The sequence below is a fragment of the Delphinapterus leucas genome, chromosome 18, assembly GCF_059928025.1.
Source record: "Delphinapterus leucas isolate spDelLeu-1000000601 "Yukka" chromosome 18, BTC_Dleu_Yukka2, whole genome shotgun sequence".
NCBI lineage: Eukaryota > Metazoa > Chordata > Mammalia > Artiodactyla > Monodontidae > Delphinapterus > Delphinapterus leucas.
This window is the reverse complement of record NC_143146.1, coordinates 2,696,087-2,824,593: the sequence shown is the minus strand read 5'-3', so window position 1 is coordinate 2,824,593 and position 128,507 is coordinate 2,696,087. Positions and strand designations below refer to the sequence as shown.

Genomic DNA, 128,507 nt, shown 5'->3' with positions numbered 1-128,507 from the left:
TAATATTCCATTGTACGGGGGTTTGCTTTTTAAATAAATTGGCCATACGTTTAAGTATCCTATAAGTCTTCGTGCCCTGAAATTTCTGTTGCATATAAAGTTACCTAGCTTTCCTTGGAATAGAACTTGGGCTGCATTGTAATCAAACCTGAATCCTGACAAGAGTAGGCATGTGAAAACAGACCTTCTTAAAGACTCTAGAATTTCTGATGGTCTGAAAAATAAAGAAGAAACAATGACTGTATTGGGGCTACAAGAAGATGGCGACGCCCATCTCAGGATTTTAAACCACTGCTGTAGCTGGACCCTTAGGCAACCATTCAGTCTAATCTCAAGATTTCATAGTTCCTGTAAATTTCTTAGATTGCATCACCATGAGGTTTGGAGGCCTTACAGGGAAGAGACCATCAGACAGTCCCACACGTGGACAGAGATGGGGCAACACACAGCCATCTTCAGGGTCCAACGTGGGGCATGTTGCCAGCCCCAGGACACCCCCTTGAAATCTGGACCGCTGAGTCAGTGGTGGGGGCCTGAAAAGTTAACAAGAGGCAGATTAACAGGAGGAAAGAAAGCAAGTTTTATTCACACACATGTGAGTCTGTTCAGATGAAGGGGCTCCCTGAGCAGCTGGCTATAGGGGTTTATATACCAACTTAGTAGGGGAAAGGGAGGGGCAGAAAGGGCTGCTGTGGGGAGACACATGAGCTTTTAGGGGGACACCTGGGAGGTGTGGCAACTGTGGTAATGTTTCTTTGTACAATTTCTCATCCCTGTGTGAGGGGTCAGTCTCCTTCCCCCAGGAGGGAATAAAGTGCTGTCTTTAGCCAGATAAAGGAAGCTCCAAAAAGGCTTCTTCCTGCATCAGCTGTCTCCGGTTCAAATACTCTTCACACCCACTCCGTGAGGCTGAGTGGGTCCCTCCAGGACTAACAGAGACCTTGCTTAGGGTTTGACCAGAAGGACCACTCCTCAGGGGCGTCTGCTCCAGGCTCAATGAGTTGTCTAAATAAGATCTCGATGCCTCCAGAAGGCCAGAGTTTCAGCATTTCCCTGTAGAAACAGGCAAAGATTCCTGAGCTCTGTTCTGTAATTTATTTTTCATTTCCAAGGCTTAACGATACATACTTGCTGTGGACTGAATATTTGTGTCCCCACCCCCAAATTCATACGGTGAAATCCTAACCCCATGCATGGTGTTGCTATTAGGAGTTGGGACATTGGGGGGAAGATTGGGTTGTGAGGGTGGAGCCCTCATGAATGAGATTAGTGCCCTTATAAAAGGGACCCCAGAGAACTCCCGTCCCTCTTCCGCATGTGAGGACACAGTCTGGCAAATGCGGAAGTGGGCCTCACCAGACACTGAATCTGCCAGCACCTTGATCTTGGACTCCAGGCTCCAGAACTGTGAGACACACATTTCTGTTGTTTATAAGCCATCCAGCCTGTAGCATTCTGTTATAGCTCCCTGAACGGACTAAGATAATATGTTTTTTAGACTACCCATGGGAAATAAATGTGTTTTCATTTCCCAAAGGCTTACTAGAGTTTTGGACTGCAATTGGAACAGATGGGAATCTGAAAACAGTGCTCTCCTCCTGTGAACCCACCAGAGGTAGGAGGGCTGCCCCTACCCCGTTGGCTGTCACCCATCTTTAAAGAAAGGCACCGTGCCACTAAAACTCTGGTTTGAGACTCTCATCATTTATATTCAGTAATTCATCCACAGTGTGGCTCTCAACTATTTTCATATGTTAGCTTATCAGATTTTCGGTCCATCCCCGGGCTGCCGTATTTATCTTGTCTTCTACCCCTCTTATTTGATTTAATTCTCTATTTGTCTGGCTCTAACTGACCATTGGTAACTGTATAATAGAAGACAGAACGAGAAAATCTTTTTCCAGGCACTAATCTTTTAGAACCATACCTGAGAGTCAGTGAGGAGAGAGGCTCAGATCTGCATTCCAATTGCTTTTTATTCTTTACATGAGCAAGTTCTTTTTATTGCACCACTGGACAAACATTTCCGTAAGAGATCCAGTTATAATGATTAAGGAACTAATTCTAACTTCAAGCTACTTGAATAAATATTAACATGGGTCTCAAATAATTTAGGGAAACTGTAAAGAACTATTTATAACCTGAAGCTAATTTTTAAAAATAACTTACCACCGGACTGAGTCTTAGGTTTTAAGAAGTGGGCAAACATAGTGGGGTTCTACTTAATTTTTATTGTCTTGTTTGTGTTTTCCTGTATTTTTCATATTTTCTATAATGAATACACATTACTTTTGAGAAGAGAAAAAGCAGATCTAAACTTAAACTTAAATTTGAACCTGGGAAAATGGGATGGACGTTTATGGGAAGGACCAAACGAACAACTTAAAATTCATTGTTTACTTTTAACTGCAGTTATATTTCCTTGCACCATTCAGAGTATTTACTGGCTTTGGGAGTGGGGGTGGAGGAAAAGTATGGTTAGTGAAGTGTGTTTAAACTGCCATATTGCGGTGCTAATATTCTGAAGTGTCACTGTTCTTAGGACTTTGCTCAGCGCTTATACAATTCTTAACAACTACTGCTTGATGAGGGTGAAAATATTAAAAATGTAGGTTGAAGCATATGAAATTGCTGGTGTTTGAGCTTTTGTGAGCTACTTTGGTAAATTCACTGTACATTTCTTGAGTGCACAATTGGAGAAGTTTGACAAATGTGTTCAGTGGTGGGACCATCACCACAATCCAGATAATGAACATGTCCGTCACCCCAAACCCTCCTTGTGTCCTTGTCACCCTCCTGCCCCGCCCTCCACTGCATAGATAGCCCACCATTTGTTCTCCATTCACCTGTCGGGTATTTGGGTAGTTTCCACTCTGCTACTACAATAGAGCTGCCATGACCGTCCATACAAGTCTTGGTGTGGACATGTGCTTTCATTTATCTTGGGTAAAAGCCTGGAAGTTGAATGGATCATATGGTAGGTACATGTTTAACTTTTTAAAAAAATGCCAAACTGCTTTCCCAAGTGCTTCTTGCAATTTATGTTCCCACTGGCAGTGGTTGAGAGCTCTAATTTCTTCGGTCTTTTAAATTGTGCCCATTCTCGTGGGTACACAGGGGAACCGCACTCTGGTTTCAGTTCGTATTTCCCTGCAGGTGTTGAGCATATTTTCGTGGGTGTTATTGCTATCTGTAGATCTTCCTTGATGAAATGACTATTCAGGACTTCCCTGGTGGCTCAGTGGTTGAGAATCTGCCTACCAATACAGGGGACATGGGTTCGATACCTGGCCCGGGAAGATCCCACATGCCGCGGAGCAACTCAGCCCATGAGCCACAACTACTGAGCCCGCGTGCCTAGAGCCCCTGCTCCGCAACAAGAGAAGCCACCGCAGTGAGAAGCCCGCACACCACAACCAAGAGTAGCCCCTGCTCGCCACAACTAGAGAAAGCCCGCATGCACAGCAACGAAGACCCAGCGCAGCCAAAATTAAATGAATAAACACATGAAAGAAAGAAAGAAAGAAAGAAAGGACTATTCAGATCTTTGCACAGGTAGTAGTATTTTTTAAAAGCCCCGCAGATAATTGTAACGTGGGGAGATGGTTGAGAGTCACCGAGAGCAGCCCAAGCTCCACAAACACTAATCCCCGTGGCAGCTTCTTGCGCCCTCTACTGGCGATGGGGGGTAGTACCCTCCCTTACCCAGGTTCAAGGAGAGGGTGAATCCTTCCAGAGCCCCGAGGACCCTTCTGGAGCCAACCTCAGCATGAATCTTGTAGGGGATGTCGAAGTGGAGAGGGATGGCCGTCTCCTCCCTTCCTCACACACGCCTCCATCGGTTAAGAAGGAAACTATAGGCCTAAAAAGGAATCAATCGTGTTAGGCCCCAAGGCAGCAGATCAAGACTTAATACCTAACCCAAATACAGTTTCAGCTTTTCCTGGAATGTGATGTTTAACCGACCAACCTGGCATTTCCTGGTCAGCACTAGGGGGTAATCTGACTGATAGACCCACTCCAATCCCCCCCCCCAGAAGGGTGACCTCACCTCCAACAATGCATTCTTTGTTAATAATCCTCCCTCCCCCACTCCCTGCCACCTTTAAAACCCTTTCCTTTCCTGTAGCTCAATGAAGCTACTTTCTACTTGCTAGATGGGCTGCTGCTGGGTTCATGAATCGTTCAATAAAGCCAGTTCGATCTTTTAAATTACTCATTCACTTTTTGTTGTCTAACACAATAAAGTTACAAAAGTGATACATGTGGTTTTTTGTTTGGTTGGTTTTGGGTTTTGGCCACACCCTGTGGCATGTGGGATATTAGTTCCCCCACCAGGGATCGAACCCGTGTCCCCTGCAGCAAAAGCTTGGAGTCTTAACCACTGGACCATCAGGGAAGTCCCTAGATGCAGTGTTGTGTTTTGTTTTGTTTTGCTTTTTACATCAAATGCAAAGTGTAAATGTAACACTACCTTGATACTTGCCCTGTCCATGCTCATCCGGAAGGGGTATTGCTGTAAACAGTTGAGGGAAATTTTTTTTTTTAATTAAAAGAAAATCAGTTGAGAGAAATTTTAATGAAGAAAGCATGGACTTCCATCTTTGTTCTCTCTTTCAATTAATATGTGACCATGGGCAAGGCTCTGGGTATACTTAATGCATAATTTCCTCATCTGGAAATGAAGTTATTGCCTACTCTCCTTTTCTCATGGGGTTTTATGACAATTAAATGATGTGTGTGAAATGGAACATTTACAAAAATGTATCTGTACTAAATCTTGATGGAAATATCAACAATTGTCAAAGAATTTAAATTATTCTTACCACAGCCTTCAAATAAAACACAATTAAGTTGAAAACAAACAATAAAAAGAGAGTTTGAAAACCTAAATGTTTGTAGCTTAGAATGAAACACTCATGAATTATGGAAGAAAGTATAGTGGGGAATCACAAAATATTTAGAACTGAACGTCAATGGGCAGTTTATTAAAGCTTGTGTGATGCAGCAAAGGCCATACTTAGAGGCAAATTTATATCCTTCAATGCATTTATTAAAAAGAAGAAACATTTAAGAGAACTAACTTAAGAGTTTGTTTTGGGACTTCCCTGCTGGTCCAGCGGTTAAGACTCTGAGCTTCCAATGCAGAGGGCGCAGGTTCAATCCCGGGGAACTAAGATCCCACATGCTTCATGGCATGGCCAAAGAGGGGGAAAAAAAAAAGAGTTTCTTTTTAAAAGTTGAAAAAGGAACAGAAAGTAATTTTTTTAATCACAAGATAATTAAAAATTAATAAAAGTATAATCAAAGAAGCAATAGAAAGGGTGAATAAAACTGAAACCCAGTTTAAAAAAAGGTTACTAATACTTCAAACTCTAGTAAGACTGACAAAGAAGAAAGAATCACAAATAAACTAGATATAGGATGAAAGGGTGATATGGCTACAGACTAAATTTAAAATAATAAGAATTCTATACATGTTTTATACTAATATTTTGAAAGCTTGGATGAATAAATGATTTTCTGTAAAAACTGCTAAAGTTGACTGAATGAAAAATGGAAACTATAAATAAACTAATAATTAAAAAAATTAAGCCAGTAGTCAAAAGTCACCCTCAATCAAAAGATACCAAGCTTGGCCTCAGAAAGACAGACAACTCGTATTTCATATAGACTATATGAAAAAGTAGAAAAAGAGGGGAAATTACCCAAATCAGTTTGTGAGGCTGGTATAGGCTTGAATACAGAGTACAAGGAATGTGAAATATTGACCAATATCACTTGTGACTATAGGTGTAAACTCATAAATAAAGTATCAGCAAAGGAAATTCAGCAATGTATAAAAACACTAATGCACCATGACAAGGTAGTTTAGCCCAGGATTACAATATGTTGTGAATCAGAAGATGTATTGTTGTAATCCACTGCAATAATAGAATAAAGGACAAAAAACATATGATCACTTTAACAGTTACAGAAATATTGTCTGATAAAAGTCAATAATCATTTGTGATTTTTTTTAAAAAGTCTTAACAAACATGGAATCAAAGGGATTTTCCTTACCCTGAAGAAAAAGGTATTTTTCAGAAGCAAACATCACACTTCCTATTTTAACTTTAAAAGCATTTCCATTCAAGTAAAAGAAAGGCAAGGTCATTTGTTATAACCCCTATGATTCTTCAAGGGCATCCAGGCAAATACAGCAAGAAAAAAAGAAAACTAAGAGTTAACAGAAACTGGAACGGAAGATGCAAATCTTGTTATTATCTGGAGATATAATTGCATATGTAGAAAATCTGAAATAATTGACAGAGAAATAATGGTTTTGTTGGAAGTAATATCTATGCTACAAAAAAGTCAATAGCATGTTATCATCAACCATAAATATTTATAAAATGGAATAGAAAAAGATGCCATTATTCATACATCAAAAGTTACCAAAAATAAATATAATACAGGATATATGAGACTTTTATGGAGAAATGTATAATCATTGTTGAAAGACATTTTCAAAGATACAAATAAATGGAGAGTCATGTTATGACTTACGCATGAAATAAAGCTGAAAATGGTGAAGGTGTCTACTCAAATTAATTTTTTTTTGAATTTTTGAATTTTATTTTTTATGCAGCAAGTTCTTATTAGTTATCTATTTCATACATATTAGTGTATACATGTCAATCCCAATCTCCCAATTCATCCCACCACCACCACCACCACCACTTTCCCCCCTTGGTGTCCATACATTTGTTCTCTACATCTGTGTCTCTATTTCTGCCCTGCAAACCAGTTCACCTGTACCATTTTTCTAGGTTCCACATATATGCGTTAATATACGATATTTGTTTTTCTCTTTCTGACTTACTTCACTCTGTATGACAGTTTCTAGATCCATCCACGTCTCTACAAATAATCCAATTTCATTCCTTTTTATGACTAAGTAATATTCCACTGGATACATGTACCACATCTTCTTTATCCATTCATCTGTCAATGGGTATTTAGGTTGCTTCCATGACCTGGTTATTGTAAACAGTGTTGCATTGAACATTGGGGTTCATGTGTCTTTTTGAATTATGGTTTTCTCTGGATATATGCCCAGTAGTGAGATTGCTGGGTCATATGATAATTCTATTTTTAGTTTTTTAAGGAACCTCCATACTGTTCTCCATAGTGGCTGTATCAATTTACATTCCCACCAACAGTGCAGGAGGGTTCCCTTTTCTCCACACCCTCTCCAGCATTTGTTGTTTGTAGATTTTCTGATGATGCCCATTCTAACTGGTGTGAGGTGATACCTCATTGTAGTTTTGATTTGCATTTCTCTAATAATTAGTGATGTTGAGAAGCTTTTCATGTGCTTCTTGGCCATCTGTATGTCTTCTTTGGAGAAATGTCTATTTAGGTCTTCTGCCCATTTTTGGATTGGGTTGTTTCTTTTTTTTAATATTGAGCTGCATAAGCTGTTTATATATTTTGGAGATTAATCCTTTGTCCATTGATTCGTTTGCAAATATTTTCTCCCATTCTGAGGGTTGTCTTTTCATCTTGTTTATGGTCTCCTTTGTGGTACAAAAGCTTTGAAGTTTCATTAGGTCCCATTTGTTTATTTTTGTTTTTATTTCCATTACTCTAGGAGGTGGATCAAAAAAGATCTTGCTGTAATTTATGTCAAAGACTGTTCTTCCTATGTCTTCCTCTAAGAGTTTCATAGTGTCTGGTCTTACATTTAGGTCTCTAATCCATTGTGAGTTTATTTTTGTGTATGGTGTTAGGGAGTGTTCTAATTTCATTCTTTTACATGTAGCTGTCCAGTTGTCCCAGCAACATTCATTGAAGAGACTGTCTTTTCTCCATTGTATATCATGGCCTCCTCTGCAATAGATTACTTGACCATAGGTGCATGGGTTTATCTCTCGGCTTTCTATTCTGTTCCACTGATCTATATTTCTGTTTTTGTGCCAGTACCATACTGTTTTGATTACTGTAGCTTTGTAGTATAGTCTGAAGTCAGGGAGTCTGATTCCTCCAGCTCCGTTTTTTTCCCTCAAGACTGTTTTGGCTATTCAGGGTCTTTTGTGTCTCCATACAAATTTTAAGATTTTTTGTTCTAGTTCTGTAAAAAATGCCACTGGTAATTTGATAGGGATTGCATTGAATCTGTAGATTGCTTTGGGTAGTATAGTCATTTTCACAATATTGATTCTTCCAATCCAAGAACATGGTATATCCCTCCACCTGTTTGTGTCATCTTTGATTTCTTTCATCAGTGTCTTATAGTTTTCTGAGTACAGGTCTTTTACCTCCTTAGGTAGGTTTATTCCTAAGTATTTTATTCTTTTTGTTGCAATGGTGAATGGGATTGTTCTCTTAATTTCGCTTTCTGATCCTTCGTTGTTAGTGTATAGGAATGCAAGAGATTTCTGTGCATTAATTTTGTATTCTGCAACTTTACCAAATTCATTGATTACCTCTGGTAGTTTTCTGGTGGCATCTTTAGGATTCTCTGTGTATAGTATCATGCCATCTGCAAACAGTGACAGTTTTACTTCTTCTTTTCCAATTTGTATTCCTTTTATTTTTTTTCTTCTCTATTGCTGTGGCTACGACTTCCAACACTATGTTGAATAATAGTGTCAAGAGTGGACATCCTTGTCTTGTTCCTGATCTTAGAGGAAATGCTTTCAGTTTTTCACCATTGAGAATGATGTTTGCTGTGGGTTTGTCATATATGGCCTTTATTATGTTGAGGTAGGTTTCCTCTATGCCCACTGTCTGGAGAGTTTTTATCATAAATGGGTGTTGAATTTTGTCAAAAGCTTTTTCTGCATCTATTGAGATGATCATATGGTTTTTATTCTTCAATTTGTTAATATGGTGTATCACATTGATTGATTTGCATATATTGAAGAATCCTTGCATCCCTGGGATAAATCCCAGTTGATCATGGTGTACGATCCTTTTAATGTGTTGTTGGATTCTGTTTGCTAGTGTTTTGTTGAGGATTTTTGCATCTATATTCATCAGTGATATTGGTCTGTAATTTTCTTTTTTTGTAGTATCTTTGCCTGATTTTGGTATCAGGGTGATGGTGGCCTCATAGAATGAGGTTGGGAGTGTTAATTCCTCTGAAATTTTTTGGAAGAGTTTGAAAAGGATGGGTGTTAGCTCTTCTCTAAATGTTTGCTAGAATTCACCTGTGAAGCCATCTGGTCCTGGACTTTTGTTTGTTGGAAGATTTTTAATCACAGTTTCAATTTCATTACTTGTGATTGATCTGTTCATATTTTCTATTTCTTCTTGGTTCAGTCTTGGACAGTTATACCTTTCTAAGAATTTGTCCATTTCTTCCAGGTTGTCCATTTTATTGGCATAGAGTTGCTTGTAGTAGTCTCTTAGGATGCTTTGTATTTCTGTGGTGTCCGTTGTAACTTCTCCTGTTTCATTTCTAATTTTATTGATTTGAGTCCTCTCCCTCTTTTCTTGATGAGTCTGGCTAAAGGTTTATCAATTTTGTTTATCTTCTCAAAGAACCAGCTTTTAGTTTTATCGATCTTTGCTATCATTTTCTTTGTTTCTATTTCATTTATTTCTGCTCTGATCTTTATGATTTCTTTCCTTCCACTAACTTTGGGTTTTGTTTGTTCTTCTTTCTCTAGCTCCTTTAGGTGTAAGGTTAGATTGTTCATTTGAGATTTTTCTTGTTTCTTGAAGTAGGCTTGTATTGCTATAAACTTCCCTCTTTGAACTGCTTTTGCTGCATCCCATAGGTTTTGGATCATCGTGTTTTCATTGTAATTTGTCTCTAGATATTTTTTGATTTCCTCTTTGATTTCTTCAGTGATCTCTTGGTTATTTAGTAACGTATTGTTTAGCTTCCACGTGTTTGTGATTTTTACGTTTTTTTCCCTTGTAATTGATTTCTAAGCTCATAGCGTTGTGGTTGGAAAAGATGCTTGATATGATTTCAATTTTCTTAAATTTACCGAGGCTTGATTTGTGACCCAAGATGTGATCTATCCTGGAGAATGTTCCATGTGCACTTGAGAAGAAAGTGTAATCTGCTGTTTTTGGATGGAATGTCCTGTAAATATCAATTAAATCTGTCTGGTCTGTTGTGTCATTTAAATCTTGTGTTTCCTTATTAATTTTCTGTCTGGATGATCTGTCCATTGGTGTATGTGAGGTGTTAAAATCCCCCACTATTACTGTGTTACTGTCGATTTCCTCTTTTATAGCTGTTAGCATTTGCCTTATGTATTGAGGTACTCCTACGTTGGGTGCATATATATTTATAATTGTTATATCTTCTTCTTGGATTGATCCCTTGATCGTTATGTAGTGTCCTTCCTAGTCTCTTGTAACATTCTTTATTTTAAAGTCTATTTTATCTGATATGAGTATTGCTACTCCAGCTTTCTTTTGATTTCCATTTGCATGGAATATCTTTTTCCATCCCCTCACTTTCAGTCTGTATGTGTCCCTAGGTCTGAAGTTGGTATCTTGTAGACAGCATATATATGGGTCTTGGTTTTGTATCCATGCAGCGAGCCTGTGTCTTTTGGTTGGAGCATTTAACCCATCCATGTTTAAGGTAATTATCGATATGTATGTTCCTATTGCCATTTTCTTAATTGTCATGGGTTTGTTCTTGTATGTCCTTTTCTTCTCTTGTGTTTCCCACTTAGAGAAGTTCCTTTGGCATTTGTTGTAGAGCTGGTTTGGTGGTGCTGAATTCTCTTAGCTTTTGCTTGTCTGTAAAGCTTTTGATTTCTTCATCGAATCTGGATAAGATCCTTGCTGGGTAGAGTAATCTTGGTTGTAGGTTCTTCCCTTTCATCACCTTAAATATATCGTGCCACTCTCTTCTGGCTTGTAGAGTTTCTGCTGAGAAATCAGCTGTTAACCTTATGGGAGTTCCCTCGTATGTTATTTGTCATTTTTCCCTTGTTGCTTTCAATAATTTTTCTTTGTCTTTAATTTTTGTCAGTTTGATTACTATGTGTCTTGGCGTGTCTCTTCTTGGGTTTATCCTGCCTCGGACTCTCTGCACTTCCTGGACTTGGGTGGCTATTTCCTTTCCCATGTTAGGTAAGTTTTTGACTATAATCTCTTCAAATATTTTCTCAGGTCCTTTCTCTCTCTGTTCTCCTTCTGGGACCCGTATAATGTGAATGTTGCTGTGTTTAATGTTGTCCCAGATGTGTCTTAGGCTGTCTTCATTACTATTCATTCTTTTTTCTTTATTCTGATCTGTGGCAGTGAATTCCACCATTCTGTCTTCTAGGTCACTTATCCGTTCTTCTGCCTCAGTTATTCTGCTATTGATTCCTTCTAGTGTATTTTCTTTTCAGTTATTGTAGCTCTGTTTGTTTGTTCTTTAATTCTTCTAGGTGTTTGTTCTTTAATTCTTCTAGGTCTTTGTTAAACATCTGTTGCATCTTCTCGATCTTTGCCTCCATTCTTTTTCCAAGATCCTGGATCATCTTCACTATCATTATTCTGAATTCTTTTTCGGGAAGGTTGCCTATCTCTGCTTCATTTAGTTGTTTTTCTGGGGTTTTATCTTGTTCCTTCATCTGGTGCAAAGTCCTCTGCCTTTTCATTTTGTCTGTGTTTCTGTGAATGTGGTTTTCCTTCCACAGGCTGCAGAATTGTAGTTCTTCTTGCTTCTGCTGTCTGCCCTCTGGTCTCCTCAAATTAATTTTTAAATTCAATGCAATTCTAATCAAAATAGCAACATATATTTTATGGAAGTTGACAAGCATACCCAAAATTCACCTAAAAGGGCACAGAACCACCATTTGACTCAGCAATTCTACTCCAAGGTACTTCCCTGAGAGAACTGAAGACATATGTACAAGCACAAAATCTTGTACATGAATATTCACACAGCATTATTCATAGTAGCCAAAAAATGAAACAAACCACATATCCACCAATGGATGAATGGATAAATAAAATGTGGTCTATCCACAAGATGGAGTACTTTTCAGTCATAAAAAGGAATGAAGCACTGACACATGCTACACCCTGGATGAACCTTGAAAACGTGCAGCTGTGTGAAAGAAATCAGGCCACATATTCATTCCATTTTTATGAAATATCCAGAACAGGCACATCTGTAGAGACAGACAGTCCATTAGTGGTGGCCAGGGGCTCGGGGAGGGGTCGTGGAATATGGAGTGACTGCTGATGGGCACGGATTTCTTTTCGGAGTAATGAAAATATTCTAAAATTCGGAAAACATTATAAGTGGACTTGCCCTACTCCCTACTAAGATTGTTAGCAATGGAAACCATGTGTCATTATTGCCCGGGTGCTAAGCAAACAAATGCCCATCAGTAGAGGAGAAAAGAGAGTGCATCACCGTACAAGGGAATACTGCTCAGCCTTCAAAGGAAGGAGACTGCCCCGTGCCACAGCATGGATGAACCAAGGACATTATGTTTCAGGGTCTGTCGCAGGCTGTAATCAGGCCAGGACTGGGGTCCCACCTGAGCTGGACAGGGAGGGACCAATGTCCCAGCTCAGATGGTTGTTGCAGGATTTGGTTCCTTGTGGCCCATTAGACCGAGGGCCTCAGTTTCTTTCTGTCCGTTACCTGAGACCATCGTCAGCTCCTTGCCATGTGGGACTATCCATAATGCAGCTCTGTCATCAGCTGGTAAGGGAGAGGGACATTGGGGTCTGCTAGGGGATGAAGACACATCTATGTTACGTGGTCATGGAACAGGGCTCCCATGCCTCTGCCACATTCTACTGGTTAGAAGCAAGTCACAGTTCCACCCACACTCAAGGGGTTGGGATCCCACAGGGGGTGACCCCAGTGGCGGGATCATGGGCCCAAGTCAATCTGCCTGCCACACCTGGGCTGTTGGTAAAATGGTCCCAAGGGCACACACACCCTTGTAAGCCCCACGCTGACTCTACCCTGTGCTTTCACAGGGCAGGGTATTCCTTCTAACATCAGTCCCATGAGGCCCCAGAGAAGAGCAATTCAATTCTGGAAACATCACTGTTTACTTTCTAACACCTGGACACAGAATCTGGCTCCTAACGCTTCTTTTGGAGGCTAGACTCATCCTCACCTGTGTACTAAGTTATAAACACCCAATGGGTGTGGTTCCGCATTTAGTTAAGCAACAAGTGCAGGCTTCTCACCCAGAAAGATGGTTACTTCTAAATATTACTAGAAATGAGATTTAAAGGAAGAAAATCTCAACATTGGGAAAAGAGAGCATTTTTCCAAGGAGTCCCAGTTGAACCTGTTAATAGAGCTTTTAACTGCAGGGAGATGTGTCACAGACCGCAGAAAGCAGTATTTTGTAGAAAATCCAAAGACAGGTTGTCCGGAACAGGAAAGACAGCAACAGGACAAGAAGCCAACAGCACGTTTCTGGGCTTGGACAGAGTTCTTCTCAAAGGTCCAAGTGTCTAACGGGAGGAGTAGCCAAGGGAAACTACAATATGTACTCAGAGGTGTTCTGGAAGCCTGAAGATGGACACTGAGGTAAAATCAGAGGAGTGTGTGCTGTCCCAGGGGCCTGGTGTCCGGGAGGGGATACAGTAAGTCCCCTACATACAAACGAGTTCTATTCTGACAGCGCGTTCGTAAGTCCAATTTGTTCATAAGTCCAACACAGTTAGCCTAGGTACCCAACTAACACAATCGGCTATATAGTACTGTACTGTAATAGGCTTATAATTCTTTTCACACAAATAATACATAAAAAACAAACACAAAAAATAAAGAAAACATTTTTAATCTTACAGTACAGTACCTTGAAAAGTACAACAGTTGGCATACGGGGGCTGGCATGGAGAGAGCAGGCAAGAAGAGTTACTGACTGGAGGAGGGAGAGGAGGTGGGAGAGGGTAGAGCTGAAAGATCCTCAGCAATAGGAGACGGAGGGCGAGCTGCAGTTTCACTCACGCCTGAGGTTCCTGGAGCGCACGGTCGCATCTTTGAAAGCTCGCACCTTGAGGGTTCGTATGTAGGGGACTTGCCGTATCAGGGCAGAGCTGTCTTTATATGGATGTGTCAGACCCACCTCCCCCCTGTTGGGTAGGAGCAGAAGCCCGTTTGCAAATACCAGCGTCATTAGTAGCCGGGCAGCATTGATCACACTGTCCTTGAGACCAGTGGTAAAAAATGTCCACATATTGAGATGCAGGGAAGACGTTGTGGCTTATGCACGAGTTAACTTGAATTTTATGCTAACTGAACCAGCCTGACTGTGGCCTATCAGACACACGTTGTACATCCGCTTTAATTGGTAAAGAAAAGGGCACATTGACCGGAAGTAAAAAATGTCCATGTTAAAAAAATCCCGGGCTTCCGTGGTGGCGCAGCGGTTGAGAGCCCGCCTGCCGATGCAGGGGACGCAGGTTCGTGCCCCGGTCCGGGAAGATCCCACTTGCCGCGGCGCGGCTGGGCCCGTGAGCCATGGCCGCTGAGCCTGCGCGTCCGGAGCCTGTGCTCCGCAGCGGGAGAGGCCACAACGGTGAGAGGCCCGCGTACCGCCGAAAAAAAGGAAGAAAAATAAAGCTTAACTGCCTCCCATCCTGAGATGTCAGTGCTGGTCGTCCTCTGATGATAAGACTCCCTTCCCTGGTCTAGGGCCACGCTGACTCGCTGTGTACATGCTGATCTGTGTGTGTTTTTCCTTGAAATGTATCCTGGACTTGTTTAAGGTGCTTTGCTCTGACAAGATATAAAACTGTGCTGGCAACCGTGCTTCTCTGGAGCAGTTTCTCAGAGTTATCTGGGAAGAGGGCTTCTGGGCTAGCTCTCAGTTTGGCTCAAATAAAACTCTTCTATTCTTCTTGTAGATTGTTTACTGATTATTTGCGTCGACACCAGCAGGGCTGTGGTTGATGGTAGTGCTCTGCCCCTCACCTCTGCCAGCCTGACTATCTCCGGGCCTCTTCTCAGTGTCCCTCCAACACTGGAGAACAGGCTGCTTAGAGATCAAACAAAATACTTGCCCTTTGAATCTTGTCTGTTGGCTGTTTGACACAGTACAAAAGTGAAGTCAACCCAAAGAAAGAAAACTCCACCTGTGATAATGACCCCCTGGTGCAGCATCTAAGACCTACTTTTTCTCACGAATTAATCTATATTTTATGATTTGGCTGAGAAACGTGAGCCTCAGAAAGGCTAGAGGTATAAGTTAACCAGTGTGGGGTAGGGTAGATCACACCCAGACGCCAGCTCTGCTGTCTGGGTCTCATTTTCTTCAGCAGTAACATGGTGTTAGGTTCCCTACCCCCTCAAGAAAAAAACAGATAAAAGCCCTAGTACCTCAGATGTTGGGGAGCCCAGTGTTGCCCAACTCAGCATCGCTGGGACCCAGGCTCTCTCCATCACTCCCCCCGCCTCTGCCGAATATTGGCTCAGGTTCAGGCAAGATGACCTCAGGGCCCCGAGACGGCTTCCCCAGGTCCAGGTACGTGTACAGACTGGACTACCCGCTTTGCCTCTTTAAGAGCATAGAACCCGCTCCTCGAAACCTGCCTCATAGCCTAGTGGCCAGGATGGCATTGCTCATGCATAAACCCTACCAAGGGAAGTGGGGTCACAGTGCCAGGTTAGATCAGTCCGGATCAACCTTCAGACCTGGGGAGAGAGCCGCCATTCCGAGTAAAGTGACAGCATCCGAGTAAAGTGACAGCATCACACCTAGGCCAGGCAGGCAGAAGGTGGCTCTTGGGCAGGTCCCCCCGCTGCCTCTTCTTCCTCGTTTCCCAGCAGTGCCCAGTCTCCCAGCCGTGGCACTGGGCACCCTGTTTGTATTTTGTGGGTCCACCTGATCTACACTAGCCCCAGCACCTTGCAGGTGCCCTGTGCATGTAAAGAATTACTACCTGTTCGTTGAAGTGAATTAAGTAGCCTTCGACATATTTGTTCTGCCTTACAAACCTCTAATTAAAACAACACCATAACCATATCATGATGGCCCAGGTTAGAAACTTGATCAGGCACCAAGCCTGTGACCTGGAATGTCTCTTGATCTCCACAGAAGCAAAGCTGCTAATTCCTCTTGCTCTAATAAAGCACGCCTACGTTGAATTCATTCCTCTGGCCTTTTGAGTTGAAGGCAAACAGTGTGGCCTGTGCTTTTCTCTAAAGTATTTATGGGCGATCTAAGCCCACATGAATTGCTTCATCCTTATTATTCACATTTTCTAATTGTTCCCCACGTCTCCTAGATGGAGGGTAACAAAACTTTGATGCTCAGATTTTTACTTAGTGACTCATGTGGCCTACAGAATAAGCAAATGATTTTCCTCCACAAACTTGGACTGCATCGTTTTTTTCTACCCAATAAACTTGTTAACTATGCCAAATGTTTTTTAAATTTAATAGTACCGTATTCCCTAAGGATTCCCTAATACAGCCTGGCTTCTCTCTCTCACTTTTTGTTAACTTGCCCCTGAATCAACTGTGAGAAATGATTCTGACCCATAAAATCGTTATGCCCACCAACCAAACAGAGGTTCTAATCCTCTTCTTAAGATTCTTCATTAGGTTTCCCTGCTTCCTGGATTGGACTTGAACTCCTGGAACCCATGTTAAAGGCCACCTGCCATTTTGCCCACATCTGCCTCAGACCCGTGCAAATCTAGTCCTGGTTCTCCCAGCTATTTTCCCTCTAAGACAGAATATAAGTGTTAATGTCAGACACCAGCTCTTAGCAAGGCCTAAAGGCATAATCTCTACCAAGAAGAGGTTTAGCAGAAACAATGGCGAATCAAGAGTCCAGAAAGGTCTGTGTTCCTTTCACTACCATGATAAAATTTCATAATTGTCTCCTAATTTCTAACTCACCTCCAGCAGAATTTCTGCTTGAATAACCTCTAAAGGATCAGACGTAAATACAGCACTGTCTGATAACGATGGTTAGGTCTGGGCTAGTTTTCAGAGTTTATAGAACTGATGTTCATCCGAAATTGCTCACATTGACCACGTTTCAAAACACAGTCATCCTAGAGACAGCAGAGGGCACTCCAGGTGAATATTGAGTAACTGCAAACAAACATCCCAGGAGGAAATGTGACCTGAAGTGTAGGGTGTAGTGCACGATACAGCACACGCTGAAATTTCTCCCGCTCAAAGCTAACCTAATATTTTCCATTTGTTTAGCTTCTTAATGTCCTAGGTCTGTACTGTCCCACATGGGAGACCCCATGTGCCTATTTAAATGTAAGTTAATTAAAATGTAAAATTCAGTTCCTCTGTTGCACTGGCCACATTTCATGGACTCAAAAGATACAGGGGGGCTTCCCTGGTGGTGCAGTGGTTAAGAATCCGCCTGCCAATGCAGGGGACACGGGTTCGAGCCCTGGTCCAGGAAGATCCCACATGCCATGCAGCAACTAAGCCCGTGCGCCACAACTACTGAGCCTGCGCTCTAGAGCCCGCGAGCCACAACTACTGAAGCCCGCGTGCCTAGAGCCCGTGCTCCGCAACAACAGAAGGCACCGCAATGAGAAGCCCACGCACCGCAACGAGGAGTAGCCCCCGCTCGCCCGCGTGCAGCAACGAAGACCTGACGCAAGCCAAAAAAAACCTACGAATTGTTCATTTCTGGAATTTTCTATTTTAATATTTTCGGACCTTTGTTGACTGAGGGTAACTGAAAGCAAGGCATACAAAACCTCGAATGAGGGGGGACGACTGTATGTTATTCGGAGGTGATGTTGGGAAGGGTGAGGGACAAGCGGTGGGCGCCCACGTTGCGGGCTGGTCACCTTTCACTCCCGGTCCTTCAGGCTTTATAAGACAAATCATGATGGCATCGGTGAACCTGGACACCGAGTGAGACGAGCCCCACCCACCCACCCTCTTATTTCTTATCCCCGCAAATCCACCAGGGGGCAGCACCACCTCTCAGACTTCACAGCCTCATAGAGGAGCAAGGAAGATGCAGAGTGTAACTGATTTGTACTCATTTCCTAAGTTTACACAGATCTTTTCCCCCAAATCTAAGGGGAGGTGCCATGAGAAGGAACTCACGTTCTGTGAGAAGCAAGAATCGCTACATCACAAGGTTAGAGGTGGCTCCTAGGTGACCCATTGAAATGTACATTTACATTTATAAATGTATGTTTATATGTTTCCATTTGAAATAGAAAAAAGGGTAATGTAATAAAAGTATTACATAAAATAAAATATAAATAAAATAAATGAATAAAATAAAAAATTCATGAATTCACACTGGTAATAAATAACCTACTGGTTAATAAAAAATAAAATTAAAATTCTGAATAAAATAAAATAAAAATTCAGTAGTTCAAACTGATAATAAATAATCTGGCAAACACCACCTTAACCAAGCGATCAAAATTGACGAAGTTAATGTCACCTCAAAAAGGGGCACACTGACATTGCTTGTGTAGAAGATCCCGAATAATCTCAGAAGTATCTGCTGGAACTAATAGGAAAATTTAGCATGGTCAAAGGATACAATGACAGTATATAAAAATCAACTGTATTTCCATATATAAGCAATGAACAATTGAAAATTAAAAAATAATAATAGCATCAAAAGCATGATTTGGGTGTGTTGATAGAAATGTCCTAAATCATGCGGTGGTGATTACCTGATTATATACATTTGTTAAAACTCATAAAACTGTACACTTAAAATTAGTGAATTTAATTGTCATGTAAATTATACCTCAATGGAGAGAGAAAAAGCACCTACTGTGTGCCCAGTTCCAGGTGCTGAGCACACAGCACAGAACAAATAAATCTTTTCCATTGGAGCTAACTTTCTAGTCAGGGTTAGAGCTTTGAAAATGAATGAATGAATGAATGCACATGTCAAGTAGTGAAAAGTGCTATGAATTAAAATAAAGCAGGGCAAGGGTGCAGGATGGCGGGAGAGGGGGTGTGAATTGTCTTATACAGAATGGGCAAGAAAGGATTCGCACGGATAAGACGACAGTTGAGCCGAGACCTAAATTAGATGAAACCGACCGTCTCCGGCCGCCTTTGACCGGCAGAGGGCCGTCCGAGGGCGGGGCGACTCCAAACCTCTGACCACTGGGAGTCGGCCGCCCGCTTCCGGCGGCGGCGCGGGGGCGGCCGGGAGCCCGGAAGTCCGTCGAGGGAGGGGAGTCCCGCGGCCGCGCGGGGGCCGCCGGGATACCGGAAGTCCGCCGAGGGGGTGAGTCTCGCGGCCGCGCGGGGGCGGCTGGGAGACCGGAAGTCCGCGGATGGCTGTGAGTTCCGGCTGCGGGGTCGTCAGGGGCTTCCTGGGAGGTAAGACCGATACCGGCCTTCCCGGCCATGGCCAGCCGGGCGGGGGCCGGGGCTGCGGTTGCCGGCGCCGCCGTTGTCGCGGTGCTCTCGGCCGCGCTCGTGCTCTACGGGCCGCCGCTGGACGCAGGTACTCGGCCGCGGGCTACTCGTCCGGGCGGGAGGCGCCGCCGTGGGGCCGGGGTCGCGCGGAGCCGCGGGTCCTGGGTCCACCTGGGGAGGGGTTAACCGAGGGACCCCGAGGACCCCGGCCAGGCCTTGGCTGCTGAATAGAGCGGACTGTGTAGAAAGAATGAGGCGTAAACGGGACAAGTGCGTCCGGCTTGGAGCACCATCCCCTCCTGTATGGTTTTCCTCTCTTGCCCTGCGGATATTATTGTACCTAAGAGTTTTCAAACCGCTGGACAGTGTGTTGTATTATCTCACTTCTCCCAGCAACGTGGAGAGGCTGCTGTTTTGTAAGGAAAGAGGCCCTGAGCCAAGGTTCCCAGCCAGAAAGTAGCTGAAATGGTAAAACGCGCTTTGGCTGTAGTCCTTAGCAGCAGGCAGGACAGAGAGTAACTGTTAGGGGGGTTTGGCTGTTTGGTTTTGGGCACCGTAGCTTCAGGAGATTTGAGGAGCATCGAGGGGCCCCTCAGCTTCTGCACTTCACTCAGTCACACCAGCCCAGGCGCTTTTGGGCACCAGTTTGTTCGGAGATACTTTATCTGTCGCAGTTGGTCTTAAATTCGTACACTCCGTGATTGGTTAGCAAGATTTCTCTTTGAGTCGGCTTGAGATTTCATTATTAGGCCGAGCTGCGGAGCTTTTACCAAAAACTGGCTTCCCAGCTTTAGGGCATCTCAGTTAATTTACAGCTTGCTGTCACATGTTCCAAATTAGCTACGGTTCACGTTAAATTAAAGCAAGAAACATTGGTATTGCAAAGTTGTGAGTGGCAAGTAATTCTAGAAAACAACCCAGAATAAAGAAATCTATTTAGCTCTCCTCAGCCACACTTTAAAGCAAACAAAACCAGACGGGTATGGCCTGTTCTTCTAGATTCAGAATTGTATGAAGACAAATTACTTACTAGGATAAATTTCAAGTTGCCTCTTGCCAAGGCCTTTTTATCCTTAAAAACTTTGATGTTTGTATTTCAATATTTCTGTGGATAAGTCCAAACAGTGCATGTCAGTAAGCCAGCTGAAACTTGATTCTCTGTGGAGTATAGGGAAGTTGAACTGACCTTCCTTTGGCCCTCTCACTGACAGGTGTTGATCTCAGGTGAGTGTTACAAAACCCTAATGAGCAGGGTGGATTGTGCTTTGCAGTCATACCATTGCAGTTAAAAAGTGAAAACGCTGTACTTCTCAACAGTGGTGTTTTTTACCCATCCCAAATTGGTTTCAGAAGGCATTTGAGAAGGATTTGACTTGTCTTTTGGTTGGTGGCGTGATTATTTGATAAAAAAAAAAAAACTTTTCTGCCTGAAAATGGCAGCATTTTGGTAAAATGGTGTCTTCTGCCCTGGCTTATCCGTTCGTAACCATAGCATCTTCACAGGTCTGTCTCTGAGCCTCAGTTTCCTTGTCTGTAAAAGAAGGATAAACTGGCTCCCAATGAGGAGAGTGAGGCAAGATGCCGTTAATTCATCAGGCATTTATTGAGTGGCTTATTCTGTGCCAGACTCTGTTCCAAGTGATTGAGGGTGGGAGTCCAGCCCTTGAGTCACAGGTGGGGCTATGCCTCATTCTGTGGAGGCAGAAGGTGCAGGGGTGGTCCTGGGACGCTCTGTGTGTGGCTAGCTGCTTAAAGTGATGGCAGCTAATAAACCCAAAACATTGTAAGGGACTCAGAACGATCCGTGAGTGACTGGTGAGTTTGGATTCTGTCTTTACAATTTCCAGACTTTAAAAAGCACCTGTATTTATTGTTCTGGGGCATTTGGAGGAGAGACCATTCTCTGATATCCTCGCATTGACCAGTCACCTTATGCTAGGTGTGTTCAAGTTTGACACAGATGAATGGCAAGCACCACGGTAAGCGCACAGACGGCTCGTCAGCAGTCAGCAGGGCCGTCCTGAAATCCACCTGTAACAGCTGTGGTTCCTGTCCTGCAGCTGGCCAGGGAGCCTAGGCAAGAGTGTCTCAGGGCCGCTGCGCACGGTGGCAAAGAGAGTGCGTGGCTGGGAGTCTGGGGTGCAGGCGGGCGTGCGGGAGGTGGGGGCCGGGGGCGGGGAGTGAGAGCTGATTGCTCTGTTAGGTCAGCGCCTCTGTGGCCTGGCTCTGTCAGGTTGGCCCGGGGCAGAGGCGTCGGGGGCTGGACTGATGGTTGAGCAAGCCTTGTGCCTTTTCACGGCCAAAGGGTTAGGGTTACGGCGATTCTGTTTGGAGTTTTAATCCTGTGTTGATTTGGAAGAAGGTAGGAAGGCGTTTGGATGGATGGTAATTAATATTCTTTTTACATCTTGGGTCTAAGCATCCATCTGATATATTGGCTAAGGAGGCATTTATTTACATCTACTCATTAAGGAAAATTACGTGAATAACGTCGTTGAGTGAAAAGTAAAATTGTAAGAGTGATAGAAGATAAAGCTCTTTTACCACATGTATGGAGCTGAGTCAGTCTCTGTTCTTCACTTGGACTTGTGACCCACGTCTGGTTTTCCTCTGCTGCTGAGATAATGGGAAGATAAAAATATTGGATGCCTTTTTTGTGAAAATGTTGTTCGTATCAGCAAAGATCCTTTAATTCTAGAGAAAATGCATGCTTTATTATCTATTCATACATTGGGCTCTACAGAACACAGGATTTCTCTCACAGCTGAGCTGTTTTTAATAATATGGCAAAACATACAACATAGGAAGTTTTTCAAGAAAGGCCAATTAAAATTAGCTATTTATAGACAATTCAATGATCAAACTATTTTAAAATGCCACTTTGAACCCAGTGTAAGATGTGTTCCTTCTTTAGGACGCCATTTCCAGGCTATTGATTATCTAATTGAGTGTTGGAACCACGACTGGAAAATGAATTGGGAATAACATGAACCACCTGTCTGGCTTGAATAGACTGTGGAAAGTAGCAAGGGGGAGAAGAGACCTAATAAACTTGAAGGAAGATTACGATGAAATATGTGTAGTTCATTGAGTAACAGTGCGTTAAAAAAAACTTTCTGAAAGCTTAAGTAGACTTCCAAGACGTCTGATGCATTCGAAGTAAATCTGGTCCATGCAACAGTATTGGTAGCGTTGTGTTGTTACTTCTGAACAGCATTTGCTTATAGAAATGAAATGATGAAACCATTGGATAAAAATCTACAGCATTCATATTAAGCCAGCTTTGGGAGGTGTTTTGATTAATGGGGTATTTTGTTCAAGTCTGTTTTTGATGTATGCTGGTAGACACTTACCTTTCTGAACATTTTCCTGTTTTTCAGTTTTAAATCAAGCATTTCCACTGCATACAGCACGCTCAGTAACGGACATGGAGGCTGCTTTGCAGCTGGTGAGGAATGTGGTGCCTCCTCTGGCCGCCTGGAAGCACAAAGGGCAAGCTGGGAGGATAGGCGTGGTGGGAGGCTGCCCAGAGTAAGTTGCGTGGACACAGCGTCCTTCTCTGGCTGTCGCCTACCTGTCGTCCCTCCGTCCGTCCAGTTGGACCCCAGGGGTCATTTCCAGGTGTCCTCTGATATTCCGGCAGTAGTTTTCAGTGATGAACGTTTGATTGAGCAGCAGAGAAAGCATGGGGCGCCGAGCGGGTGAGGCTGCTGCTTCCTTTGTGCTCTGTACTGGCGGGTTCGTCGCTGTGAGCCGTGGTTGCTTTGTAGCCAGGGCAGACGGCCAGCATCTGCTTGCTTTCCTTTCTTAGTTCAGAGATACTCCCGGAGGCTCCTCGTGACGCCTGACAGATCCAGCTTTCTTCTGAGGCCTTCTTTCTCTTCTAGCTCTATGTATTGTGCTGCTGTGTCGACACATAAAGATTGGGAATTTGTCCTTGCCTGTGATACCTGCTGCCTTTGACTTAATTCGACCTTGGTTACCGTTCAGTTTCTGCTTCCTTTCTGTTTGCACTGATACGCTCTTTGCCTAGCCTTGTCTTTCTTTTCAACAGTTTAGCATGTAGTTGGCTGTATTTATTAAAATAACATGTAGCTAAATTGTGTTTCTTTACCCAACGTGACAGTGACTGCTCTTGCTAAGTGAGGGGGATGTATTTCTTTTGTTAGCGAGGCTTGTATTCACACTGTGGGGTGAGTGTGTATGTCCGCTGTCCTGTCCTTTGGCATTTCGGGCGAGTTCGTGGCTCTGCCCTGGGGAGACTGTCACACATGCAGCGTGCCCTGAGCGCGTTTCCCTGTTCGGGTTAGCAAAGCTCTTCTTCACCCCTGGGATTGACGTAACAGTTACCGTCGCTCATCTGATGTCACGTTCACGGATTTTCCTGCTGTGCGTGAAGTGCCCTTAAGCACAGTTACAGGCGTTTCCGAGCAAGCGGGTGGAAGCAGGAGGGAGGCGTGCGAGTCTCTTCTCGTTTGTCTCCATGTCCGAGGTGACCGCTGGCTCTGCTCACCGTTGCTCTCGGGGGTGGGTCCTGCTCCTTGGGGTGCCAGCCAGTCCAGGGGCTCCGGCCTGTGGTCACCTCGAGCACACTGTCTCTCTCTGCAGTGCCTTTGGGAAACTCTCCCTGTCTTCTCAGACCTCCAGGTTTTGTTGTGTTTTGCTTTGTTTTTTCCCCTAACACACATCCCTACCATCCTTGCTAACAGAACCCCAGTCTTGTTCGGTTGGTGTTGCATCTTCTCTTACTTGTGTCTGTGTGCATTTCTGATAAATCAAGTGCTTTCTGTGTCTATATTAGTCTAGAGAGAGGTGTCGTCTTTATAATATTAAGTCCTCTCATCAAGTGTACATCTCTTCTGTTCTTTAATAGGTTTTTAAAATGTCCCCACAGAGTTATCATGTGTTTTATAAGGTTAATTCCTAGATGCTTTATGATTTTTGCTGGTATGGTAGATGCTATCATATTCTAATCAGTTATTCCTGGTATAGAAAATAACCATTTTATTCCAGTTGATGTAAATCTTGCCGAACCATTGTACACTAGGAGATTCATTTTTTAACAGCTTTATTGAGGTCTCGTTGGTATACGGCAAGCTGCAAATGTTATAAATGTACAATTCGATAAGTTTGACCTCTGTACGGCCCCCTGAAGCCATCCGTCAAGGCTTCAGTTTGCACATATGCATTTCAGAGAGACCTTGGGGCACCTGGCCAGGACCTGCCTCTCCTGACATGGTTCAGAGCCTCGTAGGAAAGATTGACTTTCCTGGGACTGATCCGTGTTAATAACCCTTTTCCCGAGCTTCTACCGGGGGTTGGGCCGTGCCCAGGTGCTGCGTGTCTGTGTAATTTACTGATAAGCCTGGTGTGCTTGCCTCATTCTCAGATGTTTTTGACTGTAAATGTCTTCTTTTTAGGTACACTGGAGCCCCCTATTTTGCAGCAATCTCAGCTCTCAAAGTGGTATGTTTGTTCATAGCTTCTTTTTCAGGATTTTTCTAGTAAAGGGTTGGATTATTTAAATATGACTGAAGCAAATGTTTTCTGAGTAGTCTCTCAATATTCAGAGAAATCTGAATAACATTTTGGGTAATTGTGGTAAGAGACGTACCTTTAAATCTACCCTGACCTCTTGTGCAGCCACAAAGTAACTTGGATTGGGACTCATTTTCTTTTAAGCTAAACTCTTTTTAGAACTGTACTTCACCGCAGTGATCCAGGCTGCCTTTTCGGTCCTAGCATAAGCAGTGGACCTCTTTTAACCTTGGCAGTTGTCACGGCAGCGTTTTGATCAAGTCCTGGAGGCCCAGTGGCATAGGGACTGTGACATGGGCTCTGCTTCTGCGGACCTCATCGTGATGCCACCTGAGCCAGCGGGGCCACCTGCCTCTTTGGCGGCAGCAGAAGCCCGCCTCTCTTTCCAGGCCTTTCTTAGGTTTTGCCGCCGGCCGGAGGCCTCTCAGCCGCCTCCTGGCTGTGGGTTACCTGCGGCAGTGGGTGCTTTTCTTTTGTGGACAGTGCTGCGGAATTCGCACGGTTGTACCAGAGCCACCAGTGCTCTTGAGTGTCTGTCGGGCGAATCCCGCGTTAAGCCGGCCTCCTGTGCCCCTCCTCAGGGCGCGGACTTGTCCCACGTGTTCACCACCCAGGATGCTGCGCCTGTGATCAAGTCATACAGCCCGGAGCTGATCGTTCACCCGGTTCTGTGAGTAGTGGGGCCCCGGCGGGCGCGGGGCTTGTAGCCACTCTCCTGGGTCACAGGGTCTCTGCGCCTTCGTGGAGCCGCTGTGCAGTAGCCGCGGTGCGGGGAGGGGGCAGGTGGGAGGGTGCTGTCGGAAGAAGCGAGGGAACGATAATGAACCCGCGTCTGTAGTCCGAATAAGACAGACAGTGTGCAGGAGACCTGGGCACCAGGGCTGCCCGGGCTGTCCCCTGTGGCCCGTCGGCAATGGCCGGAGGGTCCTAGGCCCAGGAGGAGCCGTGGGCCTGCCTGTGACAGTGTCTCACGTGGCAGCAGTAATGACCGTTCGATCGTTCAGCAAGCGCTTACTGGACTCTGTCCTGGGTTCCGCGGGGACAGCATCTGACTGGGCAGCCCAAGACCTGCTCCCGTGCAGCTTCCTCTCCAGGGCAGCCCTGTGCCCTGGAACTTTCTGCAACGGTGAAGCTTTTCTCTCGGTGCTGTGCGAGACTGTGGCTGCTGAGAGCTTGAAACGCGGCCAGTGGGACTCGGGAGCTGAGTTTTTACTTTGATTTTAATTACATGTAAAAGCCCCGCGTGGTCAGCGTCTACTGTATTGGGCCATGTACACAGCTTTGGAGGACAAACGAGGTAACAGTTTGTCAGGCGGTGCTAAGGACCGCAGGGAGGACGGGGCGGGGAGTGCTGGGTGCACGCGTGTGTGTGTGGTGGGTGCTCCTAGGGTCGCCGTGGGCGGTGGCGCAGGGCGTGGCATCCAGTGAAGGCGCAGACACGGGGACTGGGGGGGAGCGGGCGTGGGAGCTCATGCTGCAGGCCTGCTGGGGACACTTAGTCTGGGGTGCTTGGGAGGGGCTGGGTGACCAGAGAGGTTCAGGGCCACACTTTGCTGGTCGTGGGGGTCATAGTAAGGGTTCTGGCCCTTGGGGCCCAGGGCGGAAGCAGGGGTCCCGCTGGGAGGCTGTGGTAAGCCCCTGGGGATGCTTGCGTGCTGGGCTAGAGACAGGAGCGGGTCAGAGCCTGGCCACAGCAGGGGAGTGCAGCCCCGCCCTCCCGCGGGCGGGCTGTGAGACCCGGCAGGAGTGTGGGGAAGCCACCAGGGTGTGGGCTGAGCAGGTTGTCATCTCCGTGGCCTGCTGATGTGCCGGCGGCCGTGGGGTGGGCAGGGGAGCCTAGATCTGGGAGTTGTCAGCGCGTGGGCTGCGTTTAAACCAGGAGGCGAAGCTGTGTGTGGGCCGGGAGGGCCCGGCGCGCTGGCGGCTGGGAGCAGACTGGAGGGGCCTGGAGGGCGTCCTGGGGCCGAGTGGAGAGCTTTGCGGATGGTCCTGGAAGAGCCCGTGCCTGGAGCCGGACACGAGGCCTCGGCTCCCAGTGTGGGGTCCCCAGTGCGGGGTCGCCGGCAGCCCGAGCGGGGCTGCTGGGGGGCGGGCCGGGCCGTCTGGTAGCCTGTGGGCCCTGAGAGTGGCGGCTGGGCCTCAGAGTCGCGCGCAGCCATCAGGTCTGGGCTTAAGGAGGGCTCCTGATGTCACGGGGGGTCGGGGCGCCGCCGGGCACGCGCCTCCCCGCAGGCCTGAGGTGGGGACGTCTGCACCACAGGTAGGAGTGCAGCCTGCACTGCATCTGTGCGCCTGTGTGATGGAACCAGACTGGCACAGGTCATTTTGAAATGAGTCATCGTGTCTTATTTTAACGTGTTTTATGTACTTTTTCCCCTGTGAGTCTTAATTTTAAAAAAAGAAAAAGAAAGTGTAGTATGATCATGACTATATACCCTGCATTATTGACTCTCTTTCTGATGGGAAGGAAGTTCCATTTGCCTCAGCTTTGGTGAGACCCAGATCCTCTGCCTACCTTTGCGGAGTTCACAGAAACATGTGGACCACTCGAGTAAACTGGGGTCCCTCCCGGGGCCTGGGAAGGGGCCCAGCAAGTGAGAGGCTCCGTGCTTGAGTTTCATCCCCAAGAGTATGCTGCCTTCACATCACGCCACACATCATGCTCTTTGTCGTTTCCTGTAAAACAGCGCTTTCTCGCCATGTTTCCTGCCCCTGCTGCTCCCTCCTTCTCTTGTCTGCTTGTCCCCAGAGGGGGCGGCTTCCCCTGCGAGCCTCCTAAGTGGAGGTGGCTTTTCCTTTGTTCCCCCGGCCACTGGGTCTGGAGGTGGGACATGCGTCCTCCCGGACCATCACCTCTTGTTCCAAAACCTCCAGCTCCTTTGAAACTCCACCCACTGACCCAATACCCCTCCTCCCTGCAGCTGCCTCTGACCCCCCATCAGTCCTTGGGTATTAGTGTCTCTCTCCACTATTGCTCCCGGGGCTGTTGCTAATGTGTGTGTAGGGAACTGCTTTACTGGGATGTGATTCACTATAAAATCCACTGACTTTAGTACAGTGGTTTGTGGTATGCTTGCCAGGTTGTTACGTCACATAATCTTAGAACTCTCCCACCACTCCAGGACGGAAGCCCCTCCCCATCGCCACCCCAGCCCGAGGCGACCTCTCATCTGCTTGGTTTCCAAACATTTGCCTTTTCTGAACATTTCTTATGCATGGGATCAGACATTTGTGAGGTCTTGTGTCTGCCTTCTTTTACTTAGCATCCTGTTTTCGAGAGTTGTCCACAATGTAGCACGTGTCAGTGCTCTGTTGCTCTTTAACAAACAAAAACAAAACCCAGAAGTCCCCCCCACCAACCCCACCAGCTGCTGGCAACCGGCAGTCTCTTCTCTATGGGTGAGTTTGGTGTTGTCTTTTTGCGGTTTTTTTGTTTTGTTTGTTTGCATACGCTATTTGTGTTTCTTGGGCTCATTTCACTTAGCAGAATGCTTTCAGGGGCATCTGAATGTTGAAAGCTAAACAACTATGGTGGGGTCCTGGCTGGGGTCCTGGAGCAAGAAAAGGACATTGGGGGAAAATCTGGAAAAATCTGTAGTTTCATTAATAAAGTAAACAAAAGATGAAAATTGCAAGCTCTTTTGCCCTTCTTTTTCTTTTGTAGTGACAGCCCCAGTGCCGTCCAAGATGTGGAAAAGTGGTTGCCCCGACTGCACGCCCTGGTCGTAGGGCCTGGCTTAGGCAGAGACGACGTTCTTCTCGAAAACGTCAAGGTAACGTGTAGAATTATTAACCATGCCTATTCCCACAGGCTCGGCCCTTAGATCGGGGGAGTCTGACGGAATTGCACTTTCCGTTGTTTGTTGCTCTGTGTGCGTCTTGGAGGAGGAGTTGAGACCGATAGAACGTGGTCTGGGGAATAGAGGAGACACTAGGCGTAAAGGTAGGGATGTGCTTAAACCAGAGCAGGGCACTGCTGAACGGCGCCCTCTTTCGCTCCCGGGGCTCTGGTCTCAGGCTGTGGCCGAGGAAGTCTCCATGGGGCCCGACGTGACCAGAGTCCCAGCATCCGGGCTGAGCGGGGTTAGCAGTGTCCGGGCGTGCGCTCAGGCTCGCAGTCGCCTCCCCGCGACCCCTTCCTGCTGGGGACCCCTGGCAGCCTGCTCCTGGTGCCCGCTGTAAGGGCGCAGTGCCCCCCGGGGCTGGCCGAGGGCCACGCTTTGTGCAGCGCTCTGCACGGTGCCCGGCTGGGCCCAGTGGGAGTCTGTCACAGCGAGCCAGTGGGAGAGGGTGCTGCTGGTGACTTCACCGTTGCTGTGAGCTGTGCACTTAGAGAGAAACGTGAAAGGTGTTCTGGTGCTTCTAGCTTTGTGTCGTCAGCGGGTCCTCCTGAAAGCCCTTGTTAGTTTAATTTCTTAACCTGGTGCTCCTCTGACCACCTGAGGTCCTCATTGGTCTAGAAATCCCTGGGCCTCGGACCCCACGGGCCAGTTGTTCTGCTGCCTTTGCACTCTCTTCTGTCCCCTGCCGTCCTTTTCAGCTAAAGCCAGCGTAGCCGGCGCTGGGTGATGGGGGAGCGGGCAGGAGACCCTAGTTCACCCTCGTGGGTACACGTGCATTCGTTTACTTTTTCATTGGATCATTTATGCTCTTCCTTACTACTGAAACTTTATGCCTGCTTTAATCTAAGAAGATGAAACTAATTTTTTAGCCTCAAAATGTTGAAATAGAAATAAGTGCTATCCTGGATCAGGGGAAATAGCTCGGATGGCACACCAACCCCACATTCTGTGTGTTCCCGCTGCCCAGGTCCTCCGACACTGCCCCGGTGTCACTCTCCGAGGGGACACATTTCAGGGACCTGCTGAGCTCTCCCTGCCCTCGTTGGGGCCCTTCTCAGTGCCCCAGACCACCTGCCCCAGCTCCAGCCCTGGGAGGTGTCGGCCGCGTGCCTCGAGGGGGCTAGCGGTCATGGTGACCCTGATTTGCCGCTTGCTTCAGCAGCTGGAGGGGCTCCTGGCTCAACTTCTGCTTTTTGAGTTAAACTGAACAAAAGCTCAAGGGAAAGAAGGTGTAGGGCGCTGTGAGTGTTGGTTGGACTTTCCTAGCAGTCTGTGGGTAAAGAACATTTTAAAAGGCAGACGTGTGTTTGCTTTACCAGAATTTAGTGAGAACGTGAATTTTAAGGGTCCCTTCCACGGAAAATCTTTCCAGCCTTTGGGGTTAAAGTTGGGGCTGGAAATTTCACTTTCTTCAAGCCCATGAATGATCACTGAGGAGAAACAGTAGCCGTGACAGGTGACTGGGGATGGAATGGAGCAGGAAGTGTGTTTTCAACTTTAGTGTCGGTAGTTGGTCCGTTTATTATTGCCTGTTTCAAACGGTTTGGTTAAAACATATGTACCCTCTGTAGGACGAGATGCTAAGTGAAACGGGCAGCAGCACAAACGCTGCGCGATCTCACTTCTGTGTGGAGTCAGAATAGGTGAGCTCGGAGAAGCAGAGAGGAGAAGGGTGGCTGCCGGGCGCGGGGCGTCAGGGCAGTGGGGAGAGGTTACGTTCTCCCCCAGGGAGGTGATGGCTGTGTGGGTTAGCTGGACTGGTGATTATTTCACTATACTTCTGCACGGGCTCACCTTGGAGGTACTGGGGGTTCGGTTCCGGACCACTGCAATAAAGCGAATTCTCGTCATAAGGCCGGTCACGTGAATTTTTTGGTTTCCCAGTGGAGATAAAGTTACGTTTGTGTTATACTGTAGTCTATTACGTGTACAATAGCATCATATCTAAAAACAGTGTAGGTACTTTAATTTACAAGTACTTTGTGACTGAAAAGCGCCGACCGCCATCTGAGCCTCCAGTGAGACATCGCTGTTTTGCTGGTGGAGGCTCTTGCCTCCACGCTGGCGTCTGCTGAAGGCTGGGGTGGCTGTGGCAGTAACCTTTGCCGCATTCATGGACGAATTTAAAGTGTACAATTCAGTGGCTTCTAGTATATTTACGGAGTTTGCAGCCATCACCACAGTCCGCTTGAGGACGTTTTCCTCACCCCAGAAAGAAGCCCCACACCCGTTAGCACTTGCTCCCCGTTCCTCCCAGCCTCCACCCCTGGCGACCACTAATCTACTCTCTGTCTCGATGGATTGGCCTATTCTGGACCTTCGTAGGAACAGCATCATACGGTGTGTGGTATTTGTAATTTCAGGGCTCACCCTGTTGTGGCAGGTTGTCAGCGCTTCACGCCTTCTGTTGCTGTGTGATAGGCCGTGGTATGGAGAGACCGCGTTTTTAAAATCCATTCGTCAACTGATGGACATTTGGGTTGTTTACACTTCTTGGCTATTACAAATAGTGCTGCTGTGAGCACTCATTTACAAGGTTTTTTGTGGATTTATGTTTTTATTTCTGTGGGTTATATACCTAGACTGGAGAAGCTGGATCATACGACACGTCCGTTTGGTGTCTTATCTAAGGTTTTTGCCTGACGCAATATTTACTCCTATGTTTTCTCTTAAGAGCTTTATTCTTTTAGCTCTGTGGTCCCTTTTGAGTTAAGTTTTGTGTATGGTGTTAAGGAAGGGGTTCAGTCCAGTTTTATATCCAGTTGTCCCAGTACTTCTTCGGGCCAGTGAATTCTCTGGGCATCCTTGTTGAAAGTCAGTTGACATCAGTGTGAGGATTGATTTCTGGGCTCTCCTTTCTGTGCCATCGATTGTACAGCTGTCCTCGTGCCAGTAACCACATTATCTTGATTATTGTATCTGTGCAGTAAGTTCTGAAATTGCGAAGTGTGGGTCCTCCAACTTTCTTCTTTCCAGCGTTGTTTTGGCTATTCTGGGTCCCGTGAGTTTCCATGAGTTTTAGGATCAGCTTGTCAGTTGCAGAATGGACAGCTGGGATTTGGGTAGGGGTCACCTTGAACCTCTAGGTCAATTTGGGGATCACTGCTGTCTTAACGATATTGAGTCTTCCAGTTCATAAGCTGGTTTTGAGCCAGAGTTTGTGGCTGTAGGATCTTGACGGACCCGCCTAGTGTCTGTGCTCTTTGGCAGCCTGTTGTTTTCCTGGATGGATGGATGTGTCTCGGAGGCTCTTCCTGGCGGGATATGCATATGTTCATTATTTTTTACAGCCTCATCGTAATATGCTGTAATGTATTTAACTAGTTCATTTCGGCTGTTTACAGCATTTTTTTCTATTAGTGATGCCTTGAAGATTTCTGTATATCTATTTGTTTCTTTTGGGTGTTTTCTTTAGGATAAGTTTGTAGAAGTTCCACTGCTGAATCAAAGAGTATCTGTGGAAGGTGGAGATACTGAATAACATCCTCTGAACTGAGAAGGAACTTTTAAGACCGAAAAACAAAGCAGGCAACTGAGTGAAGTGCAGTTTTGAAGTTTACGTGGGGACTGACATACAGGCAGGATCGGGTGGAAGATGACCCAGGTGTCCCTAGCTGCACGGAAAAGGTCCGAGGGGATTTCTGAAGAAAGAATCTGACCCCCAAGTGAGACGCATGTCTGCACTGATGGGAACTGGACTTTATTTCTCCCCTGCCCCCTGGGGGGCTCTCTGCAGAGGCACTCCTCCAGTTTTCATATCAGAGAAAGATGGTCAAGTCGATAGGGAACTTGTCCGGCTTGGGTGCATTCCTGGCGAGTGGGGTAAAGCTCAGTCACTCACGCAGGGAGGGGAAGGGGCAGGGCTGCAGGCCTGAGATGGAGCTAACAGAGTGGGGTCAGTGGGGTCCAGCCACACAGTGTGAAACTGAAACGTTTTTGAGAGATGCTCCCAGATTTCTCCAGAAGCTTGTAGCAGTTTGCTCTCCAGCAAGGGCTGCCCTTCCCAGGATGTGCTCTGGGGAGCTGCCACTCCTCACTCCCCCTCCTCGTGTGTAGAAAGCTCCCTGTTGCACGTTAGCCCTCCTGACCTGTGTGTGGCTGGCTCCTGCGTTTGCCCATTCTTCCCTTAGGTCAGGTTGCTGTCCGGATGTGTGTGTGTGCGGGGCTTGCTGCCTCGTCACGGCACGTGCTGGTGGCGCTGACCCTCCAGATGCCATGACTGTGACAGCGTCAAGCGCACAGGCCCTCTGAGCCATGGAAGCAAGACCAGCCCTCCGTTCTCTGCGTCAGGAGGCCGAGTGTCACATTGTGCGATGTTACTAATGTGCTCTCCGTGGTGTCGGCTCACGTTTCCCGGGTCTGAACATTCACTGGGGCTCTAGTAGGAAAGTACAAAGACTCAGAAAACCTGAATTGGTTCTAACAGTAACGCCTGACTCGGGGCAAGCAGACAGAGCATTTCCACTGTTTAAGGAGAGAGCCTTCCGTGGGCCCTGTACCCTGACCCTCCACTGAAGGGGCTTTTGGGCACACTCCCAGCACTCAGACCGGCGTCGGCAGGTGCGACTGAAGCCGTCGGGCAGGGCAGCTATGCTGGGTGAGGTTGCACTCCTCAGTGCTACTTTACGGACGTGGGCTTATCTCCCAGTGTTTTAAATTATCCCTGCTTGTCATGCATCTCGTTCACTGTCCTCTTCTAACGTTTTCTGTTAGCCAGTGTCTGTCGGGTAGAAGCCCTCTTCTCATGCTGTTGCCGTAAACGCCCTTGTCATGAAATACTGGTGCGTAATAGTCAGCAGTCGTGTTGATCAGACACACACATAATTCTCAAGCGAAAAACCTCCAACTTTTAGTGTAGCATCAGAGAGAAGTGCTGCACTGTTCATTACTGCAGTCATTCATGTGAAAACACGTGAAGTGTTACTTAAGAGAAATAGATAAAAACTAAGGAGTTGGGGAATTCCCGAGACTTCAGGTCTCTCAGCTCCAAATCCTGAGGGCTAGTATCTGTTGGAAATTTGGAGGTGCCGGCTCAGGGTTGTCCTTCGTGGGCTGGCCTGGGACCCAGCACTGCGTGACGGTTCCCGTGGGCTCCTGTTTTCAGAGTTCCCAGGGCCCTGCCTTACAAAGTCTCTTTTCTGATTATTTTATGCGTTTGCTTTCTTGTTTCCTGTCTGTTGGTTGATGGCCTGATGTTGAAGTCCGTCAGGAACTGCTCGGTTTCTTTTACCCTCTCTGAGAGGTGACGGGCTTGTTGCTCAGCCTGGCTTCCTTTCCTCGCAGGGCATTTTAGAAGCGTCCAAGACCAGGGGCATCCCCATCGTCATCGACGCGGTGAGTGTGGCCTCCTCTCCCGTCCCCTCCTCCCAGGGGACCCCGCGGCCTCGCAGTGACGTGAGTCCTCATCTGCAGGACGGGCTGTGGCTGGTCGCTCAGCAGCCGGCCCTCATCCAAGGCTACCAGAAGGCGGTTCTCACCCCCAACCACGTGGAGTTCAGCAGACTCGCCGAGGCTGTGGTGAGTCAGCCGACGTCCCAGGCAGGGGTGAGGGACTCGTCCTGCGGTGCACCTGCGGGGACAGACGTGCAGAGGTGGGTGGACAGGTGCGCTCCCGGGTGCGTGCAATGATGGGGCATCTTCCAGTTAGCGTGTCTTCGTTTGGATGAAAGGTGGCCTCTGGGGTCAGCCCGCCCTCCTGCCACCGTGCACCCTGGGCGGATCGTTCCATCCCTGCCCCTGCCTCTGTAAAGTGTGGAGCATGATGGAATCTGCGTCCTAGGGTTTGTGAGGACGAAATAAAATAATACAGCTGACCCTTGAACAGCGGGGGTTAGGGGCGCTGAAGGCTGCACGCTGTCAAAATTCCGAGTGTGATCCACAGTCGGCCCTCCGGGTACGCGGTTCCCCGTGTCCTCGGTCCCGCATCCGTGGATTCAGCCAACCTCAGATTGTGTAGGGCTGTGGTATGTACTATGGGAAACATCCACATGTAAGTGGGACCTCGTGGTTCACACCAGCGTTGTTCGAGGGTCAGCTGTGTATGTAAGCCCAGCGTCCTCACGTATTAGTGCCGTAAATGTTTGCTCGAAGTCGCATCCCTCGCAAACCTTTACAATCCCGGCCATGGGCCAGTAGTCCTGACTCTGGGTCTCCCTCCCGCTGGTGGACGGAAACGTCTCTGCACGTGGGGCCAGAGCTCGGCCGTCGGCAGGTGACCAGCGGGCCCTTTCCCGCATGAGGCGGGGTCAGGGTGGATGGGCTCTTTCCGTGTCTGATGACAGCTGTGTCTGTGTGTTGTCCTCCGTCGTAGCTGGGAGACCCCCTGGATGGCAGGGACGGCTACAGATCTGTGCAGAGACTCAGCCAGGCCCTGGGCAACGTCACCGTGGTCCAGAAAGGGGAGCAGGACGTGATCTCTGATGGCGGGCAGGGTGAGTGGCCGAGGGCTTCACGCCACGTGTCGGCCAGCCATGCTGGGCACCAGCCCCAGGAGGACCTCCTGTTCACACACGGTCGGTCACACACGGGCACACATGCACACTTACCCCCCAGAGAGGGACTCCCTGGTGAGCATGTCAACCACAGCTTCTGGAAAGGCCATTTTTGTCTTGTTTCTCGCTGTTTTGCAACGGGATGTGGCAGTGATGCATGCTGGTCCTGGTCGACACCAGGTACAGGGTGCAGTTTTGTCCGTGCTGTGCAAGGAGAGCCCCAAGCAGAGGCTCTGGGCAGCGGGCAACCCTGCAGGCCCGTTGCCGCCTCACCTGAGGCCCAGATGCAGTTGCTTGAGTTTTCACTGCTTCCTGTTGTTTTATAAAAACGCCCGGAAAACGGAGACACCCAAGGAGCTGCCGGTGGGGCGGGAGCCCCTGGGCCCCGAGCGTGGCTGCAGAGCCCAGCAGGCCCGCCCGCATCCGCACCGGGGTTCGGTGCGTGACACCTCTGCTCCCTGCAGACGAGTCCTCCTGTTGCTGAAGTCTGCCCCGGAGGCAAGAGCCCGCCAGGCGTTGATGAGGGAGCTGTACACACGGAACCGGTGCCCAGGAAGGAGTGTGCACGCTCACACACGCCATCACACACACACGCTCGCTGTCACGCGCTGGACAGGAGACGCAGAGAGCCTCCTCTGCGTGGCCCTGAAGCCCGTGAGTCAGACGCTGGAAGGTGCTCTAGACTCTAACACAGAGAGAGCGTAGCAGCTGGTTAAGACGTTTTCCCAAGAGATAGAAACTTCCCGGCACGGCACAGACGAAGTCCCAGCAGGGCCGCTGCGGGCGCCCTGGGCCAGGGGCACCGTCCCCACCCTGTCCCCACAGACCCCTCGGTGCTGGTTGGGGGAGCTGGGCCTCTGCCTGCCGTGTCAGGACGGCCGGGGGGGCGGGGGGCAAGGTGATGGAGCACGGCCCCTCTCACACGGCCCCCTCGTCCCGCAGCGCTCACGTGCAGCCGGGAGGGCAGCGGCCGCAGGTGTGGCGGGCAGGGGGACCTCCTGTCGGGCTCCCTGAGCGTCCTGGTGCACTGGGCCCTCCTGGCTGGCCCCGAGAAGACCAATGGGTGAGTCACGTCTTTGTTCCTCCCGTGCTGTTGCAGCAGTTGCACGTTTAATAAGTGGCTGCTTGGAACATTCCGCTGAGGGGCCGGTGTCTGCTGGAAGAAGAGCCCCCAGGGCAGGGGTTGGTCCCAGGACGCTCACCCGGGGCCTCTGGTGTCCCTGCTGGTGTCGGGGGTGCTGCTCGGGGGTCTGCGGCGCATGCTCTGCGGGACCGGTGCCTCGGGGGACACGCAAGCAGGGGCAGAGCGTGTGCCGGGATATGACTGTCCACGGGGTGCAGCGCCCTGAGCGGTGGGGTCTGCCGTCGCCGGCAGAGGGTGGGCCCGGGCAGCCCACCCCTCAGGGCCCTCGGCCTCTCCTCGCTGTGCCCATCCTGGCGACCCTGACGGTGGTGGGCTGCAGGGTCCCGGCACACCTGGCCCGGGGGGCCTGCGGGGCGTGTGCGCGCAGGCGGGATTGTGATGGGTCCAGGAACATAGCAAGCAGCTCGTCCCCAGCCTCCGGTGTCTTCCAGGGCCTAGAACAGCACCGAGCACTTACCCTGTGACAGAGCGCCGGTCTGGCTTGCAGCCGGGACGTGGCTGCATCCTAACGTTTCTCCAGGCGGACAGGCATTTCTAATAGGCCCAGCGGCACGTTAGACTGAACTTGCCAGAGTGGGTCCCAGGGCGACCACAGGAGGGACAGGGAGGGCCTTTGGTGGCCACGACGCCCTGCTAACACCGCTCCCCCGCAGGTCCAGCCCGCTCCTCGTGGCTGCCTTTGGTGCCTGCGCGCTCACCAGGCAGTGTGCCCACCAAGCCTTCCAGAAGCACGGCCGCGCCACCACTGCCACAGACATGATCAGGGAGCTCGGGCCCGCGTTCAGCAGACTCTTCGAAACCTCAGCTGGTGCAGACGGAGGGGTGGCCCCGACGGGGGAGCTGCGTTTGTGACGGGGCCCACCTCCGGTCCATCCGAGTCCGCTGGGAGGTGTGTGAGTCTGTGCCGTGTGGGTTGACGTAGACAGTGTCAGAGCTTGGAACGTAGCACTTTCTGGCTCAACTGCTGTGTGCTTGGAGATGTTATGATAGGAAACAGAGTATTCCTGAACTTTTCTCAGCTTCTGGGCAATATCAGAAAAGAATGAAGAGAATCACGACAGCGAGACCGTCCGTCACCAGCTCAGCTGAGGTCGTGGGCTTTTGCTGTGCGATTCTTCTGTTTGTGGGAAGTTCCCCTCCTCCGGTAGTCCTCTCGGGGGGATCCCATCACTCGTTTTCAAATGTCTACATGAATGATGTTTTCTTTTTTAAACTGAGGTCCTCGAAGGGATGTGGCATTCATTCTTTAGCTCATTTTTGTTTCTTTTTGAACGGTGATTCGGTTGGACACACCTGGGCAGAAATATTAAGCATTGCTTGTTTTCGTCAATTGGTTGAAATATTTCAGAATAATGAGAAATCTGTTAGAACTCTGAAACCCTTTTGGAGGCAGCTGGGAAGATCACAGAAGGGAAGCGAATGGGACCCTGACCCCCGAGTGCACAGGTAGGGCCTCTGGGCCCCTGGCCTGTGCACCAGTTGGGTGCTGGCTGACAGGCCCCAGCACAGCACATGGGAGTGGGAGGGACGCCTGGGGCTCCAGGGTCGGGCGGGAGATGGCACCCAGGTGGGGGGCACCAACACTGCCTTTATGCCTGCTCACGGAGCAGGACGGCAGGTCCCTCTGCTTCGAGAGTGGGTGTGGCTTCAGGAACGTTCTGAAGAAGTTCTCTCTGAAACTGTAGTGAGTTGTCCCATCTGCATCAGATCAGCTTGGGCGCGGCTGTCAGTGTGGGCAGTTCTCTTTGTGGCCCGAGAGCTGGCTGTCTCCCGTCACATCTCTGCTGGGCTGGTTACAGCACGTGTGCTTGAGTGTACTCTCAGGCGTTGGTGCCGCCTTCTGTGGGGCGGGGCCTGGCCTGTCCGTCTGTCCTTCCCCAGGGACTCCTGCTCTGCGGTCAGAAACCTCCCCGCAGAAAGGTCCCACTTCCTCTAAATAGTCGTGGACTTTCAAGATTTCCTTTAAAATGTTTACCATTGTTATTTCATATCTAACTGTAGAAGAGTTTAAGTGTCACGGACATTCTTTCCTTTGGGGAATTACGCCTAAATCATGGTCTCTATTAAAAAGCAGATCTGGTTTACTTCATGGGAGAGTTTTGTATTTTTTTGTTAAACAGCCAGAATCCACCTCTCAACTTAATCCTGAGGACATTCTCAGATACTAGGAAGATAAAAACACGTAAGCCCGTCTGTCTAATGGTGTGGTTTTCACCACTGCCTACCAGTACCGTTAAAACGAAGTACTAAGCCCGCAACGTAGCTATTTCTTTCCATAAAAGACAAGATTCAGCCGACACGGGAACCGCTGTGTTTCTGCCCTGAATCCCTTTGCTTGAGAAAGCACCATTCAGGGCCCGTGCTTCTGAACGAGGTGAGCAGTTGCTCCTTGTCCTTTGCAAACCCGGGCGCTCTCTAGCTCCAGCTGAGGATACTCCGCCAGGACACCAGCACCAAAGCACATCTGGCGGCCAGCTCAGGCTCCGGCCGGACAGCCTGCCCCGAGTACTGAGCGGCCCTGCTTGCCTGTCCCGTGTCAGGGGCCTGCCTGCCCTCTGGGATCCTGACTCCACTGCTCACGGGTTGGGTCCCTTGTAGCAGGTCAGCTTCTGAACGGGCTTCCTCATCTGTAGAACAGGAACCCCCTGCCTTTCAGGGTCAGGAAGGTCAGTGACCAAGTTAAGGCGGCTGCCGGGCTAGCCAGGCCATCTGCGCGGCGCCTGACGGGTGCTGGCCTGCTGCCCGGGGCCGCACCCACAGGATCAGTGCCAGCCCCACAGCGGTGGACATGGGGCGGCCTGGCTGAGAGCTGGGGGAAGCGGCGAGAGGGTCACCCCGCTTCCCGCTGGCTGGCTGAACAGCTGTAGCTCCCTGCCTGCGACAGAAAGGAGACGGAGCGCGAGGCCGCCGGCAAGCTCAGTCCCAGGTCGCCCGCCTCGTGCCCGCCTGTCACACCTGTGCCCTCACCCGTGTCACCCAGACTCGAGCACAGCCCTGGCCCCGTGGTGTCTGCTCAGAGGCAGCAGAGGACGGTACCCCAAGAACCAACTGTTTAAGGAAGAGGTCAAACAGAACAGAGGTGAAACAGAGCCTATCACTCAGAGGAAATGGGCTGGACACTTGCAGGGCTTTCCTCTGTTGGCGTTTTCTGTGGTTAACACCTTACTTTGTAACCAGGAAAGTAAATGTAAAACCGTATGCCCACGCCCAGTCCAGCATTGCCCAGCATGTGGGGTACAGGCCGCTTCTCCTGCTTGAGACCAGGTGACCCCGGGGAAGGGGTCCCGCCTGCCCTTCCCATGACGTCTTCCTGGACCCCGTGTAGGGCCCGACGTCCTGGTCTCGCGGTTTCAGGGCCGTCCCACAATGTCAGGCCCCGGGCTCAGGAGCCAGAGACCACGGTGTGGGCTGACGTGACGTTACTGAACTGCGTCTGTGGCCGTCGAAACCCATTCTCCAGCACATCTACTAGCACCCGTGGGGCGGTGACAGTTTGGTTTAAGGTTAACTGAGCAGCCACACAGAAACTGTTAACATCAAGCTTTTATCGTGATTTGAGGCAGCACAGAACCGCGCCAGGAGCCGTGGCCTCCGCATCCCGTGGCCTCAGCTCCCTGGTTTGGGGTCTTCTGTCCTCGGGTCCAGCAGCTCCCACGTGGACACGCCGCCCCGGTCCTGGGGAAGGAGACGGGCCGGTGAGAGTCAGGGCGCGGGGGCAGGGGCAGAGCCGGGGGCGGGGCGGCGCTCACCTTGATGCTGACGCCGTGGGCAGCCAGGTCCCGGCGCAGCGCGTCGCAGGCCTCCAGCAGGGGCCGCCTCTCCAGGAGCTGCCGCTGCGCCTCCCCGGGGGCCTCCCTCGCGGCCAGAGCGAACTGCCGGACCTTCTGCCGGAAGCGGACCAGCTCCTCGACCACGCTGTGCAGGGCGGCCGGGCCGCCGGCCCCTGAAACACACTGCCCAGGCGCCGGGTGAGCAGACGGGCCCCGGGCCGGGGAGGGGCAGGGGGCGCGGCTCGTCTCCCTCCCCTCACCTCGCCCGAAGGGCCTGGTCTCCCGGTCGCCCAGGCTGGTGAGCGGGAGCTGCCACTGCAGACGGGCAGCATCGGAGGGTCATTGGGCAGAGCTGGCAGGCCTGGGCCTCATCGACCAAGGAAACCAAACTTGCTCCAGCCACCGTTCAAGGCCCTGGACGTTCTGCGCACGGGTGGGCGCGTGCACACGTGCAGCCCCGCGGCGCTCTCCCCTGGGGCCGGGGACCATCAGTGTGGGTGCCGGCCGGGGCAGCTCCAGGGCTGGTGTGGGCCCGGAGCCCTTCCAAGTTGCCAGGTGTCCGACCCCACCCCCACCCCCCGCCCCACGGAGGAGGGGCCAGCGGTCCAACTCTTTCAACCTCACGTGATCCCCAGCCACTGCTCCCACAGTAGAAGACAGCTCGTTACAGAGACGTGAGCCCCCCAGCGGGCTCCGGGGGCGCCCCAGCTCGGGGAGGAGGTGGGCTTCTGGTGACCCAGCATAGACCTGGCCCCCTCAGCCTAGTGTGAGCCGCCAACAGGCCCTGGACCGCCCAGGGAAGGCCACAGTCCACTAGGGAATCAGTGTCTCTCGATCAAACAAATCATTGCAAAGATACGCGAGTCTTTCTGTTGACGCCAGAGAAGCTCACAGCCTAACAAACAGTCCTAGGAGACATCCCCGCTCACGGCCAGGGCAGCCGGCGCCAGGCCTCAGCTGGCAGGTCCCCGGCCCGGCAGTGTGGGCTGTGCCCAGGCCTCACGGCAGCAGGTGACCCGGCAGGGCCCGCAGGGAGATCCGGGGTGGCGTCCCCCCGTGTGCAGTCCAGGCTCCCCTGTTAACAGCCTGTTCACACTTTTTTAGAAAGTGGCAGCTATGGCCCTTTCCTTTTCGGTCCTGAACAACAGTCCTAAGGCTGTTCGTTAGGTGAGGTATAACGAGGCGGGCCCCCTGGAGGAGGAGGGACCCTGGCCTGGGGCATCAGGCAAGGACGCTTCTGTGCAGAGGACAGCCTGTTGGGGGTGAGGGGAGAGGCGGCGGCTGTGGGGAGACAGGTATACATGGGGAGGGCAGCGGGGGAGTGATGTTGGGAGGTGGGAGCCCAGAGGGGAGGGAGGTGGCCCGGGACTTTTGGGAACCGGAATCAAGGTGTCGGGGGTAACAGTCGATACGGAGAGGGGACCCAGGATCCTGGGGGCTGGCTCTGCCCACCTAGGGCCAGAGCAGCTGTGGCCAAGCACAGCGAGCACCCAGTGCCCAGACCCTCCCCGCCGAGAGCAGCCAGGCTCCTGGCAGAAAGGCCGACTCCTGCCTGCGACACAAGGTACCGGATGGGCTGGGAACGTCAGTGCAGGAAGCAAGAATGTGCCAAAGGGATGGGGCCGTGTGTGGCACCGCAGCCAGCTCCACACTCCGCCCCCCAGCTGCGAGCGGGAGGAGGACCCGAGTCCACACTGGCGCCAGGAAGGGTCTCTGCGGCATGGTCACGGTGCACATCCCAGGCACGGGACAGACGGGGATCACGGCCCAGAGGATGGAGTCACATGTGCTGAGTCCCTGAGGGGCCGGGGTGTCAGGGCAGGAAAAGGCCACGGAAGGCCAAGGGACGTTCCACACACAGGGGACCGGAGACCCGGTGGCCGAACAGCCCACAGGCCTGCACTGGGCCTCTGCTGAGGAGCGTGTGACAGGGATGTGGGCGGCCAGGGGGGCCAGGCCCGGGGATCCCTGACGGCTGGGGCCCGGCCGGCAGCTCAGACGCCGCCAGAGAAACGTGTCCCCTGCAGCCTGACTGCCATGTACACTTTGAGGTTCTTTCCCGGACACAAGTGCGCACGGAATCCGTGGCTCGCCACTCACTGTGCAGCTGAGGTGCACGCTCGTCCTGCTGAGAACCCTGTTTCGGTTAGTAAATCCCAGCTCTGCATCTGTTCCCCTTTTAAGGAACATAACACATCTTAAGCACGTGGTAAGTCTGGCCTTTAATTACCGTTAAAATCCACGTTTCTGAAGGGAAGAAGCGGCTGTTACCGTGTTAGCATGTAGATTAAGTCCCACGATCAAGGACTGAAGAGAGAAGGACATACCTGTCGCTCAGCCAGAGAAATCCCCACCGTCTCAAAGAACTGCTCCACGTAGGACACGACAGCACCGAACACAGCAGGGCTCCTGGGACCACCGGCCGCCTGCAACAAGTCACCCAGAGAAGGCTCTTGAAAGGCAAGAGCACCGACCCTGGGCAGGTCAGCCCCGGTGGGCGCGGACGCAGCCCTGCGAAGCTGGTGCTCCCGCCCGCCGCTGGGGCCTGTGCTCTGAGCGCCTGTGCTGGCAAGGAGCCCCTGGGTGGCGGCGGCAGCAGGTGGCCTTTGGGGCGTCCCAGGGTCCTGGGCATCCAAGAGGAGCCTGGCGCCAGGGCCCAGGGACGGGCAGGGCTGGGGGGCAGTCGGGGTCCCCACCTGGCTTCCTTCCCCGTCTCACATCTGTGTGACAAACTCGGACTCCCCTGAGCTCCTGTGTCCACGTGCCAGGCCTCCCCACGGCCCCCAGCTCTACTGACCCTGGCTCAGGACGGGGCCACACGCAGGGGTGGCCCGGAGGCCACAGGCTCTGGGAGCTGGGTGGCCCCGGGGGCTGGCGAGGTGGCATCTGCTGTGTCCTCAGAACTGTCGCCACGTCCCAGGAGTTACCTCAGCAGCCGCCTTCAGCTGTCTGTTCCCGTGGTGAGCCAGGTCCATGACGGCGTCCACCGCCCCCGGCGTGTTGAAGTCGTCCGCCAGCGCCGCCTGCACGGCCCCCTTGGTGTGGCCCAGCCTTTGGGGAGGTGAGCAGACGGGGCCGCTCCAGGGACCCGGCTGGGTGGCAGGAGCTGCAGCGCTGGCCGGGCCCCCAGGACGGACGCCCCCCGGGGGCTCCACCCTCAGCTCCCGCCCCTGGGGCAGCCCTTCCAGCTCCTTCCCTCTGCTGTCAGACCCCCTCAGGAGCCGGCTGCCGTGACTGACGCTCGAGCCCCTCAGCCCCTGGCAAGGAAACTGAGGTCACTGTCACCTCCTCCTCGCCTGCCCCCTTACCCGTCCCCAGCGGCACCGTCAGGTCCCCTTCGAGCCACCCGTCACTCACATGCTGTCCTGCATGCCTGCCGGTCAGTCACCGGCCCCTCCGAGGCTCTGCCACCGTATTGATTCCCTGCTGCCCCTCGTCCCAGACTTTCCCCACCTCCTCTGGGTGCCCTGCTCCCCAGGCACAGGAAGGGTTGGTCAGAGCCGCGGAGCCTGGGCCCGAGTGACCACGGGGAGAGACAGAGCTTTGCTGCCTGGGCTTCTGTAACCCGGCGCTGTCTGTCAGCCGGCATATAACCTGACCTCTCCTGAGGCACAGACTCTCCCCTGCACACCTGCCGGTGAGCGGCACTGCCGGCCCTTCCCTGGCACCCGCCATCGGGAGGGTGGCCGAGTGACTGATGGCTCCCAGCCCCACAAGGCCCAGCTGCCCGGCCCCAGGGCTTGGGCTTCGTCCTGGGCGCCACTGCTGTGACCAACAGGCAGCTCCTGCCTCTCTCCTGCAGTTGCACTCTTCCCGGCCGGCCCCGAAGGAGCCCCGGGCCCTCTACTCCTCCAGGGGCTCCCTGGGTGGCGGGGCACACAGACCCCGCCCACCATCAGCCTCCGGGGACCCCCGATGACCCTGCCCCCCTCATCTCCCTCTGGTATCCCCCGAGGCTCTGTCTTCCCACTTTCTCACCGTCTCTGAAGCCAATCTCAAACCTTCCTCGCCTTTTTTTGGACGCAGTGAAACACAGATGACCACGTCGAGCCATTTACCGAGCAACAGAACTGGAAACACCGTCTCCACGTCCGGGGTAGGCTCCGTCCTCCCGCCCGCGCCACCACTCAGTTCACTTCCCGGGGCCCCTTGCTGTGCTCCCACCTCTGCAGGCACGGCCGGCCTGTGGTCACGACCCCAGGGGGATTGGGGGGCACACGCTGGGCTTCCAGACGCGCCCGTCAACCCGTCCCGCGACCCAGGTCCCCCCTCCTTCCTTCAACAGCTCGCTTGTCCACCCACCTGCCCCACTTCCCGTCGACCACGCCATCCACGAGGTTCCTGACGCTCCCACGCGACCGTGGGCTGTCCAGGCCTCCCTGAAGGCAGGGTGCCTGCCCCTCCCCTGGCAGTCCCGGGGCTCCCACCAGCCCCACCCCCGTGTCCACAGCGCTGCCTCGGGTGGTCCTGAGCAGCACCCACCTCTCCCACAGCACGTCCTCCTGGACGGGGCCGCCCGCCAGCTGCCCCCTCATGTAGGCCCGAGCGTCCTCCACAAAGGCGGCCACGGCACGGAGCAGACGCCTGGCCTCGAGCATGGCGCCGTCGCTGTAGTCCATGGCTGCGGGGAGGGAGCCCGGTCACCCGGGAGCCGCGAGCGCCCGCAGACCGCCAGGCTCTGTCCTGACCCCGGGCAGGAAACGTGGACACCCCTCCCCATGTGGGTGGCCGAGGGCTCATTCCTGCTGACAGACAGATGTACAGACAGACAGATGGCTCTGGAAAGCAGGGGCCCTGCCGGGCACCTGAAGCGCCTCTGGGGAGGCCAGCCGACCAGTGCCACGAGGCCTCCGGCCCTGTGTTCCCGGAGGGGCAGGGAAACCCGGCCATCACCGTGCCCGCGAGTGTGCGGGGACAGATTAGGGACACTCGCCGCACCCGGGCGGCCCCAGGTCTCTGGACAGGGCCAGCGGGGAGTGCCGGGGTCCCCAGACTCTCCTTCAGAGCTGGAAGGGGACACACCCTCTGGCCCAGGGGAGGGGCGGTGCCATGCTGATGGCTCCTGGCTCAGGCCCTGTGCCAGGACGGCTCATGACACCAGGGGGCAGGTGCCGCAGGCTCAGGCTCTCCGGGCCCCGCGGAGCACTGGGCACCGGAGTCCCACTGCAAAGCCGCGGCCTTGGGACAGGCTCCGGGGTCCCTGGAGCATCCTCGGGCTTCCGTTCAGAACCCAACCTCAGGGCACGAGGGCAACACCCCAACAGGACAGGGCGCACCCCACCCGGATTTCGGGGTCCCCAGAGGCCCTCAGAGGCTCCCCGGGGCCACACGTGAGGAGCACCCAGGCCTCCCTGCCAGCTCACCTGACCTGTAGCTGCTCCGCAGGCAGAAGAGGCGGAAGACGTCTGGGGAGGCCGTGCTGAGGAAGTCCTGCAGGGGGCCGGGAGAGACAGGAGCCACTAACCCCCAGACACACGCAGCGCTCCTCCAACCCCCAGTGTAGACACCTGGACCGCCCCCCGAGCAGTCGCGGGATGTTCGCCCCACGAGCCTGCGGCCACGTCACCTCCACACAGCCTGTGCTGTCACTCATCTGACGTGAGCTGCGGGGCTCAGACCCACGGCTGGATTCTGTTAGAGCGTTCACTCAAGTGAGGGAGGGCATGGATTCCTGCATCTCGATATAATCAACACCTGTCAGACCCCTACAGATTTCATTCTGTGTGTTTAAAAATGTTACGTTCTAAGGAAGCGGCCACAGATTTCGCCAGGCCAACAACAGGATCGACAGGGAAAAAGGTGAAGAGCCCTGTCCAACCCGACTTTTATCAGTAAGACACCGGGTATTTCAACGTCTGTGTCCGTCCCCTGGTGCTCCTTTCCAGGGTGTGAAAAAGGAGTATTTCTTCGTCCCCTTAACTCCCCAAACTAGCCAACTAGAGACCCCGTCCGGTGGACAGCGCACGGTGTGCGTGTTAATTCTCGCATTTGCGCAGTCACGTGCCCTCGCGTCCTCACCTGTCACTTCCCCTTTAAATCTGCAAAAGCAGCAGCACGGAGACCGAGCCCCTGCACTGTGGTGTTACTACACCACGGACAGCACAGGCAGATAAATAACTAGCGCTGTCGCATACGGAGCTTCACTTACAGAATGCTAAGATGCGGATGTGTCGTAACTGCAGTGTGTCTATAATGGTGACAAAAAGACAAGGCTTAGTGAACCAAACACCCAAGGCCAGGGCCTCGCATCCTGTGCCTTCTCTGCAAGTCCTTCTGTGTCCCGTCGGCCGTCACTCCAGCCACTCTGACAGCGCTTCCCTGACCTGCCAGGGTCTCGTGATAACCGGCTGTGCTCGGCGGGACCCCAGTAAACACGCAGCTCAGCTGGCGTGGGGTTACACAGGGGACAGAGAGTGAACGCCGGGTACTCGGAGGGCCTTTAGCCACCCTCTGACTTTTCCCTCTCCTTTCTGAATTATTTCTTTAGGTTTCCTTCCCCACCAAAGCATGGACTCAACTGCTTCATAACTTGTTACAAGTCCTCTCCTGTCTCTGACAGTGTAGCAGGAGGCCTGTTCCCAGTGGACACGCTTGCCTTAGGTGAGGATTTGTTTTTTAAGTTGTTGTGTGTTTAGCTTTTTATAAATCGCTTCCAGACGCTTGGTATGTACGGCTGTGGAGCTGTGTGGGCAGGAGCAAAGCTGTGCATCTCCGCGGCGTGGCCACCGTCAGCAAGCCCTCCCCGCAGCCCCAGGGCCCTGACCGCTGACAGACACACGACACGCCGCCACCAGCCCCACACGCTTCTCTCTGCGAGTCGGTGCCTCTCGTGCACTCCTGACTTTCTGCTCATAATCGTGCATTTAGTCACAGAATTTAAAAACTAACATTATGGATATTTTATGTCTGTCTAGGTCTTCGGTTTTTCCGAAAGAGACCTCTTTTTCATTTTAGCACTTTATGTTTTCGGGGTAGCCATGTTCTGTATTTCATCCCAAAAGGATTTTAGGTGGTTTTATTTTAAAGGGTTTTTCCTGGACTTCCCTGGTGGTCCAGTGGTTAAGACTCCGCACTTCCACCGCCGGGGGCACGGGTTCAATCCCTGGTCGGGGAATTAAGATCCTGCACACCACTTGGGCATGCCCCACCCCCCAAGAAAGGGGGGTAGTTTCCTGCCACTCAGAATGTGGACTCATTCAGATAAACCTCAGTGTGTGTTCAGAAATCTAAGTTAATAGTTCTCCAAACGCCAGCAACACTAAAGGGTATTTATTTTCACCACTGTGGGGTGCCCCTATGGAGTCAGAGAGTTCAACAGAAATCTGGAATCTGACCTTTCTACGGCATTCTGTGTCTGTGGACCGTTTCCCGATAATGACACAGAAAGAAAGTAGGACTACATCAAACTAAAAAGCTTTTGCACAGCAAAGGAAGCAGTCAACAAAATGAAAAGACAGCCAACAGGATGGGAGAGAACATTTGCAGACCATCTATCTGGTAAGGGATAAATAACCAAAATATATAAAGAACTCACACAACTCAACAGAAAAAAAAAAAAAAAGATTCAAAAATGGGCAAAAGACTTGAATAAACGTTTTTCCAAAGAAGACCCACAGATGGCCAACAGGTAGGTGCCTGAAAAGATGCTCAACATCACTAATCATCAGGGAAACGCAAATCAAAACCACAGTGAGACGCCGCACCTGTCAGAATGGCTGCCATCAAAGAAAAGAATAAGTGTTGATGAGAATATTGAGAAAAGGGAACCCTTGTGCGCGGCTGGTGGGAACGTACACTGGTACAACCACCGTGGAAAACAGTATGAAGGTTCCTCAAAAAATCCAAAATAGGGCTTCCCTGGTGGCGCGGTGGTTGAGAGTCCGCCTGCCGATGCAGGGGACGCGGGTTCGTGTCCCGGTCTGGGAGGATCCCACGTGCTGCGGAGCGGCTGGGCCCGTGAGCCATGGCCGCTGAGCCTGCGCATCCGGAGCCTGTGCTCCACAACGGGAGAGGCCGCAACGGTGAGAGGCCCGCGTACCGCAAAAAAAAAAAAAAAAAAATCAAAAACAGATTTACCATACAGTCCAGCAATTCCACTTCTAGGTACACATCTGAAGGAAACAAAATCACTATCTCGTAGATATATCTGCACCCCTATGTTCAATGCAGCATTACTGACAATAGTCAATATGCGGAAACAACCTAAGTGTCCACAGATAGATGAATGGACAAAGAAGATGTGACACACGCTCACACACACATACACGTGCATATACACACTACGGACTATTAGTCATCAAAAGAAGGAAATCCTGCCGCTTGTGACAACATGGATGAACCTAGAGGACACTGGGCTCAGTGAAAGAAAGCCGAGAAAGACAGATACTGTATGATCTCACCCACGTGTGGAACCTAAAAAAAAAAACAGAAACAGCAGGGAATTCCCTGGCGGTCCAGTGGTTAGGACTCTGCGCTCACTGCTGGGGCCCTGGGTTTGATCCCTGGTCAGGGAACTAAGATCCTGCAAGCCATGCGGTGTGGGAAGAAGGGAGGGAGGAAGGGAGGAAGGAAGGGAGGAAGGAAGGGAGGAAGGGAGGGAGGGAGGGAGGGAGGGAGGGAGGGAGGAAGGGAGGGAGGAAGGAAGGAAGGAAGGAAGGAAGGAAGGAAGGAAGGAAGGAAGGAAGGAAGGAAGGAAGGAAAATGGAGAGCAGACCAGTAGTTGCCAGGGGCTGGAATGTGAGGCTGGGGAAGACTTTGGTCTCTGTAAAGTCCAACAGCAGGGAAGTCACTCAGTCCTGTAGTAGCGCCCCCCAAGGGCCACTCACTAAGTGGTCAGGAAAGTAATGCAGACTTTGTAATATCTATGAAAATTTTAAATGCATGTACCCAAGCAGGTGTAGTTTAATACGGCCATGAAAAATATAATTTAAATGGCCATCAATAGGGTAAGGTGCGCCCTTACAACAGACGATCATTCAAATGAGTTAAGTCCATATGGAAGAAAGCTAATGCGAAAGACTCAGTAGTTTAAGAGACACCTGGGACAACACCGAGCGCACTTATGTTCGCATTGTAGCGGCCCCAGGAGAGAGAGAGAGAAAGCGGCAGAGAGCTTATATTTCCAGCTAAGCTGGAAATTTGCCTAGCCTGCGAAAGGGAAACAGACATCCAAGCCCAGGAAGCACAGAGAGGCCCAAACGAGATGAACCCAAAGAGATCCACAGCAAGACACACTGTAATTAAAATGGGAAAATTAAAAACAAAGAGAAAATCTTAAAAGCAGCAAGGGAAAAGCAACTAGTTTCTCACAGGGGAACTCTCGTAAGGCTGTCAGCTGACTTTTCTGCACGCCAGAAAGGAGCAACATGATATACCCGAAATGATGAAAAAACCTACAACCAAGAATACTCTACCCAGCAAGCTATCATTCAGATCTGAAGAAGAGAGAAAGAATTTTACAGACAAGCAACAGAACCCTTAAACCAGCATTACACGACATGTTAAAGGGACTTCTCTAAGAGGAAAAGAAAAGTCCACGACTAGAAATATGAAAATTCTGAAAGGAAAAATCTCATTGGTAAAGGCAAACATTCAGTAAAGATAGAGTAACCACTTATAAAGCTAGTAGGAACGTTAAAAGACAAAAATACTATAAATCATCTATATCCACAATAAGTTAAGTGATACACAAAACATGTAAAACATGATGTAAAAAACATTAAACATGCGAGATGGGTAAAAATGCAAGCTTGTTAGCATGTGTTCAAACTGAGATCATCCACTAAAATAACCTCATATACGTGGGATGCAGCAAAAGCAGTCCTAAAAGGGAAGTATTTAGTAATATAAGAAAAACCTCAGAAAAACTTAAGAAAAATCTCAAATAAACAACCTAACTTCACACCTTAAGGCACTAGAAGAAGAACAAACAAAACCCAAAGTTAATAGAAGGAAAGAAATCATAAAGGTAAGAGCAGAAATAAATGAAATAAAGACTGAAAAAAAAATACGAAAGATCAATGAAACTAAGAACTAGTTCTTTGAAAAGATAAAATCAATAAACCTTTAGCTAGACTCACCAAAAAAAAAAAGAGAGGGAGAAAGGGCCCAAATCAATAAAATCGGAGTCCTGGAACAGTGAGGGGGGAGAGGCCGAGGCCCCCAACACAGGACGCGACAGGACAGGAAACACCACCTCGCACTTTTAGACAAGAGAAAGCCATTTAAGCCAGAAGCAGGAGAAGCCCGTCAGGGCCCCGGGGACACAGGGAACCGGAGATGGGGGTCTCCTGATGCATATCAGCCTCCGTGACACGTTGGCAGACTGGCGGGCACACAGGAAACACGACAATTGCGTTACCTTAATTGTGATGTAGTTCTTCAGTGATTTGGACATCTTCTCTTCTTTGCCCTTCACGTGCAAATGCCCTGAAACAAAAACAAAGTCACTCATTCTGTACCCCCAGAGGCAGGGTGAAGGAGGGCGCGTCTCCAAAGGCGCCTGGACTCCGGGAGCCCTGACCTGTCACACAGCCCTGAGTGGATGCCCACACAGGCCCCCCAGATCGGCCCCGCGCTCAACTCACCAGCAAGGGGGGCCCACGTCCACTCCCGGCCAGGGCATCACACTGCGGGGACAGCCCCTCCCTCTCCTGTGACTCACCAACACAGGGGACCTGACTCAGCTCCCGAGGAGAGGACACATCTTTGCTTCCACAAAGCGTGCGGGTCTCCGAGCAACACTGTGAGCATGTCTGTAGCTCGTTTTCAGACATATCCCAGCCTCAGCATCGTTTCACGCCCGTGTGTGAAAGATGGGGGGACCCGAACCCCCTCAGGACTCCTCCATCTGAGCCTGGACCTCCTGGACCACATCTGTACCAGGCTCACTTCCAAGGGAGCTGTGATTTCCCAACAGAAAATTCTTCCACTTTTTCTGACACAGCTTGAAGCACCACCTTTTTTCAAGCCAACTTTTCCAAGAACCGGTTACAATGTGGCTTCCAAAAAGCTACGTAACCTTGAATATGTCAACCTATGCAGCCTGCCATATACACCAAGTACAAGTGAAGTTTTAAAAAACTGACAACATCTGGAAAACGAAACATCTGACTGCTGAACTCTACTTCCATCCATTTACTTCAGGAAAAGGCATCGATTCTCCAGGGTGTCAGGAGACACAGCTGTTCCTCCGGGACCGGGTGAAAGTGGGACAAAGAAGATTCCAACGTCCTAACAGATCGTGGGTCTTAACAGCAAAACCCTTCCCCACGCCTCATCCAAAGCAGCAGGACCTGCCGTGTGCGGACACAGAGCCCCGTGAGCCCTGGCACTGCCGCGGGTCCCGTCTGATGGCAGACCCGGTCACCGAGGGGCACTGGTGCTTGCGGCGAACCCCAACTCCTCGCGAGCGCCACCGACGAAGAGCCTGTGGGGACCAGCCCTCGCGTTCCGACGGGTAACACGGGATCACCTGTCCCCGAGCCTGCGACCGGGCACGGGAACACCTCCATCCCTGGGACCTGTGATTCCCTCCCCGGATGGGCTCGGAGCACTCTGCTCTCACAAGTCCTCCCGCTGAAGGGCCGAACTCTCGTCAGCTCACACTTCAGTTCCAAAAGGCGCGTTCGGTATTCCAATCCAAGGAAGGTCACGTCCAACCGACAACAAGTCAAAGGCCACTTAAGGGACAGCTCTGCTGCTTGACCTATTAGCTGATGCAGCTGTTTCCAAATGTAGCTATTTCACGAACAGAGTCGAGAGAATGGAAATGGAACAAATTAATCTGAAGTCCTCGCTCACCAGAATGTAGGAAATAATTCCCCCACTGCTGGCACTGGTGAAAGACCTCGCACTGTGCGATTTCGTTCTCGTGGTGAGGAAACGCTAAATCTACGCCACCCGAGTGGATGTCCAGCCGGCTTCCAAACACCAAACTGCAAGACACAGGGCAGAGCAGGGAGTTAACTCAACCCAACGACACGGTCTCCAAACCACATCCCGTATTTACTCCTTCCAGCCCTGGGCCACGCACATACCGAATGGAGCCCGATTCCGAATGCATGATAATTCAGCTGATGCAAACGGAACCTGACATTTGTTTTTACTTCATAAAATCTCTAATTCATAGCTTTTCCGCCTGGGAAAGAGACTTCATCTTCTTTGCTCTGGATACAATATGTGGTTTTTAAAAACTTCAAAATTACTTTTTCTTACTTTCAGTAGGCAGACCTTAGTGGTTGTTCAACTATAACAAAAAAAGAACTATAAAATCAAGAGATTTTTAATTTGGCTTTTGAAAAATGAGCCATTCAGCAGCCGTACGTGAATAACAAAGTAACAGAATTCAAAGTGACACATTTCAGCTGGCCGCATTTCAGCTATAAGGCTGCTCGGTCCATGAAACTGCACGCTGCACCTCTCAGGCCTGCCGGGGACACTCAGTGTGTGCAGCTCTGTCACCAGAGCACCTGCAAAGCAACCGGTACCAGCACCAGTGGTCCAGGCTGACCAACAGCTGCTTCAGAGGACGTTAAAAATGCAGAGATCAGTGAAAAATGCAAAAGCTCGCACAACGGAAAGGGGGCGCGAGGCAGGCGGCTGTGGAGCTCTGGAGGCCGTCGGCCCCCCGGGGGTGCAGACACCAGTGAGTTTTTCTAAAAATGGTTAAAAATAGATGTTTTCAAAGATGCCACAGCCTCACTGAGGTCCTTCCTGCTGAAGGCCGACTCTCCTCCCACTGGCCCAGCTCTGGAAAAACCACGCATGCACTGGTCACACCTGAGCTGAGTGGGCGAGCAGGTCGTCCAGGACCGTACATCCTTGGCAGTGGTTTCTAGAGAATCTCTAATAAGAGTCCTCGAAATTCAAACGCTACGAGGGCGAGCGTGAGGTGGGAGGGACCAGGACTGGGGAGGAGCATATGAGGGGCCACACTCGCATTTGTAACGAGTGACCCATTTTTTACAAAGATCTGAAGCAAATATGACGAAGTTAAGACTTAACAGCTAAACTGTGGGTCTGCAGTGTTCGTTAGATTAGTCTCTAGTCTTGTCTGTATGTCACACCTATTTTAAAATAAGAGAAAGCTGAAAAGGAATAGAAGTCCAGTTTCATTATTTAGATTTCAACAAAAATAAAACATTTGATGGTAACATTACATTTGAAATTTACTAAATGCTTCCTGCTTTAGAGAAATTATTTGAATCTAAAAGATGAAGATCTTTTTTTTTAATAAATTAATTAATTTATTTATTTTTGGCTGCATTGCTGCGCGTGGGCTTTCTCTAGTTGCGAAGAGCAGGGGCTGCTCTTTGTTGCTGTGGGCATGCTTCTCATTGCGGTGGTTTCTCTTGTTGCAGAGCACGGACTCTAGGCGTGCGGGCTTTAGTAGTTGTGGCACGAGGGCTCAGTAGTCGTGGCTCACAGGCTCTAGAGCACAGGCTCAGTAGTTGTGGTGCACGGGCTTAGTTGCTCTGCGGCATGTGGGATCTTCCCGGACCAGGGCACGAACCCGTGTCCCCTGCATCAGCAGGCAGACTCTCAACCACTGCGCCACCAGGGAAGTCCCTAGTTGATTGTTTTTTAACGAAAAGTTGGACCCTGTTTCATACTAACAACAGGGTGTGACATCTCAGGAGTTTCAGATGTGTTTCCCGGTTAAGTCTCATACAGACACCACCACGGACGAGGGCAGCAGGGGAGGAGCACGCGGCGAGGGGCGGGGGAGGTAGGACCCCTTCTAGGTCTTCGCTGGGATGAACATGCTGGCACAGGCAGGTGGCGGAGGGTGAGGCTTCCCCCCGTAGAGTGGGGTGAGCCTACACCAGAGACGAAACCAGCGTGAGGTCGAGGCACAGGGCAGCCTGCTCTTAGATAACGTTCACGCCCAGCCAGAAAGGTGCTACATACAACAGCCGACAGGAGGACGACTGGGTTTGCTGATCTTAAAATTTGGGGTGTGGCTAGTAGTTTGAAATGTTCACCTTAATCATATGTTGTTTCTAATTTTAAAAACCGATTACAGGGGCTTCCCAGTGGTTAAGAATCTGCCTGCCAACGCAGGGGACACGGATTTGAGCCCTGGTCCGGGAAGATCCCACATGCCGCAGAGCAACTAACCCCATGTGCCGCAACTACTGAGCCTGTGCTCTAGAGCCCGTCTTCCGCAACAAGAGAAGCCACCGCAATGAGTAGCCCCCACTCGCTGCAACTAGAGAAAGCCCACATGCAGCAAGAAAGGCCCAATGCAGCCAAAAATAAATTAATTAATTTTAAAAAACTGATTATAATATCTGCAACACATCAAATGTGTCAAAATCCACGAGTTAACGTGCAGGGCTCGGGGGCCACGGTGGGACCCCCGGGACAGGCTGCAAGTGGAGAGCCCGGCTGGGGTGCGGCCTTCAGTACCCACGAGCACACACGCACACACACACAGGCAGAGGCAAGGGAGCGCAGATGCCGGAGGGACGGTCCACAGGGCAGGTCCACAAAAGGAAGGTGGATGAGGCCCCAGCAGAGACGACAAAACCAGAAGAACGTTGTTCCACAGAAGCCAGGGAGCGAACAGGGGTGTCAGCGGCCCGTCGCAGACGGGGCTGACGGTCACCGTGACCTCCGGAGACCAGAGTGGGTGGGGACGCCCGTCAGACAACAGCGGGGATGCGTGGACAGTGAGAGAAGAGACAAAAAAGAGGGTCCCTGGAGGAGAATGGGGACCAGAGAAGCGCTGTGTTTACAGGGGTTCCCAAGACAGAAACGTCCTGGGCATGGTGTTGCCCGAGACAGAGCCGGCAGAAAGGGCAGACGGAAGGGGACGCTGGGGGTCACGCTCGAGGCGCCTGGTCCAGGACCAGCTCTGGGGCCAAGGATGGGGCTCCAGCCCCTGGCCCAGGTCCCTGGCCGCCTTCCTGAACCTACCGCGGAAGAGATGCAGGCACCCCCGGAGCTGGCCTGCGTGTGACGGGCAGTCAAGAACTAACTGCAAAGCGGGCTCTTCTACTAAAGAGAACAAGCGCTGACGTTGGGGAGATAAACGTGTTCTGGTTTTGCTGCTTCCCTTCCCACGGCCGGTCCCACCGGGGCGCTAAGATTCCTTTCCAAACCACCTGCGTTGCCGGCACTAGGACCAAGCCTGCCCCCACCTGCGCCCTCTGCTGGCCGAGCGTGTGCATCACAGCACAGACGACCCCGGGAAAACCTCACCTGGCGATGGTGGAACACTCGATATGCCAGCCAGGCCTCCCGTCTCCCCAGGGCGAGGCCCAGGACGGCTCCCGGGGCTTCGCCGCCTTCCACAGGGCAAAGTCGCTGGCATGCCGCTTGTCAGAGTGATCTGCCAGTGACAGATGGTTAATCAGCGGGAGGGAATCCAGAACGAACCAACACAGTCACCCCCAAACAGGTAGGACGCACGTCCCCGATTCCGTTCCTCTGAGGAGTAACCTCACATTTCTCGTGCACGTGGTTTTCTCTTTGCCACGTGAAAGCTAGACAGCTACCAGGTACTTTTATCTATAACATGAGAGAAGCACGCGGTCCCCCAGCAGTGCAGCTGCGTGCGGGGCTTCAAGTACATGCACTGATGCTGCTGAGGGGCCAACTCCACACGTGCTCTCATGCTCCCTCATTCCGTCTCTGTCAGTAGCTGAGTTTCAGAGTAACTGTTTTCAAAGAGAGATGATAATCAGAGCAAAAAGGAAAATACCAGAGTATTTGTATCAATCACATTCAGAAAGCAAGAAAATTCAGAAGAGGGGGGTTCAGGGTTATAGGACAAGCCGGTACGGGGCTCTCTTTATGTTCCAAAACAAGATGCCCTTCAGTAGGTGATGGATAAACAAAATGTGGTCCATCCAGACAATGGAGTGTTATTCAATGCTGATAAGAAGTGAGCTTTCGAGCCATGAAAAAACATGGAGGGGGACTTCCCTGGCGGTCCAGTGGTTAAGACTTCGCCTTCCAGTGCAAGGGGTGCAGGTTCGATCCCTGGTTGGGGAGCTAAGATCCCACCTGCCTCGCAGCCAAAAAAACAAAACATAAAACAGAAGCAGTATTGTAACAAATTCATTAAAGACTTTAAAAGTGGTCCACATCAAAAAAAAAAAACTTAAAAAAAAACAAAAGAAAGGAGGAATCTTACATGCGTATTACTAAATGAAAGAAGCCAGTCTGAAAAGGCTAGACTGTATGATTCCCACTCTATGACTTTCTGGAAAAGGCAAAACAATGGGGACAGTAAAGAGATCAGTGGCTGACAGAGGCTGGGGCGGGAAGGGGATGAACAGGCAGAGCACAGAGGATCTTTAGGGCTGAGAAACTCTCTGCGTGATACTATAATGACGGATACCTGTCATTACACATCCGTCTAAACCCAGAGAGACACCAAGAGTAACCCTGATGTAGACTATGGACTCGGGGTGAGGCTGGCATGTCAGTGCAGGTCCACCAGTTCTAACACGTCCCACTCTGGTGGGGATGCTGATAACGAGGCGGCTGTGTACAGCGGGGCAGCGGGCATACGGAACTCTCTGGACCTACCACGCAATTCTGCTGTGAACCTAAAACTGCTCGAAAAAATAAAGTATATATTTTTTTTAAAGTGTTGCTGATGCTAGAATGTGTAGGTATCAGAAGTTCCTCCTCTGCTTCCCTAAGGCCGGGGCCACACCTCGCAGGCGTGGATGGTCCAGGACGGAAGCAGGATAACAGCGACTGCGCACAAGTTAGAAGAACTGTTCTGGGGAGTCAACTCAACACACCCGCTGTAATTAGACTGAAACGACACGGGTCATAGGGCAGGAGGGTTACGCCTAAAAGCAGAGACGACTCAGACAACTTGTCTTTTGGGTTTTTGCTCATTTTTTGTTTGGTTTTGTTAATTCTCAATAGTATCCTTTAAAATTATGTTTACGTCAATCCCAATCTCCCAATTATTTTTCATGTAGTTCTATATACTTATTATTTCTTCTCCACAAAAATGACTTTGCAGAAGAGGGTATAGGAATAGATTCGAATACAGTGGGAATGTCATACATGCTAAAATACGTATGGGAACTTAACTAGAAGTTTTCAAGAGGTAGATTGGAGTCGCCTTTAAAGCACATGAAAAGCGGCAGAATCACGGGGAAGTTTATGCGGGAATTTACGTATGATAAAATACCTACGGGGATTTAACACGTGACAGCAGCCAGGTGGACAAGAGCGTTAAGACGTGACAGCGCAGACGGCGTGTGCACGTGCAGAGCGCCCCAGGGAGGAACGGGACGCCGCGTGTCACGTGCTGCAGCAACATCCTACTCTGCGCGGTCTCTCTATTCCAAAAAAACCCAAGTAAATCGAAAACTCGGGTGTGATCGACGTCCGGCAACATCACCACGTCTGAGAGAGCAGGGGAGGGTCTGGGCTTTGTCCCCAGAACCCCACGGCAGGGAGAGGCTGGACCCACCTGTCTCTCCCACGGGGGCAGGGGCCACGCCGACCAGCTTGCCGTATCTGTCTCCTCTTGACTGCAGGTCGAAGTAGACATTGCCTGTTTCATAAAGGTGACCGTGAAGCTCGTTTCTGTCGTCAGCACCCGCATCTACACACGCCTCACAGCTAATGACAATTAGACCCTGAACCCAGGATACGGCATCAGCCTTCAGGTGGCGCCTTTCACCGTATGTTTAAACCAGAATTAACAGCAACACTGTATTGTAAAAACATGCGTTTGCTGGGGCTTCCCTGGCGGCGCAGTGGTTGAGAGTCCGCCTGCCGATGCAGGGGACGCGGGTTCGTGCCCCGGTCTGGGAAGATCCCACATGCCGAGGAGCGGCTGGGCCCGTGAGCCATGGCCGCTGAGCCTGCGCGTCCGGAGCCTGTGCTCCACAACGGGAGAGGCCACAGCAGTGAGAGGCCCGCGTACCGCAAAAAAAAAAACAAAACATGCGTCTGCACACATCATGAACATCCGGTTGTGAAAGGGAAAACACAAATGTAAGTTCTCTGTAAAATGTTGAGCCAGTTCTTTTTAACAAGAAAAAAGGGAAGTGAGTTTATCACTGGACTGCCTTCAGCTCTGGGCCCTGGGTTACAGACCCATCAATAAAGCAAGCCGTTTTTAACCTGGATACCCTAAGACCACCCTGCCACTCAGAACAGGCACCTCACACGAAAGCATCCCCCCCCCCCCGCCGTGGGGTCCTTTCACCAAGGTGCACACGTGCTGCGGGTGCCAGACAACCCTCCCACGGGGACCCTGCAGAGCCCGGGAACCCTGCTCGTCCCCACTCAGGAAGAGGCAGAGCAGGGAAGGCGGTGGCAGAGCCGCAGCCCTGGTAGGAAGAGTCCTGCCCCGAAGGAGCCGGCGCTCAGGAAGGCCGACGCCGCAGCCACTGGGTTGCACTCCTGACCGGGCACCTGCACGCCGCGATCAGCGCGAGGGCCCAAGGTCGGGTGCGATTTTTAACCTTTGCAAACTTCTGGTTTTTAATCTTCACATTCTTTGTACTGACACAGCTACTAATCTGTATCTGCACTATCCTTCTTAGGGACCGTGGCCTTGAAGACAGGTTGCTTTAAGATCCAGGAAGCCTTTATGGGACTTCCCTGGCGGTCCAGTGGTTAAGACTCTGCACTTCCTCTGCAGGGGACCCAGGTTCGATCCCTGGTCGGGGAACTAAGATCCCACCTGCCTCACGGAGCGGCCAAGACAAACACAAGATCCACGGAGCTTGGACTGTCAGAGGCTCATGTCCCCGGTCACTCTCCAGCCCGGCTGGCGGGGACAGGGCAGGCGCCAGCGCCGCAGGGGGGCCATCGGCAGAACAGAGGGGAAACGGCCCCCGGTGACTGGGCTCTGCCAGTCCCCCACGGGGTCCTTCCTCCGCACGCAGTTAATTACTGAGCCCGACCTACGCGCCGGGGTACAGCAGCGAAACAAATACTGGGGGAGCTGCTTTCTACTAAGTCAGAATGCGGACAGCACTTTGAAAATGCTTTGACAGAGGGAGAAACTGCTCCCTTGATAGAGGACACATTTTCCCGAACCTGGGCTTACTTCACCCATTTGCTGAACAAATTTTTTCTTCACAAATAGTTCAAAGCTCAAATTAGAGTCAAGCTTTTGTGGAACTGCCACAAAGTCCAAATTATTGGAGTTCAAGTTAATACATTTATTTTAAATGAATTATGTTTGTGTCACCATTATTAAAAATGTACAACCAGGGCTTCCCTGGCGGCGCAGCGGTTAAGAGTCCGCCTGCCAATGCAGGGGACACGGGTTCAAGCCCTGGTCCGGGAAGATCCCACATGCCGCGGAGCAACTAAGCCCGTGCGCCACAACTACTGAGCCTGCGCTCTAGAGCCCGCGAGCCGCAGCTACTGAACCCGTGTGCCACAGCTACTGAGCCCGCGAGCCACAACTACTGAAGCCCGTGCGCCTAGAGCCCGTGCTCCGCAACAAGAGAAGCCACCGCGATGAGGAGCCCGCGCACTGGAACGAAGACCCAACGCAGCCAAAAATAAAAATAAATAAATTAAAAAACCAAAACCAAACAGGACGACACGCAGCATTTATCCAGTGCCGCGCCTGGGTGAACCCCTGGTGCCTCAGGACACAGGTCTCAGGACTGGTCACTCCTCCCCCTCCAGGGCCAGGACCGCAGGGAGACGCCTCCCGTATCTTCTGGAGCAGACGTGTAGCTGTGCATAAAGGGCCTCGCCCTACGTCACCCCCCAGGCGCTGCACTGAGCCCTCCCGCATCCCGTGGCCTCTGCATGGGGCTGTGTCCCCTCTTCTAAGACACACCCACTGTGTTCCCCCCACAGCTGAAGACACCGACCGGGTCCCCTGTCGTACAGAATGCCCGTCTTGGGGTGCTTTGTCTGGCCCTTCCTCTGGGTCCAGTTTAACTGGTTTAGGAGCTGCTGCTTTTGTCTGGGGCCCCAGGGCAAGGCTGCACCCTGGTGTTTGGCTGCCTCTGGGATCCTGCCTTTCTTCAGCTGTACCCTCTTCTCCCCAGCCGCGCCTTCCAAATCCTGCCCATCCCCAAAGCCCTGGCCCAAGTCTCCTCTCTCCCAGGAAGCTTCCTCCACCCACGGGGCTGACGGTGGACTTCCTCAGCTCTGATATCGGCACCGTCCCACTGGGCAGCCCATCCCGTGCTGCCTTATTTGCACAACTTGTCGGTTCTTGGACCAGAAAAGCCTCTGACCTTGTGAATGATGCCCACAGTGCGCAGCCCGGGTCGGGGCTCTGCCGGTGCCACCATGCTCGTGGAGAGTAGAGGACAAAGGAAGAGGTGTGAGCCTAGATGCGGTTTACGGGGTTGACTGCACAAGGAGCACCTTTCCTTCGTGGTCCTGCCCGAGAGCCCGAGAGGCGCGGGGACCCTGCCTGGAACCGCGTGCAGCCTGTGCACACGAGGACTTGCGGTTCTCCCTTCACGTATTTGCTATATTCAGGCTTTGTCTCCAAGAGGATCAGGCAAAGCACCCGAAGACAGGGTGTTCTGTACAAGGGACCCAGTCAGTGTCTTCAGCTTCGTGGAGGGAACACTGTGGGTGTGTCTTAGACGGAAGAGGGGACACAGCCCCGTGCAGAGGCCACGGGATGCGGGAGGGATCGGTCCAGCGCCTGGGGGGTGACGTAGGGCGAAGCCCTTTATGCACAGGTGCGAGTGGCAGTGTTGGGAGATCTGCCGTTTCTGCCACTGGCCCATCGAAAACAACCCTCCCCTACGCAGAGAGGGGCAAGAGTCCTTAACAAGGGAGTGGGTCTTCAGAGCGACCGCCACTGTCCCCAGCTGTGTTGTGAAAACTTATAAACAAAGTTGAAAAAAGGCTCCAGTGAAGACTGTACTCCCACCCGGACCCCGTGGCTGTTAGCACCTGGCCACGTTTGCCTCGTCGAGATCGACTCTCGGATGCCCACCTCGCCTCTGACAGTGCAAGGTATTTTGAAAGAGAACTGATTCAGCAGTTTCACAAAGAGACACAATCGTAGAAAATCTCACAACATTTTTGCCGTAAGAATCCTACCAAGAAAGACAGTAAGACGTTCGGCCCATCCGAGCCACCCAAATATGCAGCCCGCCCGTCAAAATCCTACAGGGTCTCACCCAGCGATCAGGTTAATAACATAACCGCTACCTTTCGGGGTGGAGTAAGCGTGCCCGTTAGCAATTATTCTCTCGATAAAAGCAATTATCTGAGGAATGTTTTCAGTTACCCTCAGGTACACGGTGGGTGGGAGAACCTGTAAGAAAGCAGAGGAGAGACGCGGTTTCCCCAGCTCCACGCGGAGGGGGTCAGCCCCAGAGTCCACCGTCCAAGCTGCTCATCACACACCTACCTTCAAGGCTGCCATGTCTTGTTTAAAGTCTTCTTCATAAAGACTGGCCAGGGAAGCGGGAGACACGTTCATCTGTAAGAAGATGAGGAGAGCATGAGAGTCTGGGGGGCTCACGACGCAACCCCAGAGGCACGGCCACCCCTCCCGGGCCGCACGGCGCGGCCTCCACGCGGTCCTGCTCACAAAGGGGCATTTAATCGTCCTAGCCCCTTAGCTGGTCAAAAAGGTTTACTGACCTGCTTTCTGGTCAGAGAGAAAAAGGAATAAACAATGTCATGATTTCCGTTATATAATTCAAAACAAAACCCAAAGACCTACAAAGTAGCCTCTGCTCTTCTAGGACCAGGGCAAGCCAGGTCACCCCGTCCAACACACAACCACTTGAGTTCCCGACTTTTGCCCCTTTATCTCTCAGGGGGCAAGAGAAAACAAGTCACAAGTACCTGTATGAGGAAATGTCTCAGAAACATCTGAAAGCAATGCAGTCCCCGTCAATGGGGGCTGTGATGGGTGTTCAATCTGGAGGGGCCAGGGCTGGACGTCTGGGGGCAAGCAGAACCCCCAGAGAAGTACGCTGCATTCTGAACGCAGGGGCTCTGGATTCAGGCGGGGAGGGGGGCCGGCACACACGACAATCCTCCCTAGAGCGCTTCTTACTTTTCAGCAGAAAAACACTCCCAGCACAGAGCCCGACCCTGACGTCCTGAAACCCTACGCGGGTCCACGACTGTGAGCTCTCAGCTCCGCCGGCACCTGCGTCTGCTCCCCTCACCCCACCCCGTGAAACAGCGTCAGGGTGTAGACACTCCCGCTCCGGAGGACAAGGAAACCTCCTCAAGTGGAAGGCCACCCCGAGCCCCGTCACCCTGAGGCCACCTTCGTCCCAGCCCAGGGCCCGAAAAAGGAATCGTCCTGGAAACCGAGGCCAGGAACGTTTACTGAAGAAATAAACCTGGTGAACAAAGCGTCTTTTTCACTGCGTGGTCTGGGGCAAGACAACAAACCTCTCTGCCTCAGCTTTCTTTGCAAGGTGGAGAGTCCCACCGAGTCACCCCTTAGATGGCTCCGGGGATTCCCGTGCACGCGGGTGAGACAGTTCTGCGGACACAAGACCCTTGTTCATATCACTCCCGCGCAGACAGGGCACCCAGACCCACTGGGCCTTCTCCTGAGCGTGGCCTTGTGGCAGAGCAGACCTCCTAAACAAGAAATCTGCTACCGTACATCTACCCAGAGGACAAAAGGCCAACCGAACAATAACGCCGAAAAACTCGGTGTCATTGTGACGATTGAGAAGTTTCAAATAAAACGCAATGTGGGACCCAAAGATCAGCATCTAATGGATCAGTATTTACCTGATTTGTCTCCTGCACGGTAATTCTCTCTTGGAGAACACCAGCCACGTCAATGTGCCCAAGCCCGGCCCCCCTCCCACAAGGCAAACACCGGCAGAGTCGTCCCAGGAGCACAAGTGTGGTCAGCTGCATGCTTGTACCTCCTCTCAAAAGCCCCACACGCGCCTGCGCCTGGTCTCCTCGGCTGACGCCACACGGTATCCGGGACCCGGGCACGCGGTGCGCCGAGCGCCACCTTCCCACGCAGGCCTGTGTCCGCGCCCGTCTCCCAGCCGGGCGTGAACCTCGCACCACCCGGTCCGCGCTCTCGCCGTCTCCGGCCGTGACACCCACGCGAGTGCGCATCCTGAGCTACAGACCCGCACGTGACGCCCTGGTCGAGGACACACGCACACCCTTGGCAGGCTGCTGGCAGTGCCTCCGGAGGCTCGGGCACAGTGCTGGCGAATGGCTAGACCTCGTCGACGCAGTACTAAAGGGCACCTTCTCGTTGCATCTTTAAGCTGCATTTCTCATATTTTGAGGGAGTTTGAACATCTCATGTGTTTAGGGACCGTCTACACTAAACCATCTGAAATTAACCTTTTTTCTACAGAGTTGTAGGTCTTTTAGGTCTTTTCTTATTGATATGTAGGAAGTATTTTTTTAAAGAAATCAACCTTTTATCCGCAGTGTGAATTTCAATTTTTTTCAGTCTTTCAACCTTATGGCTATTTTATGGCAGGCAGAAAATTTTTTATATTTAGCAATCTTTTACATTTCTCCATCTTTTCTGGGTTTGGAAACAAACTTAGGAAAGCCTTCCCCAACACGAGGCTATAAAAAGTGCCCCAAGGTTTATTCCAGTAATTTGTGGTTCCACTTCTCTTATGTGAAATCCGATCTGCTTCAGATTTGGTTGTGAGGCATATATCCAACTTTAGTTTATTTTTTTCCCCAGATGGTTACCCAACTGTCAACGCTTTTTACTGAGTAATTCATCTGTTCCCCAATGATCTGAAATGCCATCTTTATCATAAAATAAATTTCCATGATTTACTGTGTCTATTTCTGGCCTTTCTAGTGTGTTCCATCGTCTGTCTCTTCATGTAACAGTAAATTAATGTTTAATCTCTACAGCCCCCAGAGACGCAGAAAGTGGACGGGGTGCTTCGGGGTAGGGCGCAGGGAGGCTGGAGGATGGGGTTTCTGGGGGGAAGGGTGGTAACGGTCACCATCTCGACACCAGTGATGGTCACAGGTGTGGAGGGTTTATCGGGCTGCACACGCTGTGTGCACTACGCACAGCTTCCCCCAGGTCTGTTCCACCTCAGCAAAGCTGCGCTAAGAGAAGAGAAAGGATATATTAAAAACAACAACTTTCTATAGGTTTTTAACTTTTAACATCGGGTAGGGCTACTCCCTCCCTTGTCCTGGCTACTCTTGCTTTCTGCTCTTCCGTGTGAGCTCTAGGATCAGCGTGTCCAGCTCCGATAATACGGACACACGGCGCATCGGGGACACCTCTGCGCAAACAGGCATGTCCTGCTCCACGCGTGGTGAGGACGGCTGCGAGCGCTCACAGGCGACAGCGCACTGGAAGTGGGCACGAGCTGTTGCTGGCTTGGGGGAGAGGGAATCATATTCCAAAACTAACATTTTAGTTCTAGGCAGCTGGGCCCACCCACGGGGGGCTCGCGCTGCTCTCTACACAGAACAACCTACAGGAGGTGCTGCTGACACGGGGTCCTGGTCCCTGTTATTTCAGACCCCCGCCGGATCACCTCAGCTGAGCTCTCCCTGGCAGGGGACCCCGCCGGTCCAGCCCTCGCCCTCAGCTGCGCGTCCAGCCTTCTTCCCGGAGGGAAGGGCACGCGGGCCAGGGTTCCAAAGCACAGAGAGAGTAACTCGGCTTGAATCGCTGAGACGTTTATCATCGTTTTTCTTAACACAGAATGCGACCATGCGAATATACCTCGTTTCTTTTCATCCTTACCCCAGAAATCCTCCTGTGGTTTTTATCCCTGACGAACTATAAAACTGTGCCAAAAATTAAAGTCAAGGAAGTGATTCAGAAAAGTGAAATATTATAATTTAAAGTATTTTAAGAGCAAGTGCTGGAGCAGATGGCATGAAGGGTGTGGCCGTCGTCAACAAAGTTTGCCTTCAGTAAAAAGAACAGCCTCTCTGCTGGATCCTAAGAAACAAACGGGTATCTTCGTACCTCTGTGTGTCAGATGAATGGTTTATCATCTTGAAGTAAGACTCTATTTTGAGGACAGAAGAGACCCTTTGATGCCAGGTTAGCATCCTGCTGTGTAATAAGTACTGAAACGCTCAGGTGTCAAAACTTAAAACACTCTCTACGCTTAGGATCTTTAACCAATCCTACCGACTCTCACGTTCTAAGTAGCGCAAGTTCTTTATAAAGTAGCAAGCGATGACTCCCCGCGGGGGCCCTCTGTAGCCCCACTCCTCCTGTGCTCCCGGACGCCCAGCCTCTCCCTCCCCAGGCGCCCAGCCTTCACCCCGCGGATGACACTCCCCTAACCCCCCGCGCACCCCATCTTTCCCCTCTGGCGCCCACCCGCCAAGCCCCCGCCACGGCTGGACAGCTCCACCTCCGACTCCGAAGACTCACAGCCAACCCCAAAGCGCCCAGTGCGGGGACAGGGCTGTGCGGCCTCTCGTCCCGGCTGGGCATGAGGACAGGTGAAAGGCCGACCTGGACGCCCTCCTTCTTGAGCAGCCTGCACCTCCAGACGCCGGCCCTGCCCTGCCGCGGGCTTCCTGCAGGCTACTCACCCAGCTGCCACGCCAGGTCACAGGCTTCTGTCCTTTCCGTCCTACCCCCCGCCAGCGAGGCGGGGCTCCAGCGTCCACCCTGCTCTGCGTCGCGGGAGCGACCTTCCCACCAAGCGTCCCGGACCCTGTTCGGCTCCCGCCCGGATCCCAGCAGATTCCAGAAGGACGTCGCACGCCTGCCCCCCGCCTTCCCCTTGGTCTGTCCTCACCGTGGACGATAGGACACTCCTTCCTGCATCGTGTTCGCTCAAAAACTCCACTCTAGGACCCTAGGGCTGCCACCCCAGCAAGTGGCTGCGCACAAACTGAAGTCAGAGGGTCCTGGGCAAACGGCTCCGGTGGCAGGGCAGAGGGACAGCGACAGCAGCAGCGCACGGCGCGCCTGGCGGTCGGGGGCTGGGGCCCCGCCCCTGCGGCCCCAAGCCGCCCGCCCCCTTCCTGCCCCCGTCTCCCCCTACCTCACAGGTCCCCACGAAGGGGCAGCTCCCACGTCGGCACCTCGTGACCTCGCCTCTAGGCTCCGGTGGTGGACCAGGGTGGACACCTGACCGCAGGGACACCGGACACAGGCGGGGGATCTGGAGGCCAGGCAGACGGAATCAGGCCAGGGCTCGAACTAAACCGTCAGAGAGAAGCAGGGATGGGATGATGAACCACCAGCACTGGCACCGCCTGATCTTCACCTCCAGCCCTGCAGCGGCTCCTTTCTGGTACCAAACGTGGTGTGTCTTTTCCAATGCCAACCACTTCTCCGACCCTCTGACTCCAGCTGGAAGTCAATCCTATTCGTTTTGTTTGTTTTTTAAAATAAATTTAATTTATTTATTTTATTGTTATTGATTTTTGGCTGCACTGGGTCTTTTTTGCTGCACACAGGCTTTCTCTAGTTGCAGCGAGCGGAGGCTACTCTTCGTTGCGGTGCGCGGGCTTCTCATCACGGTGGCTTCTCTTGATGCAGAGCACAGGCCCTAGGCATGCGGGCTTCAGTAGTTGTGGCTCGCGGGCTCTAGAGCGCAGACTCAGTAGTTGTGGCGCACGGGCTTAGTTGCTCCGCGGCATGTGGGATCTTCCCGGACCAGGGCTCGAACCCGTGTCCCCTGCATTGGCAGGCAGATTCTTAACCACTGTGCCACCAGGGAAGCCCCGTCAATCCTACTCTGACACCAGCTCCTGGGGTCAGCATAGACCCCGCAAGTTAAGGGCTCAGTCCCACAGGACTGCCCCACTTCGGACACCTGCAGCAGTGGGGTCCCCAGGTCAACAGCACTTTTCTCCACCAACTAGAAATTTGGGGGTTTGATGAAACGAGTCACAGAACTCAGGAGAGCACTCCACTTCCCATTATCAGTTTATATAAAGGACACAACTCAGCAGCAGCCCCGTGGACAAGACACGCGGGACGAGGTTGCGGAGGGGGGGCGTACATGCCCTCGGGGGGCCAGGCGGGCACCACCTCCCAGCACCTCCATGTCCAGCAACCGGGAAGCTCCAGAGCCCATCGTCGGGGGTTTTATGGAGGCTCCATCCTTGGGAAGGTTGATTAAATCCCTGGCTATCGGTGATCAGCTCAACCTCCAGCCCCTCTCCCCCGCTCTGCCCCCAGGAGGTAGGCAGGGGTGGAGGGATGCAGGTGGGAGTGAAAGTTCCAGCTCAACTCATGGCTGGTCTTTCTGGCACCAGCCCCCATCCCAACACCATCTAGAGGCCCCAGCCACTGGTCATCCCATTAGCTCACAGAAGACACTATCACTCCAGCTGTGGACCAGGAACCACGACAAAGGCCGCATGCGTATTTTTATTTCAACACAGCCCTGAGCTGAGCTTCAGACTGGTTTGGGTTTCCTCCAATATCTCAAACTCCCTCTCTCTCCACTCACGAAGCGCGCACCCTCCCCCAGTGCAGGGCGCCCACCCAGCCCTCCCGAGGCCCTTGTCCCTGGTCGCATCCCCCTGCCCCAGAGCGGGCCGTTCCCACTGCACCGAGCTGGTCCCGTGCTGGCAGGTCCCACGGTCTACGGAACAAAGTCCAACTCCCAGGGCATCGTCCAGGCCGGGACGGCCCTCCCTCTCCAGCTTCGCCAGCTGGCACCGCCCGCCCCACGTACCAGGGATCCTGCAGGATTGGCTTCCACGCAGGACACGCTCTCCCCCCCAACCCAGAATGTCTCGCTCTTCACGTGCCAGTCCCTTCCTAACGCTTAACATCCCGCGTGGGCGAACCTCCTCCGATAAGTCATTTCTGAATTCCGGAAAGGCGCAGTGATCCTCTTTGCACCCCACCCCCAATCTGGGCTTACAAAATAAACTAAGTCACACACAGAGCATCCGTCTGAGGGCCCGTCTGCCTCGCCGGACACAAGGTCCGGAGGCCAGGAACTGTCTGTCTCACCTCTGTCCACACAAAGCCTCTGTCCCAGGCCTAAGCCTGGACCCGGATGGTCAATGAAGTTCAGGGACAGTCCTGGAAACGGAAGTCGAGTCCACTATAAGGGAACACGACACACTGAACTATCCAGACTAAGTAAAAATGGGAAACGCTGCTGTGCTGAGGACGTGAGGAAATACGTCTAAAGTTGGAACCCATTTTCGGCGCTGCTGGTAACCTCTCTCTGAAATGGTCCAACTCCAAGAAGGGTGACAAATCGTATCAGATAAACTGCTCATCATTTGACCTAGTAATTCCACCTTGGGAAAAATATTTAAGCAAACAAAACAGAGGGGGAGAAAAAGAAATTCACTGCAGCACTATTTTTAACACCTAGAAACAATAAAAACAGCCAAGGATGGGGAGGTCCAGAGGAATCTCTGAGTAGCCCCTAATGGCGGAATGCTGTCTAGTTATTAAAAAGGCAAATCGGTAGGAAATAGGAAGATGGGGTTTCTAGGAAATAAATCTGAGAGAAAATAACAGAATATGGGAGGAATGCAAGAGTCCAAAAATAAGGATGGTAGTAAGTACAATGTCTGTGTGACGGAAGGTTGTAAGACTATTTAAAAATGTTTAAGAATACTTAACGTGAAAAAACACTCAAAATGCAATAAGTGGAAAAAGCAGGTTACGAACAATATAAAGTATAAACTCGTTTTCTAAAAAAACACTATATAAATATATATCCATACATTTTTTAAATTACAGGATGTAAGGCACTCCATGTAGGTTTTCTGTAAATTAGATAATTTAACAATTTTTTATAGATCGTTAGAGATAACTGTTATAGATATACTTATACATAATTGTTATAGAGAGTTGCTAATCATAAAAAGCAGAAGAGGTGAACCTTTGAAAGTAGACTTTTAAAAATATAACTATAGGGGGGTTTCCCTGGTGGCACAGTGGTTAAGAATCCGCCTGCCAATGCAGGGGACACGGGTTCAAGCCCTGGTCCAGGAAGATCCCACATGCCATGGAGCAACTAAGCCCGTGTGCCACAACTACTGAGCCCGCACGTCTAGAGCCCGTACTCCGCAACAAGAGAAGCCACCGCGATGGGAAACCCACGCACCGCAACAAAGAATAGCCCCCCACTCGCTGCAACTAAAGAGAGCCTGCGTGCAGCAACGAAGACCCAACACAGCCAAGAATAAATAAAATAATAAATAAATTTATTTAAAAAAAAAAAAATATATATATATATATATACATACACATATATAAAACTATAGGGAATTCCCTGGCAGTCCCATGGTTAGGACTCCGTGCTCCCAATGCCGGGGGCCCAGGTTCAATCCCCGGTCAGGGAATTAGATCCCGCATGCATGCCGCAACTAAGAGTCTGCATGCTGCAACTGAGACCCAGTGCAGCCAAAATAAATAAATAAATAAATAATAAATAAAAATAGAACTACAGGGACTTCCCTGGCGGTCCAGTGGTTAGGGCTCTGTGTTCTCACCGCCGAGGGCCCAGGCTCAATCCCTGGTCGGGGAACTAAGATCCCAGAAGCCACGTGGCATGGCCAAAAAACTAAATAAAATTTTTAAAAATAAAAAATATAATTATTTTATTTAATCCCTGTGTTAGAGTTTACCCCCAAGACTTCCTCTAAATGCTGAATGAGATATAAGAGAAGCACCCTGTTCACTTAACAAATGAGAAAATTAAACCTCCTATGAGCTAAATTTCCCTAGCCCCAAAATGGCCTTTTGACTTTCCTCTGTAAACAGGGAGTGAGGTATTTACCCTGGAGGCTGAGGGGGCAGGGAAGGGCCTGCATTCAGGCCGGGAGGCCTCCAAGGAACGAGACATTCAGGAAGATAACCTGTCAGAGTATCCTCGCAGGGCCACGTGTGGACAGTAAGGCCTGAAGAGTCTTGTGAAGTGTCAAATGGGGGGTTAGAAGACTAACCAGTCAAAGCACTAATCAACAGAATCCACACTTACCTCATTGGCTCTTTTGATTATTTTATCATCCACGTCTGTAATTCCCATCACCATGATGATGTTGCACCCAAAAACCCGGGTCAGGATCCTTCGAATTATATCAAATCTAACATATGAGCTGAAAGAAAAAAATGTTAGGGCATCTTTAAAACCGAAAGTCGACACTGTGACCTTCAAAAGCATGCCGTACATTTAACGTGATGCCGCGCGTTGACTGGGAGTGTGTGATATCAAGGACAGTTCCAAGGACAGCTGAGAAAAGGAAAAGCCTTTTACTGACTGGCCCATGTGGGTCTGCATGAGAAACTGACAAAGGTGCTGCCTCAATTTCAGGACACCACATTAGCATTTTTAACTTTACAGACGTTGAGTTTACATCTATTCAGCTGTATAAAAAATTCACTTGTGGTGCAAGTTCAGGAGGTGGTCAAGATACTGAGTGCTTTTACCATCCTTGTTCGTGTTCTAGAATAACTAATGTTTCACCGTGACAAGAGATAGAAGCAAATAATGACAAATCAGGACAGGGACAATCCCATCAAAGCTGGATAAGATCATTCCTAAGAAACGTGCACACAACTGTGGAATATAGAAACACCAGCTTATGGACAGACTGCACAAGGGTAATTTAGACTTGTGAAAGCAAAAGGGTTTAACATCTAAGATCCATTTAAAATCTCAAGAAACTAGTTTCCCATAAAAACAACCTTAAAACTCAGGGTCAGCTAATCTCATGCTCATCTCTGTTATCCACACGGCCTAAATTTGAGCTCATAAAATCATTTTCCCGCGAAAATGAGCCTCATTATTGTATCCCTTGAACTCCCAACACCCACCCACCCCCAAGAGAGCTGAGGCCAAATTTCAGGGACAAGCATCTCCGAAGCTGCTTCTCAAGGAGCTAAAAGGTTAAATATCCTTTTGAAGCCTCAGACTGCTTATTTATGAACTGGGCAAAATTCCACTATATCATAGGGCTGCTGTACATATTCTTGGTGCCTGTGCAGCAGGAATTCCAACTAATTCTTACTATAATTATCATCAGTGTACCCCTCTTTGTCGAGTCAGGAAAACTCTACAAGAAATGAGATTTAAGAGAAAAAGCTAACAGGAACCTAAAACAGAGTGAAAAAAGAGTCAAATCACATGCGCAGCCCAGAGGACCTTGGGGGCTGCAGGTCCCTGACACCTGCATGGGGTTGCTCCCCAGGGCCTCCACAAGCACCGTGGGTACCCTGAAAGCCCAGGTGCAGGACCAGCTCCCCTGGCTGAGGCCGCACACCTAGCGGGGAACCTGGACTCGGCAGACACCCGCCTCCCCCTCAGCTCAGCACTTCCGAGGCAGGGGACCTGTCCCCATTTACACTCTGGGGTTGAGAGCACCACCACCTGGTGTGGTCAGAGGATATCACTGGCTGGGGTTTGCACAGCGTTTAGAATGGCACATAGCAAGAGCTGTGTCTGTTAAGTATCTCTTTTTTTTTTTTTTTTTTTGCTGTACGCGGGCCTCTCACTGTCGTGGCCTCTCCCGTTGCGGTGCACAGACTCCAGACACACAGGCTCAGCGGCCATGGCTCACGGGCCCAGCCGCTCCGCAGCATGTGGGATCCTCCCGGACCGGGGCACGAACCCGTGTCCCCTGCATCGGCAGGCGGACTCTCAACCACTGCGCCACCAGGGAAACCCAAGTGTCTGTCTCTTTAACACAAAGGCTGGCAGGGCGAGCCGGGAGGAGAGTGTGGAGACAGGAACCTGGAGAGTGAGTAGGGACAGACCCGCGGAAGGACACGGTCCTGGGCTTTGGGATTTTAAACTTTATTTAAGAGCAGTGGACCGTGCCTGATGGTGCCTGACCGTCCCTGACCATCCCTGCCCCCAAGATTACAACCTCTTGAGAAATCTTGTAGCACTTAGGGTTCTACCTCGCAGGGACACCCCAAATTGAGGACTCTCCCTGACGACGTGCCGCTGAGATGCCCAGAGTGGTATCCTCAGGGGGGGCCTGGGCGAGGGAGTCGGACAGGAGGCTTCTGGGATGTTGATGACGTTCTGTTTCTCAATCTAAGAGCCATGAACATGGTCTTGGCCGTACACTGAAGATCTGTACTCTTTTCCGTATTTGTAAGGACAGATACAAATTACAAATGAAAGGCCTGATTCTGCTAGTTGGAAATAAGGGAGAGGCTCTGCCCTACTCCCCTTTTCTTTCAGGATTTCTTCCTCAGCCCTTTTAAAATGTACCTAAGTGCTTCTAATGGCTAAACAAGCCTCTGTCAGTCTCATAACTCAGGAAAGTTTCAAGGACCTGGGAGCCTTCACTTTGAAATGAAGTTACCAAGAATGTTCACCACCCAATGGGAGGGGCCTAACCTGTGCCCGAATCCACACTACAGACCTGCCTGAACCAGAGAGCTGGGCCCACTCAGCTCACACAAGACTGCAAGTCCCTTCTGTCTCTGCAATCCTTTCAGCGAGCTGCCTGTGCGTCCCATTCTGGTTTAATTCTTATTCGATAGTAAAATTGTTTTTCTCTTTTGCCTTTGTGGAGAGGTTTTCCAGGGTGGGAGATACAATAACCTCTACTGTTTTCAGTATTTCCCCCAACATATTTAATACTTCAGTAAAGAGATCAAAATATGCTTTTTATAATTAACAGTTAAGTTAGCCCAAAGTGAAGGAAAAAATGACTCCTAGACTATTTACTTTGTAATAACACACACAAAATGTTCAGATCTTGCTGGGTGATATATAAAGTTTTGAAAAACGTACTGAATAAAGGTGACTTTTCATCTAGATCTGAACAATAACAAGTTTAAAAGATGCACAAGAGAAAACATTAGGAAAAGCAGCAACTTCAAGAAACGTAGAAGGCAGCCCATTACCAGGTGGAGACAAGGGGCACATGGAGGTCAGAGCCCCAGGGTCCACCCCTGCTCTCACACTTCCTAACGTGTGACCTCCCTCAAGGACTAACGTGTTACCTATCCTCAAGAACTGGGGAGCCTGCACCACACTTTCCACCTCAGGGACGGGGGTAAGCAGCACTTTACGGGAGTTATTTCATAAAACTGTGAAGATTCAAACAGATGGATACTATTATCCCCATCTCAAAGATGAAGAAACCAGGACTCAAAGTAATAAAGTGGGGGACTTCCCTGGTGATCCAGTGGGTAAGACTCCGCACTCCCAATGCAGGGGGCCCGGCTTCGATACCTGGTCCGGGAACTAGATCCCACATGCATGCCGCAACGAAGAAGTCCGCATGTTGCAACTAAAAAGGATCTCATGCGCCGCAACTAAGACCCGGCGCAGCCAAAATAAATAAATGAATAATAAATAAATATTTTTTAAAAAACAAAGTAATAAAGCGGCCTGTCCAAAGCCGGGAAGTAAATAAGCGATGGGGGCCAGAAATAACTCCTGACCAGCTGATTCAAGGGCCCTTGGAAAGGCTTCATCTCACTACCCAACAAGAAGCATCTGATTCCAAAACAGGTCCTTCTTCACTGCTCCTCACTGCCTCCCTGACCTTCCTCACCTGTGAAATGGGACCAAGCGAGACTGTGACATGTATGCTTCCCACGATACCTGCAATACAGTAATTATTCCGCATTCTCAAGTTGCCACTTGAGGGATGGCAAAAACATGCAAAGGCTTTTTCTTTCCAAAATAAATGGTCCCTAAAAGTGTGAAAATTCAACCTCAGGACACTCACCAAGCATGACCCAGGTGTGCATGATCGTAGACAGTTGGTCCACAGCTATACCTAGGAACAGAGTTAAAATCCACCATGTGAAACATATTTGCAAGAAAAGGCACCCCACTCTCATTTATGATCATCATATAATCATGCCTTTTTTGAAAAGTAACCACTTTGGGGGAATGCATAGCCGGGGCTGTATTACACTTGAATCGCTAAATGCACAGCCGAACCTGTGAATCACTATGACTTTAAACATGCTTTTATCACTTATTAAATGCTTCCACCTGAGAACCCAATCCCGCTTTCCATGCAGAGGCCCCACCTCCGAATACGCTGGGTCCACAGCCCTTCCCGCCCTACCTCCCGCAGCACCCCACCCCACCCCCAATCCCCGGGGGCTACCAGGAGGCGGTGTCCGCGCCGCTCACGATCAAGGGGTCTTTCCTCCTGGTGAGGCTGTTGTACACCGTGACGCCCGTGTCGTAGCCCGCAGGCTGCAGCCAGCCCTGCCCGCGCTCCCGCGACGCCGCCCGCCCCGGCCGCGGCCCCGGCCCCAGGCCCAGCGCGGCCCGGAGTAGCGAGGAGCCCACGGGGACCCCGCGCGTCCGCAGCATGGCCGCCCCGCTAGCCGCGCGCAGATACTCGCCAGCCTCCCCCACTCCGGGAGGGGCCACCAGGCCCCGCCCACACGGAAGGGGCCCGGTCACGCCCCACCTACCCCGGAAGAGGCGGTCGGAAAGAGGCCGCCCCGCCTCCCTCGGGCTGTCCGGAGCCCGCTGCGGCGCAGGGGGAGGGGCAGTGCCTCAGGGTGGGGGAGGGGAGCGGCAGGCTAGGGTGGTGTCACCGCTCCGGGCCGCGCGCGGGCCGAGGCGTTCCGCCCTTCTCAGCGCGGGACTGAGCAGAGCCGGTGCAACCCGGGCCTGGGGACGGGCCCACGCGCGGTCGGGCCCGATTCACGGGGCGGGCACCAGCTGCCGGCTCCTCGCCTGCTGGCGAAGCACGTCTGCACCCCAGCGCACACACTCTGTCTCCGCATGAAAGAGCGACGCTAGGACACCACCCATTCATCAAGTACGCGTAGTAGGAAATGTCTGCCTGAGATTCATTTTAAGATTAAAAGTTATGTCATCTCGTCTCTTGAGAACAAAAACATTCTGAATTGCGGTTTCAACGGGACTTTTTAAAGGTGGATTCTCTTTAAGTTACTTTCAAATTATCTCGACAAATGTGTCCCATTGATATCTTCCAAAACCGTGTCAAAAAAAGAAAGAACGAAAGGATGAAAGAATGAAAGAGAGAGAAAGGAAGGAAGAAAGAAAAAGAAGGAAAGAGAAAGAGAAAAAGAAAGGAAAGGAAAAAAGAAAAAAAATCCCCTTTGCTTTTGCAGTCCTCAAAACAGCACATAAGTTCCCCAGTTCTTTCTTGGGCTTGTTTTGGTCGTTCTGTAGAAAGGCAAGTGCTTAACTAGAGACAAACAATTATCTTCCTAGAGCACTTAAACTTTTCCCCAAGATCCCTGGAGTCCAGCTCTGCAGCTAAACGGTAGTCTAACGTGAATTGTGTTCTAAGGCATGCATGACGCTAAAATGTTAGAATCTGTCGTTCAGAATTAGGAGACCTCCACATCAGTGCTAAGCACACACTCCCCAAATACTCACAGTTCTGCTGGTGCATTACCCAATCCCTGAGTACTTTAGATTGCAAGTTCTTTTGAACACTCTCACTGTACCCACCAACAAATTCAGAAAAGGATTGCAGAATCAATCTCTGATGAAATCCACCTGTTGTGCAGGTGGGAGAACATCTGAGCAGTAAAACATCTGATAGAGAAAGCTCTGATCCAGATATTAGATATGCCAGTAAAATAAGAAAATGAACAAAAGGCTTGACTGCAATCTGTGAGAATATGCGGAATTCAAGGAAAAAGCTAGAAGTTTTGAAAACAGATTTAGTAAGACAACACCAAACCCCGCACATGAATCTGGATAGCTGGCATGTTTTAATTGGCCATAGGACATCATGATTTTTAAGCTAACAGTGGTATCTTGTCCTCTGGAAATTGGTCCCGTAAGGTGCTCAGCCCTTGGCAGGCAGCAATGCTACCTTAAGTCTTCTGGGAATCTTCAAACAGTGATAAACATACCCATTATTTAATGATGCTTAAAAGCATGACTCCTCTTGCAGGTTCAATATTAAAGTGACTGGGAAGATATATTAGCACATACACCAAAAGAGTGCGTGAGCGTTGAGGTGACCCCTCCCAGTCTAGGTCAGAGCAAAGTATATTAAAATTAATGATTCCAAAATATCACGAATGCCATTTCTTAGTCCTTCATGACAACAGCAAAAAAAAATGTAGTTCTCAGCATTACATTTTCTTTCAAAGAAAAATTTGTAAATCGAAAGTAGAGTAGATAAGATAGCACATATTGTTTAGGGCAATTCAAGTTTGAGATGAATGTGTTAGGATTTATATTTTAAGCACCTCAAAACATAAAGAATTGTATGTTCATCTCTTTTACTCCCATAGGTTTCAGCATCTCCAGTTAAACTAGAAATATAACCTTAGAAAAGAGAATTTAATAACTATTTTTGAAACGCACTCCAAAGAACAAAATTGAAACAACCAAAATTCTTCAATCTATCCTCAAAATTAAACACTTTTCTTTAGTGGCATATCTAAAATGCGTGGTCACAGTCATGCCTTAGCTATTGGTCTTCTAACCTTATCCAGAAAACGGTAAAGTCATTGGCATACACTTTAAGAACTTTGTAAAGCTAATCAAATGTTTTCGGACTTTTTAGCCCAAGGGATAAATTGAATGTCTTATAGACATTTTTCACCACTGCATCCCTACTGCATAGAACAGCAGCTAGCACATGCTAGGTGCTTATTAAATATTTCTTGTTGCATGAATACGTTTTTTTGTTTAACGTGTCTGTGAAGTCCATGAAAACATGAAGAATCATTATTGGGATAACATCGTGATTAAAAAACAAACAAGAAAACTCCGGCTTGCTTATCACTGGAAGGGGTAAATTGTTTCTCACCTTTATTCTTAAATCAAGATAAACACTACTCATTTTAGAGCCGATGAAGGCAAGGATTAAAAGAACCTATCTCTTTCTTGCAACTGTACTTTAAAATTATGTTTTCTTCTTATTCAACGTTTACTCTCTATCCCATATAATGTCTCCGTTTCCACATAACGTCATAGTATTAAAGTCTTTTGTGCAGGCTAGTGGCCAGTAAATGAAACTTAACTCATCATTTGCTTTAAACTGGGCCAAAACTGGAAAAATGCGAATCGCTAAGTAAAATAACCATTTTCCTGAATATCGAAGTGAACGTTCTCCTGATGTGAGGGTGGGTTTAGGGGGCTGAGAGTAAAGATCAAACCCGTTTACTTCAAAGTGTAAGTATTATTCGTCGTTTATCACCGCATCAACGATTCAATGTGAACAACTCATTTCGAAAGACAAACAGCTCCATTTAGTCTCGTCTGCGCCCCGCAGATCGCTGGAATGAGCACCGCTGCAGATAATTACCTATTTTATAAACACTGGATTGGTCTGCAATGCTACTGGGTTACAAAGAGTAACTTAAAACTTCCCGGCGGTCGTGGTTGTCACAACACTGCTTCTCCGGAGACTCGGAGCTCCAACCAAAACGTGCAGAACCTCAGAGCATCGCTCCCCGACCAAATGGAGCGTCCGCGGGGCAGCAGGGCACCCGGGAGCGAGGCCGAAACGCCCCATCCACGAGCCGAAGGGCGCGGCGCCGCCCAGGCGCGGAGCTGGTAGGGACGTCCGGAGGCTGCGGCCGAGCTACCTGACAGGGTTAGAGACCGCGACAGGACACCCGCCCCTCGGAAGAGGAGACGGCCAAACAGCTGAGCACAGCCGAAACAGCCGAGCGCGCCAAGCCGGGAACACCAGCGGTGGCGCAGGCCTGGGCCCAGAGGACAAAAGCCAGAGCCGTGGCCACGCCCGTGGGCGGGGCCTCTGCCGGAAGGGGCGGGTCTGAGCGCGGGCCCGTCGTCTAGGCAACGGGGCTCTTCCGAAAGTCCTAATCGAGGAGTTTAGGGCGGGGAGAGGAGCCATGGGGGGAGGGGAGGGGCCGAGCCAGAACAGGGAGAGACCCCCCCCCCAGGACCCCGGCAAGTGGAAGCCTGCCCCGCCCCGCTTTGGGTGGTCTTTCGAAATGGGGGCGCGGACTTAAAGAACGGATTCCAGGACACAGGCGGGAAGGAGTCGGGGTGGTGCGCCCTCTGCGGGGGCCCGGCGTGGGGAACGGCTCCCCTCTCGAGCCCCTTTGTCTCCAAGCCGCTCAACAGTGGGCTCCGGCCGACAACACAAAGGGAGGGCGGTGAGGACCGGGCAAGCGCGGGAGCCGCCGAGGCTGCTGGGAGTGGTGGTCCGACTGCCGAATGGTAGGTCTCCCGCGCGGGCAGGCTGTTGCCTGGGCCGCACCATTGCGCATGCGCCATCGCTTCCGGCCTGCTCGGCCAGCCCTGTCCCTCCGCCCCCTGGAGGACGCGGGTTTCTAGTAGTAAGAGCCCGGGAGGAGGTATCCGTGCTCGCCCCGCCTTCTCTTCGTCCTGATTGGACTACTGAGGGAGAGCGGCAACTCGATTGGCTGTCGAGGTTGCCAGTCTGTTCCGAGCCGTACTTATTTCCCGCTGCAAGGCGGGCTTCGGAGAGTGAGGGGCTGAGCGTGGGGAGGGAGGTGGCAACTTGGGCTTGCGATGGTGCCACTGCCGGGTCGGTTCCGGCCAGGTCTTGGGCGGGGCTACCTGCTGCCCCGCGTCCCCCTGTGGGCGTGCAGTGCCGCCCGACGCGCTCCGCCTGCAAGTGCGAAACTCCTAGTAAAGTTTGCGCCTCGCCCGCTGCCCCTTGCCCCCGCGACCCCCGCCCGGGTAGAAGTGACAGACAAACCCACACCCCCGGGCGGCGGGGCTGGTGAGGCGCATGAATGCGGGGGGGGCGGGGCCCACGGGAGGGGGGGGGGGGGCGGAGGGGCCGGGGCGCATGCGCGGTGCTGGGGGCCGAATGTTTCCCAAGTGTTTGAAACTGGTATTTGGGTTTTCCACGTTGGACAAGTGCGGCGCGGCGGGCGGCGCGCGCCCCTTCCCGCGCTCGCTCGGCCCCGGCCCCGGCCCCTGCGCCGGGGTGCGCGCCCGCACGCCCGCCTGCGCCCGCCCCGCGCCTGAGGCCGCCGAGCGCCGGTCCGGCCCGCCAGGCGCCGGTCCCCGGGCCCAGGCAGCGCGGCTCGCAGATGTAGCGGCGCGGGGCCGGCCGGAGGGGGGGCAACGGCGGGCGGGAGCCTTGCATTTTGCAGCGCTGGGCTCCGAGGGGGCGGGGGCCGGAGGAAGCGGAAAGCCGCGCGGAGTCGCCGGGGACCTCGGTGAACCATGTTGAGCCCTGCCAACGGGGAGCAGATCCACCTGGTGAACTATGTGGAGGACTACCTGGACTCCATCGAGTCTCTGCCTTTCGATCTGCAGAGAAACGTCTCTCTGATGCGGGAGATCGACGCGAAATACCAAGGTACGGCGGGATGGATGGGCGGGGGCGGCTGCTCCATCCCCACCGGTCGCGGCGCGCCGCGGGGCTGCGGGCCGTCCTGCTCCCCTCCTGGAGAGCCGCGAGCCCGCGGCGGGGCCCTTGCCGGCAGAAACAAAAGGTCTGGAGCGTCTTTGATTTGCCAAGGTCCTTGTGCGTGAAGCCCGGACACGGAGGAGGAAGGAGGAACGAGAGGTCTCAACGCCAGGCTGCGCGAGCAAAGCGCTCTTTGTAGTGAAGTGACGAGGCGGGGTGCTGCGGGGGAGGGGGCGCAGGGGGCGCAGGCTACAGCGCCGAGGGAGGGATGTGCCGCGGTCGCTAGGCTGAGGGGCGCAGGGACGGGGCTGCGCGCAGGGCTGCTGGGAGGGCGCTGCGGACGAGGGGTCCCCCGGCCCTGCCCGCTATCCCCGGAACCACCTTCACCCAGTCCCGAATCTGAGTGTTACATAAAGTCCAGGGTCCGTACCTCGCGTGGTGTAGCCCCAGTCGCCCCCGCCCAGCCCCCGGTCCTGGACACCGAGTGAGGGCCGACTTGAGAGGGGCGACGCGGCCGGGTGTAGTTCGCGGAGGGCCAGGGCTTTATTCCGTGTGTGCAGTGGGGAAGGGGAGGGCAGGGAAGGGAGGATGGGGCGAAGAAGTCGCCCATCTGTGCTGCGCTCGGGGGGCGCAGGCAAGTATTGTCGGCTTGGAGAGGAACATGGCAGGGGAGAGGACCTGTGGGTCGTTCTCTGCAGCCCCGGCTGCCCGAGAGAGACGGAGGGTTCGGGTCCGCTGGGAATTGCTGGCTGTTGGGGAAACTTTCCTGCCTGGTCAGGCACGGCATTGGGGTCTGTATTTGGAACGTGGATAGTCACTCGGAGTTTACCCATGTTTACAGGACTGCGCAGCAGGCAAACGGAAGAGTGGGGGGAGGTGGGAAGCCAGAAAGCGCCCCACAGCGCCCCGAAAACTCCTGAGGGGAAGGCGCCCCTGCGCGCTCTACCAAAGGCTCGGCTTCGCAGCGACTTTTATAGGAGCCTTATTAGCATATTGCGAATGTTCCGCCTCGGCCTCCTGTAATTGGCCGTGGCGTCTCCCATGGAATGTCCTTATCAGTCCGCTGCTGAACCATTGGTTGCTGGGCCGGATGAGGGCGGGCCTTGCGCAGTGACTGGCACGAGTCTCTGTTTCCGCTGCTTTCTTTTTTCTCTTTGGTAGAGGGGCGGGGAAGAGGGAGGAGGTCGAGTTGATTTGAATGTCTTCGGGTCTCTCGGCCTCCGCCGTCGCATTGGCCATTGGTGTAGCTAGGGCGGGCTGTGTTCTCTGGTCCTGCGTTGTGATTGGTGCCTCGCCTGGCCTCCGCCCTCCGGCGCGGCGATCCCCATAGGCAGTGGTTCCAGGGGCGGGGCGCGCCGCCGGCTGGTCACCTCCCCATTGGCGGGGATCGGCTTGGCCCCGCCCCCACGGACGTGATGCTGGTCACTTCAGTCGCAGAGCAATGGCGGCGCCCGGGGGACAGGGCGAGGCCGGCAATCCTTGCTGCCGGGGCTGCCGAGGGCGCAGTTGGGCCTCCCGCCCGGGCCCCGAGGACCCGCGGTTGCGGCTGCGTGGAGCGGGGGCAGCGTGAGTGACCCGGGCCTGGTGTGTCGGTGACCCAGGACAGGGAGAGCCGGGCGGCCCCCGAGGGGGTCCCGTGTGCGCTGAGCTCGGAGGCGGCTCGGGTGGTGGAATGACTAAAGCGGAGAGTTAACGGGTTTCCCAGTCTTTGAGGAATTCGTCGTCACCGGCACGGTTCCTTAGCATTTCTAGGAAATCGCAAGGAGACGAAGAAGTTCATACTGAAAATTTTCGAGCGTCCACGTCAGTATACCGTTGAGGTTGCTTTCTTACAGCTTTCCTTACTGTCTGACACCCTGTTTTACCGATTCAGAGCCGGAGTGTCTTCCGTCGAGTTAATACACGTTCAGTGCGTATTTGGCTCCTTCGGAGAAAATCGGTCCCACCCGCACGCTACCCGGCTCACGTGGAAGCCAGTGCCCTGTGTGAGCTGCAGAGCCTTAACATCCGTCATGGTAATAGTAACTCATTTGGTTGGGACTTAGTACTGAGTGTTGAGATACGCAGCACAGTCTAATCTAAAAATTAAGGCTTTACTTTTAAAAGAACTCCTAGGTTGCAAGTCAAACTTTGGTTAACAGTATTTGCATAGTAAACATCAACTGAACATTAATTCATAAGGATGGGTCGTAATTAGTTTACCAATGATATTTGAGGTTATTTTGAATTTAAAATATTTTTCAGCTACTTTTAAAGTATTATTTTTTAAATGCCCACGCACCAAGGAAGAAGGCTTCATAAAGAACTTCAGCGCAATCCCTATGTAAAACAAAAAAAACATTTCTAATAATTGGACAGATCAGTTTAAATTTGGCTGCAGTCTCACTTAATCCTTAGATTCTTTCCATGGTACCATTGCTTTCCTATGGTGACGGTATGGAGCATTTTTAGAAAAAAGGGTCAGCAGCGGTTGGAGCTGATGAAGCTGAAGAAGCCAGGTGTGCTAACAGGATGCCGCCCTAGTTAGCACAGGGGTTCCTGTTTACAGATGTTTGTACTTCAGTGGCTTTGTCGATAAGAATGCTTCGCTTGCGGCATCGAAGAAATGTATGCTGTTGTGTAGGTAAAAGAATTATTTCTTGGTAATTTTGTAATGGGCTGTTTGTTTCTTCCCCACAGCGGGGCTTCACGTGGCTGTAAGCTTGCTTGTGATGTAAAAGAAGCTGTATGCTATGAAATTTTAAATTAGCAATATGATGGAATTGTTCTCTTTTCTATGAAATGGTAATTGTCTTTAGAAACTTGGTTACTAATTAAACCAAGTGATATAGTTTTGTAATATGTAATCCACTTAAAAAATAAATGGCAGAAACTCATATTTTAGCACCTGTGAAATAGAACTTGGATAAGTTGAGTAGAGCTGTTTATTTTCAGGAATAATTACTCCAAGAGCCCGTGAGACTATGGCATTCCTCCTTTCTGGTGGCAGACACTCTGCATTGTTCCTCTAAGAAATGTCTTCAGCGCTATCTTCAGTTGAAGAATGTATCCTGGAAAATAATATGTGCTTAAGTAGTGTTCGTCTGAGTTCATATGTTTGCTCTAGTGTGAGGTTTATGCCCTATAACTAATTGGATATAAGATCTGGAAGGGGTTATGTCACATTTTATACTCGTTCCACCCATATCCTCCCACAGCTTCCGAGTTGGGAGAGTTGAATTGCCTTATTTTAAGAGACTACAAAAGGTTTTCAGGAGAAAAATCTGATACTATTTAATTTAATGGTTACTGTTTAGGGAAAATAACTCTGGGAATTTCTATCTGTGTATTTAAGTAGATTCTTGGGAAGAATATTTATTTTCCTTATTTCATTCAGATTATCTAAAGTCTGTTGTCTTTTATAGATATAGATGTTATTGTTTTAAGTAGTAAATGGAAACGTAAAATCTGCAACGTTTGTTTTAAAGCAAGGCTGGGTCGCCTGGCTTATTGTGACAAACCATTCTTGTTTTCAGTAATACACGGTAACACAGAGATATTCCTGTATGTGCTGGGATGGAATGATGTGACCAATAAACTGAGGCCCTGGGTCACTACGTAGTATTTATGTACGTTCTCTAATTTAATCCAGTATTCTAGATGTCGGTGCATTAAAATAGCTAAAATAACAGCCTTTCAATTATTACAAAAATATTTAAATAAAAACAATGGAAATTTAGGACATAATCATTAATTTTATAGAAAATAAAGGTTTGGACCTCAGCACTTCACCTAAACTTGAACTTTCCCCGTAGCTGCCTGTCCAAGGAGTTTTCATTACCCAGTCTCTGAATGCACACAGAGTCCCTTGGGGAGCTTTGAGGGGCACTTTGATAAATAGGAACTGTGTTGATGTTTGTATTTAGTTCTAGAGATTTTTTTCACCAGGAAAAAAAAAAAAAAAAGCCTGCCAGAGAGGCCTACAGGTTACAAGTTTTCATGCTAGGAAGCCTTGCATTGGTCCTTTTTGTCCCTTAACAGTTCCTTTTTTTGTAGATTAGAGAACCGAAAGCCTTGGTAGGGTTTACAGTGAGGGTGTAATGCTAATTTTTTCCTTTGCAGAAATCCTGAAGGAACTGGATGAGTATTACGAGAAGTTCAAGCGGGAGACGGACAGCACCCAGAGGAGGAGAGTGCTGCACTGCATTCAGAGGGCCCTGATTCGGAGCCAGGAGCTGGGCGACGAGAAGATCCAGATCGTGAGTCAGATGGTGGAGCTGGTGGAGAACCGGGCCAGGCAGGTGGACAGTCATGTGGAACTCTTTGAGGCACATCAAGAGGTCAGTGACACCACTGGCCACAGCAAAGCTGGCCAGGATAAGTCAAAAACTGAGACAGTCGCGCAGGCAGAAAAGCCTAACAGCAAGCGGTCCCGGCGACAGCGCAACAACGAGAATCGGGAAAACGCAGCTAATAATCACGACCATGATGACATCACCTCCGGAACGCCTAAGGAGAAGAAGGCGAAGGCCTCCAAGAAGAAGAAACGCTCCAAGGCCAAAGCCGAGAGGGAAGCATCCCCTGCAGACCTTCCCATTGACCCGAACGAGCCCACGTACTGTCTGTGCAATCAGGTCTCCTATGGAGAGATGATCGGCTGTGACAATGACGAGTGCCCCATCGAGTGGTTCCACTTCTCCTGCGTGGGGCTGAACCATAAACCCAAGGGCAAGTGGTACTGCCCCAAATGTCGAGGGGAGAACGAGAAGACCATGGACAAGGCCCTGGAGAAGTCCAAAAAGGAGCGGGCCTACAACAGGTAGTGGCGGGCCTGGCTGGACCGAGGCGAGCAGGGCGAGCCGTGTATTTATTGCATCGCCATCTGGACGGGCGCAGGGACTGCACGTGTAGCCTTCTGAAGACTGTTGGAAGAGGAGCTGTTCCTCTCGTGGGATGACCGGGGTTCTCTTTGCTTTTCCGTTGGTGCACATGTGTAACGAGAGAGTGGTCTGTGGATCAGCATTTTAGAAACTGCAAATATAGGTTTGAATTAAACACTCGAGTGGGTCTCTGGTTTCTGTTGTTTTTGTTGGCAGTCGGGGATGACTTGGAAGCAACTGAACACATTAAATGTGCAAAGAAGAGATTTCATTTAGCTACTATTTTATTTTTTAAAAAATGTTATTACTTCACAAACAGATTTTTAAAAAGTTAGCCAAGTTGCTGAAAATATAGCCCGTAGCAAATTTGTTTTGTGCTCTAATAGTGTATATCCATGTAACAGTTCAATAGAAAGGTTTAAAGTTTGAAAATCATTTTTTTAAAAAGCTAAATGGTTACATTTTACCTGACAAACGTTTTATATACTGGCCCGTTCCCCAAATGACCATTTTTAATGGTTGGGTACATTTTTTTATTAAACCAAACAGGAGTGGTCCAGTCCTGGAGCTTCAGATCACGCTTTTGCTATCAACAAATACTAGTGTAGCTGTCTTTAACTTACATAAGGTGTGCAACTGTGCATTTTCAAGTGAACTTGCACTCGCTGTATTATAGTCAGAAGTGCAGCCAGATGCCATGGTGTGCATGAGAGCCGTACAGACTTGACATCAAGAAATAAATGCAACTTGGCCAGTTTGTTCGTCTACCAGTATATTTAATCTTGACATAAGTAAGTGTTAAATTTTTGCCTTAAACGTGTCACCAGCAGCTTAGACAAAGCCTTAAGCAAATTTTGTATTATTGTTCTCAGTAATGAAGTAGAAGTTATCTAATTGCCAGCAAAAAATAAGTGTTAAAACAGAGCGTATGTTTAGAGCAGGGGTGGGGAAATGACTGCCCACAGACCAAATACAGCCCACCACCTGCTTTTGTATGGTGTGTGAGCCAGGAATGATCTTAACATTGTTAAATGGTTAAAAAAAAGAAAATCAACATGAGAATCCAATTTCGTGACATATGAAAATTATATGAAATTCAAGTTTTAGTGTCAGTAAATAAAGTTTACTGACACAGCCAGGCTCATTCACTAGCGCATTGTGTGCGGCCGCTTTGGTACAGCGTCAGAGTTGAGTGGCTGGGACACAGCCCATACAGCCCACAAAGCTGAAATTATGTACTTTCTGGCCCAATCAGAGAACTGTGCTGACCTCTGATTGAGACTGACTTCTTGCATGGTAATCGGTGCCCTCCACTGCCCACATATTGAAAGGGTCAATGGAATTTTTCTTTCTAAGTGATACATGGTTCACTTTAACCCTGTGTTGGAGAGAACAGTTTCTCTCCGTAGTCTGCTGAGCCCCTGAAGCTACCACAAGGAAGAATCGAGGAACCGCTGTAGCATCTGAGCACGCGTATGGCGTGTGTTTATTACACGTAAAACCATAAGTTGTTTTCTGATTGTTGACTTCGTTTGGTAAGCAATTAATGAGAACTTTTTTTGTGCCGGACATAACTCCCTAACCTGTACATTGAATTTCCAGTACAGAGGGCTGTTTGGTAGAGAAATGCACATTGTAGTCGATCACACATTAAAGTGTGAACTGTTTGCATATCAATACCTACAAATGGGCATTTGCCTTCCAGCAAAACTCCCAAACGTTTAAGAATCTTAAGTGTTTAAATTTGATAAGCCTTACCTAGACAAATAAAAATTAGGAAGTTTACTAGACGAAAATAAGTTAACTAAAATAGTCAATGACAGTCTAATGGCGAAAAGAGCAGTTTAAATGAATCTTGTATAAATCGACGATATTGAAAACAATTCTATTTGCTAGTTTTCCACTTCTATTTTAATTAGAGCTAATGATGAGAGTTAAGTTATGGAAGTGAAAATTGAAGAGAACATATTTGCTAATACTGGGTTTCTTCATGTTTATTCAGTTCCAGTGTAGACAGCTCTACTGGAGAGAGACAGGCACAGGGGCCAAACCTTGCTATGTCCGACCTCCATCTTTGTCCCTTAGGGCTTAGGTCTTGAATAAATTGCCTAACTCGTGATCATGGTTCTTCACTTTTAAAATACAGTTCACCCTTGATCGGCATAGGTTTGAAGTGCATGGGCCCACTTACACGCGGGTTCTTTTCAAAAGTAAGCACTACAGTACTGCACGATCTGCACCTGGTTGAATCTGTGGACGCTGAACCCCAGATACAGAGGAACTGCAGGGACGGAGGGCCAGCTCTAAGTTATACTGGGATTTCCCACTGCCCTGGGGTCAGCACTCCTAACCTCCATGGTGTTCAAGAATCAACCATATGTTTCATTTAGGGTGGCTCCGAGAACTAAATGAGCTGAAGTAAGACACTGGCATAGAATAGAGTTAATCTAAAACTGGGTCTTTTTTCCCTACCTTTGATGAAGTTTCCAGTAAGGACAAATGGCTAGCCATGTGTTCTTTTTAAAATGTGTAGTGTTACAGAGGCAGAGTTTGTTAGATTCAGCTGTCTTTTAAATCACTTTGATTAATTCCAGTGGACACTGGATAAAAAGTCACAGATAAGTGCTTAGAACCTTATCACCAGGTAAGTGATAAGATAAAACAGAAAGATCCAGGTAACCCTCGGGGAGTGCCGAAAATGGGATTGAATTCTTTTTGTATTTATTTAGGTTAGTGAAAAGCTATCTAATGTAGAACAGTTGCTTTTTTTTATTTGCTTTTTGGTTTTTTTTGATTTCAACATTTTTATGGAGGTATAATCGACATAACATTAAATGTTAATTATGTTTCAGGTGTACAACATAATGATTGGATATTTGTATATATTGCAAAATGATCACCACTAAGTCTAGTTGACATCTGTCACCACACAGTTATAATTTTTTTTAATCTTGTGATAAGGACTTTTTAAGATTTACTTTCTTAACTTTCAAATATGCAATACAGTATTATTAACTGTAGTCACCATGCTGTACATTAGATCCCATGAGTTATTTGTAACTGGAAGTGTGTACTTTTTGACCCTCTTCACCCATTTCATGCACCCACCACCTCTGCTAACCACCAGTTCCTTATGTTTAATAACCAAGTTATTACAGTCCAGATAAAGGGTCTAAAATGTTTCCATTAGAGCATACTTTATTTTAAACTGGGACAAGGCAACTCGGTTCACTCAACCACTGCATATCAGGCAGCCATGGCATGGTGTACCTGGGGCATGGGGTGCTCAGAGGAGGGTACCTTCAGGGTCCTGAGAAGGAATACCGCAGTGACAGGACCCACGGGCCGCCCACAGAGACGTGCCCTCCAGCGACTTGGACGTTGTGGTGTGGTCTCGGTACCCAATACCATCTGTGGTGCAATTGCTGAAGTAATAAAGCATTTACCAAAACAAAATCCATTGTGTTATTACTATATACTTCTTTTTTTTACTTTTTACTTATTTAGGAAGAATAGGTGTTTACTTGAAATATCTTTTTGTACCTCACGCTCATATAGTGTTCCAGGTCACATGTATTAAGGTATTAAACCTTTCGCTAAACAAATTATGAACTTTCTATCTGTGCACTTTTAAAGACGTAATGTGCCTCTGCAGGAGGGTCTGGCCCTTTCCCCATCGTTCTGTCTAAAGTAATTTATGACTCTTAGCAATCGCTGGCATGTACAGAACAAGATTTTATGGAAATTGTCTCCCTCTCTGTTGTAGCCTGTGACCCATTCCTCTTTCGTCTTGGTTCCGGTGCTTTTAGGCAGTCTGGGAGGTAGACTTCTGGATTCGTTTAATCTGGAGAAATTGCTGGTCAACTGAAGCCTTTCTTGACGCACTTGTGTCCCCATCACCCTCACTCTACACGAGCGTGGAGGCTCCGCAAGGTAACTGTGGTAAATGGTGTGTCGCGACTCAAAATAGCCTCGGGAGGTTTTTATGAGGGGTTTTGTTTCAGAACATTTAACGCGCAGTTGTTTTCCTCACAAACCAAACAGGAGCGTGCTGTGTCCCCCGGCCCCCGAAAAAGGATGACAACGTGTTTTGACTGAAATGAAACAAAGCATTAGGTCACTTTTCTTTCCCTGCCTCAAATTCTTTGTATTATCCGATTTTGTTCCAAAAAACGGGGTTGATGCTTTCTCAGTTTAAAACCCTTACTTGAGAAGAAGTCACTGCAAACTGAGTAACAGGTTAAATCTTGATTTGAACCATTTACTACTTCGTTAAACCTGAGTGTTCCTATTAACCAAGAAAACGCTTTTGTTTGAGCAGGTCCACTTTAAATAAAGTGAGTCAGCACTGCTGACAAATTAACAGCCACCAGTCCCCGCCTGCCACGTGCTAGCACTGTGGTAGGTATTTGTATACTTAGGTTCAACCTTTATAACAACCCTGCCTCGAAGGTAAGGATGCTAAGACTCAGGTGAGGGGACCTGATTCTCACAGGCCTCTCGTCCCTCACTGGGCTACAAAGCCTGTGTCCTCTTACCACCATCCTGCACCAGAACGCCCGCCTGCAGTCAGGACCTGGCACTGGTGGCCCATATTAACTGATGCTGCAGTGATCTTGCCTCTGTCCTCGCTACCCTGGGCTATAGAGAATTACCTTCCACCTATGACTGAGAAAACTGAAGACGACAGGAGAAACTTGCCGGGCCCAGGATTAGAAATAGGAGCCCAGGGTGCAGGGTAGTCAGCCTGGGGTCTGCATTGCTGGGCTCTTACCTGAATTAGCAAGTGTAGCATCTGCACCTGCCTTTCCTCCAGTGAAGCAGTGCGCTGTCCTAGCGCATTTCCTATCTGGCCCCAGAGTAAGTTTCAAGCAATTTACCAGAGGCAGAGTGCTATCCAGGCCTCAGCATGAGATGTGAGGTCGGACGGTTTAATCGGGACTAGTTGGCCTCATACAGTCGGACGTCGGAGAAGTTGCTTTCTCAGCCCTGTGTCCCCGTAGACAAAATAAGGCCAGCGGCAATTCACGCCTATCCCACGGCAGGAGGATCGGCCTAGCCAAGGTGTGCAAGTAACTTACAAATGCTAAACACCACGCCAATAAGGACTGGAGTAATACTTTTGGTCAAGTGTTGATTATTCTAGTTAACAGATGTATTCTGAGAAATGAAATTGAGATTCCTTACAGCTGGAGAGAAACAGTCAAGTCCAGCCTTAGAATAAGGCGTGTACTTCCTCTTTCCTCCTGCCTGAGTAAGTCTGCAGCTGCTTTTCTATAAATGATTGTTTCTCTTTGTAGAACACAGAAGTAAGTAGAGAAATAGAGTTTTTATTTTCAGCAGCTATCAAAGTCCAGTCAACTTCTTGCTGACTCACCTCTTGGTTGAATTTGAGTGTAGAGAGAAGAGTAGTCCTTTCTGTGTGTAGGTGAGGAAACTGAGGTCCAGAATGATAAAGTCACTCAGCAAGTCAGCGGCGGGGCTCTTGGACCAGATCTGACTGTTGTGACTCCAGGGCGGCCCATCCCACTGAACCACGCCGTTGCACGTGTGGCCTGGTCTCAGACACTCTTCATGGGAAGCCATCAGCCTTCAATGAACACGTGTTGAGTAAATAACGAATCTAAGAACTGACATAGAAAAACAAGACATTTTCTTCTCTAAGTTCTAAATGTTCTATAATCACACCTAAAATGGAATTTCAATTGGTTTGTGTGAAGGAAAGACTTTTAGGACCAATGTATAAGCCATTGGAAATGCAATGTTTCTAAATGATTGATATTTGAGAAATTGAATTTGGTTAGATTTTGATTACCCAATGCACTGAATACTTTCTATTATAAAATTTCATAAAAACAAATGTCAATAATTGTTCCTAGGGTTTATTAGCAATTTATCCGTTTACAAAGATGCTTAGAAATGGTTTGCTGTCTCCCAAATTTTATTTTGCACAACAAATTGCTTGATAAATACTTAAATTTCCTCTGTGATTGTATTTAAGCATCTTTTGGTTGCCAGTAGCAGTAATTGACTATGCCTTAAGCAAAGACGGAAGAGAGAAGGGATGGCTCAGAAAATCCAGGAGTCAGAGCAGCAATGAGGGCAGGCAGCATGGCTTTCTCTCTGCAACACACATGTGACTTGAGAAACAGTTTGGCCCAGGTAGACACAGATCCACTTGGCATCAACTATGGCCAACGGGGCAGATGGTGTGCTAGACTGGGAGCTACTGCAAGTCTGGCTCTGACATTCAGGTACTATGTTTAGAGTAAACCTTCCCTTTTTAAAATTCTTCTTGCCCTGATGGATGCCATGTTTAAAATGGATAATTATACTGCCACCATGGCAACCAGAGTGGATCTGGTTTCATTCTTTCCCCAAGAGTTGGGACGTGCTCAGCAAATGGAAATTATCATTTTTATCTTAAGGTAAGTAAAAATTAGGTGGTGGTGAGGGTTATAATTATTCCATGGTCAATATACACGATTTTCAAAATATTTTTGCTTCCTTGAATCATAGATCTACTCCATAAATATGAAAAATCCAAAGCTGACTAACAGTGAAATACTTTCAGGGCACAAAGAGCTGCCCTAAAATATCGCTCAGTTGAAGGTAGGGATACGCCAGGATGAACTTCACAGCTCATCATTCAATGAGAAAGGCTATGGTAATGAGCATTTCACTTTGCAAATTTTGAGGCCTTATTTCTAGACTCAACATTAACAAAAGTGAAAACTAGATTGAGCTGCACAAGGGAAGGTGAAGAAAAGAATGTATGAGGACAACTGTGAAATAGTTGGAGGGTTATTCCATATTATACTATAGTTCAAAAATGATCTTTCAGGTCAATGTAAAGAAAGGACACACTATTATCCTTTTGATTAAGCCCTGACGGGACATATTGGCGTGATGCAAATCTTAGGTGAAGTTATAATTCCTGCCGCTGAGTTTGCGGTGCAACCTAATTTTTGGAAAATATGACAACTGAATAGACCCCAGAAGAACAAAGTTGATAATACTAGCAAAAACCTAGAGTGACAGCGTTATTGTAGTTACTGGGGCTACTGCCTTGAGGAAGCAAAATACACGGACAGATTTACTCACCTTATTGCCTCTTTTATTCCTGTGAGGTCCCTTTGTAGCCTGACCCTTAATGTCAGGTTTACGCATATTTTCTCACGTCCCGCACAGGAAAGCAGCTAGTGATGGATACTTCTGGCCTTACTGGTAAAGCCACAGCCCTGGAGCGTGCGTGGGATAGAAGACTGCTGCATCCCCAAGGGCGGACGTCCCCCTCGTGGGTGGGGCGACTTGGAATTTTTGACAGTGGAAGGTGTCAGGCCAACATTCCTTAAGTGCAGAAAAAGCAGAAGGTCAGCCCGAGAAATAAAAACGATAAAAATCAAATATCTGTGAGAGCCACGAAGAGCTTCTGATCAATATGATCAAACACTAAAAAACTGCAGGAAATGTGCAGGACGGAAAAAGGTTTATTACATCCTTAAGAGCAAACACGGGAAAGGAAGTTCCCCACGTGCCAAAGCAAAGGAAGTCAGAGTCAGGACAGTAAGGAGCTGCTGAATAGGTGGGCAGATGACAGAGGCCTGGCCAGGTGAAATGCCCTACCTGCTGGCCGTAGTGATGAAGGTAAGAAAGGGCCGGTACCCCAAGCCTATCACTCCGCATCTTTCCTGGAGCTCTCTTCTGGAGCTACCAGCACAATTACTTTTTCTCCTTCCATTGGAGCAGCTAACCTGTGAGGATTTAGATCTGGGGCTTCCAAGGTGGCCTTGCCCATCACATGGAGAAAGTCTGCCCCGAAAATGAGAGAAATATAGTGCCCCCATGGCAGCATTTCAACCTCCGAAGCCACACGAACCCCCGGGACGGCCAGTTATGTGAGTCAATAAAATCCTTTTCTTCTTAAGCCAGTTCAAGATGGGTTTGTATACTAACCAAATCTACTACGACCTCCACTTCCCAATCTACTGACCTCCCCAGGGTAACAGCTATCAGCTGTTGGTGTATCTGTCTTTACAGATCTTTTTCTTAGAGATTATACACACTCCTCTACAGTGGTTTTAACACCACAGATTTCACACTCCTCCCATCAAAGATGCGGTCTGGTTTCCCTTCCCCCGTCTCGGGATGAGCCTTCCCATCTGCCCTCACGAGGAGACTGAAGCAGACATGGTGCCGTGAGATTTCAAGGCTGGGATGGACTACCAGGCGTGTGAGCGAGAACCTGCAGACAATTCCAGCCCAGCCCCCCAACCCATGCCAAGTGAGCAGAGATGAGCTGTCCCCACCAGCCCTGCCCAAGTCACAGATTCCTGAGCAAATACACTTGGGGGTGGATTGTTACATAGCAGTAGGTAGGCAGAACAATGCCTAGGCAAAGATACAGTTTTGCTTTGCTTTGTTTTTTACATAAATGGGATCATATCCTATGTATTGATCTTCAAATAGCTAATTTTCTTCCTATGTAACACTTTGCCCTGGAGATCTTTCCCGGTCAACACATGGAGATTAATTGAGTATAATTAACTATTGCAAATAATGATGTCCTATGGTTATGCCATAATTTATTTAAACACTCCTCTAACGATCAGCATTTAGATTGTTTCAACTTTTTCTTTTGAAAATCATGCTAAGATGAATGTTTGTGTTGATCTTGTCATGCACGTACATGTGTATTTCTCTATGAGAGATACATAGAAATGAGATTTTTAGCAGAGAAGATTTTACACTTTATCTTTCTACTGAATTGTAAAAAAAAAAAAAAAAAAAGCTGTGCCCTTTTATATCTCCGGCAGCAGTGTAAGAGAATACTTACTTCCTCTTGCCTTTAGTGCCGTTGGATAGTAAACAAATAAAGGTTTTCCCATTTTGAGAAAAAAATATAATTACACATGGTTATATCTGAGATACTTAGAATATTACATATTTTATACCTATTATATAATACATACATTTTATATATGTGTATTTAAATATAATTTGCATTTTCTTTGTTTCTAGTTCTTTTCTGCAACTCTTCAGGTGTATTTTGGCCATTTGTATTTATTTGAAGATTATTCATTTTCCTATTGCTTCCTTATGTACAGATATTTTTCTCCCATTCTGTTACCGTTATTTTATATTTGTTTATGTCATCTTCTGTCATAGGAACCTTTACATTTTGAGATCACCTCTGAACTTTTGTCTTTATAGGGTTACATTTTGCTTAAGAAAGTCTTCTCCACCCTAAGATTATAAAATGTTCTCCAATATTCTTTACATTTAAAACAATGTCTGCTTTATCCATCTGGAATTTATTGTGGTGTTTAGGGAAGGGAGTTAATTGAAATTCCATATGGTGTGGGAGAATACAGGCCCTGAGGCAGAAGGACCTGGCCTCGGGCTCTGGTACTTAAGAGCTGTGTGACCTGCGAGCACTTTCTTCATCTCTCTGAGGCTCAATTTCTTTCATTTGTAAAATGAGTAAAATACGCGTCCCTCAAAGTGTTGATATGAAGTTCAAATGAGATAATATATAAAAGTGCCTAGAACTTAAACTTAATGTGTATATTAACTCTCACCAAATATTTCCCCAAATGGATGGTCAATTGTCCCAACCCAATACCGGATAATCCGTTACCTTCTCACTCATATGGAAAGTCAACTCTATTATATACTCTTTTTTTTTTTTTTTTTTTTGCGGTACGCGGGCCTCTCACTGCTGTGGCCTCTCCCATTGCGGAGCACAGGCTCCAGACGCGCAGGCCCAGCGACCATGGCTCAAGGGCCCAGCCGCTCCACAGCATGTGGGATCTTCCCGGACCAGGGCACAAACCCGTGTCCCCTGCATCGGCAGGCAGACTCCCAACCACTGCGCCACCAGGGAAGCCCTATATACTCATTTTTTATACATACATGGATGTCTCCCATTACTTTCCACTGATTCATTTATTTATTCCTGCAAAAACAGACAAACAGAAACTTCACTTCGTGGCATTTTTTTTTACATTTAATAGGACAAACGTTCTATTTGCTTCCATTAACTATTATAGATTAATTTGGAGAATACCTATGTATTTGCTATTTGAATCTTCCTGTGCAGGTATATGGTATATTTCCATTTACTCATGAGATCTATCATAGCCTTCTGTGAAGTTTTACCATTTTCTTCATAGTTCTTATTGGTATTTTGTATTTTAGTTTCTACCTTACATGGACCAATTTTTCATGACTTTGCTGTATTGGCCATTATTTGCAGTTAATTTTTGTATGTCGATCCTTCATCTGGCCACCTCGCCTGCTGACATTTCTCTTTCAGTGAAAGAGAAATTCATTTCTCAGGTGTCAGTTGGCTGAGATTTTCTAGCTGTGCCTGGAGCACCTCCGTGCTGGCGGCTGCATTCCTGCTCAGAGCCTGCTTTTCTTTCCTTCACCAGAGTCCTGTTCTGGCTCTCGCGGAAAGGCTTAGAGCGTTTCACCATTATTCTGATGTTGACAGAGATTCCTAGTGAATACCGTTTGTCAGATATTCTGACAAGTTACTCCCATGATTTCTATTTCCAGAAATTAGTGTTGAATTTTGTTAGATGTTTTTTTCAGTGAGGTTGGGGGTGGGAGCTGCTACATGTGGATCGTCTCCTTTTTTAAAAATTTAGTAAATTTTCTAATTTTGAAAAATCTTGGCATTGTTGGAGTAAACTCTTCATAGTCATGATAGATTGATCCTTTTAATGCACTTCTGTGTTTGATTTGATAATATTTTAGTATTTTTATGTCTCTGAGATGAAACTTTTTATTTAAGCTGTCCCATTTTGTTTTGATGTTAGGATTACATTAGCCTTATAGAATGAGTTTAGAAGGTTTACCTCTTTTTTTATGCTCTGGAAACATTTATATATCACAGGAATTATTTGTTCCTTAAAGGTTTGTTAGGAATAACTAGGCAAACCATCATCTTAGCAGGTCCTTTCCAATCCCTTCTAATCAGGGTCTCTGCTTCTTCTTGACTCCATTTTACCATTTTATATTTTCTATATTTTATATTGCATTTTTCATTAAAATAATTATTTCATCTAGGTTTTCAAGTTTATGACATACAGTTGAAGATATTACTTGTTATCTCCTTGATGACTATGGTTATGGAACCCTCTCTAGTGTTATTTATCGTATATTGTCTCTTGTTTCTTAAATTGGGTTGTCAAATACTAGTCTATTTAACTGGTCTTTTCAAAATGCATGTGTCTTGTTTTATTGATCAGATCTGTTATTATTTTCATTTTACTGATTTCTTCCATTATCAATATAACTTTCTTCTTTCTTTGAGTTCATTGTATTGTTTTTTCACATTATTTATTTATTTGTTCATTTTCCCTCCTGCCTTATGGAGGCTTATAATTGACAAATAAAATTGTATGTGTTTTAAAGTGTACAACCTGACAGTTTGGCATATTCATACTTTGTGATGTGAGTACCCACAATCAGGTTAATTAACAGCTCCATCACCTCACCTTGTTTCCTTTGTGTGCGGTAAGAATGCTTAATACCTACTCTCTAAGCAAACTAACACAACACTGTTTAATCAACTGTACTCCAACATAAAATAAAAATGTAAAAATAAGTAGAAAAAATAAAAATTTTAAAATCTGCTAAGCAATTTCAAGGATACAATACAGTATGAACTATAATCACTGTGTTGTCATTAGATCCCCAGAACTTATTCGTCTTATAACTGAAGGCTTGTGCCCTTTGACCAGCATCTGCCCACCTCCCCAACTCCGAACCCCTGGTAGCCATCATTCTACTCTCTGTTTCTATGAGTTCAACTTTTCTTTTCAATTTTAGATGCCACATGTGAGTAAGATCATACAGTATTTGTCTTTGTCTTCTTTCACTCAGCACGATGTTCTCTACGGTCCTCCCTGTTGTTGCTAATGGCAGGGTCTGCTTTTCTGTCATGGCTGAATAATATTTCATTACATTATATCTGACACCTTCTTTATCCATTCTTATGACGACAGGCACTTAGGCTGTTTCCATATCTTGACTACTGTGAATAAAGCTGCAATGAACATGGAGGTGCAGATATCTTTTTGAGATACTGGCTTCATTTCCTTCACATATATGCCCAGGAGTGGAATTGCTGGATCATATGGTAGTTCTATTTTTAAATTTTTTGAGGAAACTCCATATTGTTTTCCGTAAGGGCTGTACCAATTTACATTCCCACCCACAGTGCACAAGGATTCCCTTTACTCCACACCCAGGCTACCATTTATCATTTGTATTTTTGAGAATAGCCACCCTAACAGGTGTGAGGTTGTATCTCATTGTGGTTTTAATTTGCATTTCCTGGATGATTAGTGATGTCGAGTACCTTTTCCCGGATGATTTCCCAGGTGATTAATGATGTCAATGTACCTGTTGGACATTTCTGTGTCTTCATTGAGAAAATGCCCAATTGAGGTCCTTTGCACATTTTAAAATTAGGTTATTTGTCTTTTGCTATTGAGTTGTAGGATTTCCTTATATATTTCCTTATCATATATAGGGTTTGCAAATATTTTCTCCCATTCTTTAGATTGCCTTTTCATTTTGTTGTTTATTTCCTTTGCTGTGCAAAAACTTTTTAGTTTGGTGTAGTCCCATTTGTTTATTTTTACTTTTGTTTCCTGTGATTTTGGTGTCATATCTAAAAAATTATTACCAAGACCAACGGCAAGGAGTTATACACTCTCTGTGTTCTTTTAGTAGTTACTCTAGACTTTTCACCTACATACCTAGCAAGTCCTGAAATTAACTTTTTTGCCCTCCTCCCCAACAATATAAAGATCAATTTATATACATTGTTGTCCAGTATTTCAGTATTATTTTTCCTCACAAATCAGACATTACCATTATTGTTTTATAGAGCCAGTATTTGTTTACTGTCTTTGCTCACCACACTCCTGCATCTCAGACGTTCTCTTTGGGATTTTTTTTTCCTTCCTTAACTTCTGACTTTAGGGGTTTCCTTTAATGAGAATATGTAAGTGGTTTGCTCTTTCCAGTTGAGTCTAAGAATACTGAAAGGACATTTGACTCTCAATTTTATAAGGCAGTTACTCAGGGCAAAGAACTCTAGAGTGGCAGATTTTGCTCTCAACTTCTGGAGACAGGCTTCCTGGCTTTTGTTTTTCTTTCTTTTTTTTTTTTTTTGCGGTACGCGGGCCTCTCACTGTTGTGGCCTCTCCCGTTGCGGAGCACAGGCTCCGGACGCGCAGGCTCAGTGGCCATGGCTCACGGGCCCAGCCGTTCCGCGGCATGTAGGATCTTCCCGGACCGGGGTACGAACCCGCGTCCCCTGCGTCGGCAGGCGGACTCTCAACCACTGCGCCACCAGGGACAGGCTTCCTGACTTTTGGCTTCCCTTGCTGCTGCACAGACATCAATCCTCTGTCTAACTGCCCTTCCTCTGTAGTGATCTATCTTTTCCTTCTGGCATGTTTTAAGGTCTTTCTTTTGAATTCTGCAATTTTACTTTCGTCTGTCCAGTTTTGTTTTCTAATTTTTCTTAGGATCCACCTAGCTTCATTGATCTGAAGATTGGTAGCTTTGAACAGAATTAAAAATAGTTAATATCTATTATCTTTTCTAATTTATCTCATCCCCATTCTCCTTGTTATAGCCGTCTGGACCTCCGGTTACATACACATCATAATTCTCATTCTATTCTTCATTCTCTTCATTTCACTATTAAGTATATTTTCTTTCTTTGTCTCTACATATTACACTCTTTGGCTCTATCTTCCAAGTAATGAATTCTCTCTACAGTAATATCTAATCTATTTATTCTGTACATTAATTTCTAATTTCAATAACATTTTTCATTTCTAAAACTTCTACTTGGTTATTTAAAATTTTTCCTTGTTCTTTGATCCTATTATTGAGATTCTTTTATTTTCAAATCATTTAAAACAGTTATTTTATAATGTTTGTGTGATATTGCTAATTTCTGTAGTCTTTGAGGATTTTATTTTGCTGTCTGTAATTCTCAGTTCTGGTACCTTGTTTCCTTGTCATTTTATTTATTTATTTACTTACTTACTTACTTCTTTTTACTGTGGGACAGCTAATCTCTTTGGAATTTTACCTGTAGAAATTCTTGAGGCCTCAGTTGAAGGTGAGTTCCTCCATTGAGGAGTTGCTTTTTCTTCTGCCAACACGCTAACAACCTGGAAACAAGTAAAATTAACATCCCAGCTTGTGGGTTTTCAAACCATGCAACTAGGAGAAATACACACCACAAACACACATGAAGGCTGGCTTGTGTTTTCAAATCTCCCCCCTTCACACAGCACCAAGGCGGAGAAAGACAACTTTCCCTGTTGTCCTGTTCTGCAGGGCAAATTTATTTCTCATTCTAGCTTTCTTAGAACGGACTGCGCTGGCTTTCCCACTGGGCTGGGTTCTGGGCCAGAGCGAGACCTGAGAAAGGTCGGGGAGCTCTGCCCCAGAATGTGTTCCCCCTGCACCTTGGGTCCCACACAGCCCTCTGGGAAGAAGCCAGGACTCCAGGGTTTGGCCTAAGGGGAAAGACGTTTTTCTCACTAACAAGGATTTCTGCTTTCCTTCAGGTTTTGGCCTCTGTGGATTTTTTGTTTTTCAATCTCATGCCATCTCAGCAATGCATTTAATAAATATTTTTTTAACATATTAATCGTTTCAATCTGAGGGTGTTCAGGATATCTAGCCTGCCGTATTGCTGGTGATAGAAGTCTTTTATCAAATCCCTTCTGCCCAGTAAACATTGAGTTACTGGAGACCAGGAACCATGACTGACACATTTTTCTATCCTGGGACCTGCCACCATTGCTGTATGCACAGAAGTGTTATTTGAATGAATGCCAAAGCCAGTCATTTCAAGTTCAAGTAATTGGCTTGAAATTCTAAGTACCATCAAGGCAGTTTTTCTCTTGAAAACTTTTTTTTTTTTTTTTCGGCCGTGCCTCGTGGCTTATGGGATCTTAGTTCCCCGACCAGGGATCAAACCTGGGTCCCCTGCAGTGAAAGCGCTGAGTCCCACTGGACCGCCAGGGAACTCCCCCTGAAAACTCTTAAGGCTGTAACTAAACACCACAGTATGGATTAGAGAATTCCTTGGGAAGTTGGCTATCCACACGAATGTTCTCTTTTAATCAAATTAACTGGGAAGTTACCCAATTGTATTTTAATTTGGGTCACATGAATTCGATACAATAGGCCAGCAGAGGGGTCTGTGTTGCAGACAAATTGCACAATTATGGGGATCAGGTTGCAAAGGTTTAGAGAAATATTTTCAGCATAAAATTTTTGCAGCTTCTGCTGCTTTCCAATGACGTTTCACATTCCCTCGCTGGTATCGACGTTTGCCAAGATCACTGGATTATCTCACTGCCCCATCCTTCCTCACTCAGGATGCATCTCCTCAGTCAGCTTCTTGGGGTGCGTGGCCCATGCACTGTGGTGAACACAGGCTGCAAAGAAGGCGTGTTCCTGCCTCTGTGTCCTCCCAGTCAGAGACTCACGCTAATCAATGCAATGGAGTAAGAGATAAACCACAGTTGAAGCAGCATCGCGCAGGCAGTAGCATAGAGGGTGAGGCACTGTTTTGGAGCAGCTGGGACCGTTTTCCTGGAGAGGAGGCTGCTGGGTGGAGAACAGAATGGAGGAGAAGGTAAGGGGTGTGGGTCAGGGGCAGGAAGCAGTATGTGACCCTGTCGCCTGGGGTCGGAGTCCCAGGCTGCCCTCCTGTTATGGGCAAAGCTTCATAAAGCCCCTGCGGGCTCAGATTTTAATGCCTCCACCCACCCCGCCCAAGACTCTCAATGTTTATTGCTCCCGGCACTGTGCTCACCGGCCGTTCCAAGGTGACCCCTGACCAGATGGCCTTGCTCCCCATCCCCACTCTTCCAAGGTGACGCCCCCAATGCCTTTGCCTCACCTCTCCCTCCCTCCCTCCCTCTCTTTCTTAATGTTCTACAGGATTTTCATTTGTTCTTTACCATAGCTCTCTTCCTATAGGAACTAAGTTGAAATTTAACTTTTTTTTTTTTTTTTTGCCGTGCTGCATAGCTGGCAGGATCTTAGTTCCCTGACCTGGGATAGAACCTGTGCCCCCTGCAGTGGACGCGCGGAGTACTAACCACTGGACCGCCAAGGAAGTCCCTGAAATTTAACGTTTTAACTAAATGCAAACTTGAAGTGCCATGGTCTCGATTTAGAAATGTGAGTGATAACATTTAATACCAACCAAGAGAAAACACAACCGGAATAGCCAGAACATAACCCCTGTCCCTCATGAGCACGCTTCTCATGTGGTTATTTATCCTTCCTCTTTCTTCAACTGGCATTTCTTGTATTCTCAATTGAAATACAGGCTGAATATATTTTTTATTAATTCCTTTAGTAGTTCAGTCAACTCCAAAGTGCATTACGACCCCCAGGAGCTGCCCAAAATTGTAGCATACTTATAATTTATTTTATGTTATCCTTTAAAATTTTCTAGTTTTAGGGAATCCCCTGGCGGTCCAGTGGTTAGGACTCTGCGCTTTCACTGCTGAGGGCCCGGATTCAACCCCTGGTTGGGGAACTAAGATCCCGCAAGCCACATGGCTCGGCCACACACACACACACAAAAAATTATATTTTTTGGGGCTTCCCTGGTGGCGCAGTGGTTGAGAGCCCACCTGCCGATGCAGGGGACGCGGGTTCGTGCCCCGGTCCGGGAAGATCCCACATGCCGCGGAGCGGCTGGGCCCGTGAGCCGTGGCCGCTGAGCCTGCGCGTCCGGAGCCTGTGCTCCGCAACGGGAGAGGCCACAACACTGAGAAGCCCGCGTACCGCAAAAAAAAAAAAAATTCTATTTTTATGTTTTATAATATATATTAGCATGTTTCACGTAACTTATAGATATGCGTAGACTGGGGTGCATGCTCCAGCATCATTTGTTAATGGGGTGAACAATGAAGACAATTTGGAGAACAGTGGTTTGTTTAATGCTTTTCTCAAGCAAAATGCTTCTGGTTTTAAAGCATATTCTCCCAGGCTTCCTCATCTACTACCAGTTCTGCTAACATAAGATTTAAAGAGTGGAACATCTAAATCATAAACACAGTCTTATCTTGCTAATGTTTTGTCCAGTGATAAGAGTCTTGCTGTCTTTCTGAATTTGTTTTCCACCGCCAAGAACTTCTGAGCTGCTTTGTAAAGATGGAGGTTCCTGGCAGGTGGCGAGGGAGATACCCCAAGAAAAGTATGAATTGGCAGCTCCTCCCTCACATCACATTAGAGAAGCTCAGACTGGGGTGGGCTCCAAGTGGCTTTCCTGCCTCCCAGACCTTAGGGCTGAAGCTTCTCTGTTTTGCTGCTTGGTTCTGCCTCATTTGAAAATCTCATAAATACCTATACTATCGGTTCATAGGCTCAGAGGTTTTAAAATCCCACCTCTACTTAAAAAAAAAAAAAAATGAAATTCTGTTCTTCTTTGCCAGTTCAGTGAGAAATACACGACCACATTCGACAAGTCTGATTTCAAGCTTGATTTCTTCTTTTGTTGTTTTTTTTAAAATTTAAATTAATTGTTTTCTTTTTAAAAACCTTTGTTTTGTGTCTTTTATGCCTGATTTCTTTATTTTGCATACTTGCTTCATGATTCAAAATTAATATCATGGCCCCTGCTATTATATTCTAGTGTTGGTAATCTAGGTTTTTCATTCTATTTAAAGAGTAATGTGATTGTGTGTGATAAAGTATCTTCTCAAGTTCTGGAAAGGGTTAATGAAACTCTCTTCATCATTTTAAAATGTACTTAAAACTGAGATGTCTGCTTAAGGCCGTCTCCCTGCTGTTCCATGGAAAAGACATTTTGGAATCTAGACCCTTTGATAATTTATGGTTTAAGATTTGTATCAAATGAGGAAAATGTAGCTCCTTCGTCCAGGTGCCTTTCGAACACAGGTCATTCCTAAGTACGTTTTTTGGTCTTTCAAACATAGCTTGAATGTTGCCAGGTTTTATCTGATGAGCAATCAAGTGTGGCTCTGAAGGCCCTAGGCATAGACCCTAAGGCACGTGTGACCCCTCGGTGCCCCTGCCCCCTTGCCCCGCCTCCCTGGTCCCCACCCACCCCCTTGCAGACATCTAGGGGGACAAGCACACCTCTGGGAATCTCTCCTCCTACCGTCTTGCTGGGTCCTTCTTCAGTGAAGTTGGTGCAGTTTTCAGTCAACCAACAGATGCTCATCAGACCCAGACATAGGGGCCCAACCCTTGGGTAAGAGTGAGTTCTCCGACATGGGGCTCCAGCCACGGAAAAGCTGACTCCGTAGCAGCATAACTGGCCAGACTGCGAGTCCTCCAGCAGGTCCACCAGGAGGTGGGCTTCCGGGCAGTCACCTTTCTGCAAAGAATCGCAGCATGGTGTCCGAAAGAGCCCGGCGGGGTTCCTCAACAAAGACTTGGTGTTTTCATCTGAAAATGGGGAGAGTGGATAATATCACCTGCCCCGCTTAATCTAATGGGGTTATTGTGAAAACCAAATAAAGAAATGGGAGCGAATACCTGCACTTTGTAAGTTACAAAGCTTATCCGCTCAAGTTATTGCTCCGCGCCTAGGTGGACCCCTCACCCAGCGCTTCTCTGTCAACCCAATGCTGGCTGGCTTGGGTGTTTATGAATCCGACCTACCCAGGGCTCTCACCTCCTTACTCTCTCCTAGTTTTTCCCGGCGCCCCGAGCCCAGGTTCCTGGTCACCATGGTGGCTTCCACCCACACCTCCCAGCAGTGCACTCCCTGGTCCCTCCCAGCCCTCCCCTTTCTCCCCCATGAAAAAACTCATCATTCTCAATATCTTTTCCTTATGGTCTTACTTTCAGATTTTTCATCCAAAGAGCTCATTTAGATGCAATGGATTTCTAGATCAGTGAGGAGACACCTTTGAACTTGGGGGAGAGGATCTGACCTTTCACTGACCTCCAGATGACCCTGCATCAGTTGCATTAGCCCTTGGATTTCAAGTGTCCCCTGGATCCATAGTTAGCAAAATCCTATGTAGCCAGAATCCTATTTAGGATTTAGTTTGCTAAATCCTAGTTAGCTAAATCCTTTGCTAGAATTCTATTTTAACAAGCTCAGAGAAACTTCCCAGGTACTTCTCTGAAGGCACCCTCCTCTGAGGGGGGTGGGAGGTGGTAAGGGGGTGTAACCAGCAGACAGGGCTAGTGCCTTGTGTGTGGGACCTGTAGGGTGCGCTTCCTGACTGTCCCACAGCATCACTTCCAAACACGGTCTCAAGGAAATAATCAGACGTGTCTGGAAAAATTGACCTAGGAAGATATACATGGCAGTTTTAGTTGTAATTTATGCTACTATTTATAATTATTTTAGATAAAAGTTGTAAACAACCGAATTATTTAGTAATAGGAAAATGATGTAAATACGCGCGCTCGGCTGGGTAGTGGGAACACAGTGCAGCCACTGAGAATTTCTGTTTGGAGAACACTTAAAGGATGAAAAAGTCTATGTACCCTGGGACTTTAAAAAATGACAAAACATTATATAAACTTTTTTTTTTTTTTAAACATCTTTATTGGGGTATAATTGCTTTACAACGGTGTGTTAGTTTCTGCTGTATCACAAAGTGAATCAGTTATACATATACATATGTCCCCATATGTCTTCCCTCTTGCGTCTCCCTCCCTCCCACTCTCCCTATCCCACCCCTCCAGGCTGTCACAAAGCACCGAGCTAATATCCCTGTGCCTTGCGGCTGCTTCCCACTAGCTATCTACCTTACTACGTTTGTTAGTGTGTATATGTCCATGACTCTCTCTCGCCCTGTCAAAGCTCACCCCTCCCCCTCCCCATATCCTCAAGTCCGTTCTCCAGTAGGTCTGCGTCTTTATTCCTGTCTTACCCCTAGGTTCTTCATGACATTTTTTTTCCCCTTAAATTCCATATATATGTGTTAGCATACGGTATTTGTCTTTTTCTTTCTGACTTACTTCACTCTGTATGACAGACTTATATAAACATTTTTGTTCCAAGATGAAACTTTCTGTTTGTGTGTCTATCTCTCCTTTCTCCTGAAGACCAGTGTAAATGACCAAAGAAACATGAAAATAAAATTTTATCTATCGTACGTACAAGTGACCCTAAAGCAAAAAACGTGTGAGGGCTTAACCTCCCCCCTCCCTCCTCAAGGGTGGACAGGACTTAGCCACTTGCTTCCACACAACAGAGTCTGGAAACGGGACAAAGGTAACTTCACAGTGAAGACGTCCTGTACCCCAGTATGACGTGAGGAGAAAGAAGGCGCCTTCCATATTCTTCCAGAAAACCCATAACCCTTGTCTAAACACAATGAAAACAGAGAAACCCACGCTAAGGGACACTCTACAAATTCCTGAGCATTGCTCACCAAACTGTCAAGATCACAAGGGACAAAGGAAGACTGCAGAACTGCACAGACCAGAGGACACCTAGGGGCTATGGTGACCAGATGGCAGTGTGGGGTCCTGGACTGGATCCTGACACAGAAAAAGGATGTTCACAGAAAAACTGGTGAGATCCAAATGAAACCTAGAACTTAGTTAACAGTAAGGCACCAACGTTAAGCTCCTAATTTTGACAAATGTACCATAGTTATGTTAGAGAAACTGGGGAAGGGGTATATGGGACTCGCCTATCTTTGCAACTCTTTCTGCGAATCTAAAATTATTCCAGGAGTTCCCTGGTGGTGCAGTGGTTAAGAATCCATCAGCCAATGCAGGGGTCACGGGTTTGAGCCCTGGTCCGGGAATATCCCACATGCCGGGGAGCAACTAAGCCCGCGAGCCACAACAACTGAGCCCGTGTGCCGCAACTACCGAAGCCCATGCGTCTAGAGCCTGTGTTCCACAACAAGGAAGCCATCGCAATGAGAAGCCCACGCACCGCAATGAAGAGTAGCCCCCGCTCTCCGCAACTAGAGAAAGCCTAGTTCGCGTGCAGCAGCGAAGACCCAATGCAGCCAGAAAAATAAATAAATAAATTAATTAAATTAAATTAAAATAAATTATTCCAAAATAGTAAATAATAAATTGTTTAAAAATGTAAATCTTAGTTTAAGACAACATTGAATTCATTTTATTTATTTATTGTTAAAAAAAAAAATTTTTTTGGCCAAGCCGCGGCTTGTGGGATCTTAGTTCCCCAACCAGGGATCGAACCTGGGTCGCCAGCAGTGAAAGTGCTGAGTCCTAACCTCTGGACCACCAGGGCATTCCCAAACATTGAATTCAGAATAAAAAGAATTACACAAGTTAAAGTGTGGTGCTTTATAATTATAATGGGAGGAATATCTGATGAAGATATAACAGTTGTCAATAAAGCAAAAACATAGCATCTCCCTTGCCCTTCTCCTGGGTCAGTGGCAAGGACTGGCTGGTGTGACTAGTGCATTTGGTGGGGCTGGGGGCTGAGAATTCAGTGGCTCAACCAGCAAGTTTGGCAGGGCTGGGCTGGGGAGGGCGTCTGTGTGGTTGGCCCAGCAGTCTTGATGCCAAATAGGTAGTCTGAATGGCCAGGAGGTTTGCCTTATAGGCAACTGAGCAAATAAGTAAATGCATTGTGGATAAGCAGAGCCATGTTCCAAACACTTGGAAGATTACGAATATGGAAAGGGGGAAGCTTTAATGATCTCTGTTGTATTGAATTAGAATTAGTCATGTCCATAGGAACTCACGGCCTTTAATATGTATCGATAGGGAAATCGATACAGATGTGCGTGTTCATGCATATATGTTTCCTAGTTCTGCCCACTAAAGGGCTTAGAAGCAATGGCAGTCCAGTGGCAATGAGCTCACACAGCACCCAGATCTTGGTTTCTAATACCATTGTCCACTGAAAGGAACTGGGGCTTCCAGAAAAATGGCTGATTCCAGCCTGCACAGGGAAAATACAGCTGAGCCTGGAATGCCTTGGGTCAGAAAGTAAGAAAGATGTTGGGAACGTGTCAAAACAACACAGGAGCCATCTTGAAGGAGCTTCTGTGGGCCAAGTCCGAGCATCAAAATAAATAAGGATCATAAGAGATTATGACCCACTGAATAGTAAGAATCCATGGATCTCTTCTGACATAAATAAATAAATGAGTAAGTATATAAATAAATGTCAACCAGTAGAAGTAGAATGAGTGATGGAATCAGAAAATCAACATTTGGCATTCATCGTGGTAATACTTCAGGCAAGATTCATCACTGACGTGGAAGAGGATAGATACATCATTTCAGAGTATCTACCCCCAAGCTGTTACCTTCACAGTAGAGCAGCCTGGCAACCTCTTAACCAAGGGATGAAAGTTAATTTCACTAGCAATGAGACAAATTGACACAGGCAACCCTGAAGAGCAGCATTAGTGAAGTAGGTCTAATTGCTATATATCAAACTTTGCATCTTGAAACGAAATACACCTTCCTTTTTAGTGTCTACTGAAGAGTCACAAAATTTGCTTGTGTTATATATTAGTCCACAAAGAAAATGCCAGTAGAATAAGTATAGTTGATGATTGTTTATTTCTGTGAGCAGATGCAGTTTTGAATAAATGGGCTTTAATATCAGTGCTATCGACCAATTTGGGCCCCTTAAGCTGGTGGGCTACAAGCATTTTTTAGCTTTAGAGTATTTTGTCTCTGAAATAATGCAGAGATGGGCAGCCCTGTGTTTATCCAAAAGCCACTTTCTTTCAAGTGCTGTTCAGATGTCCAGGGGCGCACAGTGTCAGATTGCTCGCAGAAAATGCCTCATTACATTCTGTGCCCTTGTGCTGGCTAAGTGGAGGGTCATTAGTTTTCATTTTCATTTGTGTGTTGGTGTTTCTTTTGTGAATGTCATGAGTGTTTTAAAAGTGTATTTGCTGGTCCTTCTTAACATTTAAAAAATACAGTATCTATAATATTTTTATAAAACGTAAACGTCTACTTTGTCATTTTCTATTTTTAGTTGCCTACAAAATATTACTAATTAATATATATGTTACTTTTATAATGAGAAACAATAATTATATTTTTAAGTCATTTTCTTAACCTTCTGTAAGTTCGTCCGTTACAAGGTGAGGCTGCAGGAACCTTGAGGGATGGGGGTGGGGATGGTTTGAACAGCAAGTTCAGTGAGTGAGAAGGTTATTCTTGTCGATGGTAGAGGGAGGGGCCGTCTTTTCCACCCTTAGAGGCCAGACTCCTCCACAGCCGTGGTCCTCGCAGTTTCTGAAGGACGTGTTGCTTGCTCTCCACCGGGAGGGATGCTCTCAGGTGAGTCTGAGAGCCGGCGGGAGGCCTCAGATCTGTGATCGAATATTGCCTGTTCCAGGCTTTCAAAATGGGTTAAGAATCAATTGAGAGTTACTCTTATGGGAAAAGGTTAATAGAAATTTTAATGAAAAATTTGACTTTGACGGGATTGGAACTCAGTGGCTTTGAAGTTTGAAACAAAGCCTTTTCCCGTAAGACTGTGGAGTCTCAGGTCAGTTGCTGTCCAAACTGTCACGTGAGAAAGCGCCCCAGGAGGCACCAGGTTGGTCCCTGGACGCCGGCAATCATACCGAGCAAGACGGGGTTGGGGGCAGGGGATTAAGGGCTGTGTGCCCTGGGAACCAGAGGACACTTCGTACACGGTCATATCCGGAGACTTCCCGAAGGTCGGCTCCATAGGAGAATGTCCCAGACGCTGGGCCCAGCATCACAGCCCAGCCGGGCCCCATGCCGCCGCATCAATGCCCTTCCTTCCGGAAGTGCTCTTTTCTGCTCACATCTCCCTGCCTGGGGGCCTGGACAGCAGCCCACAGCCCCGTGGGGACAGCACAGCCTCCTCCGGCCGCTGGGGCCTCGTCAGCCCCACGCGCCCGCCTGCAGAGCCGGGGCTCTGCCACACCCTGGTGGGCCTCCCATTGCTGGAGAGAAACACACAGCTGATTCCTTTTTTGCATGACCCCAATTTCAGCATCCCCCTGCCACTTTGCAGTTGCCTCCCTCTAGGATGTACTGGGAGAAAGGAGGGCTCTCACCCCACCTGAGTCAGCACTGTCAGCCACTGCCTCTGCTGTGCCATGCACACGCCGTGCCCTCACCCGACGGGCCTGCGCACCCCTGCGCATCTCACCCCACCTCAGCATCTGGTCTCACCCCCACCTGCGTGGGCCCTCTCCCCCACACCTTGCTGACGAGTCCTGAATTACAGGCTGCAGAACTTGGGGGCTTCTCGCTTTAGAGAACCAGGCTGTGATGCTGGCCGCGGTACAGGAGGGTCCACGTCTGCTCTGGGCGGGTCAGCCTCCCGGGCTTGGCCTGTGTCAGGGAAGCAAGCTGCCTGGAGGGAGCCACGAGTCTTGGTTGACCTGAGGGCTCAGAGGGGTTCAGGGGCTTAGAACAGGAGCAAGGAAAGGTGAGAGGCACTAAGCACAGAAGTACAGGGGCCCAGCCGGGGCCTTCGGCGGTGGGGCCTCGGCAGAGCACAGAGCACCGACGTCTGCTTGGAAGCTAACGCCCCGGGGTGCACAGGGAGTGAGGTGCTGGTGAGACAGAGAGGCTCGGGGAAAGGCCGCTTGTGGAAGCCTCCTGCGCCTGGTCTGCCCACACCAATGTGGTGGGGAAATGAGAGGTGTGGACGACGCTGTGTTGCCCCTGGACCTGCAGGCAGTGGTGGGCAGCCACTGCTGGGGACAGTCCTTTTCCCTGGGCACTGGGTTAGTTGCGGACACTTGGGGAGGAGCCAAGGAGGGGATTCAGGGGGAGAGGGACTTTTTAAAAAAAATTATTTAAATTTATTTTTGACTCTGTTGGGTCTTCGTTGCTGTGTGCGGGTTTTCTCTAGTTGCAGCGAGCAGGGGCTACTCTTCATTGCGGTGCGCAGGCTTCTCATTGTGGTGACTTCTCTTGTTGCAGAGCACAGGCTCTAGGCGCGCGGGCTTCAGTAGTTGTGGCTCGCGGGCTTAGTTGCTCCATGGCATGTGGGATCTTCCCGGACCAGGGCTTGAACTCGTGTCCCCTGCATTGGCAGGCGGATTCCTAACCACTGCACCACCAGGAAAGTCCGTACTATTTGATTTCAAACACTAAAATATTTTATAGGCAAGTCTATTCTTTTCACTTTTACCCCAACATTTCTTTATTTATTTCATACAAGTCTTTGATTTTTAACTCTTTATTAAAAAGTGCCTATTTTCTATTTCTGCATATGTCAAAATATACTTTTCCTTCCTTTGACCAGGACTTACTTTCTCCATTTATATTTAACTAAATTTGATCTCTTTGTCTCCTCTAATAATATACATTTGTCTCAGTTTAAAATTGCCAATTCAATTTTTTTTCTGATAAATATTGTTTCTTCTGTAGGAAGTTTTTGTTTTTTACCTGTGTCTTCTTAGGATTCTATCTATTTGGAGAAAGAGCCCTTTTGGGGTGCTTGTTTCAGTCCCCCCTTCACAGTTGAGGGGTTCTTTCATGGTGGTTAAGAGGGTGGGATTTAGAATTCTTCAGCCCTGCTCCCAAAGCACATGAGGGGATGGGGGCAGAGGGGCCGTGTGCTGGGCGTGGTGGTGAGATGTGCAGTCTCTGAGTGGAAATCGGGGTTATGAGTCCCCAGGGTCCCCCAGACCAAGACAGCCCTGCAGCCATGAAGAGGACGTGCTCTTAGAATAGATGGAACTGTCAGATTCAGAAATCAGCGTTGGAGTTATTGTAGAAAATGCTTCAGAATACTTCTTAACATCAAAAAGCGGTAGACGACCAAATGACATCTGGAACTGGAGGTGGGCACAGCAAAAGATACTGGTCTACAGCTCCAATCGGCAAGTTTTTAAAGATTGAAATATCCAGCACTCAGATAAAGAGGCCCTTTCCAAAAAAGGTAAGTTGGTTTAAAATTTTCCCTAGGAAAACTTAGGTATACATTTCAAAAGCCAAAAACTACTCTCGTCACTAACTCAGCAGCTCTGTATCAGACATTTGTCTCAGTAATAATAACAGCCAATGTTTATGGAGGCCTGTGAGCACTGTTGTGATTGCTTTACGTGTATCTGTTAATTTAATTGAAAAGAAACACCATGAGGTAGAAATTTTTATTACCCCCATTTCCTGGTGAGGAAACAGAAGCCCAGAGCAGCGGGGCACTGGAAAGAAGTAATGGGTCAGGGTGCCCGAACATGATGGAGTGTGGAAAGTGGGAAACTTCTGAGGCTCCAGCGTCGCGTGTCTGTGGGTGGGACCGCAGTGAGTGGGAGTCACCTCCTCCTGGCTGTGCGCCAGCGCCTGACAGGTGGGCACATGAGCAGAAGCTGTGGCCGGCCTAGCCGTGTGTCCTTGGCCTGTAATGAAATGCAGACTCCCTGTCAGACGTGGTCCATGAAGTGCTTTCTGGTCCTCGTGGTTGAATCAGAGACAACATTTATACACTGAAGATTTTCCCTAGGGGATTCGATAATTCAGTTGTCACCGAATGGGGATGTTCTTTTGTTTTTGTTTGCTTTTCATTTAAAACCTTGCTCCGAAGTGTTAGTTTTCTGCCGCCAGCTCTAATTTTACAAAAATGATGTAGTGGTTTGCAGCAAAAGGGATCTTCTGTTAACTGACTGGCCCAAGGCCGCCAGTCCCTAGCAGAGGCATAGACAGAATAGACATCCGGGATCTGATTCTGAGTGTCGTGCTTTATTCACTGAGGAGTGAGCTCTATTTTAAAAAGGTGTTTTTCTTTAATAACACTTTAAAGTGCATAGTTGCCCTGAGGACAACAGAGAGCTAAAGCTTAACGAGCCGTTCGGCTCCGGCAAAATAACAGGGAGAATTTCAGAAAGAAACCAGCCATCATGCGTGTTCTGGGTTTGTTTCCGCCTCCTTTGTTAGTCTGAGGACAGTGTCTGCCTTCTGCTCCCAGACTCCCCAGCTCAGGGCACCTGTCAGTGTCAAGCGGTGACTCTTCAAGGTGCCCCTTGGCCCAAAGAAATACCTGGCAATCCTGTTTATTAAGGGGTAGCGTCCAAACAAGTATTTGTATCCTCACAAGCAGGTAACTGTTTGAAAAAAGAGTACACATGCATCAAAATTTAAAACAATATTTCAGTCATCCTTACATAAGAACAATTTCCAGCTAATGGGGGAGCACACCTAGTCGTTACCCCTCAGCTTCTCTGTCCTTGGCAGTTGGGGAACCACCACCCTCATTACCGTGGGGCGCTGCCACCCCCGTTTCCTGGTCCACGTTGATTTTTGCCTGGTCCTTGCTTTTTAGCACAGCAGCTGAAGGAAACCCAGCTCCACAAAGGCATGGAGCTGCTATCTGATGTGAAGCTGTGGACTCCTTCAAGCTCGTCGTTCCCCGGAACATTACTGAGTATCCTTGGAGGTATAAAGCATCCCGTGGTACGCTGGGGGTTGTGGTGCCCCCCAGGGTTCCTTGGCACACAGCCTGGGAACCACTGGCATAAGCTCAGTTTCAAATTTGCAGCCACTGATTTAGGAAATGTACAGGCGTGAAATCTGCCCCAGGAAGTCTCCTTTTCCGATATTCTGTGACTGTAAAAAATTTGTGTATTTGTGAAAAACACTTCTCAGTGGCAACAGAGGTCAGTCAAAATTCTTCACACCTTCCTTTGTATGAGCGCACATAATGTGAGTTAATCTTCCAGGCCTTCCTTTTGGGTGAAGAAGGCCAAGTAAGAATGAAAACAATATTCTGAGCGTCTTCTTCCTTTTTCTTCTTTTTTTTGGCTGCGCTGCACGGCTTGTGGGATCTTAGTTCCCCAACCAGGGATTGAACCTGGGCCACAGCAGTGAAAGAGCAGAGTCCTAACCACTGGATGGCCAGGGAATTCCCTATTCTGAGCTTCTTAGCTGCATTTTCCTGTGTCTGGCTGGTCCTGAAAATCGTGCTCCAGTTTTCTTCCTTTTCTGAGGGCGGCTCAGGCCCAGTGACTGGACCTGATAACTAAACCCCGACGGTGAGAACTGGACAAGACAGGAGGAGTCTAGGACCCCAGGCTGGGCAGTGAGCATGAGAGTGTCCCCTACACTAATGACAGGTCGGTCTTCACCGAGTTCTCGAGAGCACCGTGACCAACTTCCTGTGCCTATTGATATGGTGGGAAGTTATCAAGCGGTAAAGGAAATGGACTCTATAGAAAGCCTTATTCATATTTTTCTTGACTGAAAACGCAAATGGGCCCCTGAGGGACTAAAGTTCCTGGAGCTGCAAAGATTTGACCATGTGTAGAAGACGGTCTCTGTGAAAAAAAATACCTGAATTCCTCGCCTGGGTTTTATAAAAGGAGATTCGGACAGACGGGGCTCCCTCTCTCATATTCTCACTTGAGGAAAGAATTGATATTATTTAAATGAATGAAGCATCAACTGGTTATAAATCTCTCTTAATCCATGTCCTTAATTTGAACTTTGTATTATTCACCAGATTTTTTAGCCTTTTTCAATTATAGAAACCCTTCCTCTAATGCCCCAATGCTCCGTGATCTTATATGAGTGTTTCTGCCCCCTTCTCCCAAGCTGGGAATTCAGAGCTCACCAGTGTGAGCGAGAAGGAGATGAATCTTTACGTACACGTGTGGAACATCCCTTCTGCAAGGCACATATTCACGGTGGTGCCCAAATGCGAGATGACGAATGCATTTCCATGAGATCCCATTTAGTACGTGACCCATGATGTTGGCAAAGATGGAGAGAGAAGAAAACATCTCAAGTTAAACCCAAAGGAAATGGCCAATTATATACAAAGGGATTCTCTTTAAACTGTCCTTAAAATGAACTTTTTTTTTTCGGTTTGCGGGCCTCTCACTGTTGTGGCCTCTCCCATTGCTCTGGACGCGCAGGCTCAGCAGCCATGGCTCACGGGCCCAGCTGCTCCGCGGCATGTGGGATCCTCCCGGACCGGGGCACGAACCCACGTCCCCTGCATCGGCAGGCGGACTCTCAACCACTGCACCACCAGGGAAGCCCGGAAGCGACCCTCTTTCTGGCTTTCTACATCCCCAAGCAGAAACCAGAATAACGTTATAGTTTTGGAATCTGTTCCTGCTTCTGAGTGGATCGTGTAGACTGAACATGAGATCTAGTCATATTTACATGGACGTCGAGTTTATTTATTTTAATGGCTGTAGAGCATTCCATGTTATGGTTATGCGACCATTTATCTTTTTTTCTATTACAACTGCGCTTGTATGCATTTCTTTGTGTAAACTTTGAGTGTTGGTTGGAGTAGATCTCAATGGACTGATTGCTTGGTTTTAGGACAAAAGCATTTTTATTTCACTACAGTCTGCAACTCCCTGCCCAAAGCGGTTCCTCACATTTATACTCCCACCAGCAGAGTGAAAGTTCTTTCGAACCATGTTCTTGCTAACAGTTAATATGGTCAGGCCCCAAATCTTTTGCTAAAATCTGATGGAATGATATCCTGTCATTTTACTTTTTCATCCCTGATTACTAGTGAGATTAGGCATCTGTTCAGATTTTTATTGGCCTTTCTGAATTTTTCTTTCTACCAGCCTGGGTGCTAAAAAAGTGCCTTTTATACACAGAATATCTCTAGAAAGACATACAAAACATTAATATGGGTGCTGCCTCTGGAGGAGGGGGCTAGGGGCTGGAGTCAGACAGGAGACTCTTTAATGCACCCCTTTCTGATTTTCTTAAAACATCATGTGCATGAACTGCTATTTCAGTGAGTCCATTAGTATTTTAAAACAGTGATAAGTGAGAATCAGACATTCGCACACAGTCCCCTCAGTAAGAAGACGCAGGCTCGGGGAGAGGGTCCTGTCCGTCCCTACAGGAGGAGTGCGTGACCAGCAGAGAACAGAGTCTGTGGAAGCAGATGTAGCAAGAACCAAGGGCCAGCGTTCAGTGCCTGGGGTGGCGCCCCTCCACCTTCCTCTGAGGCCAGTCCCCTTCCTTTTTCTTCTCATTCCCTCCTTTCTTTCCTTTTCCCTTCTGTTTAGATCTTTTTAGCCTCAAAATAAATCCCAGTCTTTTTTTTTTTTTTAATAACAACAAACATTTATTGAGCACTTATGTGCCAGGGAGGTTTTTTTTTTTGACCTCGTACCTTGCGGGATCTCAGATCCCCGACCAGGGATCGAACTCAGGGCATGGCAATGGAAGCCCAGAATCCCAACCACTAGACCGCCGGGGAACTCCCAACACATCCCGCTGTGATTTAAGCTGGCCTGAGTTCCTGTTGCTCATGGTAAAAGTACTGGACTGTTACATCACACTGGGAGACAGGAGAGTGAGTCTTGGCACCACCAGGCCTGGGTTCCAGCCCTGGCTGTCCACTTCCTAGAGGTGTCACTGTCACCTTTCTGCCTCACTGATGGATAGTATTTCATTGTATGCATCCATCCTCCCATAGATGGGCCTTTGGGTAACTTCCAGGTTTACTATTACAAATAAAGCTATTGTGAACATTTCAGCACATGTCTTTGGTGGGCACGTGTCTATCTGTTGGCTATAAATCAGAAATAGATTTGCTTGTTTTAGGGAAGGCGTTTGTTTAGCTTTGTAGAGACTGCAGTGCACATTCTGAGAGTCGTTTCACCAACTTGGGCTCCACCAGCAGCGTGAGAGTTCCAGCGCTCCATGTTCTCAACAACACTTGGTGTTGTCCCTCTTTGCATGTTGGCGTCAGGCTTACTGCATTTTTAAAGAGTTGCTGGCCTGGAAGTTTACAGCAAGAAAATGTGAGCGATGCTCACCCAGCTCTTGCCCCGGGAATGAGGGTGTCAGGAAAGCGACCGGCAAGAGAGGGGCTTTGCCGGCAGGAATGAGCCTCTGGGAAAATGGCATTTCTAGCCACAAATGAGGAAATTGGCATCACTGTTTTATGGTCTTGATTAACGTGAGCTTGTCCTGAGGGCTCAGCTGCCCACAGTGAGCGCCTGGCTCATGGGAAGAATCAGTGTTTCCGGAAATCAGAACAGAGGTTGCCTCTGGGGCTGGGATGCATGATGGACCAGGAGGGTGTGTGACGGTAATTTTCTGGTGCTGAGAATGTTGTAGATCTTGTCCTGGTGAATCTACATGGAAAAAAATCATCAAGCCGTACCCGTAAGATTAGTACACGCTACGGATTATACTGTGTGTATGTAGACCCCTGTTAAAAAAAAAAAAAAGTAACTAAGCTCCCTTCTCTTCCTCTATTGGACAAAGGAAGACCTCTGTCAGCCTGGCCCCTGTGATTTTGACCAAGGAAAGGCAACGTGGCATCAGGACAGAGAGGAGACGGCCTGCCAGCTCTGTTTGGGAGTGGGGATAGGTCTGCATGGAAGGTTCTTCCTCTGAGCCGGTGGGAATCCCAGCTAATGCTAAGGGCCGTCAGAGGACCAGGCGTGGAGGGGAAAATACAAATCTGTTTTCCCACATGTCAGTAGAAGGAAAAAGTTAAGGAAAAGGTGTTACCTTCAGATTTACAATGCTGGGTTTGCCAGTAGAAGAAAACCTAGCTGCTCAGCCAGACTTAGAAAAATATTATTTAGTCCCTGAGTGAAAACAGATGCTGTTTCCCATTACGCCCTCGGGCATCCACCAGCAGCAAGGCTACCTGCCTGATCAGATGCACGAAGCTAGCGAAAATGAAAGGAATTCCCACTTCATCATCTCCACCTTCTTCATCACTTGTCGCATTTGCCTGGTGACAAGTGGGCAGGGACACTGTTCCCCCACTGAAGTGTATCTCCTTGCGGTTTCTCTCGTCCTCCCATCACGGCTGGACACGCAGGGACTGTGCATCCCCACTCGCCTCTCCTGGCCCCTCGGAGCGGGATTCCAGGGAAGGACTTTCTTTTTCATCAGGTCTCGGGTTTGGGCTGCTGGTTGACTGATTGCTTCCTCGGCCCCCACTGATTGAATTTTTCCAGCTTTAGAAAGTGGCGTTTGCCTCCTGGCCCAGGCAAACAATAATTTAGGCTGCGAACACAGGTCAGCATATGACAATTGAATCCTTTCAGGCACCTGTGGGGCTTCCTGTGTGGCCAGCCCTTGGCTAAGCTGCAAGCGGGCTGAGTATCTGGCCTCAGCCCCCCCATCGCCCTCGGTTCTCTGTACCTGCCCCCCTTCTTCCTTCCAGGATCCCCTACCTGCAGCCGTGCCAGCTCACGCTGTCATTCGCCATCATGTGGACTCGGTCACACCTTCTAAAGGATCTTCAGCCAGGACTGGATTTCTCTGACACCTTAAGCGGCTGCCCCATGATAAGCCACAGGACAAATAGTACTCGCTCTGTTTTCACAGCCTGAGATATTATTTTGCTTGATTTATGGGGAATGAGACTCAAGGAAGATGTTGGTCTTTTCAGATGTTGCTAAGTGCGCGCTGATGCCCTTGGGGCCAGGAGGGAGCTCGGGCCCTGCTCGGCTCTCACAGCCCAGTGGGGTTCACAGGGCCTGGCAGCTGCTGGGACGGAGCAAAGAGGTGAAGGAGGGCAGGGAGTGCATCGGCGCGGGGGACCCCCAACCCGGACTGGCTCTGGGCCGTGCCAATGGCCCTTTAGTCCCTGCCAGGGCTCAATGCCCAGTGGATCGCTGGCGTCTCTCTGAAGCGACGAGTTCACAAGGCAGCCCACCGGAGCATCACTGCCTAGCAGAACTGGCCACATTCTCTATCTGCTCCTTGCAGTGTGGTCACCTTTGCCCACTGAGCGCTTGAGATGTGGCTCGTGAAATACATTTTAATTTCATTTACCTTCCATTAATTTGCTGTTTTATTTAAATAACCACGTGTGGTTCTGGCTACTTCACTGGACAGCACGGCTTTGGCAAGTGGGGAGAAAATCATCCGGACATCTACTGATATTTATTTTCATCTAACACAGAAACTAGCTTCGCCAGCACCCAATATTCAGAGCGGCCCTGGGGCCCTCGCTTAGTTGGCCTCTGGGGAGGTCACTGCCGCGAGCTGTGCGGGGACCTGGCCGGGAGGTCCCAGTCAGAGGGTGACCGTGGTGCCTTAGTGGCTTGTTCAGAATCTCATAAGTAGCCTAGGTGTGTGCCTCTTTTACTGGATTTGCAAATTATCTGGTTTTAAGAAAAACTAATCATTGCAAAGCGGAACATTGATTTAGAAAGGGTCCTGTGCAGAATCACAGGTTGACGGTCACACTGATGAAACAGACAGGACAGAGAGGACACTTTTTTTTTTTTTTAATTATTTATTTATTTAGCTTGGCTGTGCTGGGTCTTAGTTGCGGCACACAGGCTTCTCAGTTGCGGCGTGCATGCAGGATCTAGTTCCCCGACCAGGGATCGAACCCGGGCCCCCTGCATTGGGAGCACAGAGTCTTACGCACTGGACCACCAGGGAAGTCCCCAGAGGGGACACATCTGCTCCAGCACGGCATGGTGTGTGGAGGCCTCTGCAGGTCTAACTGGATCCCTGCCCCTGTCTGACAAGGCCACAGGATTCAGAGCGACCAAGACTGTGAGTCACAGATTTACCTTCCCCATCATCCAGGATAACCCTCCCCGAACTGTAAGTCGTGTCTTAAAATATTGGCTAATAATAGTATAAAGTCACCGAGATGAGAGAGACACTAGGGAATCAAACACATGAAAATGAAGACAATTTCTTTTTTTTCTTTACCGTTTTAAAGATCCTAAATATAATATATTATAAAATTTCACTAAATGTTTGAAAATTTTCCAGAAGCCTCTTTGGAGCTTTCAAATTTAGCAGCAATTTTAGTCAAACACCATGGAGGAAGTACTTCCATCTGTGGTTCAAAGAGCCGAAATACAAAGAAAGTAATGGGGCAGCAACGCAGAAACGCATGCCTTTGCCCCGGGCGCTGTGGGAGCGAGTGGGAAGCATCCCGAGACTGAAAGGAAGTGGGTTAGAACGCGGTACACAGCGAGGGGGGTTCTCCTATCCAGGCAGACAAAAGCATAGAGGCTCCTTTTTAGCGTCTTATTTTAAAATGATTTCAGATTTACAGAAAATTTGTAAAACTAGTACAGAGAGCTCCCCCGTACCCTTCACCTAGTTCCCCTGATGTTAACGGTACAGTGACGGACACCAGGACAGCGACCCTGACACGTGCTGTTCACCAGTCAGTAGATCTTCTCTGCGTTTCTCCTGTTTTCCAGCCGATGGCCTTTTCCCAGCAGGAGCCCATCCGGACCCCACATGGCGTGAGTGTGAGGTCTCCCTGCCAACTCCCATTTGGGAGTGTTCCTCGGTCTTTCATGACCTGGACGCTTTGGAAGAGTCCTGGACAGGTATTTTTTAGGATGTGTCTCCCTTTGGGTTTGTCTGATACTTTCTCAGGTGTCAGGAGTGCCTCGGAGGGCACGTTGGGTGTCTGTCCGCCACTCACCCAGGGTCCATAAGGTCCAAACATCTCGCTACTGCAGATGTTAACCACCACCTCCTCACTAAGGTCTGTTTGCCAGGTGTCCCCTGAAAAGTGCTGTTGCTTCTTTTGTAACTAACAAGTATCTGGGAGACACTTGGAGGCTGCACATGTCTTTGGTGTCTATGTATCCAGTACTCATGACATCTGCTGTATTCTTCTCCAAAACTAAACTGAAAAGAGATCTCTTTTCCACTGTGTATCTATAGAAAGATGTGTCATAGAACATATATTCTTTTTTTATGTTTTTTAGTTTAGTTTATTTATTTATTTTTGGCTGCGTTGGGTCTTTGTTGCTGTGCACGGGCTTTTCTCTAGTTGCGGCGAGTGGGGGCCACTCTTTGTTGCGGTGCACGGGCTTCTCGTTGCAGTGGCTTCTCTTGTTACGGAGCATGGGCTCTAGACATGTGGGCTCAGTAGTTGTGGCTCGCGGGATGTAGAGCACAGGCTCAGTAGTTGTGGCACACAGTCTTAGCTGCTCTGCTGCGTGTGGGATCTTCCCGGACCAGGGATCGAACCCATGTCCCCTGCATTGGCAAGCGGATTCTTAACCACTGCACCACCAGGGAAGCCTGGAACATATATTCTTAACAGTAACTGGCTATTTTATTAAGGTAAAAAAATTTTAGTGGAAAAACTGTAACCAATCTCATTGGCTGAAGCAGAAAAGGGAAGGATCTGGGTACTAGTTATTACAACACATGTGAGGCTCACTCACTGTATCTGCATAAGTGAGTTACAACAATCAGACTCTTGCAGCCAGAGGCCTCCAAGTGCTGCAGTCACCAACACACTTATGCTGATTTAGAAATGAAAACGTAAAAGAATGTTTATACTGCTTTGTAATGAGGTGGGGAATGAATACTTTTTTGTACCAGAATTATTCTGGTTAAATTGTAGCAGGATAATTAAAAGTGTTGAACTTAAAGATGAAGTATACAGTTTTCTGTTACAAAACCACAACATAGCTGTTCAAACTTTGGGACCTGCCATTGGGAAAAAATAATGGCTGTCAGAAGGATGATTCTCAGCAGATACTTAAAAAACAATAACCATCACTGTTAATTTGTACCTTAAAAAAAAAGGTGATTTTTTTAAAAAAATGACTAAGAAAATTACAGCTTTTTGAAAGAAACTTGAGAGAAGCTTTTGAAAACAGATGGACTAAAATTTTTATTGTTGCCCAAAATGCTGAGTGTCATCTATTAAAATGCTGCTGTCTGCATACTTAAAAAAATAGACTTTATTTTCTATCTTATTTGACAATCTTCCCCAAAATGGTGGGTTGTAATTCCATTTGCTATAAAATGTTAATATGCAGTGACTTACGATTAATTTGGGAGAACAACTAATTGACATCGTGGAAGATGGAAATTTACTAGCTGAATTTCAAACAAAAATGTTTGCATAATTGGTGGATAAGATTGAAAAATGAGTAACATGATTTACTAAGTCAATTATTCATTACTGTTTGGGTTTGTGCTTCGTTGAGGAGTATGTTTTACAAGTTTGAGAGCCATTAAAATCAAGTATCAAAGTAAACGACTTAGACCTTCAAATGCTGTATCAGAAAATGTTAAACTAAGAGTCTCAAAAAGAGTGAAGTGTGTTCGATCACATCACTCTCCACTAAAAATACTATTATGTATTACAACACAATACAAAAAAATTGTATTAGTATTATATATGTATTATTTTCTTACAATTTTTTTTTTTGTCGCTTTGTCACAGCTTACCCTTCTCCCTCCCCATATCCTCAAGTCCATTCTCTAGTAGGTCTGTGTCTTTATTCCTGTCTTACCCCTAGGTTCTTCATGACATTTTTTTTTCTTAAATTCCATATATATGTGTTAGCATATGGTATTTGTCTCTCTCTTTCTGACTTACTTCACTCTGTATGACAGACTCTAGGTCTATCCACCTCATTACAAAACGCTCAATTTCATTTCTTTTTATGGCTGAGTAATATTCCATTGTATATATGTGCCACATCTTCTTTATCCATTCATCCGATGATGGATACTTAGGTTGTTTCCATCTCCGGGCTATTGTAAATATAGCTGCAATGAACATTTTGGTACATGACTCTTTTTGAATTATGGTTTTCTCAGGGTATATGCCCAGTAGTGGGATTGCTGGGTCATATGGTAGTTCTATTTGTAGTTTTTTAAGGAACCTCCATACTGTTCTCCATAGTGGCTGTACCAATTCACATTCCCACCAGCAGTGCAGGAGTGTTCCCTTTTCTCCACACCCTCTCCAGCATTTACTGTTTCTAGATTTTTTGATGATGGCCATTCTGACTGGTGTGAGATGATACCTCATTGTAGTTTTGATTTGTATTTCTCTAATGATTAGAGATGTTGAGCATTCTTTCACGTGTTTGTTGGCAGTCTGTATATCTTCTTTGGAGAAATGTCTATTTAGGTCTTCTGCCCATTTTTGGATTAGGTTGTTAGTTTTTTTGTTATTAAGCTGCATGAGCTGCTTATAAATTTTGGAGATTAATCCTTTGTCAGTTGCTTCATTTGCAAATATTTTCTCCCATTCTGAGGGTTGTCTTTTGGTCTTGTTTATGGTTTCCTTTGCTGTGCAAAAGCTTTGAAGTTTCATTAGGTCCCATTTGTTTATTTTTGTTTTTATATCCATTTCTCTAGGAGGTGGGTCAAAAAGGATCTTGCTGTGATTTATGTCATAGAGTGTTCTGCCTATGTTTTCCTCTAAGAGTTTGATAGTTTCTGGCCTTACATTTAGGTCTTTAATCCATTTTGAGCTTATTTTTGTGTATGGTGTTAGGGAGTGATCTAATCTCATACTTTTACATGTACCTATCCAGTTTTCCCAGCACCACTTATTGAAGAGGCTGTCCTTTCTCCACTGTACATTCCTGCCTCCCTTATCAAAGATAAGGTGACCATATGTGCGTGGGTTTATCTCTGGGCTTTCTATCCTGTTCCATTGATCTATATTTCTGTTTTTGTGCCAGTACCATACTGTCTTGATTACTGTAGCTTTGTAGTATAGTCTGAAGTCAGGGAGCCTGATTCCTCCAGCTCCGTTTTTCGTTCTCAAGATTGCTTTGGCTATTCGGGGTCTTTTGTGTTTCCATACAAATTGTGAAATTTTTTGTTCTAGTTCTGTGAAAAATGTCAGTGGTAGTTTGATAGGGATTGCATTGAATCTGTAGATTGCTTTGGGTAGTAGAGTCATTTTCACAATGTTGATTCTTCCAATCCAAGAACATGGTATATCTCTCCATCTATTTGTATCATCTTTAATTTCTTTCATCAGTGTCTTATAATTTTCTGCATACAGGTCTTTTGTCTCCTTAGGTAGGTTTATTCCTAGATATTATATTCTTTATGTTGCAGTGGTAAATGGGAGTGTTTTCTTGATTTCACTTTCAGATTTTTCATCATTAGTGTATAGGAATGCCAGAGATTTCTGTGCATTAATTTTGTATCCTGCTACTTTACCAAATTCATTGATTAGCTCTAGTAGTTTTCTGGTAGCATCTTTAGGATTCTCTATGTAGAGTATCATGTCATCTGCAAACAGTGACAGCTTTACTTCTTCTTTTCCAATTTGGATTCCTTTTATTTCCTTTTCTTCTCTGATTGCTGTGGCTAAAACTTCCAAAACTATGTTGAATAAGAGTGGTGAGAGTGGGCAACCTTGTCTTGTTCCTCATCTTAGTGGAAGTGCTTTCAGTTTTTCACCACTGAGGATGATGTTGGCTGTGGGTTTGTCATATATGGCCTTTATTATGTTGAGGAAAGTTCCCTCTTTGCCTACTTTCTGGAGGGTTTTTATCATAAATCGGTGTTGAATTTTGTCGAAAGCTTTTTCTGCATCTATTGAGATGATCATATGGTTTTTCTCCTTCAGTTTGTTAATATGGTGTATCACGTTGATTGATTTGCATATATTGAAGAATCCTTGCATTCCTGGAATAAACCCCACTTGATCATGGTGTATGATCCGTTTAATGTGCTGTTGGATTCTGTTTGCTAGTATTTTGTTGAGGATTTTTGCATCTATGTTCATCAGTGATATTGGCCTGTAGTTTTCTTTCTTTGTGACATCCTTGTCTGGTTTTGGTATCACGATGATGGTGGCCTCGTAGACTGAGTTTGGGAGTGTTCCTCCCTCTGCTATATTTTGGAAGAGTTTGAGAAGGATAGGTGTTAGCTCTTCTCTAAATGTTTGATAGAATTCGCCTGTGAAGCCATCTGGTCCTGGGCTTTTGTTTGTTGGAAGATTTTTAATCACAGTTTCAATTTCAGTGCTTGTGATTGGTCTGTTCACGTTTTCTATTTCTTCCTGATTCAGTCTTGGCAGGTTGTGCATTTCTAAGAATTTGTCCATTTCTTCCAGGTTGTCCATTTTATTGGCATAGAGTTGCTTGTAGTAATCTCTCATGATCCTTTGTATTTCTGCAGTGTCAGTTGTTACTTCTCCTTTTTCATTTCTAATTCTATTGATTTGAGTCTTCTCCCTTTTTTTCTTGATGAGTCTGGCTAATGGTTTATCAATTTTGTTTATCTTCTCAAAGAACCACCTTTTAGTTTTATTGATCTTTGCTATCGTTTCCTTCATTTCTTTATCATTTATTTCTGATCTGATTTTTATGATTTCTTTCCTTCTGCTAACTTTGGGGTTTTTTTGTTCTTCTTTCTCTAATTGCTTTAGGTGCAAGGTTAGGTTGTTTATTCGAGATGTTTCCTGTTTCTTAAGGTAGGATTTTATTGCTATAAACTTCCCTCTTAGAACTGCTTTTGCTGCATCCCATAGATTTTGGGTCGTCGTGTCTCCATTGTCATTTGTTTCTAGGTATTTTTTAATTTCCGCTTTGATTTCTTCAGTGATCACTTCGTTATTAAGTAGTGTATTGTTTAGCCTCCATGTGTTTGTATTTTTTACAGATCTTTTCCTGTAATTGATATCTAGTCTCATAGCATTGTGGTCGGAAAAGATACTTGATACAATTTCAATTTTCTTAAATTTACCAAGGCTTGATTTGTGACCCAAGATATGATCTAACCTGGAGAATGTTCCATGAGCACTTGAGAAAAATGTGTATTCTGTTGTTTTTGGATGGAATGTCCTATAAATATCAATTAAGTCCCTCTTGTTTAATGTATCATTTAAAGCTTGTGTTTCCTTATTTATTTTCATTTTGGATGATCTGTCCATTGGTGAAAGTGGGGTGTTAAAGTCTCCTACTATGAATGTGTTACTGTCGATTTCCCCTTTTATGGCTGTTAGTATTTGCCTTATGTATTGAGGTGCTCCTATATTGGGTGCATAAATATTTACAATTGTTATATCTTCTTCTTGGATCGGTCCCTTGATCATTATGTAGTGTCCTTCTTTGTCTCTTCTAATAGTCTTTATTTTAAAGTCTATTTTGTCTGATATGAGAATTGCTACTCCAGCTTTCTTTTGGTTTCCATTTGCATGAAATATCTTTTTCCAACCCCTTACTTTCAGTCTGTATGTGTCTCTAGGTCTGAAGTGGGTCTCTTGTAGACAGCAAATATATGGGTCTTGTTTTTGTATCCATTCAGCCAATCTGTGTCTTTTGGTGGGAGCATTTAGTCCATTGACATTTAAGGTAATTATCGATATGTATGTTCCTATTCCCATTTTCTTAATTGTTTTGGGTTCGTTATTGTAGGTCTTTTCCTTCTCTTGTGTTTCTTGCCTAGAGAAGTTCCTTTAGTAGTTGTTGTAGAGCTGGTTTGGTGGTGCTGAACTCTCTCAGCTTTTGCTTGTCTGTAAAGGTTTTAATTTCTCCATCAAATCTGAATGAGATCCTTGCTGGGTAGAGTAATCTTGGTTGCAGGTTCTTCTCCTTCATCACTTTAAATATGTCCTGCCAGTCCCTTCTGGCTTGCAGAGTTTCTGCTGAAAGATCAGCTGTTAACCTTATGGGGATTCCCTTGTGTGTTATTTTTCCCTTGCTCCTTTTAATATGTTTTTTTTGTACTTAATTTTTGACAGTTTGATTAATATGTGTCTTGGCGTATTTCTCCTTGGATTTATCCTGTATGGGACTCTCTGTGCTTCCTGGACTTGATTAACTATTTCCTTTCCCATATTAGGGAAGTTTTCAACTATAATCTCTTCAAATATTTTCTCAGTCCCTTTCTTTTTCTCTTTTTCTTCTGGAACCCCTATAATTCGAATGTTGGTGCGTTTAATGTTGTCCCAGAGGTCTCTGAGACTGTCCTCAGTTCTTTTCATTCTTTTTTCTTTATTCTGCTCTGCAGTAGTTATTTCCACTATTTTATCTTCCAGGTCACTTATCCGTTCTTCTGCCTCAGTTATTCTGCTATTGATCCCATCTAGAGTATTTTAAATTTCATTTATTGTGTTGTTCATCATTGTTTGTTTCATCTTTAGTTCTTCTAGGTCCTTGTTAAATGTTTCTTGCATTTTGTCTATTCTATTTCCAAGATTTTGGATCATCTTTACTATCATTATTCTGAATTCTTTTTCAGGTAGACTGCCTATTTCCTCTTCATTTGTTAGGTCTGGTGGGTTTTTATCTTGCTCCTTCATCTGCTGTGTGTTTTTCTGTCTTCTCATTTTGCTTATCTTACTGTGTTTGGGGTCCCCTTTTTGCAGGCTGCAGGTTCGTAGTTCCCGTTGTTTTTGGTGTCTGTCCCTAAGGTTGGTTCAGTGGGTTGTGTAGGCTTCCTGGTGGAGGGGACTAGTGCCTGTGTTCTGGTGGATGAGGCTGGATCTTGTCTTTCTGGTGGGCAGGTCCACGTTTGGTGGTGTGTTTTGGGGTGTCTGTGGAGTTATTATGATTTTAGGCAGCCTATCTGCTAATGGGTGGGGTTGTGTTCCTGTCTTGCTAGTTGTTTGGCATGGGGTGTCCAGCGCTGTAGCTTGCTGGTCGTTGAGTGAAGCTGGGTGCTGGTGTTGAGATGGAGATCTCTGGGAGATTTTTGCTGTTTGATATTACGTGGAGCTGGGAGGTCTCTTGTGGACCAGTGTCCTGAAGTTGGCTCTCCCAGCTCAGAGGCACAGCACTGACTCCTGGCTGCAGCACCAAGAGCCTTTCATCCACACGGCTCAGAATAAAAGGGAGAAAAAGTAGAAAGAAAGAATTAGTAGAAGTAGAAAGAAAGAAAGGACGGAGGGAGGGAGGGAGGGAGGGAGGAAGGAAGGAGGGAAGGAAGGAAAAAAAGAAACAAAGAAGATAAAGTAAAATAAAATAAAGTAAGATAAAATATAATAAAGTTATTAAAATAAAAAAATAATTATTAAGAGAAAACAAACAAAAAACACAGACGGATAGACCCCTAGGACAAATGGTGGAAGCAAAGCTATACAGACAAAATCTCACACAGAAGCATACACATACACACTGACAAAAAGAGGAAAAGGGGAAAAAATCATAAATCTTGCTCTCAAAGTCCATCTCCTTAATTTGGGATGGTTCATTGTCTATTCATGTAGTCCACAGATGCAGGTACATCAAGTTGATTGTGGAGCTTTAATCCGCTGCTCCTGAGGCTGCTGGGAGAGATTTCCCTTTCTCTTCTTTGTTCGCACAGCTCCCGGGGCTCAGCTTTGGATGGGGCCCCGCCTCTGTGTGTAGGTCGCTGGAGGGCGTCTGTTTTTTTGGTCAGACAGGATGGGGTTAAAGGAGCCGCTGATTCGGGGAGGGAGGGGCGCGGAGTGCGGGGCGGGCCTGCGGCGGCAGAGGCCAGCGTGACGTCGCGCCGGCGTGACGTTGCGCCGGCGTGACGTTGGACCAGCCTGAGGCGCGCCGTGCGTTCTCCCGGGGAAGTTGTCGCTGGATCCCGGGGCCCTGGCGGTGGCGGGCCGCACAGGCTCCCCGGAAGGGGGGTGTGAAGAGTGACCTGTGCTCGCACACAGGCTTCTTGGTGGCGGCAGCAGCAGCCCTAGCGTCTCATGCCCGTGTCTGGGGTCCGCGCTTTTAGCCGCGGCTCGCGCCCGTCTCTGGAGCTCCTTTAAGCAGCGCTCTCAATCCCCTCTTCTCGCGCACCAGGAAACAAAGAGGTAAGAAAAATTCTCTTGCCTCTTCGGCAGGTGCAGACTTTTCCCCGGACTCCCTCCCGGCTAGCTGTGGCGCACTAGCCCCCTGCAGGCTGTGTTCATGCCGCCAACCCCAGTCCTCTCCCTGCGCTCCGACCGAAGCCCGAGCCTCAGCTCCCAGCCCCGCCCGCCCCGGCGGGGGAGCAGACAAGCCTCTCGGCCTGGTGAGTGCCGGTCGGCCCTGATCCTCTGTGCGGGAATCTCGCCGCTTTGCCCTCCGCACCCCTGTTGCTGCGCTCTCCTTTGCGGCTCCGAAGCTTCCCCACCTCCGCCACCCGCAGTCTCCGCCCGCGAAGGGGCTCCTAGTGGGTGGAAACCTCTCCTCCTTCACGGCTCCCTCCCACTGGTGCAGGTCCCGTCCCTATTCTTGTCTCTGTTTATTCTTTTTTCTTTTGCCCTACCCAGGTACATGGGGGGGTTTCTTGCCTTTTGGGAGGCCTGAGGTGTTCTGCCAGCGTTCAGTAGGTGTTCTGTAGGAGTTGTTCCACGTGTAGATGTATTTCTGGTGTATCTGTGGGGAGGAAGGTGATCTCCGCGTTTTACTCTTCCACCGTCTTTCCGGCTTTTTTTTTTTTTTGCGATACGCAGACCTCTCACCGTTGTGGCCTCTCCCGCTGCGGAGCACAGGCTCCGGACGCGCAGGCTCAGCGGCCATGGCTCACGGGCCCAGCCGCTCCGCGGCACGTGGGATCTTCCCGGACCGGGGCACGAACCCGTGTCCCCTGCATCGGCAGGCGGACTCTCAACCACTGTGCCACCAGGGAAGCCCAATGTATTATTTTAGGGAGGATAAAAAGGTTTGCCGTACCATAAATAAATAAAATAACCCACAATTATTTTAGGGCATTATTCGTTTAATCTTTAACTCAGCCTTTAAGCATGTTCATTGTTGTGTAGGTTTTAAAATATAGGTAATATGTTAGCACGGCCATGCTTATATATGGTTTAAAAACACATAAATATGTAAGGAGAGTTTGCTTAGCTATTTTCACTTTTGGGGATGTGAGATCAAAAGTATTCTTAGACCACCGCTCTGAATCCAGGATGGCTTGAACCTCAGAGCAAATGTTTTATATGTGTTACTTCATTCAATTCTCACAACAAGAAGAGGTGAGTCTTCTTTGTGAAGTGATAGTTGTCCCCAGGTTTTAGTTCAGGAAATGGGAGGCTGAGAGAAGGTAGGAAGTAAACGTGTGGTTTAAAGTCAGGAAGGGATTTGCCAGAACTGAGAACCAGCCTCGTGTGTCTTCCCCCCGCCCCGCGCTCTGACTCGGCGTGAGTCTGTCCACAGGCGCCATGGAGTTTCTAAAATGGGCTTCCCCTCAGTGTGGAGACTGAAACCGTGAAATCATCTTTCGTCCTCACGGGCACCTTTGTTGATGCCCCGTGTGCTGTGTCCAGTAGATGTGGAACTGGGGATCTGAATATCAGGACTTGTAAATATTCACCAAGGACAGTGGTGAACATTTAACTGTCTGCCTGTGCCCCGAGAGAATCAGCGCTGTGCTAATCTGTGTATGAGGTCGTTCGGTGCCCATGTGCGACGACACTATTATGCTTAGCTTCCGCTTTCATTTGGGGAGCCCCTGCACACACGCTGGCTCATCGCATTATCACAAGAACGCTTTAGACAGGTATTATTTACCCCACTTTTCCTTGTGTGCAGGTGGGAGCGGGCAGCGCGCTGGGGACTGAGCGAGGACCAGCCTCGTGTGGCGCCGTGGCCACTCCAGGAGCATGAGAGCGCCGGCGTTTACACCAATGAAGTTGGGGGGGGGCGGAAAGAGGTGATTCTGAGTCCCCATTTTGCAGAGAATTGACTGAGGCTCCGAAGGGGAAGTTAAATGACTTTCTCAGGGTCACACAACTTGTAAGTGTGCCCCCCAAATCCGTTCTGAATCTACTGTATCTTTCTGT

General features: G+C 48.5%; 3 protein-coding genes across 22 annotated transcripts; 2 read left to right on the top strand and 1 right to left on the bottom strand.

Annotated features, from left to right (window-relative positions):
* Positions 1-19,176: 19,176 nt before the first annotated feature.
* NAXD (NAD(P)HX dehydratase) lies at positions 19,177-38,416 on the top strand. Of its 12 annotated transcripts, none has more exons than XR_016388634.1 (11): positions 19,425-21,291; positions 22,693-23,013; positions 24,733-24,778; positions 25,432-25,520; positions 26,088-26,147; positions 28,515-28,623; positions 33,976-34,209; positions 35,003-35,123; positions 36,126-36,246; positions 36,759-36,900; positions 36,981-37,094. XR_016388634.1 is itself a non-coding variant. In XM_089899377.1 (11 exons), exons 1-11 carry the CDS (start codon positions 21,245-21,247, stop codon positions 37,177-37,179), a joined length of 1,269 nt encoding a protein of 422 aa, XP_089755503.1. In that variant the 5' UTR covers positions 19,427-21,244; the 3' UTR covers positions 37,180-38,416. The 12 variants fall into 12 exon arrangements, 11 of the variants coding, with proteins under 11 accessions (XP_089755504.1, XP_022432475.2, XP_089755502.1 ...); XM_089899377.1 differs by lacking the exon at positions 36,759-36,900 and having other exon boundaries at positions 19,427-21,291; positions 33,976-34,026; positions 34,105-34,209; positions 36,981-38,416; XM_022576767.2 differs by lacking the exons at positions 19,425-21,291; positions 26,088-26,147; positions 36,759-36,900 and adding an exon at positions 19,280-19,400 and having other exon boundaries at positions 22,693-22,843; positions 33,976-34,026; positions 34,105-34,209; positions 36,981-38,416.
* A 161-nt stretch (positions 38,417-38,577) lies between these two features.
* On the bottom strand, positions 38,578-74,323 carry CARS2 (cysteinyl-tRNA synthetase 2, mitochondrial). Of its 7 annotated transcripts, XM_089899366.1 has the most exons (16): positions 74,058-74,318; positions 73,668-73,718; positions 69,953-70,070; positions 66,032-66,151; positions 61,435-61,506; positions 61,233-61,338; positions 57,547-57,630; positions 55,305-55,434; positions 51,900-52,033; positions 50,458-50,525; positions 45,461-45,527; positions 44,580-44,718; positions 43,025-43,148; positions 42,425-42,523; positions 40,077-40,280; positions 39,853-40,002 (listed from the first exon to the last, which is right to left on the bottom strand). In XM_089899366.1, exons 1-16 carry the CDS (start codon positions 74,267-74,269, stop codon positions 39,934-39,936), a joined length of 1,797 nt encoding a protein of 598 aa, XP_089755492.1. In that variant the 5' UTR covers positions 74,270-74,318; the 3' UTR covers positions 39,853-39,933. The 7 variants fall into 7 exon arrangements, with proteins under 7 accessions (XP_089755497.1, XP_089755492.1, XP_022432463.1 ...); XM_022576755.2 differs by lacking the exon at positions 66,032-66,151 and having other exon boundaries at positions 74,058-74,315; XM_089899367.1 differs by lacking the exons at positions 39,853-40,002; positions 40,077-40,280 and adding an exon at positions 40,425-41,350 and having other exon boundaries at positions 74,058-74,320.
* Positions 74,324-78,728: 4,405 nt separating this feature from the next.
* ING1 (inhibitor of growth family member 1) lies at positions 78,729-84,297 on the top strand. Of its 3 annotated transcripts, none has more exons than XM_022576752.3 (2): positions 78,729-79,205; positions 83,358-84,297. In XM_022576752.3, the coding sequence occupies exons 1-2, from the start codon at positions 79,070-79,072 to the stop codon at positions 84,056-84,058; spliced, it is 837 nt and encodes a 278-aa protein (XP_022432460.1). In that variant the 5' UTR covers positions 78,729-79,069; the 3' UTR covers positions 84,059-84,297. The 3 variants fall into 3 exon arrangements, with proteins under 3 accessions (XP_022432460.1, XP_022432462.1, XP_089755508.1); XM_022576754.3 differs by lacking the exon at positions 78,729-79,205 and adding an exon at positions 79,946-80,373; XM_089899382.1 differs by lacking the exon at positions 78,729-79,205 and adding an exon at positions 81,282-81,879.
* Positions 84,298-128,507: the final 44,210 nt, after the last annotated feature.

What these genes read in the sequence shown, in the direction of transcription:
- NAXD (XM_089899372.1), top strand. Translation starts at nt 21,245, where the DNA reads ATGCTAGGTGTGTTCAAGTTTGACACAGATGAATGGCAAGCACCACG. An exon ending in CTGATCGTTCACCCGGTTCT is followed by an intron (nt 25,521 to 26,087) that starts GTGAGTAGTGGG and finishes TACATGTAAAAG; the next exon opens with CCCCGCGTGGTCAGCGTCTA. An exon ending in AGCTTTGGAGGACAAACGAG is followed by an intron (nt 26,148 to 28,514) that starts GTAACAGTTTGT and finishes TTTCTTTTGTAG; the next exon opens with TGACAGCCCCAGTGCCGTCC.
- CARS2 (XM_089899366.1), bottom strand. Translation starts at nt 74,269, where the DNA reads ATGCTGCGGACGCGCGGGGTCCCCGTGGGCTCCTCGCTACTCCGGGCC. An exon ending in TAATCAAAAGAGCCAATGAG is followed by an intron (nt 66,152 to 69,952) that starts GTAAGTGTGGAT and finishes CCTGGCCTCCAG; the next exon opens with ATCCCCCGCCTGTGTCCGGT. An exon ending in GCGGAGCAGCTACAGGTCAG is followed by an intron (nt 44,719 to 45,460) that starts GTGAGCTGGCAG and finishes CCCTCCCCGCAG; the next exon opens with CCATGGACTACAGCGACGGC.
- ING1 (XM_022576752.3), top strand. Translation starts at nt 79,070, where the DNA reads ATGTTGAGCCCTGCCAACGGGGAGCAGATCCACCTGGTGAACTATGTG. An exon ending in GATCGACGCGAAATACCAAG is followed by an intron (nt 79,206 to 83,357) that starts GTACGGCGGGAT and finishes TTTCCTTTGCAG; the next exon opens with AAATCCTGAAGGAACTGGAT.